Source organism: Phascolarctos cinereus, unplaced genomic scaffold (genome assembly GCF_003287225.1).
Source record: "Phascolarctos cinereus isolate Bilbo 61053 unplaced genomic scaffold, phaCin_HiC Scaffold_5;HRSCAF=322, whole genome shotgun sequence".
Classification (NCBI taxonomy): Eukaryota; Metazoa; Chordata; class Mammalia; order Diprotodontia; family Phascolarctidae; genus Phascolarctos; species Phascolarctos cinereus.
Window position 1 is genome coordinate 384,907,703 of NW_027555958.1, and position 141,726 is coordinate 385,049,428.

Here is a 141,726-nt window from a genome sequence, read left to right on the forward strand (position 1 = left end):
ACGTAAAAATTATCACAGATAATTTGATTCAGCTAACTTTTACCTGACATATTTCTATTGCCTGTTGAGTCACTAACAATGTTGATTCTTCTGGGATGATGGCTCCTCATGGTACTTAGCCATAGAGGATTCCAAGGTGAATATTGGCTTTCAAGGAATGGATTTCTGGAGCAGCAAGCAACTTTGGATCATTGACCACAGAGATACAAACCAATTGAATTCATTCTGAGCACTTATTAAGTGACTGCTGCTTGTAAGAACTGCCACAAAGTCCTCCTCTGATGCCTTCTTGTGTAATACAGAAAGTTCTGGGTTCTCAAAGACTATTTGAAGGGACCTCAAAGTCCTACCACACCGGAAAAATTTCATATGTGGTCCTAGCATTAGACAATTTATTCAATAAACAACTATTAAGCAAAGAAGGAGCTCACGTTCTAATAGGAAAGACAACATGTTACCAACTATGTATCATAATAGGTATTTAACAAATACTTGTTGACTTAACATTATCTTAAGCAAGACAGGAACATGGTCAGGCTTGTGCTTTAGAAAAACCAATATGGCAATTTTATGTAGGATGATTCTACACACACATTAAAAGTAGCCTTAATTGAGACATTAGAAGGCAACAGGAAGGCTTTCACAAATGCTATGCTACAGTGACCACATCTTTATAATCCCTTAATTGACTGAAAGGTATAGTGAATGAAAGACCCACCATGCTAATTTTTAATAGGAAAAAAAACCCAGTATGATTTGATAGAATAGAATGCTACCTAAAAGCTCTTTCCATACGCAAAGGTAACCTCTTCATATGTCAAAATCATTCAAGATTTGTTCAAGATGTAAGGAAAGAGAAAACTTTATTTACTCACTCTCTGATTCAATAAATATGAAATGAGGCGTAAACCATGAAGTTGTAAGTCTATCGAAGTCTTATGATTACTAAAGTATATAAGCTATCCAAAGCAGAGTGTAAATTGAAGAGTAATTCCCTTTCTATGAATGAGGAAACTGAGGCTTTGAAATGAAGTGATTTAGCCAAGGTTACACCACTAAAAAATATCAAAGACGGAATTTGAACCTATATCTTCCTGACTCCTAGTCTACTACTCTTTCCATTATACCACCAGATACTGCCCCTTCTCAGAAGTATGACATGAGGAAATATAAATCTGTTTTAGCCATGAAACTGTCATGAACTGTATAGGCAGAGCAGTTGGAGGTTTATTTTATATGATTTATGAAAGACTATGGGGAGGTTCTCCTGTCCCAAACATCTCACTTATTTATCTACTCTTATGTCTGAAATTCTACCATTAGAGATATGTTATTTTGGTTTAAATTCTTTCCTTCTGAAAGCACTTTCTTTCTTTAAAGTGCAAATATTCCCAAGAGCTATTTTTTCAGAGATTTTTTTTGTTTTGTTTTGTTTTGGTCCATGGTGGACCCAATACACCAATTGGGGATGGGGTTTGAGGTTGGAAGCTGACAGCAAACTGCTCATGAAAGGATACTGTGCGGAGTGGAGGAGGGGATATTTTCAGTGGGAGACAACCATCTACTGCTTCTTGTCATTCCTTACCTTCATAGATTTTTGTTGATTTCATATTGGTGCTCAGCCTTGGTTTTACAGCTCCTGCCTGTTGACATTAATCTTTTTGTCCCAGTGAACTCTTTGGCTAGGCCTTGCCTTGAGATTCTGTTTACCCTTTTGAACCATGGCTTGGACCATACCTTTCCCCCCTCAAAGAAGGATTGTTCCACTTTAAGCCTATTAATTGCTTCTCATCACCAGCAGGGCTGGAACCTGACATTATTGTCAGTTAGTTTACCAGATTGCTTTCCACACTATGAGCAGATCACTAATGGAATCCATTCATTCATTCAACAAGCATTTATTGAGTGCTTATCATATGCAAAGTGCTGTCCTTGCCCCTCAAAAGGATACAGTGATGTATAACCCACAGTGCTCAAGATCCCCTACAATATAGTTGAGGAACAGGGAGGGTGGGGTGGAGTGAAGAGGAAGCAATAATCCTAGTGTGTGAGTGTCTCCTGGGAAGCATAGATTAGATATCTAGAGACACTGTGGGGAGGAACTCCAGGGACTCAGTTGTTACCTTGAGGACAGTGGGTAACTAAGGTGAGGTAATATCATGATGTGGGGATATGATCAAGAAAGAAGAGATGAAAAAGACTCTGAAGGTAAACTCGCTCTTTTTCCCGTAATTTAATTTAATTTAAGCACTAACCACATCCAGAGAACAATCATGTATGCCAGAAAAATAATGCTACCTCTGAATCTGCTAGGAAAAAACAGCATAACACCAAGCATGTCCCAAATTTCTCATATCACAGAAAACATACACTACCCTGTGACATGACAGCTGCCATTGCAGTCCATAGCCATGGCTACTCTCTTCATTTTCTGGTTAAATACTAATAATCTCAGAGAGATTCAGGTAGGCAGCCTATCTGAATATCTGAATAATCTCGGTCCCAGGAGCAGTTTCTACAATCCGCTATTCACAATCAGCTCAATGTACCTTATTCTAAATCACATTATTATAGTTATGCTGAAATATGTAAATTCAAAAAGCCATGGAGAAAATCCTGACTTGGTTCTATGGGAGAGTACTGCTGGTATGGTAAACCCTTCTCCAAGACACAGACATGTGCATTTAGTTTATGTGTGACTCTGAAAATAAGTTTGTACAGAAGACAAGTATGTCTGCTGCGTCATGATTTGTAAAAACAAACAAACAAAAAACAAAATACCACCAGCAGCAGCAGCAACAACAAGACACATACAAACCCTTGAAGTTTATTGGATGTTATACAACTTACAGTCTTGTGTGGAGATTGTAAAACAATATATCTCCCATACTCTTAGCTACCATTAAAAAAATGAAGATAGGGAATTGAAAGGAAAGGGTAGGGAGAGGTCTTTTGTGTCATCTGTGAGATCATTTTGTTTCATTCTATGTTATCCAATCAGGCAAATGAAGAGGGTTGCTCCATAATGAAAGAATTGATGGTTTTCCCTGGCTGGTTAATTATTCTATTGCCATTAGTGCACTGTACGTATCCAAGAATAGTATAAAGATGCTTAAAGTTCCTACTTTCTAGCACACTAACAGTTATTCACAAAGGAAGTAGAGTTTAGGGTAGTTTCAGAGCCTGGAACTTGGGTAGAACCAGTGCAAGTCATCAAAATACGATCGATTTGAAATGACTTCCTTTGAAAATATTGAGGACTTCGATTTAGGACTAAATTCTTTGAAGGCAACATAATGCTGATTTCCTCACTCTCTGCTACTGACAAAGTTAATTGCAAAAGAAAGCTTTCCTGATAGGCAAAGAACAGGCAAGAAGACTTCAGAAGAAGAGAAGAAGGTGTGTGTGTGTGTGTGTGTGTGTGTGTGTGTGTGTGTGTGTGTGTGTGTGTGTTGAAAGGAGGGGGATATTTTGAAAAAAAAAAACAACCTAGCCTTCTAATCCCCACCCACCAGTCTCTGTGAAAGATGACTTCAGTCTCTTTCTTAACTAATTCTGTCACTGTAAAATCCTACAGTCATTCTTCTACACATAAAGGAAAATAAGCTCACTAGGTGGACCTAGATGCTTTCAGTTTTAACTATTAACCAATGGTGAAAAAGGCAGAATGCCTAAGTTATGTCTTTGTGGCCAATAGGGTAGCTGCGTGTGTCCCACATGACTCCCTTCCCCTGTCTTTCACATGGGCTGTAATTTAGTTCAATTCAGAACTGCAGATAGTACAGCTTTCACAGAAGCAATGGGATGTCTGAGCACAAGTGGCTGACTTGGGAGTGACTTTATGAAGCACTTTTCTGCCTTCCTTAGTCAGAAAAAAAAAAACTGGAATTCTGCACCTGCATCAGAAAAGGACCAGACTAATTCTGCCACCCAATAGCAAGAAATTCACACAGCTAGCCGGTCTGAAATTGTAAGTATGATTTTTTTCATAAAGTGCCCTGATTTAAATAGTTTATATGCCATATGCATAAAGTATATGAGACTTTTTAAAAACCTCTACCTGTGATTGCAGATATTAATGAGAATGCAAATTACTAGAAAAATCATTTTTGGCCAGATGTTGTCTGTTTTGGTCTAATAAAGATAAAAGAACAAAAAATAAAAGTCAGTCATCCCTTAGGGTAGCTACATGAGGGCTTCACGGCAGAACATAGCTATGTGCCGCTTTGTTCAGAAGGAAAACCGAAGGCAGACACATATGTATTTTGTTCTTTTCTATTTGGTCTCTGTGTCTAATCAGGTTTGATCTGTCCCCAAGAAAAATAAAAGACAAACTTTGCTGACTCCTCTGACAAGGGCACTGTAGACTTTCCAGACATCTGACAGTTATTATAATTAGCAATGAAAGACAGCTAAGGCACTTGGGGGCAAATAGCTCTTAAATTTTGAACAATGGATCCAAGCCAGGGCTGGCTTTCTATTTATTTTTTTAACCGCCCTCTCCATTTTTATAGTATTTATAGTTGTAGAAGGGTTTCAGAGCTTATTTTTAAAATAAAAAATAAAACCCAAACAGTTCTACAGGAGCCTGAAATTGGTCAGTGTAATGGCAGACTGGAGAGACAGCTTTAATGTCTCAGATTCCAGCCTTCCATGTATAAAGAATCCCCCCCCCCAAAATTCCTAATAGGGTGGAGTGAGGAGGGAGAGCTTCTTCACAGCAGATTGCCAGACGGAAAAATAATTTTGGGTTTCTCTTTCATCTTTACTGGCTAGCAAAAAAAAAAATATGATTAGTATCTAAGTTGCTTTCCGTGTAAGATTTATGGACTTCAAATAGAATATTTTTTTAAAAGAAAGCAAATGGTTTTATCCTTAGAAAAGAAAATCTAACAAAATGGGTAAAAGATGCTGTTCACTTATCGCTTCTTCCCTTCTTCACTCAGATAATGTAACATATCAGGGCATTCTGCCTTTACTTCTAGAATCATCGAAATCTTTTAAAAGTTGCATGCTGAAAATCTCCTGGGGGTGGTAGTGGAGGGAGGTGGGGGGTGAAATCAAATCTGTTTTTCATGGATGCATCAGGGCTTGCTCAGTAACAAAGCATGGGGAGAAAAGAAGACTTTGTAAGGAAAATGTTATTTTGGTGATTTTTTTTTAAAAAAAGGAATGTTAACTAATAAAGGAAATTATTGAAGGGCTCCAGACATTCCTAATTATGGCTTAAATAAATCTGCTCCAGTAGAGGCTTGTGTGTTCTAATTGGGGAGAGGAGGGAGGCACTGAGACTTTAGGATTAATTTTAAAGAAGGACTTTGACGTGAATTTTCACACAATCTTTTAAAAATACAACATTTAATTTTCTTTGTCTGCCCTCATGTTATCTACACCTCCCCCCACCACCGCCCACTGTGAGCTGAGACACCTGAAGGCTAGACATAATGATCAACAGAGCTCTAGCCTGTCTGGAGTCCAGCCAGGTTTTTTTTTTTTTTCCCTCCCCTCTCTACAATCAAGGAGCCTGCACGCAGCAATGCATGCCAAGCCTATTCCAGTGCTATGTGCAGATCAGGGATGGGAGTCTTACACACACTGCGGAAAGATTAAAGACAACAATATCCCCTTTCTCTTACCCTGGGCAGCCTCGATTTTAACCCTTTCATTGCCCCTCCAAACATATCCCTTTTCCATCGTTCCCCAGGTCTCCAGAGACCCAGCAACTCATGCAACATATCATATACCCCCGCCTGACTCATTTGGTTTAGAAACCAATTCCCTAATGCCATTCCACATCTGGATTATTTAGTATTATCAATACATTGCTCCACAAGGAATCATTTGCCTATAAAAGCACAGTTGGAATGAACTCTGCAGTAGGAAACCTGCAAAAAGTCCGAGGTTAACGGGGAGACTTCCAAATCTTGCAGAAGATTACAGCATAGCTGATGATGCCATTCACGAAGGCATGAAGGTCTCTCTCTCTCTCTCTCTCTCTCTCTCCCTCCCAACTTCTATTTTTTCCCTCTCTTTCCTCTATCTTCCCACACTCCATTTCTCTACCATCCCTCTGTCCTCTTCCCCTCCTTCCTCCCCTCCCTTAGATACTCATGCAGTTACATCAGAGAGGTGTCCAGATTTTCAGATGATGTCATCACTCCCCCAAATTTTGCCTTCGTAGGAAGCATTTCTAAGCACCGATGTCCATCAGTTGGGTGTGTGCCCATAAGAAGTTCAGGTACTTGTGGGGTTAAACAACACACAGAGGCAAAGCGTATTAGAATCTTGGACATCTCTTGAAGATGCGTCCATATGGCATTATGGTCATGTTTGTCACAATAAGATAGGCAGCTTCCTTGGTTCTAGAGTGCTTTGTTGATATAATGGTTGAGTGTTCATTTCCACTCCAGAGGGGACTGAACTGCAGTGACATAAATAGGAAGAAAACGTTTAAAAAAGAATTTTCAGATTTTCTGAAATAAAAGATATCAAATACAGTGAAATTTATCGACTTGATTTTGCTTTTTCTTGCCATGTCAAATTGTGAAATGCTCTAAAATGTACCTTGCTAAGAGCCATTTCCATAAAGGGAGAAAAATGTTATGTGAAATGAGTTGTAAAGAATGATGATTTCATATATTTTACTATCTGCACATATCCTGATTGGATAGTGGGTGGATTAAATTTTTCGTGGGCTGGTAAATTTCCCATATTTATCTTCTAGCATTTTTAAGGATCTTCTAACTTACAGATGCCATTTGCATTCTTGTGTCTTTTGATAATACATTTTTTTAAAAAGTGTAACACAATATTATTTTCCTAAAAGTGCACTGAATTTTATTAATACTTTACAATGTACATGCAAACATGCTCATAGAAATACATGTAAATGCCAGAAAATAATTACTAAATATTTATTATATATTTATGGATATAGTTGATTTGATTTCTAAATGTTAGAATGTTATCTCATCATTTATGTTGCATATTTATTGCAGAAAGGCATATATTTAATAGGACTTTCAAAGTATTTGTAAACTGTTTTAATACATTAAAAAGATCAACTTTATCAAATTAATGTGATCTTTAAAAATTAAAATAAACATACTTTTTCCCTTTAATATTACTTCTGTTGCAAAAGCTTATTCCCTAAGACATAACTTTATCAGTAGACACATTTTGAACTTAGGCACAGAACAGGTCACACAAGTTGGGTGACATTCTATGTGAGAAGACTCTGAACTAATATGTAACTTTTCGGATAAGCGCGTAGGCCTCAATTTGTAATCTCTCCATGGGCAGTTCTTCTAAGAAAGCCTCAAAGTTCTGCCTGTGAGAGCTGCAGAATTCATTTAGATTATAAAAGAAAGAAATATGGATAAACAGTAGGACTGAACTTTCAGCTACTTTGTGACAACAGCACACAGAGCCACCCAGTAGGGGGACAGGTTACTAAAAGGCATCTTTCAAAGAAATGAAGATAATGGCCTTGATTGAAATAGTCAGGCTACGAATGTAACTCCAGTTCAAGAACAAATAGTTTTTTCAGTGCATTACTAAGAAAGGACAATTTATGAGAGTACAGTTTGCTCTTACACGATGCTAATGTTTCATGTGAAAAGGCAGACTACACATCATTTAATGGATAAATGCACCAATGCATGTGTGACATTGGGGATATATAAAAATGCATATGTTTTCATTAGAATGCGTTTTTCCTTGTGCATTATTTTCTGCATCTTCCTTAAAGCAAAACTGCTATCCTGTAAAAATACACATAAGCTATGCAGGTGGTGTTTTTGTTTTTTAAGCAAGGAAGTTTATTTATCTATTTATTTTTGGCATGTGATAGAATAACCAGACTTTAAGATGGGTTTTAAAGTTTGAATTTCCATGTATGTCAGCTGAACAAAATTTGGATAGAAAAATCAACTTATACTTAGCAGAGAAGTACATCTAAATGGGTAGCTAAAGAAATATTTTGATCACTGTGTATTTACTGTGCATCATGCCTCAACTAAAAATATTTTTAATCATATAGAGAGACTTCTGGCTTTAATTATTGCACTCATTTATAGAATTGAAATATCCCCGAATCCAAGTTTTCTTCTCTCCCTGTCATCCCAAATACTCTCACCATGTGGTTCCTAAAAAGTGACTTCACATTTATAGATTCTTCCTAAAAGTAGAGTTTGATTCCCCCCCCCTTAGTCTACTCCTTTGAACTATAAACAATGTTGCATTGTGTGTAGAATACATGGGAACGTCAAGAGAGTGAAGAAACTTTTTTTTTCCTAACATTTTCCTCTTAAGTATAAATGCAGATTTTTATGAAGTGGAAACAGTTCAAAATTCTTTGCACAACTTTCAGCAGATCAGTTGCTCTGTTGATACATTCATGGAGCAAAAGTACTCTGAGAATGATTGAAAGCTTTAGGGCCAGAACCTCAGTGAAGCTCAGGGAGGCACTGGGGTCAGATGGGCTCATGCATCACAGATAGGAAATGGACTGTGCCATGCATTTTTCTAGATCTTTCTTTAAGCACACATTTATACTATTTACTACAAAAAGATTTGGGGTTCATTTTTCAGCATCATCTTTCCAAACATCAAGAGTACAAGCGAATGTAAATGAATTTCTGCATGGTATAGCTAGACCAGATGGCCACGTGCTCCTTTCTTATTTAGATGAGACTTTTCCTTTCAATAACATCTTTCTTCCTGACCTGCTTAAAAATTCCAGCGAATGAAATCAGCACAGGATTTTCAATTCTAATTGACCATGTGCAGAGGAAGGGCCAGTAGAGAAATCAGTAGGGCCATTGTGAGGTTGCCTGCATCAATCTTGCCTTTGTGTTTTGCCCTTACTAGCCAGAGCCAAAATAATTAAGAATATTTAATTTATATTAGTTTTGCTATGACTACAAAACTAGCTAATTCCCAATGTAAATCACTTGAGTCACAGCTCCTGCCCTTTCAACACCAGTAATCAGGAGATGGTTCTCATACATGTATACACAGTCCCTCTCTCTCAGCCATCTGGGCAAACAGGTTCTGAGTTAATTCTCTGAAATAAAAAAGAAGAAGAAGAAGAAGAAGAAGAAGAAGAAGAAGAAGAAGAAGAAGAAAATTTGACATACTGCCTGAGGTAGGCTATGAATATATTAAGACGTGATGAATTTCCTGAAGTTGTCACCTGAAATGACTACCGGAACTTATAGGAAGGGATCATTTTGGCTTTTTTTTTTAATTTAGAGGGAGAAAGAAATCTGCTTAAACAAAATGCTTACTCCAGAAGCTTATTCCATCCAGGGAGAAGCTTGGGCCATAGCTTCTTCATAATATTATTACCCAGGCATTTGGAATTAGCTTTAGCAAGTAATAGCATGGTATGCAAGAATGGTGCTCTCATTTAATGAGGCTTAACAGAGGAGTTCATTTATGTAGTTGAAGTATTCTTAGCCAGAACATCTATACAGTATACAGAAAAGACCAAAAAAAGAAGTCAAGATTAGGAGTTACTGATGTATGTCTGTTATTTAACTGAATTAGATACATTAAAAAATACCACACATTGAAAAGTATTTGTTTGTTTTATACTTCTGGAGAGTAATTTACTCAAATAGCTGTGCTGATCTTGGTTGCTGCAAAAAAGAAACTATGACATAACTTTTTAACTTTTTAAAAATTGAGAATGGATTTAAATGGAAATTTAGGCTGCTCTTTGGGTAAAGACATTAGCTGGACTTGGGCCAAAATCAAACCTAAGACATATACTGAATTAGGAAAAGCCTCAGGAGGTGAAAAATGCTAACAGGAGGCTAGCCTTGGGAACAATGGGAGGAGAAATGGTCTCAGAAGTCAGTGTTTATATCTCAGCTTCAAAACATCTTATTAGTATATATGCATCATGTTGGGAAAAAAAGGATGACTGATATATATATGTTTTTAAGGTTTCCCTATGTTAATTTCCTACATATGTAAACTCACAGTTTGAGGTGAAGAGGGGATTGAAGGAGAAAATAAATTATATTTTAAAGTGATAGCTGCTATTGAACAGATCTTAATGCAAATATTCAACACTGCTCTCTCAAATTTGAGAGGCTTGATTCTCTAGCCACCTTAAGAAGCCTCATTAAGTCTATACCCTTATGTAGAGGAATGCGTAAAATTTTAATTTTGTTAGCTCTTGCAATAATGATGGAAGTCACAATGAAAAGTTCATCATAAAAAAAAATGAACTGTAACAGAAGCAGGAAAGTAAGCTCAGGTAGTGTGACATAAGGGAATGGACCCTACATCTGGAATCAGAAATTTTGGATTTAATGTTGGTTATATCATTTACTCCCAAAGGGATCTCTGGCAAGCCATTTATTGACTCTGGATCTCAGTCTTCCTAGTATTTGTAGAAAGAAGGGCATTGGTCTAGAATTGCTCTCTAAGTTTGTTGTTTTTTTTTCCCCATGATCCTAAAGCTGCCTATATGATTCCAAACACAGATGAATTTTCTTTTAAGCACCATCTTCTAGAGTCAAAGTACTTATGATGTAGAAGTCTCAACCACTTTTATCGCTTTCTGAGTACACATATGATGTCCTGCACAAAACACGATAAACCCCTGCCTCCATTAAGCCTTTTCTCATTTATCTGTGTTACCATGAAACGTAAGGTGCCATAGACTTACTTCTATTGCCAAATCATGATTAAGAGCAAAATCCATCTGGAAAGTAAATCTCAATTGATTGGTTTTTGAGGATTTTTTTTTGGTTTGTTTTTGTTTGTATTCTGCCTCCCAGAATGAAGAAAATATTCTATGAGCCTTTAGGCCAGAAATCAATCAAAGGGTGAAAAAAGAAAATAAGTATAACGTTCAATCTCTAGTATTGATGGAGCCTTTCTCCATCTCATTTTTGCTCTCTGTGGACCAGATTGTATAAATTCATCTAAGGATAAAATGATTAAAATGTGTTTTGTGTCATAATTTTATGTTGTTGAAGCTTTAACGTGTCTGAAGGGAGTTTTATAGTGAGGCTACGTTCTTTTCTTCTCTTCCTATATTTGCATTTAATAAATATAGCTAACTCTTGATCATTCCTTATCAAGTAGTGTCAAGGATAGTCCTAGTGGAGAATGACACCTGAAAGTTATTTATATTTGTGTCTGCAAGATATTTTTGCATTTTCATTTGACTATGGTTGTTGGAATTGATAGATTACGATACATATATGCATCATATGTGCATGTGTGTTAAATTTAGAGCTAGAAGAGATCTCAGAGACTGTCTTGTCCAAAGCCCTCATTTTATGGAAAGAAATTGAAGTCCGACTTGGTTAAATATCTTGCCAATTGCATACAGGTGATAAGTGTCAGAGGAAAAGCAAGATTGGAACCAGTTAATGCTTTGCCTTTCACTCTAGTCCCAGGAAAAGATATAGCATTTATTCAGTCATTAGCATTACACAATATCTGCCTGGGATACTGTCTCCCTTTCTACATTAGGGGACTAGATTGAACATTTTTGGGCAAAGACACCAGAGAGTAAGGCTTCTTTAGCTCTCCTGAGATAATCATTTTTATCCACCTCTAAATGTCTTGCTCATAGACCATTACACAGTTCCTCATGGCCCTTTGCATAAAAGGTTTCCCACCATTGTCTCAATTCCAACTTTCTCCATTTAGAATTTTAACCTGCCCTTAATGGCCCTTATGGTTCAGCCTCAAAATTTCACTATTATTTTGAGGAGATGTAGCTGCCTGGGAGCTGAGGAAGGGTTGATAAATGGTATAGCTGTCTTTGATGTCTTGAAATTCACAGTCCTTCAAACTAAAGAGCAAGAATCACATTGTAATCAAATGACTGGACAGTTTCCTCAGCTGGTCCCTTACTACTCTCTGCTCTGTATTATATCCACACTAAGGCACCTGATCAGTGCTCTCTTTTTCTAGACTTGAGATAGTTCACAACTTTCCTGAGGGAAGTTAAGTGGTTTGACTTAAAGGGCCTTCTGTTAGTGCTCCTGCCTGCCCGACTAAAGTGAACAAAATCTTGCTTATATCAACAAAGAATTTAAGTAAACCAGTAGGTGACAATGTCAATAAGAATTTGAAAGCAAGTTTTGTATCGGATCATCTGAAATTGTAATAATCTGCCCAAGAAAGTTGAGTTTGGAAATATGTTCTTATACATTAGGTTTAAGCCATGGAATGCCCTAAAAACTATCTTTAAGGAAGGCTGCAATTGAAATGTGTGTGTGTATGTGTGTATGATATATATATATAATATATATATATATATATATATATACATGCATATGTATACACATATATACATACATATATACATATAATTTTATGAGTCAGTGAAGTAATTTTACAAACACTGATTGCTATTTTTTAATCCAGCAATTTTTCAGGACAGTATTGATGGCACATTGAGGTTTCATTGAAATAAATTGGTCATTGTCAGCCAATAAATACAAAGACCATAGAAAGAGAGGAACTTGACATGTGAGTGATGACACTGATAAAGAAAAAAACTACCCTTTTGGTTGGTCAAAAGACATAGAGGGGTTAATTTTTCAAATCTCTATATTAAATGGGAAGAATGAAAGGGATATTTTTTTTTTAAAGGAAGACTAAGCTGCTGGTGATTTGGTTGTATTTCTGGATTACTGCATTTTGAAAAGAAGAAAACCAGAGTTGTAAGATGACACTGCAGGGGATGTCTGGACTTTTCAACTGAGTCTAAAGTCTGTTTAGTCAGTGCCTTAATGCTTAGTTTTGACCTTTGCCCTCTTTACTCCGCCCTGTTCCAGGTGCAACATTTTTGCAATTACTTTATCATTGTTGGAAACTTTGTACAGTTTTCATATACTGTTTAAATGAAATTTCCTAGGTAGAAAAACCCACTATATAGATCTGCTCTCCAAGCTTGAGGAATTTAAGAACTTGTATCAGCTTGTACATATCTTCTCATAATTAATAAACAGCTTGTGTATCTCTGCTTAAAAAAATAATTATAAGAAATAACTACCCAGATGCAAAAGTTTAATTTAAACTGGCAGCACATTCCCAGTTTGGCTGAATTTTAGCAAGAAGATACATGTACAACACTAAAGAGTGATATATTTAATATTTCTTTAAGTTAATTTTCTTTGCAGTTAAATGGTAAACAGAAACAAGAGTGCATATTGCTACAAATATATGAAACACAAACTTTGGGTGGATTTTTTTATCCTAAAGTTAATTGATTTCTCCCACTGTTGCTAATTGTACAGCTAAGAGACAAAAACACAAACACCTATAGTCAAAGAATGCATTTAAATAGACTTAAGAGAGCACATTGTATAAGTGCCAGATGGAGAAATCTTGGCCCAGAGAGGACAGATGACTTCTGCAAGGTCACACACTTAGGTAGGATAAGGGTCTGGATTAGAACTCAGATTTTTAAGACTCCTCAGCCAGTATTACCTCCATTATATCTGAAGTACTTTTAATCCTATTCCGAAATCCAGAAAAAAACTTCGATAAGTTTGATTAAATAGTATTCATCTTTACATGTGCATATATATATGAAAATGTACAAGAAGAAGATACCTAGCTACGTATAAACACATTCTATCAGAAATGATTTTAATTTGAACAAGTGATTGTCCAGATGGATTCTAAAGGAATACAAAGAAAGACTTGAAAAGATGCTCATCAAGGCTGTGTTAATTATACCGCCAGTATCTCTAAATGAAAAGTGAAAAATTTAGTCTTCCAGATGTTTTGTCTACATGATATAAAACATGCAGTTCTTTGCACATTTTCACATAGAGCTTTATTCACTCTTGTGCTGAATGTTTGCTTTTGTGTAAACTTAGACCAACTATCCTAAATTATACAAATATTGAACACATATTTGAGTTACAGAAGAAATGACACAAGACATTCCTACTTTTGAAGACATTAGGCTTTTAATTACACACATACACACACACAAACACACACACACACATGTTACACCTATGCCTTTTTTTATGAGAAGCAATAAAGAAATTTTAAAAAATAAGTTGTTTTCTGAAATGCCAAGTATAAAACCATTGATTTAACATTTCTTAAATTCCTCTCAAAACTTTAATGGCAATTGCTCTATTGAAAACATTTATATGGCCAAATTCAGTGTTTTTGAACAAAAAAAACCTTGCCATTGGTCTAGTCAATTTTGGCTTGATTTTCATTCATCAAGGAAAATTAACCACATGAAATCTTTGGGATAAAAAAACTTTTCTTCAGGGTTAGCAGAGAAAAGGGAGCACATGCAAAATTCCATTTTATGGAATTCAGGAATCAACCTGGGATGAACTTTGTGCGCACCACTTCGATGAGTTCTTTCTGAGGCATGTGAAGCATCAGCATTTCACATTCTAACTTCTCTCCTTCCCCCACTCCCCTGCCCCCCAAGCTATGCAAGAGCCTGTTGTGGGAACAGGATGAAAATGTTATCATTACCAATAGCTTTCAGGTAGATCAGAGATGTCACTTTGTAAGTGAAGACTGCACACATTCATACACATACACATATGCCCCACATTGCACAATAGGTTAAAATACAGCACTTTGCTTACTCTAACGACTCTAAACAGGGACTAAAAATGCCTGCAATTGAAACTACAAAGCAATATAAGCAATAGCTGAGTTTAGGCCAATGACTCTCATGCTGAAGTTTGGACTGACTGTGGGACTCATTTTTCTAAATATTGGGAACATGTGGATTCCAGATAAAAATGTTGAAGAAGCAGTTCCCTATGTTGGACAGTATTTCTCCATTGTCTTGCATGTTGGGGCAGGATAGAGACCCTTCTGGACCTCTTTAATCTTGCTGTTGCTACTATGGCATCCTAGTAGTCAGCAGTGTAAGCTTTAGTAAAATAAAATGTCATAAGGAATATATTGGTTGTGTGATAATTTAAGATTCCCAGAAGAGAACTTCAGAATTACATGAAGGTGAGTTTAAATGCAATGTATTTCCTCTCCCTTCTCCAATTTCTCCCCTTCTCTCTCTTCTCCCATCTCATTCCATTATTCTTGTTGTTTTATGTCAGAGGATACTTCCCCTCAGTTTTGAATCAAAATCCAGATCTGATTGCCTGGAGGTAGAAATGGGCAACTGGATTACCTGTGGTTAGATACTTGAGATCATTATCCACTGAAAACATTTTCAACTGGCTTTTCTGAACTATGTGTTCATTCAAGATTGGAAAATTAGTATTTACTACCAGTCCTTTACTCTAGGCAAACCTTTTTGACCAACATAGACTAAACAGAGGACAAAAATATGAAAACAATCTGAGTGCCTCCATCTTCCCTCCAAGTACAAAGTATAGTCTGTTGTGAAACCTGAGGAATCTGACTCATTATCTTTTTTCTTTTTACTGTGTCTGCAGTCTATACATAAAAACTAACATGACTGTTTTGACTAAGACCTCTTTTAATTTCATATTTTTAAAGAAAAGTTTTGGCATTAAACAGTTTCAAAAAACATCTCCGGAAAATGGTTTGGAATTTTTTTTTCCTTTTAAGGGGAATAAAGTAATCAAGGTTTGCAAGTGTAAACACAATGTTAACTTGATTTTCTTTTTTTAAAAATACAACCAAGGGCCCCATAGCATACAGGCAACTGTGAACTTAAAACATTGTAAGGTTGCTGTTAAAGGGTTGTCCTTTCTGGCATCTATGGTCAGTAAGGTACCTTCTGGGGCACATTAACTGCTGTTCAAGTTCTAAACTCAGCAGTTATCTATATAAAGTTCTTTTTATTGATTGATGTCAAAAAGGCACTTACAGAATTTTGTCTGTCTCAGAGGGCAAATCTTTGTTTGGTGCCAGGATTTACAGTATACCTGAGAGAAATTCTTTGCCATTATCCATTTTGCAAGACCTCAGTACCAAGGCATTGGGCACATTCCATGTTCTTTCTAGTCCATTTCTTGATATCTACCAGAGTACTGAGGTTGTCTATACTGAGTGCTTGGAACAATATCTTTTTTTTTATCCTTAAAGATCCCAGTATTCTTTCCGTCTAAGTAATGTTGCTGCCATGACTTTCATTTATTGATTTCTTCTTACTCTAGATTCCTAACCCATTCACTATCTATTCTCAGGCATCTAATTCATTTTTGATTAGGGCAGCATGACATCATGGACAGAGCTTTGGAATTAGAGTCAAGAAACCTGAGTACCATTCCTAGTACTTCTATAAATGGGCTCCTTGATTTTGGACAATTAACCTCTGTGAGCCTTAATTTCTTACCTGTAAAACAAGGGATGGGAATTAGCATGGCATCCTGGGTAGAGAGCTATCCCTGGAGTCAAAAAGACCTGGATTTAAGGCTAATCCTTGATACATATCATATTGGCTCTGTGACCCTGGGTAATTCACTGAACTTCTCGATGCCTCAGGCCACGCCGTAAAGCTAACTTGCAGAGGTGATGCCGATAGGTATTGATAGAAGAAATCTATTCCCCCCACAGTTCCCTATACCAACAGAATTATAGATTTAGACCAAACCGCCCCCAACCCCCTCCAAAACCAAGTGATCTCTGAGGTCTGTCTCTTCCAGATTTCTGAGTCGGAGGACATGTAAACTATTACAAAGTTACTGAATTCTGAACTCTTTAAATGACAGGAACTTTATAAACCAGAGGTATTATTTCATTGTTGCATCTCTATCCCTTTTTGTCACATTCACAGTTAAAATTCTTTAGCACTTTTGTTCTGCTTCTTTGAATTCTTTTGATTTATGTACCTTGTTTATATCTTCTTCAAAGAAGGTCCTTTGCTTGCTTTTTTCCACCTTCATACTTTAGATTAGGCGTATAATTTAGAGAATGATAGAGTATAAGGAACCTTACAGACCATCTAGTCTAAGCCCTTCTTTTATTAAGGGAAGAGTTAATGTCAGTAATAATACTTAGAATCTGTACTGTAAGGTTTGCAAAGCAGCACTTACTTGACCACATTTGATCCTTACAAAATCCCTGCAAGGTATTAGAGGGTTTTTCCTCCTTTGTTTTACAAATGGGTAAACTGAGGCTCAGAAAGGTTAAGTCACTTGTTCATGGTTATACAACTAATTAATATTAAAAGGAGGGCTCCACCTAAAGTTTCTCCTTACTTCTAAATCCATTGTTCTTTCCATCATAGCAGATTACCTCTAATCCCAAGAAATGTCATAATGATGAATTCTGTACTGTATCTTTAGGGTCAGCACTGCTCATCCACTATGGTTGGGTCGTGGTGTACTCCTTCAATTGTCCTAAGACATTCACAATACATAACTAAATAGGAAAACAATGAATAATTGCACCTCCGTGTCAGGGCCATAGCAATGTAATGTGGCCATGGGGATTTCCCAATAGCTGATGTGGACAGTAAAACTTTTGAGTAAGCAAATGGAAGTCATTCAAAATAAACCTAAAATTTGTTGTGTTTTGTACTGAAAAAAATCGTTCAGAGTTGTGTGAAGCTGGTCAGATTCATCTCAGTAACAGAACAATTACTTAGAATGATAACATTTTAGATTTGGGAACAGATTAAAATGAATAATAAAATTGTCATTGTGGGTATAGCCTTAGCCACTGGGAATGCTGGATATATATCTTCTGTATAGAAAAGGTAAAAATATATGGGATAAAAGTACATATAATATACTTAGATACATCATTTACTCAATTAATTTCATGTAGTTTCACAGATTATAAGACAAAGTTTAATTAAAAAAAGACAAGATTGATAGCTTCATAGGATCACAGATTTAGAGTCAAAGGGATTTGTGATGATTATTTGAGGAGAATTATATAGAATAAGAAGAATAAAAAAATAGAGAAGTATTGGAATTTGATTTACAAATGGGGATTTTTTTTTAAAAGCTGAGGGTTGGATGGAACTTAGCATTTAAAAAAATTTAAATGATAAACTCTGTGGCAGCTAGGTGGTTCAGTAGATAGAGCTCTGGCCTTGGAGTCAGGAGGACCTGAGTTCAAATCAGATTTCAGACACTTGACACTTACTTACTAGCTGTGTGACTTTGAGCAAGTCACTTAACTCTGATTGCCTCACTAAAGAGAGAGAGAGAGAGAGAGAGAGAGAGAGAGAGAGAGAGAGAGAGAGAGTCAAAAATAATTTGATTATATCATAATTGGATCTGGTTTGTATGAGATAGTGATAAATGTCAGAGGTCATAATTATATACTTGATGGTAAGCTTGAGACACGTTAATTAGGAATTTATCCCAAGATCATCATTTATGGTTCATGAAAATCATGTATCTAACTTGTAGTGATTTTTTTTAACAAAAGGTTTACCTATGGAAAAGCTGAGAAGAAATAGAAAACTTTATAGTCATCAGAAGGTTAAAAAAGAAAGAAAGGCTATAGTAGAGTATTTCTCTTTTGTACAAGTTAAAATGTTTTTTTTTCATTTGAAATTTAGGGGATTACTAGTTTGTTACAGTTAGCTCACTGTTTTTGAAAGGATGATGATCTAGTTTGTGAAGAAATCATAGAACTGGAAGGGACCTTAAAAACTACCTAATTCATGCTCCTCATTACGTAAATGAGAAAAATGAGTCCCAGAAAGGTGAAGTGGCCTGGTTAGGACTAGAATCTAGATTTCCCTGAATCCTAGTGGAGCGCTTATAAATTTTTCTTTTTGAAATCTTTAGAAATATCTTCCCTGCATTATACATACTTTCCTCATCTCACTGTTTAGTTTAGACCTAAATAAATATGAATTATAAATTAACACATTTTATGTTAAATTTGAGTTGGATAAGTAAAAGATTTTCTGATGAAGGAAGGTTAAGTTTCTTAAATCAACTTTTGTATATTTTTAGTCAACAGAATTATCATCCTGAATTTTCTCCTAGCAGGATAACTTTTTCACCCCCTTTATTAATATGCAAAAGAAGGTTGACTATTTCTTAGAGAAGATTGTTGTGAATAACAACAGTAATGGATGCAAAATTGGTCAGGGATATAAAATTCATTTGAAAAGTATCAATCATCATATAAATGCAAAACAGTGATAATTTGATGAAGAATTACCTCTGTGTCCCCCTGCCATTAACATAGGCAATTAAGAGGTGAATTTTCAAGCCAAACCTCTGTAACAAATACAATTACACTGAACATGTCGATCCAACTGGACATTCACAGCTTCTGGAACATTTATTTGAGCATGTGAATACTCCTTCAAAACTTACTCTAACAGGATGTGACAATATTTGTGCAATAAATATATCACTGGACCTATAGTCAGGAAGATTTGAATTCAAATTTGACCCCATATATTTCCTAGTTGTGTGACTCTGGTCAAGTCACTTACCTCTGTCTGTTTTAGTTTCTTCACGTAAAAATTAGTACTACTGTAATATTCAAGTTGTCTTTTTGGCAACCTTAAGACTCATACATGCTAGCTTGACTACTACACTAGTATTCATGAAATAACAGAACAAAGGCCTTCAGTATCAAACATGGAGGACTTATAGAAGGATTACATAAGATAAAAAGACGTGAATCCTAATAGCCATACCTATGATGTCATGGATCTGTTTCATATATTTATTTATTCATTCATCCTTTGAACGTTGCTATAAAATAATGAGCTACTTGAAAAAAGTTGTGTATTTTTTTTTGGTTGTTGTTTGGACCTGTACTTTCAGTAGATATGTAGGAACTGCTGTTACGTGGGAAGCCTTCTCCACCACTGCAAGAGTTGCTGTGGGTACTCAGAGATTTAGTGACTTTTCCATGGTCATGTTATTAGTATGTCTCAGAAGCAGAATTTGAACGAGATCTTCCTTACTCCAAGCCTAGTCTTCTATCCATTATAGTAAGATGCTTCAATTATAATTTAAAGAATTTCAATCCAAATGTTAATCATATAATTAAGGTTTATATTTGTTACATAAGAGATATTCCTAATTTTGTTTTTCCAATTAAAGTAATTTAGTAATTCTTAAAATTGTGAAGTATTTAATGCAAGACATTTTAATAAATGAAACATAACCTTGCTATTTCATATTCTTTGCAATAGAGCAAAATTCTCTCTTAAGACATTGCTATCTTGTACCCTATCTAAGGGGATTTAGTTACAGAAATATGAAAAGATATTGTTTTAAATGTGCCTTGTTAGGTTGTATCTTAGCATAGACTCTATAAACGATGTTACAGAGAAACCCTGGAATAGGTATATTATCAACAATGAACAAAAAGTTACTGAGTGTTTCCTATGTTCAAGATACTGCATAATAACGTCCATTCATGTGTTCCATAGGACAGCCAGCATGGGGTAGGGAGGGGGAGAGATGGGGTGAGGAATGGAAAAAGATGATAAATTCTGGAAACCACTTAGAAATTAAAATATTTAACAATGTCCATGTATGTTCTTGTGTTTTCTAATACTGCTTCAAACAAACCTCAGTTCAAAGATGGGAAATTAAGAGTAATGATGAGTACTGTAATTCTTTAAGTATTAATCACTTGGTTTCTCTAAATGTGAAATTGTGACTCAGATAAACTTCTGTCTAGCAGGGAAAAATGTTAGTTTTTGTTTGAAAATATTTATGATCATAGATATAGCTCAAAGGAAACTTAGAGGTCATTTAGTCCAACCGCATCTAATCCAAAGCTCCACCCATTTTACAGATGGGGGAAGTAAGGCCCAGAAAGTTCAAGTGACTTGTCAATAGTCACATAGATAGTAAGTTAGAGAAAAGATTTGAACTCAGGTTCTTGACTCCTAAGCTCTTTCTATAGTCTTTCTATGCTATCTAAACAGAAGCAAAACTCTGCCACTGGTGTTATATCAGGTAATAATATTCACTGCAGAATATCATGCTATGCAGAGTGGCGATGGAGCATATTTCATCATTGGCAATATGTTAAGCTATTTCTGAAAGACATCCTACTGTATTTTATCCATCCTCTTGAGAAGGCTTCTAAAGGGATCAGCTGTTTCAGTTTTTAAATATATTGCTAGTGGCCCTTTGTACATTTCCAACCCAACAGGATGAAATTTCACCAATGAACCAAAAAAGCTACATAAGAATCAAAAAGTGACCATAAAATAAAGTACATTGCAATGCCAAATGCTAAGAAATTCAGCAATTTAAAATTGCCTTTTTAAATGTATGTTATTCAGATCTTGAATACACCTCACTTTTTATTTAGCTATGGGACAAAATACTGCAGCAGTCTTGTGGGTACCCTTAAATTTCTATTGCCTAAATAAGTAAAGTGCTTCTTTTTGTAATAGATGGTTTGAAATCCTTCTCCAATTTTCTTATGGGTGGTCATGGCAGCAAGGATAAAGGGGAAAAAAATCAATACAAGAGATATTGTAAAGGTAGAATTGATCAGCTAGAACACCCTCCTGATTCCATTCCTCGGCAGCTTCTTTTCTTTTAAGGCTTTCTTCATCTACATTTATCACATGTTTAGCTCATTCTCCATCCTTTCTCAAAGAGTTCAGTATTCAGCGTCTGACTAAAAAAATCTCCCCTACTCTACCCTCTTCTCCTGAATTGGGGATTTCAACATTCATGCTATTGTTGCTCTTTATCACCATGGCTTCCAAGCTCATTCCCATGACCTAGACTTTCATTTTATTTTAAGGATGCTCATACCTTTGATTTCATCATCACCCACTAGTGACCTACTTAATAGTTAAGAACTCTGAAATTCTTATGTGACCATAACCTCCTGTCCTTTTCTCTCTTCCTGTGCCTCCCTCTTATTAAAACTATTTTTTGTCCTCACCATGATCTCCAGTCCCTTCATTCCTCAGTTCTTCTCAGCTATCACCTCTACTTTGGCTTCATTTACTTCTTTTCCCAATCTTGACCAATGGAGTTAACCAGTTCAGCTAAATAGCATCCTTTGCTTTTAATCCCTCATTCCCTCTTCCTATCAATACTTACACCTTGCCAAACCCCAAATCTGGGTTACCTTCCATATGCGTCCTTTGCTCCCACACTTTGCTACCAATTAGTGCTAAAGAAATAACCCAACTAACTTGATCCATTACACATTTTTGTTTTAGAATCCTGAATGAGCCCTCACTGACACAAGACAACTCTTTCGTTCTTTTTTAATTGACTCCATCATACTTCCCACAAAGGCTGCTCCAAACCTTTTTCCCCTTCCTTCCCTCAGCAAAGTACTTCATGACATACTTTCCTAAGAAAATAAAATTACTTCACCATGTGCTCCCACTTTCCCCCTTCTCTGCATGTATAATAATAGCTAATATTATTATATTGTATTACCAAACACTTTAAAAATAGCTCATTTGGTATATTCACAACAATCTTGGGAAGTAGGTGAAATTCTTATCTCCATTTTACAACTGAGGAAACTGAAGTGGACAAATTAAGTCACTTGCCCAAGATCACATAGTAAGTATCTGAATCAGGATTTGATCTCAGATCTTCCTGACTCCAGGTTCAGCACTCTATCCACTGCACTAAGTGCACCTCAGAACCCCTTGACACCATTCCTCATTGTCTCCTCATTTGCTCTTAGTCTCAGGTAAAGAGGTAGCCAAAACCAGTCCCCTCAATCATTCCCCCTTCTCTAATTTTCAACTTCTCCCTATCTACTAAGTCCTTCCTTGCTGCACAGAAGTCTAGCTAAGCCTCTCTTATCCTTTAAAAAATCACGCACTTCTTGAACCCCACCAGCTTTTCAAGCTACTGGCCTATTTCTCTCCCTACTCCTAACTTCCATTTATTCTTTTCTCACTGACTTCTCAACCCCTTGCAATCTGTCTGCCCCCCTGAGTACTCAATTGAAACTCAAGCTGTACAAGGTTACCAGTGATTTCCTAATTGTTAAATCTGATGACCTTTCTTCAGTCCTCATATTCTTTCTTGTAGCAAGTGGCACCACCCCCTCTTCCTGCATACTCCCCAGGGTTTCATGACAATGCTTTTTCTCTTGGTTCTCCTCCTACTTGTCTGACTGTTTCTTATCGGTATCATTTGCTGTATCATCATCCATGTCCTGCCCCTAACCATTAGTTTCCCCTAAGACTCTGTTCTGTTCCCTCATCTTTTCTTTCTATATCCTCTCTTGGTGATCTTATCAACTCCCAGGGCTTCAGTTATCATTTTTCGGTATTTAGCCCTAGTCTTTCAACTGAGCCCTAGCCCTGCATCACCAGCTGCCTATTGGCATATGCTATAGGCCTCTCAAAATCAGCATGTCTAATACTTAACTCATATTTTCCAAAATGACCTGTGCTTTTTCTAACTCCAACATCATTTTTCCAGTTACCCAGAACCATCCTTCCCTCTTCACTTTCACTCATTCCTTATATAAATCAGTTACAGTGTCTCATTTATTATACCTCCACATCTCTCACAAATAATGCCTTCTCACAGCTCTTAAGCTACTACAGAATTTCAGGCCTTCACTACCTTTTACCTGAATGATTGCAAATGCTTTCTGATTGGTCTCTCTGCCCCAGCATACTATGGCCTATCCATTGATAAAATTATAAAAACTGAAAATCCACATATGCTCATGTATAACTTTCATCTAACCAGAATATTAAATTAATTATCAGACCCAATACCACATTTATTCTAGCCAAATTCATTTTTTCTATTGTGTAGTCTATATGGCTTTGCAGAATTGAAGGAAGAAACTTGAAAACCATGAAATAACCCCCTGCTGATTGTGACTGTCTGTGTGAAGTAGATATTTTTATACCATTCTCAATTATCAGGCTAAAACTATCTTCTCCCTTCTTTTAGTTTGTTTATATGATAGACAAGGAGAAAAAAAGAAATATTTTAAGTTTCATTGCACAATAGGATTCCTTTGGAATTGGATACAGTTTGGTCAGAAATGTAACTTTTAATTTAGAAGGAACTGTTTAATCCAGGACTACCAATAGTAAGGGAATATCTCACTCCAGGTACTTGTCCCATCACTGTAATCAATGTCCTAAATTTTCCATTATTCTCAGTCTGTAATAAAACATGGTAATGGCCTCTATGTGTCAGGGACCAGAGGTATAGTTTCAGACACTGAATATGCATGCTAAGTGAAGAAAGAGGACACACACTTAGTTGGGGAATCTCTGGGGTCAGAGTTTGGGCTCCCATGCGACTCTACTCTGACATTTCTCCTAGTCTTCTTCAACCATGGAGCAGGGGAAGAAGGCAAGAAAGTATCTCAGAATCTTATTTGAGAAGGGGCTATTTCTTTCTGCATTAATTTAAGTTTATTTTCAATTCTATTGCATGGATCTCCATGTCACATAGGGTTCCAAGATGAAATGCCAGGAAGCTCTTTGGTCTGCTTGGAAGTAATAGCTTAAGGGCATTAAAGACTTAGGCTGTGGTCATTCAAGGAACTTTGAGTGACCTGAGGTGGTACACAGATAGGTCAAATGTGTTCTGTTCTACCTGTTCTCCTATGCAGTAGGTAGAATCTCAGATCTAAGTTCCAGGGACTCTAGCCTGACCACAGCAGCCTTGATTTAACTCCAGGTACCCACTAAAATCCCAGCTTGCCATGCTGGCTGCAAGCAACCTTATTCTCAGAACTTTTCTCAAGTTTCCCTGGAGACTAGACAACCATCGGTTGTCACCTCTTGGTCAGTAAATTAAGCAACTAGTGTAAAATAAATATTGATTTGACCTATTCTCCAAATGTGTTAGTCCAGGTGAAACTTTGTGTCCCAAATGAGAAGACACGCATTTCAAGAATGTGTCATCAGTTTCCCCTCCTCAGTGCCAGTTATTCTGACTCATTCTTGGGCAACCCTTGGGGGAAAGGTAAAGCAAATGAGTCAGTTTAGAAGTTTAAGCAAAGCTGGTTTTGAAGACCAGCACTTTAAAAGGTTTTAGGAAAGAAAAGAAAATAACCACCAAGGAGACAGATCAATGAGAATATCACCGAATCACAAAGCTGGGGGAGATCTTCGCACCCATTTAGTCTAACCCAGAGTAAAAACCCACATTCTCACGTGGATCAAACATAGCCAAGGCCAGGTAAAAGGGTGTGGGGCACTGCCAGGGTATTCATGAAGAGTTACATTAATCTTTTTTTAGATTCAATCTATTTTGGTCATAAAGACAGATGCTGTTCAAATTCCAGAGAGATTTGAAGTGTCAGGAAATGGAGCATATTGTATTCCCCATTCTTTAGTCATTTGTGCACACTCCATAAGAATTCCTAAGGGCTATGGTAATGGCTGTCACAGACCTATTATGATGCTTCTATCTTTTCATTCCTCTTATTCTGTCTTCTCTATGCTCCTCTAAATGTCTATGTTGCATTTATGTTTATTAGCCATTGCTGAGGTGCTGATTGTAATGTGAATATTTTCAAGAATGTTTTCAGTTTTATCCCACACCATCTATTTACCCTCAGAGCATTCATTTTCATGGAAGTTTTTGTCCAAAGTCACTTCAGTTTTTACAAGGTAACAAATCAAATTCCTCCTAACTGAGAGGGAAAAAACCTACAAGAGCAAGTACAAACTCTTAAAATATACAGCTGAACCAGATGACTAGGAATAAAAAAAAACCTTTAGAAAACAATAACAGCAATTATAAAATAATGATAGCTAGCACACACACATATGTATATGTGTGCATAATATATATACATATTATATATAATATATGTTATATTATATAAATATATTATACAAATATATAGTGCATTATCATATAATATAATATATATTGTATAAATATATATATAAAATATGTGAATATATGTACTATATATGTATATATACATGTATATATATACATATATATGTGTGTGTATATATATGTATATATATGTATATATATATGTGTATATATATATATATATATATATAGTGATTTAAGGTTTGCAACACACTTTACAAATATTATCAAATTATCTAAAGTCAGGAACACTGGCTGGCAATTGAAAAAAGACAAATTTAGACTTCATGTCAGTGGGGAAAAACCTTAAACTTCCCAACAATAAAAGCTGTCCAAAAGTAGATTAGCTTGTCTTCCGAGGTGATAGGGTTGGCTTTCTTAGAGGTCTTAAAGCAGAGACTAGATGACCACTTGTTGGATATAGGATTGGACTGATGGTTCCTGAAGTTTTTTTCAATTCTCAAATGTAGTGATTCTTCACCTCCACTAATGGCTTATTCCAATAGATAAAGTGATTCTGGGCTCTGTTCCAACAGAGCGTTGTTTCTGGAAGGTACCAGGTTGGAAAGGCTTCTTTAATGACAGATGATCAGGTGATTTTGTTATTGTTGTTGTTGTGCCAGTTCATGAAGATTGTATTGAGATGCAAAGGGTTTACGTCTATACCACAGAGTTGAGTACTCATCCAAATGAAATCCTGGGACATTGAAATAAATACACTATCAAATGAAAACTTAATCATTACTTACAATAGTAGCTTAGGATGTTGTTGTTGTATGTGAGGGTGGAAGCTCTTTTATTAAGAGCTATTGATGAGTCTCAGATTTCCAAGAGAATGAATGAGCAATTAGACTTTTTACTTGACTCCTGGCATGTGTCTTTTCTATGAAATGCTGTCTATGGGATTGTTGCAAGTCTCCTATACAAAATGCAAAGAAACAAGTGACTATATTGTAATATTAGGTATTTGGCAGTGGCTCTATTCCATTTGCTTATATGTTGAAAACAATCAGAAGTTAAAGGATTTTGTTCTAATACATACTAGATGTTTTACATAATCAGGATAAAGCTTATGGCATAACCTATAGACAAAACTCAAAGGTGTTTTTTTTCCCTTTTCTTTTTGTTGAGCATATTGCCCCAACTGAGCAAAGAAAGCCATATTTCAGGTGCTTGACATCAGAAACCTTCATTTTAATTTTTATTGGCATCATAATTCTGTAAATACTAATTAATATGTAGGCCCCAGCTTCTTTATCATAGAACAAAACACACACACACACACATATATATATATATTTTTTTTTCTTTATTTTTTCAAATGAACTCTACATTTGAAAAATAAATAAAACCCTTTTTAACAAACATGCATCATCAAGCACAATTAATTCCTGCATTGTCCAGGTGAAAAAATGTGTTTCAATCAGTACCCTGAGTCCATGACCAGTTCTGTCATGAGGTAATTAATATGTTTCCTCTGGAATTGTGGTTGGTCATTGTATTAACAAAAGTTCTCACATATTTCAAAGTTGTTTGTCTTTACAATATTGTTTTTATTGTAGAAGTTGCTTTCCTCGTTCTGCTCACATCACTCTGCATCAGCACATACAAATCTTCCCAGTATTCCCTGAAACTTTCCACTTCGTCATTTCTTATAACCAAATAGTATATTATTACATTAATATGCCATAATTTGTTCAGTCATTTCTCAATTAATGATCCCCATCCACCCTTAATTTTAGTTCTTTGCTACTACTAAAAGTAGTATTATAAATATTTTCATCCACATGAGTTCTTTGATCTCTCTGGGGTACAGCCAATAGATGCTGACCATCTAGTTTTTAAGTTTCCAGCATATTGCAGAAATGACTTTTGACAAGAGTTCTTCTACCAAAAGAGATTTTGTTTTCATATACTTCTCACTTCCACAGGAAATAAGTGTTGTGCCAGGTCCGAGCATGTAAAATAGAATACCTTGCTTAGGTGTGCAGACAGAAAAACATAACATGTCTATTTTTTTTCACAACTAGGAATGAAAACATGATATGTGAAAGGAAGAATATTAAAAATATATTTAGAGTACACATCTACTTTTTTTTAGTTAATCTAAAAATCATCTAAGATTTACTTAATTGACATTTTGTGATGTCAAAACACATTATCCTCATCTTACTTGTCAGGTGAAAAATGAATAAATTTCAAATGGAAATGTGGTCCAGACTTTATCATCCTTATGGACTAACCAGAAGTCTGAGTTACATAAAAACAAGGGGTCATTTTCTTTCTTCTTCAACAATACTTTCTACGTATAAAGCTCCCTTTCAAGTGAGGGCTGGATATTCCTCAAAGATTTAGGATTGAAAAGGCCTTCAGAAATTCATCTAGTCCAGTGGCGTCAAATTCAAACAGAAATGGATCTCTGTGAGTTGCATATTGACTTAGAAAATTGCAAATAACATAACATATGTTGTATTGTACTTTGTTTTTCTAAACATTTCCCAACTACGTTTTAGAATTTTGCAGATTAAGCAGCCTACTAGCTGAGAATTTAGCACCTCTGAATTACTCCAACTCTCTTATTTTATAGACGAAACTTAGAGATGTAAAGTTACTTGTTCAAGGTCACACAATTAGGAAATAGCAGAGATAGGATCTGAACTCATGTTTTCTGACTCCAAATCCAATTCTCCTTGTTAGTAGTTATTTCTCTCTTTAAAATTAAAAAAAAATTAAACAGGGAACAATCTGAGATCCACTGTTATTAAGTCTAAGTTGTAGTATCACAATAGGACGTTGAAGGGGGAAGTTCTCTGGTCACTGAAATCCTACCATTTTCTTGTATCAACCAAACTTACATGTAACAAGTGGTCCTGTCCTAATTTAAACACTGCTTTCCTTGGAATTGTGCCATTTTCTTCATCTGGAGAAACAATAATATAAAGTGAAAGATGCTTGCTTTCAGAATTTAAAAAAGCACAATGTTTGAATGCTAACCAAAGTGGCATTTTATCCTTTAGCTATGTGTTTATGAGTAATGCAAAGTGTCATGTAGGTTATAGTGAAGTCATGCATTGCACATTGAAGATAAAGTGTTGATCCTAAGTAGAAATGGAAAATCAAAACAAAATGTTTTTGACATTAAGATTTTCTGGCAATTTATAAACCTTATAATAGTTTCTAAGTTGAATACCATCCTCATTTTAAAACTAGTGAACATTATCAGATGAAAACTATGTATTGGCCACAGATTGTATACCCAATTAACATAAATAAATAGAAAACTGTCTTGTTCAAATAGTCTTGCATTTATAAAAAAGATATCATAGTATTATTTCGCTTATGTGTTTTGTTAATTTTGGAGCTAAACTCCTAAATGCTATGAGTGTAAAGAATAACCTAATAACTAACTAATCAATAAAATGTCTCTCTTTCTACTTTTTTTTTGCAACTAGGAATGAAAACATGATATAGAATTATGGTGTCACTAAGCATAGTACCTGAGGCAGTAGATAATGATTGCCAATAAAAATGTTTCTATTTACTGTTATTTGGGCAGTTGTGTTTTGAGGTGGTTCAATTTCAAGTTGTATATAGATCTAGATAAATGAACTAATGAGACAGAATGTAGTCTATAATGGACTCTCTTATCAGTGCATATCCATTCATTCATTCATTCATTCATTCATTCATTGTAGTAGAATGCAAGTTCTTTGAGGGCAGGAGCTTTCTTTTATATATGTATCCCCAGCAGCTAGTCTATTTCTTTAAGGCCTGTGGACAGGGAAAATGAAATTTCAGGGGGAAAGAAAAGTAGTCTTAGCAAGCTAGATACTGGATATGTCACACGAATGGGACATAACTTCCCCAAGGAAATAGGAGACTGTAATTATCAATGAGGATACTTAGAGTGTCTTCAAAAAATTAGAAATTTCTCTAGCTCTTGTCTTAGGGCTTATAACTGCATGACAGTTTTTAAGAAGAACATAATCAGTCACCTTTTTGAGATTTAGGTTTTTGTCATTAGAGGTAAAAGGTCCGTGAAAGATCTCTTAAGATCCTATCAACTTCCAAAATTCCACATTCACCTTTTTTTTTCCCTTTGATTCTACAAAGTGATCTCTGCATTCAGTGCAATAAGGGTGTGGGCTTTTGTAGACCAACTGTGTACTTCCTGCCTAGTAACCAAGAAAAAATTACTGGAAACACTGGAAGGGCTATGAAAAAACCTTGTTGACTGCATTCCTGATCCCCTAGTCATGAGCCATGTTACCATTACATTAATAAATCATTTGTTTCTCAAGTTTCATTTTCTACCTGAGCACACCTTTCTTCAACTCTTATTCTTCAACTTAGGACAATAAAAACATTCTTTGATTGTAGATGCTGAAAGGCTATCATAAACATCATTTGTTTAATTGCTGCATACTACCAACAACTTGCAACTCTTGGTGAAGGGTAGGTGGTATGGGATGATGTCCACTGCCATTCTGCTACAGCTGTGTCTTATTCAAGACACAGTGGAGGCAAGGAGTCCTCCACAGCTATGGCTCCTCCAGCAGATCAAGGTGGGGGACAATAGTACTCTTTTACTAATTAAAAAACAAAGACTGTTCTCCAAGGATTGTAAAGGAGAAATAAATTGGAGAGGGTCATATTACAAGCTTAGATCTTTCCTTTTACCTGCCCAGTGTCTGGCTTTGTTGGCCCCTTGCTTTGGCCTTAAAAAGTTTTGATTTTACAAAGGCCATGTGGCAATCTACAATTAATTGTTTTTGAGAAAAAGTAGAAACATTGGCTGAGTGCTTTCTATAATGCTACAGCAACTTAACTTTCAAAGATTAGTGAAGTGGCCTCTCACCATTATAGAAAGGCCTATGTTCCCACTTTGGCAGGCATAGAAACAATCATGTTGTTGTTCAGGTTACAGTATTTTTAGCAGACGCTACGTAGAGAATGTATAAGTGTCCTAAGTGATCTTTTCTGAAGCTCAGGCTACCTACCTTTTCTCTTGTTGTGCGTTGTCAGAAGCACTTCTCATTTTGCTATGATTATGTCTCTCCATTAAGAGATCACTTAACAAGCTATTAGTAACTATAAAAATGGCTGTTGCATTTGTCAGCCAATTGAATTTTTTATTTCTTTTTGGATCATTAAGATACCACCCACCAATCTTCTACCCTTCTATTCATTATTAAATATCTGAGCATTTTTATTGAATCAAGAGCTGCTATTATGCTAACAAAGTTAGTAGATGTTATAAAAATTCATATTCTAATCTGAAACTTTGGACATTGACTTTTTTTTTAATAAGTATTTCTCTTAACACTCATGGATATTATTTATCTTCCCCCTCACCTCTAACTTTCCACACTGTTCACTCTGGAGGTCAGTAAACACAGTCATATAGTGCTCTAATGTTTACAACAACCTTACAAATAAAGTTGTATATTATTATCCATTCATATTTTACTGATGAGAAAATTGAGAGTCAAATAAATAAAGTGAACTGTCAGCTCTTTAAGGACAGAGACTGTTTATTTTTGTCTCTCCCAAACTAAGCTGATACGATTCTCCTTAGTCATACAGAGAGTGTTCAAATTAGGACATGGACTTCACTCTCTTAACTGCAGCTAGGAGGCTCAGTGGATAGAGTGTAGGACCTGGAGTCAGGAAGACCTAATTTCAAATGTGGCCTCAGACAGTCACTAGCTCCATGATCCCGGGCAAATCACTTAACCCCTGTTTGCCCTAATCCACTGGAGAAAGAAATGACGAACCACTCTATGTATCTTTGCCAAAAACTAAACAAAAAGCCCATATGAGATCATTAAGAGTTGGATCTGACCGAGTGACCAAACAATAATCCCTAATTGAAAATCCTGCGCTCTTTGTATTAATCTATACTACTTCTCAATATGGAAGAGGTTCCTCAACCTCCTAGAGTAAAGCATTATCTATTTCTTTCTCTTTTCTTTCTCCGAGAGTTTTGGTAGTATTTTCTCAATCTGTGTTCATTTCAGATCTTGGAACATTTATTGGATGCCCACAAGATACCTGGCACTATACTGAGTACTAGTGAGTGGGAGCAATGATGGAGCACATACACACAATCTCTGCTCTCATGGGACAGGGCCACTGAATGTTCATTTATTCCAAATGGTTTCTGGGAAGCCTGCCTGAGGAGGGAGAGACTGACAGAAAAAGAGAGACAGACAGACAGACAGAGGAAAAGAAAGAGAGAGAAAGGGGGGGAGAGAAAGGGAGGGAGAGAGAGAGAGAGAGAGAGAGAGAGAGAGAGAGAGAGAGAGAGAGAGGAGAGAGAGAGTGAAAGACTCCTGGAGATGCCTTTGCAACACTTCTATGGAAAAGAAAATAAGCATGACACACAGCTTCCAAAGACACTTTTCATTATTTCCTTTTTTTCTCTCCCCAACCAAAAGGTCATTTATGGCATAAGTTTTGAAGTGTTGGGCCAGGCCCTCCTCCATATCTTGGTACTGCATAAAATTCTGAATAGGGGAGGAAAGGGGGTATGGCATCAGGAACAGTGAATGTTAGGTACAGAGCAGTGCGAAAAAGGACAAATACTGAAGAATGCAAATAACATTAACTAGTCCATCTTACTTGTTCCTAGTGCTAAATGTAGGCTTTGAGCAACTTTATAATGCAAAAAAGAATACTCTCTGCCTGCATTTGATCCAGAGAGCATTTATTAAGTACTTCTTATGCATAAGCAGCAAGGATATCAGTACAAGCAAGTAAGATAGTTCCTGCCCTTGAGGAGCTTAATGAAAGAAAACAACACATAGATGGTGGTAGACTAAAGTGAATTTTCAAATGTGGACAAACATAGATTTAAAATTTGAGAAGCAGAAGATAAATTACCAATGCTTATCTTTCAGATAAGGAGATTGTAGGAATTTTTTTTTGCCTTGATTTGAATTCCTCCAAAGAGGTATGGATTAGAAAAAATATTTCTGCCTCAGAAGCTGGGATAGCAGGTGTATATTGGATCACTACAGAGTAAGGTAAAATAGCTTGTCTTGGCATGGCAGTAGACTCTCATCACTCTATCATCTTGAAAATGTGATTGATTGAAAGCTCCAAAAGATAAACAATACATATGAGAAACTGAAAAAGTGATATGTGTGGTTAAGAGTTTCAGACTGATATTAAATAGTGTGCCTTTTTTCTCTCTTACTGGTTAGGGTTTCTCCATTCATGTTTTCAGTACCCACAACAAAATATACCTAGGGAATATACTTTCAGGTTCTCCTAGGTTCTATTGCTTTCAATGTAATAATTTTGAATTTTTTTTTGTGCCATAACATTCCCATATGCCATATTATTTTGCTGTGTAATGAGACATTCTCCTGACCTTCCCTCCATACCCAAAGAATATATCATATGGTACCTTAAAACAAAAACATTTCAAAATTGTTACTCTGAAATTTAATTGTAGAAAGTTTTTCTAGGGCCATAACAAAATAACTTTTCTTTGAAGATTATATAACCATAGTGGAAAATTTAGCAGGGTAACAGAAACTATCAAATGGTAATTCTTTCATAGCATATTGTGAATGGCTCCCAAGTTGTTAGCATAAAGTGTTAATTCTGTCATAGTTGATTATTTAAACAGATATATTGCTCTATGAAACCCATGAAAAGTCTGCTTTCTGCTGAAGAAAAAGAAATAATTGCTTTTATGGACCTGTGAGTGCCTTCCATCTGACACTATCATTTACACCGGATAAACCATGGGCGGGGAACCTGTGGCCTCAAGGCCATTTGTGGCCCTTGAGGGCCTCAAATGCGGCCTTTTCAGACAAAGGGCCACATGTGGTCTAAGCTGCAGGTTCTCCTCCCCTGCTATATTCATTCTGCAAGTACATATTTCTTTGTATGTGGCTTTCTCGCCTTACAATGTGAATTCCTTGAGGGTAGGAACCTTGGTTTTGCCTGCCTTTATATTCCCACTGCTTAGCAGAGTGTCTGGCCCACAGTAAGTGCTTCACAAATTCTTATTGTAATTATTGATGGTGATGTTGATGAATATGACGATACAGGGAACTGTATGAGGAAATTTTTTTCTGCCAATGTAGAACAGCAATTGTCTTGGAGCTTCTAGCATTAGAGGTTTGCTTGGGGACACTGAGAGTTGAGTAATTCGCTCAGGGTCACAAAGCCATTATATGTTAGAGTTGGGAAGTGAACCAAGGACTTCCTGAGTGAAGCAGAGACTGACGCTACTCCACACAGCTTGTTAAAAAATCATCATTATTAAGTGATTTATCTTAGACCTCACTGAACGAGGGATTACATTGAAAATTATAGGATCTTTATACTCCTAGTATGGGCAAGTATGGCTGAATCATTTTTTATTCCCACAGATTTTGCTCAGAGAAAGCACAAAACATGCCCCAAAGAGCAAAATCTGTGGTTTTCCTATTCAAATCTATCTTCTCAGATTCGTAAGTGCCTGTTGCCTTGACTGCCCTCTGGGAAGTAAGTGTTCAAGGCAGTGAAGGGCTGGGGTCTGCCAAATAAAAGGGCACACACCCTGTTCATAAGAGCGGTGAATACTTATTCAAAGAAAGAACAACAGAAACAAGCAAGCTTGATTTGTGTCTTATCCCCTTAGATACAATTAGCCATGCCTATTGATTGTACCCTTCAATAAAAGTGAACACTTGAAGAATACTGAATCCCAAGCCACAGAGTCAAATTGTGTCTGTCACAGGGCAGTAGCAGCAGCTCACTGGCTATGGATGCATACTGTCCTTGTTTTCTTCTATGGGGATTTATGTTCCATATGGTTAAGATTTGAATTAATACTATAACTTTAAGGCAAAAATAACAGAAATTTCAATGCTCAAATGCATGCAGACTTCCAGAAAGTTTAAAGAATTTTGTGTCTAGTCACTTTATATGAGTTTTCTCTTTGCATGGAAGTCTGTGACTGAAACAATTTAAATTATTGTCAAAAATATTTACGCTTAAAAAAAACCCCTGAGAAATTAGTTTCCAAAGGAGTTAGTCTGAGACAACAAAAGAAATATTTATCCTTTTAACTTTTAAAAACTCCATTTGACATACTCATCTATCTCTTTAAATAAAATATGACACTTGAGAGAAGAAGAAAATATAAGTTGTGAAAGCAAAAAAGTACAAAGAAGAAAAATAATGTTAATGGGAGTACAGTCAGCACTGCAATGCCACCATTTTGTTCAGGTTGTAAGGAAGCAACAAAATGATTGCTTTTATAGGAAGTAGCAATATTTTTTAAAAACATTGGCATTATGCAAGCCCAGTTCTGAGCTAAGTTACCCTAAAATGGATTTTTAGTTAATATGCTTACCTAATTCCCATGGCCAATAATCTTATTTATCTATGCCTTTTGAATCAGTTATTTTATTGTACTTGGATCCTAATACTGTCTGTTTCTAACTGAGAATCATGTCAGAACTAATAAGAGAATAGTAAGTGTTCCATCTGAGGGCTCCCACTGTACTTAAGGTTATAATGTTCAGGAAAGGATGATGTCAGGAAACTTATTGTATTTGGCTAACTTGCAACACACAAATATACAATGAAAAACAAACCTGGTTGAAGGTTGAATGAATTTCCTTGTTTGGGGGAAGAGAATGGTATAGTCATAATTTCAGGATGTTATCGTGATGATGATGCTTTAAAAATGGGGAAAAAAAAACCTTTTGAATTAACTATGAAAGTAGCCCACATGGATTCAGCCTTTTTCCAGCCTTAACTTCTTAGCAAATAATACTTACTGCTCAGCTTTTGCCAGTCTTAAACTCAGTCCTGTCTAACTTTGCCCAGCTTTTGTTGGAAAGCCCTTAAGTGCCAAATGGACTGGGGGTAGGGGTAGGGGCAGTACACAAAAGTTCTGGAATGCAGGACTTGTAGAAGCACAGGAAAAAGCCAGGTTTCACTTGTACTCACAATGTGTCTCCTTGGGATATGGTTAGGGAAACTTTTACACACGGCAAAAAAATGTAATAGGGGGAAGGGAGAAATCAGAAAACAGATTTTTCAGTTTTCCCTGAGGCAGGTTACTAAATAGCAAATAGAATCCAGAAGGCAGTATGACAGAGGGCCCGTCATCCACACAGTTATATGGACAGAGCAGAAATTTGTATGCTGTACATAAATCACTGAATCATGATTGAGATATGTACCACATGCCACTCCTTACCAATTCACTTTACATTTTCAAGTTCTGTGAATATATGTCTGTCTGTCTGTCTCTCTCTATATACATATATATGTACATGTATGTATATGTTTGTGTATATGTGCATGTATATAGAAACACACATACACCTTTATATGTATATATATATATTTTAGACAACAATTATATGTGTGTATGCATGTCTATATAAACACATAAGTAATATAATGTGTATATGTATATTTATATGTATATACACACGTGTGTATGTTACCTAGTTTGGTGCAAACCAAGTAAGCTCTATAATACTGAGGTTCACTTCTGTACTTTTTCTTCTAGATTTCATAATAAGGAAACAGAGTCTTGTATTTCAATGAGCTGTTTTTCTTCTCTTCTGAAGAATAGCTAAGTCTGTGCCAATTCAATGGAAGGCATACATCTCTCATTGTTGGTCTCTTAGTAAATGCACCAAAGGACCATTCGTTTCATCAAAACATATATTCCCACACTGTTCTCAGAGTGGGGAAAGAAAAGAGGGCAAGAGTTTCATTCTTTCAGTGCATGAGTGATTCTGTTTATCCTAAAACTGTGCAGGAAATAAACAATCACATTTTATGTAGCTCAGGGGTCATTCGATTTAACATTTTTAAAGTGAACTTACATAATCTTCCTGGCTAAACCCAAATCCCAGGCATAGCATGAAATATCATGGCATAGGAAGTTAGATAATGAGGCTGGTAGTGTGTGAAAATGTTTACTCTAAAATTCATTTATCCTCCTTTCTACCAACTCTATTTGTTGTTAAACTCCTTCCAAGAAGATCCTTACATAATAATATCTAGGAGAACTTTAATATTTCCCAATGCACTAATTTGCAAATGCTATAATTCTAACAATACCTAGTGGGTTTGACTTGCCTTTCAGCAAGGATCTCTAATAGGAGAGAGCTGTAGTGAGATTTCTTGCAATTTAAGATTCATTCATTTTTTACATATTTTTTACATATTTTTATGCTGCTGTATATTTACTGCGACACTAAATAAAGCAAACAAACAAGAGGAAAAATGAAGCCCAACAGAAAAATTGAGACTGGCAGACTTGCAAAGAAATTACTTTTAATTTTTATACTTTCTCTCTCCTCTTCTGACACCATTTGCATGATCTCACCAGAATTTCACAGTCTAATAATTCTTTTAAACAGTACTGGTAATGAGCAAATATCCTACTTTGACAAGCAGTTCCTACTCAGCCATCTCCTTTCTTTCAGTTAACTAGCAAAAATGCAATGAAACATTAGGGCTATATTCTGGTTTGGTGAAAGGAGAAATTTTGAATCATTGCTTACTTTCCCTATAGACAGTGAGTACATAAGTAATGTGAATTCAAACATCTCATCAAAATATTTTATTTAAGATATATTAGAAGTAGAAACAATGCCAACTTTATATTGCAGAAGCTTACAAGTACTATCCACTCAGACATTATAGTATGGGTATGTGGTGATATACATACCACATACAATAATAAAGTTTATGAAAAATTAAAATTTGCCACATTATTGACCACTTCTTGTAGGATAAGAATCAAATGACCTTTTTCTTCTGAAACAATACTGTAACTCTCTCTCTCTTGACTAACCAGTCCTGAGCCTTAACTTTTGTACAAAGGTGTCTGAGTTTAACCACTATCTTATTTCATGACCCCCCCCCATTATTCCAAGTACAATAAGTGATTTATGGTGAGACAGGATAACAGAAGAAAGTAGTCAACTACAGCTGTATAATATTATTTCCATATGTATGTATGTAAATACATATATACATACATACATACATACATATGACATGTGTCCGAATAAAAATATATGCTTCTTTTTATTTGGAAATATATTTATTACGCTGAAACAAAAAATACCTTTTGGAAGTAATTTTAAAAATGTGATGTTATCACTTTGTTTCATAAATATATTTTGTCTTCTTTGTCATGTAATTGTGAGTATCCCCATATTCTTTGAGGATAGAAATGGAATATTCCTACCTTTTTTTTATTTTCAACTTCCTATACCTACTATGCAGCCTGCCAGTTCATCCTGAAAGCTCCACAAAACAATTTAATGTAGTAATTCTATTTTTAAACTTTCAAATATGTATTTTGCTTTTGACAGTTTGTAGTTTAATTATTTATGAAACTTTTTTTGGAAAATGCTAAAAAAAGAAACAAGCCATCTACTGATAATAATTTACTATAAATTAAATAGTTGACATTGGGAAGACAGGAATTTATAACCTAGTCCAGTGTGCCTAAGAAGAACATATCATTGCTGTTTTTCAAGGTCTGTGCTAAGATCAGGCCATACAAAGTGTATGATACACTTGGAAGATATAGACATATTTCATCATGTGTGTTGTGCCCTGAGCTCAAAGGACAATTGAGTCAACTCTTCCCATCATCCTTTGTGACTGCCTGATCAATGTTACTTTTAGTTTCTGTGAGACCCTAAGACTGACAATCAAAATGTTCACATATAGCGGTGCCATTTCTAGAAGCACACAATTAGATTGCCTTTAAAAACCTAAAAGCCCCATCTTTTCTCTTTTTAAGAAAGAGGGGGAAAGTTTTTCTCCTCCCTCTTTCTTGATTTGTCTTTCTCTGGGAAATAGATATAAATACACACATGCACATCCTGTTTCCAGGAAATGTCTGAAATTCTTTTTAGTCATGTCAAACATGAAATCACTTTGCGTCCAAATAGTTTCCAATACTGACAAACAAAACATCTTTTTGCGCAGTAACAAGCATGTTTTTAAAAGGCCAATAATCCCTGTGAAAAATTAAAGTGCATTGTCTTTTGTCCTGGGCTTTGATGCTGCAATCACATAATTGCTTCAGACTAGCACCATCTTTCCTTGTACCACCAAGCTGGGCTGCCTTGCTGAAGATCTAATGTTTTCTGTGTTCATGTTACTGTTGCCATTTCATTTGTCACCAAAAGCTTGTTTACTTGCTTCCTGTTATTAATTATAGGAAACAGGAACTCTTCAAACTATAGGAGAGGGTCTTTTAACTCCTGTCTAGACACTTCAAGGCAAAATATTGATGATTCCTTTAATGTTCTGGCAAAGCCGGAAACTGAGTTAAAATACATTGTGCCTCACAGCTTAAGACTCCTTATCTCACACACACACAAAACTTAAATCACAGGCCGCTTCTTCCATCCCTATTATTAGACACTGAGGTAACATTTTCTTTTAGAGTGGGGATACTTTCTTCTTCTGTCACTGATTAATTAACAACTCACAGTGTGAGCCCTAAGCTTCAATAGCCCAAAGAAAGCAAGTTAGAAAGATCAACTCTAATATTTAATAATAATAATAAAAAACAAACAAGAAAGAAAGAAAGTGTGTCATATCTCAACATGAACTATCTATAGGAAGGAGGAAAAACACTAACCTAGTTTTTGGTATGTTAAATATCTTTTTATTGGGCTGCATCTGAGCAGGCATAGCTTCCCTCTCTGAGATGTAGACACACACACACATACACACACATGCATTACAATCATAAAGAAGCCCAAAACACCTGGGAATTTTGGAAGAAAATGAAAAAAATAGTTATGAGGAAAAGGCAAATTAAAAGAAAAAAAAACAGATGTTAAATAGGCTGTCATTTTAGTCAGAAGGAAATGAGGGCTGAAATAACCAGAAGCCACTGGTGGAAAAATTAAAATAGAATTTGATGAACCATTGCCAACCTCAAAAGCACTGAAACTGGTAACACATAAGTTGGGGTTGCTGGGGGGGGGTTAGGCTTTCTAAGGCCAGATCTAAAAATGTTACTCCAGGCCATTTTAATGAATGTATTACTTCCAAAGTCCTAACCCTTCTAATTCAAACATCCTTTAAAAGTTTCCCCGACTTCCCTTTCTCCCTCTCCCTCTCTCCACTTCCCCCCTCCCGACCGTTAATGTCTGGCAGTTATTTTGAGTTTGACTTTCATCAGCTACACGCTCTCCACCCCCCCCCCCAGCCCCTTTCCTAAGCCCCTCTAATACTGCTGAGTGGACAGAAATTACAGATGCGAGAAAAGCTGACAAATGACTGCGAGGCCCCTCCCCCAGTGCCTCGACAGTCAAAGCTCCTGCCAAAACATGCCTGAAAGCAGCCAGCTAGGAGACAAAGGCACAAAGATTCCATTTTCTCGGGGAAAATAGATTTCATGTGCAATACACCAGTGAGGATGACTGAAAGCTGACACATGTGCCATTTTGGAGAAGCCGGAATGAATATTTCAAGGAGATTGAAATTACACTTGATTGCATCAAGCTCAGCAAATGTTGTTTAACCTAAAGAAGTCTTTACAGTCTGAAGAAAAAAAAAAAGACGTTCGGTGGCAGGATATCTTATTTTTAAAAGTCTGAAGCACATGTTCACCAAAAGGGAGGAGGAAAAAAGCCTCAAACTCCAAAGAAACCTCCACTGATTATACAGTGCTTTGCCACTAGGAATTAACTCTGGATCACCCCATAGTGCATACATAATGTGACTGTGTTGCGGGGGAGCGAATGGGGTATGGCGAGAAGTAAAAACTATTCCACAGAAAGGTTTAGCAAGATAGTATTAAATCCTTGTGAATGTGTTTCCTATAAAAAGATTCTCCACTCCTCACCCCCAGGGTATCATGGGGATGCGGTGAGAGGTTTATTAGAGATTTAAACCTTGGCATTCAAACCTTGCCAAGCTTGCAAGTTTTAGCTGGTGAACTTAGGGTTCCTGGCTTGTTCCTTTCCTGCTACTGGCATCCAGAAGTGATGTTCTCTGATTTAACTTCACACTGCACTAGTCAGATGTCACTGTGTGCAGGAGGACTCAGATGAAACACAAAGGAAGAACAGGATTTCATTTGAAGAAAAGTTAAGTTAGGAGAGAGGGATAAATGAAGAGAGGGTGTGTGGGGAGGGGGGGAGAGGGGGAGAGAGGGAAGGGGGGAGACAGAGAGAGAGAGAGAGAGAGAGAGAGAGAGAGAGAGAGAGAGAGAGAGAGAGAGAGAGAGAGAGACAGAGAGAGAGACAGAGACAGAGACAGAGAGACAGAGAGACAGAGAGAGGGGGAGAGAGAGATTTTCAGCTCTTGTCAAGTGGAACTGAGACTCATCTAGTTCACATGTGTTTTTGATTATTTAAAATTCATGGGGTGGGGGTTGGAATCAGCAACCCTAAGAGATTAAAAAGAGAGCCTTAAATTAGAGGGTAGTTTTTAAGTTAACTTTGGCATTTGATAAGTCTGATCTGATTTCAGCCACCTTATTTGTCTTGCACAGATCTTAAGAACTTGCAAGGTGAGTTTCTCCCCATTTATACAAATAGAAGAATTTACAAGGAATAGAAAAACTGCTTTTTAATTAAATCCCCCCATATCCACAATTCTGACAATTAATGTTCATCAATACCTAATATTATCACAAAGCTTCCAGCAAAACCCTCATTATTTTACTTGGAGGCTGTCTACATGCCTGTTTCCATTCAATAAAATCTACCCTCTTACTAAACTGGCACACTTTCAGAAAAAAATCTTAGAGTAAGATTAACAAGCCTTGGAAAATGTTATATGATTAACAGGTTAAAAATATAATTAACAATGGCTGTCAGGGGTAATAGACCAAAAAATTGCGCTGGAGATATTTTAATTGAAAAAAATGTTTTACCACATTTTTAAAAAATTCACTGCAAGGGTCAGTGGAGAACATATTCGGATTCTTATTTTCTTCCCTCCCCCCATAGTTCCTTACAATGCTGAACTTCTGCAACCACTTGAAACAACACACACATACAAAAATTAAGCACCTAATTACTTCAAAGTCCTAACAAAAGAGCACCGAGTAAAACATTGATTTTATTATGAATAATAGACAGTAGCTGTGACTGTACTGAGGTTTTATTCTAATACAATGAACTTTAAATGCATTACTACCCCAGCAATAGTATTTGTATCTGAGACTAACTTTTCTTCTTTAGTTTTTTGACTTAATGAACTTTATCTGTACATGATATACAAGGGAATTTGTGTTCACTTTTAATAATGTACACATCTAAATGAGCATACATATGTAAGAGTGGTTCATTATAATATTCCCCTTAGCCTATACTCTCATGCTAAAGAGGTAGTATTCATTAGCACAATGAAAAATTTCCCCTGGCTTTCCCACTGAAACTTTAGACCCTTGATGAGAATAATGAAATGTGTCATATAGAGTAAAAAAACAAAAAAAAACCCAATGTTAATCTTCTTCTTCTTCTTCTTCTTCTTCTTCTTCTTCTTCTTCTTCTTCTTCTTCTTCTTCTTCTTCTTCTTCTTCTTCCTCCTCCTCCTCCTCCTCCTCCTCCTCCTCCTCCTCCTCCTCCTCCTCCTCTTCTTCTTCTTCTTCTTCTTCTTCTTCTTCTCTTCTTCTCTTCTTCTTCTTCTTCCCCCCTTCTCTTTCTCCTCCTTCTTCCTGTTCCTCTTCTCCTCCTGCTCCTTCTCTTTCTCTCCTCATTTTAGAGTCGGTATACATGGAAAGATAAAAGGAAACAACAAAATACTTTTGTACTTCTGACTCTATAAATGTTAATTTTACAATCAAGCTTAGAAATATATTTGCTTATACTAGCCATTATCTCAAGTGTAATATACAAATTGTTTTGCATTTCTATGTCTTTTGAAATAGGGGATTTGGGATCATAAATCAATCAGTACTTTTGGCATTTAATATTTTGAATCATTAAATAACATCTCACCCTAAGCAAGTACCTTGGAGGAAGTATCCAAAAGGATACTGAAGAGCTCAATGTTCATTCACACACTTGCACATGAAAAATGACTGAACTGAATTGATAATTTAGCAAAAAAAAGTTCTGAGTCCTATTATAGGTGAAAATTGGCACACCTACACAGTAATCAAGCAATGAATCAAATGTGTAAAGTAAATCATGCAAGTTGTCTATAATTCCAAATAACAGAATCTCAGTATTTCGTGGTTAGATGGGACGATGTGGCCATGTAGTCCAACTTCCTCATCATGAAACACTGCTTATTGATTGATAAAAGAATCATTGCTAGAACACACATTTTAAGTGATTGTCCAACTTTTGCTTGAAGACCTTCATTGAGAGGGGAATCCATTACTTCCTGAGTCAACCTATTCCAATTTTGGGTATATCCGTTAGGAACACTTTCCCCATATCTAACATAAATCACCCTTTGAAAGAGCTGATTAGGTGAACTGAAAAAAAATACTTTTTTCATATCACCTCTAATGAAATAATATTAAATTTGGGTCTTACAATACAATTGTAAAAAATAAAAAATTATAGATTGCAACTATATATATATATATATAATATATGTACACACATATGTATATGATTTCTTGCCTTTGCCTGCATTTTAATAATATTTTATCGCTAAAATGAGTGTATGTAAGAGAGGGAGGTGAAGATCAGCAAGGAATGGGGTTTGTGAGTTATTTGGGTGCAAAGCTAAGGAGGGAGGTACTTTTGGTAAGAACATTTAGAGATATATGAATAATTGCTAAAGACTTAAAAAGTCAACTTTCAGAAAGTGAGAAATCTTATTCCTGTCCATGGATCAAATATCAGGGATCTAGTGCTATATGTGAAATCAGAAGGATTCAGGTTTTAATTTGGCTTCTGACAAGCTTGTGATGATGTACAAATCACTTAAATTCTTTAAGCCTCATCTACAAATTGTGGGTGATGCCTGTGGTACCTACTTCTTAGAGTTATTGAGATATAATACGCAAAATGCTATACAGTCTGTGGTTGTTATTATTACTATTATTATTATGAATGATAAACAGCAGTGGGCTGATTAATGATTAATGATTAGTTCTCTGAAGGAAAAAATATACAGGGAAAAACTTTTAAACAATCTATATCATTAACATTTTCTTATCACTTTCTTAAGTCTAGACAATAAATAAAAAAATAAATCAAATGTTGATTTTTAGTCGGTCAATTCCCCAAGTGGCAATGCTCACTCAGAACATTTAACAACTGGATCTTGGCAGCTGTTTTGAGCTCTCTCCACCATACCTTTCTTAAAAGCATTACAGAGAAGTCATCTAGTTAAACTTCCTAATTTGGCAGCAGTTAATACTAAAAGTCAGAGAAGGAAAATTATTTACTCGCTCAAGGCTATTGAATGACAAAACTAAGTCTTGAATCCAGTTCTTCTGACTCCAAGTCACTTACTGTCTTTTCAGATACACTTTCTTCCTCCACAGTTTGACAAACACTGGAGAAAATGAGAAAACCAGGTCGTAGAGTTTGTGAAATAATAGTATAATGCAGTATATTCTTAAAATGGCAAGTATGGAACAAAATAAGCCATAGGAAAAGGTACACTACACTACTGATGGTTCTGTGAAGGTCAAATGAATAAATGTGTTTCCATATATTGAATATAGCCACTTAACAATATTTTCCAAGATGTCAGTACTCTCTACAATTCCTGGACCTAGCATCATGGGGAGAAACATCTTTAAATAATTTTAACTCAATAAATTAGGATGACTTAAAAATAACTTTAAAGATCTATAACATGGCAGTCTCAAACATTTTTCTACATGAAAGCTCCACAATCTCCCCATCAATATGTCATATAAAATAGTTGTAACATGAATAAAATGGACTATTCAGAAATAACCTGGAAACACATATTTCCTCCTCTCAAGGAACTTCAAATTCAATTTTTTAAGAGCCACACTAAACAAACAATAAATTTCTCCTAAATATAATTTGTAATCCTTGCATACATTTATTTTAATATTACTAAATTCAAATTCAGGATGTTTCTAAAGCTGATATATAGATATATAATGCTGAACTTAGAACTTGGAGATATGGATGTAACTTGCTCCTCAGAAACTTCCTAGACATGTGAGGCCTCTGAGTGACTCAGTGTCTTCATCTGTAGAGTGGATGTAAAATTCGTAGGACACTTGTACTACCTACATAACACAGCTATTGAGAGGAAAGTACTTGGGAATTTTAAAGCACAATGGAAATGTGAATTTAATTTTTTTTGTAAGTCTATTAGAAAGAAAGAAAGAAAGAAAGAAAGAAAGAAAAAAGAAAGAAAAAGAAAGAAAGAAACCAACCTTAAAATCAATTGGGAATATATGGCCAAAATCATTTAGTTTATCCTTTTAAGAGTTTCTCAAGAAGATACTTTACATTTGTTGGTGGAGAGGATTTTTATGGGTCCATAAGAAGCCCTTGAAAATGGGGAATCTATGAGAAGTTAGAGCCCTTCAGTGACACCAACATTAATACCAGCATCCATTTGAGCTTATTTCCTTAGCCATTCCTGAGCTTCAGCCTGATTTCCAACTCTTATCCACCTTTTTTTTTTAGCTTTGTTTAGGAATCATAATAAATATTCCAACCAGAAGACAAAGTTAGCTGAAGACACTTTGACCCATGCCTGTCACACAGAAGCCGTTGAAGTATTGTGAGATCTCCAAGGTTCAGCTGTGCTGAAAATCAGAAAATGACTCAGGTGATCCATTTCCTTAAACTACCTACCTCAAGATGTTTTATTCTGTCTCCTTTTCAAAGAAAAGCTGTATCACAACACACATAGATGAATAATCTGTCTTTTCCGTTCTCCTCGTTAACAGATATCTTTCATAATTAATGTTGTTTACTGCCTTTCATCAAGTACATGCCACATCCATTGGGTGACAGAGCAGCCAGGTTCCTAAATACCCATTAGAAGAGCCTGGCACTTGTAAAAAGCTCCACCTGTCTCATCAGGGCAGTTATTATAAGTATCTTGGGTGCCACCAAGTGCAGCTCTGGATGTGAATGGCAGCTTTCATCCTCACTTTTTTTTTTCCAATTTCAAAAGAAAACCTAGAAGCCTTTTGGAGGCCCTAACAAAACAATACAGATGCTAAAATAAATCAGTGGGACTTTGAAAAACCCCTTATGTAAAACGTGTGAAATATCTTAGCATATATCAAGCCAGACCCCCAGGTAAATGATGGCTTCTAATAAGGCACATGACAATCTCAATTATGAGAATCATTATTCCATGCTCTGCTTGCCATTTTATATTCCCAGCAGGATATTTTTCTTCTCATCAAGAATTTCCAAGGCTGTCTACTCTTCTGTATATGTAGAGCATATTTAAAAGCCACCCCCCCCCCCCCAAAAGCCACACTAATTAAAAAAAGCCTTGTCAAGTGGTCAGACAGACTGGAACTAGAGGATTATAGGTAAGAGGGATAAAATGAAGGATTGAAAGATATAATTTCTCTTTCTGTGGTGGCAGCAGAAGCAGCTGTTATAGACAGGCAATTTAAAGATATGGCTGCTTAAGCACCCTGTCTGGAAAACAGGACACAACAAAACCTCACGGCAAATAATGTCCCCCATTTTTAAGATGTAATCACTGCTAGTTGACTGCGTTGCTATCTCCCTCCCTTTTTCCCTCCCCCCCCCCAAGCCAGTTGCTTTTCTTCGTCATCACAGACTTACCTCTTTATTCCTGCTTTTGCCCATCTACTTCATGCTTTGGTCTTTTCCATCCCTCACTTGGTTTGTCCTGCTGAGTTAACAGTAATTCCTAGGCCTTTGACCACTGTTCCATGCTGGTAACTGCTAACCCACAAAGAGCATGCCCAAAAAGGAGGGCCATGGTTTGAAAGGAGAATGGGTACTCCCAGCCACTGACTTGTTCATTTTGCAATATGGATGTTTTAGAATTTGAGCAAGAAGTCTCTTGTATGGAATGATTTGGACAACGCTCATGTACAAAGGGGTAATTTTGTCTGAAAGACTTGAAAGTTTGAATTGGATCATTGTGGAAATCAACATGTAACAAACAGAGGGGAGTACTCCAAATATAGAATTCATTTTGAATTGTGAGAGTGGTATCAGCTGAGAGTGAATTTTAATTCAGATTGTATATTTTTGTGATTTACAAAGAAAATTTCACATTTCACATTGATGCGGTACTTTACAATTTATAATGTGCTTTCCTCATAACAGGCCCATGCAGTAATAGTACAAGTATCATCCCCATTTGACAGATGAGAAAACTGAGTCTTAGAGCAGTAAAGGTCAGAGCTGACACTCAAATCTAGGTCCTTTGCTTCCAGGTTCGTTGTTCCTTATACTGATTTCTTTATTGTAGTTTTCTATTTGAATTTATACATTCAAAGAAATTAGGAGTCAGAAAGAACCTTAAAGGAAGCATGTAGTCCAACCTCTGACTTTATACATACTTTAACTGGAACACAGAGATTAAGTGATTGGAACAAGGTCACATAACTAGTCAGTAGCAGGCTTTTCCTCCTCATTACAGCATAGGATTCCTTTAAGAGAAGCCTGTTGATTGGAAGTTAATCAGAGAAACTATGGCCATCAAAATACATGCACACTAAAATTTCTCCACCTTTACCATGAATAAGTCATCCATCAATCAAAAGGTAATTATTAATCACCTGCTTTGTGCAAACTACTGGGCTGGATCTGGGGGATATAATTCCTATTCTCAAGAAGTTTACATTCTAATAATAATGTTTATGTATATACATTGGAATAGAATATACATGATTATATGTATACATTATTTCAAGGATTTGAAAACTGACTTTCAAGATGCATATGCATTATGTGTATGAAGACAATTTTTATCTTATGCACCTACATACATTCATATAAATTAGCATAATCCTAGCTTAGCTCCTCTAGAGTTGGTTTGGGAAACAAACATCTGCCCTTGTAATCAACACAACACCTTAAAACGGGCTGAAAGGATGTCCAGGACAGAAGATAGAATATTCCCTTTCCACACTTCATTAGACAGGCCAGGAACACTTTTAAAGAATGTGATCTAGAAAGACAGAAAAAAAAACAATAAATGATAGCATACCACCTGTCAGTTTACTATAACAGTTAACGATATTAAAGATAGTGAGCTTTTATATAGTATTTTAAGGTTTGCAGAAGTGCATTATCTCCCAAAAAACCCTGGGAGGTAGGTGCTCTTATTATCTGTATTTTACAGATGAGGAAACTGAGGAAGACAGTTTAAGAGATTTACCCAGGTTCATACTGCTAGTAGTTATCTGATTCTGAATTCTAACTCCAGGCTTCCTGATTCCAGGTCCAGCCCTCTATCCAATGTACCACCTACCTGTCTTCATAAAAATATTATTATCATGAAGAGCTGGAAAAAAAAAACTTTTATAGGTAGATCCCATTGGTTTTGATGAAATTTAGAGGGAATACTCAAAGAGAAAAAAATGAAAATAGATTGTGTTGTACAATAACCAGGCCATGGTCTACTTATGAAAAAAATATTTTTAAAAAATCTTTTAAAAATTCAGTTACATCCATATGCATGTGTGTATGTATGAGTTTGAATGAATGCTAGACAGAGACAGAGAGAGACAGAAGTAGATACAGAGAAAATGCACTGTGCCTCCTGTGATTTTTAGGGCAATAAAAAAATCCTGTAAAAAGTATAGTAAGCTTCATCTACTGTAAACTTTTAGATGATGTGGAGGGCTTTTCCCAGTGGAGGTGTTACAAGGGAATGTTGTAAAATGGAGCAAAGATGGCCTACGTGTCATAATTCCTGAAAAAAGGGGCTTCTCTCTCCATGGGTGATAATGCTATATCTCATAAATAGTAGTAAGAAATCACCATCATCATAAAATCATAACCCTTAATACAGACATTTAAAATAAGGAAGGTGATAAACCTTCTTGGTTTGAAACATTGATAAAACCTTCAGAAGTAAACCTGGGGACTGAGAACAGACATTTACTGCTTTATTCACCAGTTGGTTCTTTTTAAAACATATGTTTGCTTCCCAGAATATTGTAGGCACACCTAAGTGATGGTAAAAATTACAGTTTAAGCAGCAAGCCAGCGGAAGTCCAGTAGATTTCATTTTAGTTTGCGTTTTTGAAGATACCACTTAAGTTAAAAACCATCATTAACTGAATTACATCTTCAGTTGCCATGTTTTAAAGAGTCATCTTAAAAAGAGTGTGTCCCACAATACAGTGCATGTAGACGTTGCATTATATTAGCTAAATAACTTTTTTTTAAAAAAAGCTATCTCTCAGCATCTTTACCTGGAGCTTTAATGGATTCATCAGTAGCAATTCATTGTAATTTTTCTGTTCCACATTACAATTTGAAGACAGCCAAAGCTCTGAATATCAGATTTGTGTGGCTCCCTCCCTTACCCTTCCCCTCCCCCCCCCCCCCCCCCCCCCCCCCCGCCACTGCCATGAAGACATCCATGATTAAACATCACAGAGATAATTAGGTAAAATGTCAATCTGCTTCATAGGATGTGCAGGAACTGGAAGTACAGCTGTGTATCATCTGCTTCTATGTGATCTAGTAGACACAGCTGAATAATGTGTGACTCAGTGAAACTCAAAACCAGAACTTCAAGAATGAGGGATTCATGCCTGTATTCACATAATCAAATAAATATGCATATCAGCACCTGACCATTATTTCATTTTATCTTTTCCCCATTTTTGCTTCCTTTTTAAATAGCATCCAGAAAGATAGTATCTCTAGCCACAGTGAACTAGAAACTGATCGACTCTCGACACCCCATTTTCTGAGCATTGTAGGAACTTGTGTAGACTAAGAGTAGCTTCAAACATATTGTGGAGATCAAATACATATTTTGTTTTGTTTTTTCTTTTTCTTTTTTTAAGGCAATTGTGTTAAGTGACTTGCCCAGGGTCACACAGCTAGTAAGTGTTATGTGTTCGGTCTGAGGCCAGATTTGAACTCAGGTCCTCCTGATTTCAGAGCCGGTGCTCTGTCCACTGCACCACCTAACTGCCCCCAAATACATATTTTGGCTAGGAGTTCTTAGCCTTCAAATTATAAAGACAGTTTAGGAAGGAATGAAAAATAAGTTGTGTCTCTGGTGTCTGTGTTCTGTATGGAAAGGATGATATGGCTCGCTTTTAGCTGCAGACTCACCTCAGGTGAATGATTTCAAGATCTTGTTTCCCAGTAAAGATGTTGGTTGATTAGGACTGGTTAGCCCTTCCCAGAAGTCAATATATCCCATCACTTCAAACACAGTATGAAGGGGAGAGGGATTTAATTATGCTTTGTACTGAGGAATCATAGCCTCTGACCTAGGAAAAAAGCATTCCACTCTTGTTGTTTTGGGCTTAAAAGAAGGGATAGTTGAGTAGAAAAGAAGGGGAGAGGATTTAATTCAGACTTCTAAGTTGTGTTGTTTTAAAGAAGGGAACTAATCATCTTCTAAGAGATTTTTCAGGGCAGCTAGACGGCACAGTAGGTAGAGTGGCTGGAGCCAGGAAGACTCATCTTTCTGAGGTCAAATCTGGCCTCAGAAATTACCAGCTGTGTGAGCCTGGGCAAGTCTCTTAATCCTATTTGCCTCAGTTCCCTTGTCTGTAAAATGAGTTGGAGAAGGAAATAGCAAACCACTCCAATGTCTTTTCCAAGAAAACCTCAAATGGAATTACAAAGAATCAGGCTCAACAGAAAACGACTGAACAAGAAACTTTTCAACACTGCTTATGATACTGTGTTAGCTGACATTTGTTCAGCTACCAGATGATGTCTAAGTGATATCCAATGCCCACTTCAAGGAGAAAATTATGGAGAAAGAAAAAGTTTTGATTTTTTCCCCTACTTATATTCATTTCTTTTTAAACTTGTAAGCCCCAAATGAGAGAAGATGGCACAAGGACACCTACTAAAATCAGAAGTAACATATTTGAATCACACACCAATCTGTGTTTTGTTCCTCCTTCTTTAGTAGAATCACAGAATCCTAGCACTGGGAAGGACCCCAGAGGTTATCTAGTCTGCCTTGTACCTTGAAAAGCAATTACCCTTTAATAGTCCAGAAACAAATGGTATTCCCTACTTGAAGACCTCAAGTGATGAGGAACCCACAAAATCCTTCATTTTTGAACTATTTATTGTCAATTTGCTATCAATAAATAAATATATCAGTATTTGCTGTCAATAAATATGAAGTAAATTTATAAATTATTTGGAAAAACAGATCTGTGCCTGAATGACTAATGTGGTCAATAGATCATAAAATATGTGATTGATTATAGGAGAGTTCAAAGCAGGAGGTGATTACCAGGTTCCATTAATGAAAAGTGTTAACCAATCTTCCAAATAGTGTCTCTTTAAAGCAGGAATATTTTAAAGAAGTAAAGGAAAAAAGCAAGCATTCAGAGGCATTGACAAGACATATAATGGTAGAAAATTTTGCTTTCTTCTTCTTCTTCCAGAAAACAGTCAGGAATTGAGTACTACTGAAGAGGGGGAGGAATGTCTAGATTGTTAGGGTCCTACCACCAGTACGTGAGTAAATACATCAATTCAGAAATTTTCAACAAGGGCAATTGAGAAACAATTTAAAGGAATGGCGTCTCTATGGCAGGTTCACAGGATTCTCTTGGAACTATGGACTTTTTTTTTTTTGACGGGATGTGAAGACAAGCTTGAGATTTCATTGGTACAAGACAGTCAAGTGGAAGAAATTCCCTCTATCGATACAAGTCCATATCCAGTCTATAATGTTTAGTCTTTGAGAATTGCCTGGGAAAACTTAAAAGTTAAGTGTCTTGCCCCAGATCATTCATGTTCCCACTCACTCTCCCAGAATCAGGCCTATTAAATCTGCCTCTGAGGGGTTGGGTTGTTTCTTCTTTATTGCTATTGGCTCAAGCTCCCACCTGCATGGTCTCCCCATTGTTAGACCACATGACCTCAGAGAGGAAAAGACTTGAATTTCACCAGAACTTGTGAGCAAAGGAGCACATGACCAGAGTGCAGCTGAAGACAATAAGACAAAGCTCAAGTTGCCAAAAAGGCGTAACCCAAGTATGTCAGGCCTTTTTGAATGCCTCCAAAGCCAATGAATGGGCATTCCTCTTCATCATGAGGCTACTGACCGTGGTCAGTAACAGAATATCCATAGCTGCTCCACAATCTCTCTAAGCAACTTATATTCATCATAACTCCCCTGGAAGAGGTTCCTGAAGAGCCTATTCCATTTTTGGACTATTCAGTATAATTTTGCTATCAATAAATTTAAAGTAAATTTATGAATTATTTGGAAAAAGATCTATGCCTGAATAAGCAATGTGATCAACAGACCATGAAATATGAATACTGCTCCTGCAGAGCTGTACTGTGTCATCTGTGCATGCTCTAGAGCAGGGGTGGGGAACCTGCGGCCTCAGGGCCACATGTGGCCCTCTTGGTCCTCAAGCACGGTGAATCCAAACTTCACAGAACAAAGAGGGCCACAGGTGGCCTTGAGGACACAGGCAGCTCACGCCTGCTCTAGACCCCCATTACACCAGGTTCATAATAGATGTCAGAGACAGCACTTGAACCTAGATGTTTTTGACTCTGAGGCCAGCTCTCTAGCTGCCATTCCATGATGTCTCCTACATTATTTAATTGGATTCTTTTCCTTTTCTTTCTAATCTTGGGCTAAATATATTCAGAATTATTCTACTTTTGGTAGCAGCATCTCTTCTTGTTTCTTTCCTTAGCTTTAAAAGCAGTTATGCCTACAATTTTCTCATGAACCAAGTAGAAAATAAATCCTATAAATGTGCATGTTTTTGCAGTAATTTTCATAGTAGGTAGCTCCAAACTGGGGCTAAGAGTAAAGTGACTTCATTTCTATATGTTAGGGTTGTTTAAACACTATGAAATACTAGCTATCATGTCAGATTTAGAGGCACTGAATGCGGGTTTATATTTTTGTGTCATTTTTGAAAACTTTAAAAGGAGATCATGTAATCAGCTCAAAGAATTCATTTGCCTTTGATTAGAGTCTGGAAGTTTTCTGACAGATTGTAATAAAATATTCTTATCAGCTTTAAGAATTTTTTTGAGGAGTGAGGTCAAAAGGGAGGGTTAAATTCCTAACAACTAAATACAAAAGAGCATTCCTGACAAGAAGCCTTTAAAATGACTGCACTATGAAACTCTATTAGAAAGAATAGCTATAGAGCAAGCACTCTATCTCTCATTAAGCTCTTCTATAAATGTTAGCTCCATTGACTTTGTTTTGGAAAAATTCCATGTAGCTAACAAAGAGCATCATATCCTGAAAGTGGCCATAGAATATTAATAAACAATAAAACAATAGAACAGAACTTTGAAAAATAGCATTAAAGATGACCTGTGTGAGCACCCTGTAGCTGAAATGCTGGAAATCAACAAACTGTTTGGAAATCATTCCAATTGTAGAATGGCAGAGAGAATATTAACTCTTAATATAAGGCTTGTTTTCTTTGTCTCGGATGTTTTGATAGTGAGAGAAATAACCAGACAGGAGCCTCATAAAGATTTTTTTTTAAGTTATCATGGTCACTTAAAAAATAAGAAAAAATTGGTGGGAAGTAAAAAACTGTAAAGACTAGAAGATGAAAAATACAACTTCCTTGGTAATCCAAAGTTCTCACAAATTCTGGGATGTCTCTTTTTGAACTAGTATTTCTTCCCTTGGTCATCTTTCATCCAAAAGATTGTGTGAAGGCATTCAGATGTCATATTTGAAGCTAGGAATTTCTTATTTTCCATTTGAATACACATTCCTACAGATTCAAACATATTAAAAATTGCCCTCGGAACCATGAAAAGAACAAGATGCATGGGGTTGTCTTTTTGAGACAGTAACATAATTTTTGAGCAGATGTGCATCCATTTCCTCCCAATCACTGATAAGAAATTTAACCCATGAAGATGGACATGAGTGAAGACTAGATATTAAGACTTTCCAGCAAGTGTAGGTAGCTCCAAACTGGGGCAGTTGAATTACACAGTAGATTTATGAATATAGTTTGGTGAGTTTTTTTTTCTTTTTAGGGGGAGCAGAGAGGCTAAGAGTAAAGTGACTTCATTTCTATATGTTAGGGTTGTTTAAATAACTGTACTCTTTTACCTGGTAACAAATAATATAATATGTAATTAAGATGAATGAAGGAAAGATGTATATGGGTACATATCATTGTTAATTAATTTGAAAAGTAATAAAATGTCTTAATGGAAACATTTTTAAATGGAAAAAGAAATTTTCCCTTAGAGATATTAAACTGATGTACTGCGTTGCCATTTTTTTAAACAAAGCTACTGAAGCAGACATCTTTGATCTCTATAGATTTATTTAGAGAATTGTTTGTTTAGTTCATTTGAGTTTTTTCCCCACTAGAAAGAATGACATACATATAGGAAGGGTTAATCTTCAAGAAGTAATATTTTCAGGAATATTTAAAGATGAAAACCCCTTTTTGGTGCTCTCAGCAAGTTATTCAATTGCTGTGATTCATCACATCAAATATTCATTATGCCCTGTTAGGTAGAGAGTACATTCTGGGACCTAAAGAAAATGAAAGCAATAGTACATATATGTATATATTTATGCAAAAATAAGTGTGTGTATTTGTGTGTGGTATGTCTATATGTGTGTGTGTAATAGCTAATATTTATAGAGCTTCTTGATGTTTCCAAAGCACTTTATATATATTCTCTATCTTCTTAAGAATTCTTTTATGGCAGCAAAACATATTATTTACATTTTCCATTGGATTCTTATGGCAATTCTGTGAGTATCACAAGCAATATTATCCCAGTTTTCAATGATGATAGAGATTCAGAGAGCTTAAAGGATTTGCCTGCAGGTAGTGTAACTGGTAGAGACAAGATTCAACCCTAGACTTCTGCCTCTCAAGTATACAATTTTCACTATATCAAGCAGCAATTCTAAGCCACGAATTCCTTTCCCTGCACTATCAGAAATCCTTCTGTACCTATTCATCCCTGTTTTTCCATGACATTTTTTCCTACCTCTTAAAAAATGGTAGCCTGTCTTTTTCTTTTCTTCTACGAGAGACATAAACCTTGAACCCCTGAATGTAAGGGAAGAATACAGAACTGACTATTACTTCCACATTTTATATTACAGTAATTTGATAGACCCCTTGTTTGATGAGGCATCCATCATTTATCAAGCATCTTGGCTCAATGTGGTATAACAAGTTCTTAGTAATGCGGGTTTATGCATAGTAGGATGGGAGGCAGGCTGAAGTTTCACCACCAACTTCAGGCTTTAGTGGATAATATTTGCCTTTGTTCTGGTGTATTTGTTGATTGGGACAGGATGAAGGGGTAGGGTACTAGAAGACTGAATCCTTTTAAATTTCACATATGTGGTGTCATGAATAGCAACTTGGTACCTTGATTCAAACATCTAAATGAGAGCTTATAATTTCCATATTAAATGAAAGTCTTTTGAAATTTTAAAGTGTCCTTAAGAAATGTAGTTGGGCTGTTAAAAGAAGAAATCACACTTTGGAGAATACAGTGGAATCATGTTTCATGGTCTCCTGTACTCCATTCACCATTAGCTAGCAGCTGCCTTGTACATAGCTGATTCCTAACATCATCAGTATTAAACCTTGACCTACTTTCTTTTTTGCTCACAGTTAATGTTGTTATAGAGTTCTGGCTCTAACTGAACAAGAAGTTGCTGATGATTCAGATGCAGGGTGTGATTTTTTAAAAGAAACCTAAACAAGTGAGACAGTTTTAAAATTATCTACTCCCTTTGGTGCTCCCCATACTGATATCTTTAGATAGACCTATTCTGGAAGCATTCACATTGACAAAATGCCCCTACTTACATACCAGAGAATTTTAGCCCCACTGTTCATAATGCATATCTCTACCCCACTAACATTCAAGTCTTTGCCATTAGTGTCAACAGAGACGGCAGTCTATGATAACAAAATTGTAACCCCCTTTTCCTGCTATTACTTCAATATCCATGTAGTGCTGACATCTGTAAACCCACTGCTACTGTAACAGCTGGGGTGCTTGTCCTAAATCAGGAAATGAACTCTACTTAATGAAGAGTCCTAATCATCACAACAGTTTTCTGGCCACTGGAGAAAAAATACTAGCAGCCATCTTGATCTGTCAAGAAAATAATAGAGAACAGTTTCAGAGGAATCAGATTTTGGAGTTAGAAAGAGCTGGGTTATTCTCACAAATCTATACTTTGTGATGTGTAAGCTTTAATGTGACTAATGTTTAAGAGATGGTCCTTTCCTCCTATGGAGAAAGAACTCCATTATAAGTTTTATGTGTCTGTAGAGGGTGAGTTGTGTGTGCTGGGATGTTCCCAGATGTGTCAAAGCATCCCACCAAGGCTCTGGGTGTGCCTGTGATTGTAAATATAATAGACTAATGAAATGATAATGAATTAAAACTCATTTTTGTCATTGCCCTCTTTTAGCCAGGTTGATTTGATGAGCTCTTCTTTTATGGTAAATTTTTAAGTGATCAACTCTTATTATTCAAAAGATCATCAAGTCCAAATTATGTATTGGAATATGATTTTGTCATTTAAAATAGAAACTGAAGTATGTTGGGAAACATTGATCTCTATATTTGCCCACATTGTCTCATAGCTAACAGAGACTTTCAGATATTTATCAGTTTGTTTGAAATCAAAAGAGACCTTTAGTAGAAGTAATAAACATAATGATGAAGAGATGGACAAACCCAGCTGTGTTTTGGGTCCATTGAATGTCTGAAATGATTTTGCAAATGCTTTTGATTTGATAAAACCCACAAAACCTTTTTGCCCAGGCTCCTATGGCATTTTTTAAAATCAAGATAAATGAATGATGGATTAACATATTTTATTTGTATTTGAACTAGTTAAACTTAATTATCTTATTCCTTACATACCATTTTCCTTTTCAAATGAGTTATTTTAGAAAAGCCAAATAGATTTTAGTAGGAAAACCGTATCTTTTAAAAAATTCTTCATGCTGTATTTTTTGTCTTTTCTTGTAAACTTAATCTATATCCCATGATATTTGCTCATTAGTTTTTCAGACACTAAATGTGTACTATGCAAAGCAAATTCTGGGAGATTTATTTTTTCTATTTTTTAAGTATGGAAAATGGACTTGTCATTATTAACATTTTGGCCATAACTAGATCCAATTCCTGTTTTTTTCTGTTTCTTTGCTTCCTCAAAACCATGACATTTCCCTACAATGTTTTTCAATGTTTCTGCCCCATATAATAGTTGTTTCTTTTTTCCATTTCCCTTTGGATGGTTCATTCCCTGTTCCCTTCTCTAGAGTCTTAATTCATGAAGAGTTCCCTCTCCCTCTTTTGCTCCTAGATCTTGTATCTTTCTCTGTAAACTGGATTTGTTCCCCTTTGACCTAAAATGTGCTCAAGCTATTCCTATCTTGACAAAAACTCTCAGTCTTAACTTCTAAACTTTGCAAGAGTATCTGTCATTCCTGTTTTCCCTTCTTTACCACCTATTCACTTTCATCGCCTTGACACATGGCTTCTATTTCTGGCATTCTCTTGAAACTGCTTTCCTCAGGTACATCAGTGACCTCCTAGTAATGAGACCCCATAGCCCTTTTTTTATCTTCATTATTCCGAATCATCCACTTATTTAACTCTGTTGTGTCTCTTTGGTTTGGAAATTATTCCTTCTCTTTTGAGACAATTCACTCTTTCATTTCTCCTCCATTTATTGCTGTTCGTTCTGTCTATATTGGTTCCATGTAATTTTCCCACTACAACTTGACATTCTCCAGATTTTAGTCTTTTACACTATTATATCCTTTAAACTCCTCCCTCTATATTATTTTTCTTAGTGATCTCATCTATTTTCATTGCTTCAACTTCCAAGTCTAAGGCCATTACTCCTATACCCAAATTTATAGCTGTTTTGCTTCACCTTCATGTAGATGTCACACTAGCCTTCCTTCAAACTCAGTATGCCCAATGTTATGTTCCTTATTAAAAAAAAAACCCTTACTCTTCCTTATGATTTTTCTATATATTAATGGAGATTTATCTTCCCTGTCATCCAGGCTTAAAGCCTTAATGTAATCTTTTATTTGTCTCATACTTTAAATCTCCCCACTCCCTATAACCAATTAATCCCTAAATCCTTGTAATTATTCCTCTACAATATCACTTAGATCTGTCTCCTCCATTCCATTCCCACTGCCATCAACTTTAGTTTAGGCACTCGTTACATTTCACTTAGAGTATTAAAATATTCCTCTAATTGAACTTGTCTCTTCTATCCTAAATGCAACTATTAGGTAAATCTTCCTAAATCATAACTTCCCTTTTGTAGCTACCCTGTTCAAAAATCATCAATAGTTTTTTATTATTAAATTTCTCTAGACTGTATTTTCACTCAGTTATTTATGTCTTACTTTCAACCTACATTTTTCTGCCTTATCTACCACCACTTCCCTTCATACACTCTACACATCTGCCAAACTGGACTACTCATCTTTCCCCAAATATATCTAATGCTTTCTCAATTTTGCCTTTGATCACACCTATCTCTCTAACTTGAGCACTCTTTTCCACACCCCCAACACTATCATTCTAATTAGTACTCTTCCTTTAAGTCTATTTTAAAAACCACCTCCTCCATCAAGCCTTCCCTTTTGTAAAGCCCATGATGCCTACCAAAAGCACTCAATAATTGCTGAATGTATGCATTGTTATTAAATTAAATATTTTTTTCAATATCATAACTTGCCAAAGTTTGTAAATTATTTACAATTCCTTTTGGTCATTGATTCACTTCCTACCGTTACTTATTCCTTCCAGTTTGGCAGATATAATCTGAACAATATATAGCATATATAGCTCCATATATATTGCAGAATTTTTAACACCCTCAGAAAACTTTCTGGGCTGTTGCTTTAGTGGGCTTAAACATTTTGATTTCTATCATGACTTTGTTCCCATTACACCCAAAAGATATCACACATTTTTTTCTTGATGCCCTCAAGTTTTCTAAGGAGTTTTATAACCATAGAAGATAATTATTTACTTATGTAGTGACCTATTTGTTTCCCTTATTGCTCCATGGTTGCTAGTTTGAAATCTCAGTATGTCATCTGCCTAAGGCAATGCTTGCAAACCAAAAAGATGTTAAGATGGCTAGAGAATGTCACTTCAGAACCCAGTATAAAATATTGAATCTATTCCCTGTTATCTAAATTAAACTCACTTATCATCATTAAAGACATATGATGGGGCAGCCAGGTGGTGAAGTGGATAGAGCACTGGCCCTGAAGTCAGGAGGACCTGAGTTCAAATTTGGCCTCAGACTAAACACTTGACACTTACTAGGCTGTGTAACCCTGGGCAAGTCGCTTAACTCCAATTGCCTAAAAAAAATTTAAAAAAGACATATGATAAGAAATATAGCCTCAAACTTTGAGATGTTTCCTTCCTATCCTAGTTACCTTACTATATCCAGAGGAACAGAAAATTTTTACAAAGTAGCATTTTCACAATGCTTTGGCATTCATTTGAGGGGTAGACAAACTGCCACTGATGTATTTTTCATTTCCTCAGGACTACTAGAGAATTTGCCTTTGTATATCATTTCTTATTTCATGGCTCTTCAATATTCTGTATGTAGTTTTTAAGTACTTACTATGAGCAAAACATTGTGATAGTTGCTACAGAAGAAAGAAAGATTAGTAAGTCTCAGCCCCTGCATTCAAAGAGCTTATAGCCCTGTTCTTGTTCGTCAAAACACGCCTCTCCATGAAGACTACGGAGCCGGCTATTTCATTTGATAGAATATAAGATCTTTGAGAACAGAGATAGTGGCATTTTTTTTCTCTGTATACTCACCACATGTCCCAATTCTTAACATGTAGGAGGTACTTAATAAATGCTTATTAATTGAGTAATTTCTGTCTACCATTTACAGAAAAGGCATCAATTGCTGTTGATTTCAAAGAATTTGCCAGATATATAAATGCACAGCTCTTGAAAGGGCAAAAAAAAAAAGTTAAAGAAAAAAGTATCAAGTCAAGTTTTGATTTTACTTAAATATCTGATGCCATTTTCACTTTGGTTTATACAGAAAATAATAGAACTTTTTGATGTTTAAAATTATAAATAAAGGTCTAAATTCCTAATGACTAATTGGCTGGATAGTTGACTTGACATGCCATGGTATAATGAAATTTGTCAGTAGACCTTTATATAGAAAAGTATTGCCTTTAGGTTTTTTAAACTGGATTTTAGTTGAAGCTTGTTATTAAGATTTCCCAACCTAGCAACAGGAGACTTGACACAGTAGAAAAATTTGCTTTGTGTTTAAATCTCATCCTTTAATTAAATAAGAAATTATTTTCAAATGAAATTTACATATTTGGTGAGAGTAGGATGAATGAATGCTATATGCAATATTTGAAGCCTGTCTCAGTGAAAAAAATTTTATTTGTTTATTTTTTATTAGCCACAATCATTTTGTTTTGGTTTCTTTGCAAACAGTTTTGTCCATTTTGTTTTCTTCAAAAATGAAAATTACAGAATTCATATAGTTCATATTATCTAGCCTATATACTAAAAAACAGACCTGTACTTTATATGCTAAATTTTATGGCTTGCAAAATTGTGTTCTGTGACCATATGTATATGTCTGCCTATAAACTCAAATAGGGTATGTACAATGAGCTACTGTGCATGGAATCAGCATGAGTAAGCATAAATCTCAATGGCTGCTTTGTTTTGTCTAAGTTTTTGCCTAGGAATAATGACTCTGTTATGAAAATTTATATAATTTTTCTCTTAAAATATAGCATTTATTGTCAATGAACTATGTGCATTTCATGAAGACTGTCAAATCCAAGTGGCTTGATCAGTCTAGAATCAACTATGATTTCTCTAACAGTTAAAACATTTCTAAAGTGCATTAGCTACCAAATTTATAGGAGACAGATATATAACATACTCATGACCTTGTCCTATAGCTAAATCTACATGTCTTAGATAGATGGGGAAGGGGTGGAGAAAGAGAACAAGCATTTATTAAGTGTCTATTATATATACCAGGCACTGTGCTTTACAAATATTATCTTATTTAATCCTCACAATAGCCTTATTACTATCCCCATTTTACAGCTGATGAAACTGAGGCAGACAAGTGAGTTGCCCAAGGTCACACAACTAGCAAATGTGTTGAGGTCAAATTTGAACTCAAATCTACTTCATTCCAGGCATACCACTGTATCTACTGCACCACCTGGCTGCCTCTAGGCAGATAGACAAAGAAATGAAAGAGCTCGACCATTCTCTCCCTCTTCTTATTCCTCATGTCATGTTTCTTGGATGTCCCCTTTGTAATCTCACTCTGAATTATAGCATAATCATGGGTGTACCTGTACTTTCCCCTTGTTATACTGAAATCACCTTAAAGGGATAGTATTTTGTCTCATATGTAGATACATACATACACATATATTATACGTACATATATACATATATGTTTATATTTATATTTTTGTGTTCCCCCAGCACCTAGCCAAGTTCTTGGACTATATAGTAAGTAATTAATATATATTCATTGAGTTGTTGAATGCAACCATTTCCACACCCTTTAGAAAATGAATGACAATATATCAGACATTGAAGTAGGACTTTTTTTTGCCATTCAGTTTAAATATCATTAAAACTGCATGGAACAGTGGGTAGAACAACTGATCAATTAGTACTTATTTAGCACCTATTATATTCCAGGCCCTGTGCTAATAAGCACTGGAAATAAGAGTCAGCATCTAGGCTTTGGTCCCAGCCAACAAGTTTGACTGAGCATTTCTATAAATCTCAATTTCTTCGTCTGAAATGTGAAAATATTATATGAGATATGCTTTAAAACCCTTTCTAGTTAAAGCATTCTTTCATTCTATTCCTTAGGAAAACTCTTTTTAAAGAATCATTGTTTTATTTGGGAGGCAGGAGGGGTGTTTGGGAGAGTTCTTGACTGACTTCAGTGATATAGGGAACTCCCAGGGAGGAAGCTTCCTCCACCATTGCAGATTTATTTTCCCTAGAACTTACAGTCTTAAGGTGCTCATTACCTGGGGCAATGAGAGTTAGGTGATTTTCCCAGGGTCACGCAACCAGTATGTATCAAAAGAGAAATGTATAGTCAGAATGAACCCTTAAAAAAAAGCACAGTGTTTAGCATTGTGCCTTGCAAATACATGAATGATCTGAGATATTATCAATATAAGGAAACTTCTTTTCTGTAAGTTCCATCAAGGAAAATTGCAGCAGTCTGAGATTTAATAGAATAAATCCTAGGGAGTTGCATGAGGTATGTAAAGGTTAAGCGATTTGCTTCAGATCCCATAACTGGTAAGTCCCAGGACCAAGATTTGAATTCAGGTCTTATCTGATACCAAAGCCAGAACTCTATTTATTCATTACCTCAAATCTGACTCAACAGGTAAGCAAGGCATAAACTAGTACAGATTATCCCATTAAATACATAATTCTCTGACAAAATCCACCATGCCTTTTGTATGGTAAGAACTGAATAGCTTATAAAAAGAGAAAAAAGAAAATTTGCGGTATCTAAAAGAGGAAGCACAGAAATGAGTTTTTTTTCTGGATAGCAGAGTTGGCACTACAAGATCAAAGGGACAGTTTTATCTGCATTATGCCTACAGACCAAAAGATTTTTACAGTATTTCTGTCTCTGTGCTCCTGCTTTTGTGTCCCATTAATGGCATTTAAATTATAGCCTTGCTGTAGCCATGTAGTCAAAACATCCCATCATCTGATGAGACACCATATTATAATCTGTCAGGATGTCTCATTTTACAGTTCTTTCATATACTGTACTTGTCCTCATTTCTCTCCTTTGCTAGAAAAAAAAATAAACCAAATTGTCCTCTAAACTAGGTCTGTGTGTTGGCTTAATTGAGCTGGATGAGAAAAATAACCCACAGTGGAGTTTAGGTCAGTTTAATTGAACCAGATCTTAGTTAAAGATTGTCTGTCTATCTGCTTGCCTATCTGTCTCTCTCCTGCTATTTTTATCCATAATTCTTTTTGTGAGATTCATGCTTCTCTTTTGTATGGGTCCACAGACAACTCCAAGTAGAATTTAGTTTTCATATTTGTTAAAGCAGAATCAGGAATGAATATCTTTTAATGATTCATGGTTAAAACATTGCTCTTTTCAAGGCATAATATTTTCAGATCAAGTCATATAAAATGGATTAAATTTTGTGAATAAATAAATTACTTGGGAAGTCTGCAATAAAGAAGGTCAATTTTAATATATCTATTCAGAATATCATTAACTCAAAATAAGTTTGTTTGTCAAATAGGTTTTAGTTTGACTATGCCTCCCTTGTATAAGATTTTTAGACTTGAAAATTCCTTTTTAGGTTAGTCCCATCCATACCAGGGAGCTCAGTATACTTTTCTGTGTAGGTACAATGAGTCCACTACATTTGGACTTAGAAGACTTAGGTTATAGTTTCAGCTCTGACACTATGTTCTTGTGCATAACAACATTTTACCTCCCTGTGATTCCAATTCCTCTATTTCTGTATCTAATTTCTCAAAACCTGAAATTCACCACAGAGAAAAAATACAGGTAATTTTCACAAATTCTCATTTCATTTTATCCAGCTAATTGATAATTAGCTGGTACAAATTTCTTCAAAACATTGAATTGTTTGGGAAGCGGGGGGAGGAAGGGCTCTTAAATTCAGTCCTTAGATTTTTTTAAGTGTTTGTTTTTATGCCTTGCAAAGATAATGTTATTGCTGCTCAGTTGTGTCCAACTCTCTGTGAGTCCACTTGCCGCTGTCTTGGCAAAAACACTGGAATGGTTTGTAATTTTCTTCTCCAGCTCATTTTACAAATGAGGAGACTGAGGCAAACAAGGTTAAGTGACTTGCCCAAAGTCGCTAAGCTAGTGAATCTCTGAGGCTGGATTTGAACTCATCAAGACCACCTAACTGCCCCATAAAGAAAGTGTAGTGGGAAAAAATACTAGCTTTGGCATCAATAGACCTGAGTTAAAACCCAATCCCTGCTATTTACCTCCTCTATGACCCTGGGCAAGTCATTCTTCCTCTCTTGACCTCTGTTTCCTCATCTGCATATTGAAGGAATTAGATCAAATGATATGTAAAACCCATTGCATCCTATACTATGTAGAATAATGACACCATCTATTTTTCAAAAGGTATTGTTAAAAAGCTAAATTTTCTACTGTTGAACTTAAAAAAATCTGGGAAATTCCTCCTTGTAAGGTACTAGGAATGAAAGGAATCTGTATTTGCCGAGTGTTAGGTACCAAATAAAGTCTAAACTTCTTTGCCTGGTAATCAAATGCCTCTATAATCTGGCTCTAACTAGCCTTTCTAGTCTTATTTTACATTATTCTCTTTCAAGTACCCCACAGTCTAGTCACACTCGACTAATCAATACTCCCAAATATTTCTTATCATTTACCACTGCAATACCTTTGCTTGTATCTTTCTCTTGACCTGGAATGCCTTTCCCCAATTTCTGCTCTCTGAAATTCTATCCTTGAGGACCCAGCTAAAATACAGCTTCTTTCATGAAATTTTCCTCTGACTTCACATTGAGGCCAGAAGAGATACCACTTTCTTACCCAACCTTCTCTTCTTCCTAACATCTCTGTTACTTTTAAGAGTATCAGCATCTTCCCAGTCACCATCTGCTTCCTCAGAACCCATGTGTCACACTCAATTATCTCTTTCACCCTCCCATTTCCAATTAGTTTTCAAGTCCTGAAATTTCTACCTTCATAAAATCACATATTCCCCCTTCCATCCCATATCACTGCAACCATCCTGGTGCAGGCTCTGATTACCTTACACCTAGAAAACTTCTAATAGGATGCTGATTGGATTTCCTTGACCCATTCTAATCCAGCCTCCACTCAATTATCAAATTGATCTTCCTAAAGGACAGATCTGACCATATCATTCCCGTATTTAATAAACACCAGTGGTTCCCTAGTGCCTTCAGGATCAAATATAAAACCTTCTCTTTGGCTTTTAAAGCTCTTTGTAACCTAATCCTTCCAGCCTTCTTATACCCTTTTCCCCCTCCACATATTCATAGATACAGTGACACTGGCCTCTTTGCACACTACACTCTATCTCCCCATTCTTGTCTCCCATGCCTGAAACACTTTCCCTATTCATTTCTATATCTTAACTTATTTTCTTTCAGGTGTACCTAAAGTTCTACCCTCTGCAAGAAAACTTTCTTAGTTCTTGTTAATCTAAGGTATTTCCCTCCTTATTCATCTTGTACGCAGTTGTTTGTATGTTGTATCTTCCATTAGATTGTGAGCTCCTTGAAGATGGGTCTGTTTTCACCTTTCTTTGTATTCTCAGTGCTTAATACAGTGTGCTTAATAAATGCAAGTTGACTTTGCTTGACTTTCACTTTGGGACTTTTATAGAACTTTGCTTGTACCATTCTTACACACTCATTTGGGTAGGATCATAGTGTTTGGACCTTAGAGATCATTTATTCCAGCAACTGGATTATATTAGGTGAGTAAACTGAGGTTGAAGAAGAGGACTGTGCCAATTTTTCCATGTTTTATAGATAGTAGGTGCCTAATAACATATTATTGAATTAATCCTAGAAACAAACCCTCTTTGCCTTTAAGCATTTTCAGATATTTAGAAACACCTTTTGTTTCATTCTCATGGTCTCTAGGAGCAGCAAGATGGGAATAGAGACTGCTCCAGCATAATCCTCTTACAGAGACTAAATCATCTTTTCCCACAACCAAAGTCTGTGACTTGGCAGATAGAGAATTGTCAGAATACTGGATCTGTCTATGGGGCTGTGGAACCCAGTGTTTTGGTCAAAAATAAAATTTGGCATCCATTAATGTGATGGGGAAGAGAGTTCTTAGGGACAAATGAACAGTGTAATGGAAAGAATGTTCTCTATTCATAAAAGAGTGATTCAGAGGCCCTACCTCCATGGGGAGAACTTAAACTTAGGACTTAATCTCATGGGCCCAATATCAGGGTAGTGTACTTGGCACCATTGCTGCGTTTGCTCAGCAGTCAAAGCCAATCTACAGAGAGCTGTTGCGGGCTTTATATAGCATCTATACTCTACAACCTATAAGGGCCAATGTAACTGTGGGTTATTATAATTATCATTATAGTTCTTAGCTCATTGGCACAACTAGCAATCACTTTCAATCATGGACTAAAGAAGTAAGCACAAAACTTTTGGAGATGGGGAGTGAAATAAAACTTATTTGGCTTGTTTTAATTTGGTTAAATGTTCAACTTATAGTGGACATGGGCTGGGGAAGAGGAAACAGTGATGTCAGTAGAGCAAATCCAAATAGAAATTGGATGTTTAAGGCATCTTCTACCACCAAATCACTAATTTAATAAATTCTTACAACTTGCAAACTTTTATTTGCTTTTTCAGCATTTATTTAAAGGGGGAAAAAGACATTTTGGGTTTCACATAAATATCTGGAGTAAGGAAGAGAAAGCAGCCTCTCTCTCCTCTTTACCTTTATACTTGCCAAACCATTGATAAAACCAAATCTGTTTCATGGTCATGTGATCAGAAAGTAATTCATGTCAAACAGAAGCTGTACATTCTAAGGATTTAACATCATGTTGACACAGGATCCTCCAGAGATATCAAACCTCAGTCTAGGTTGTCATAGGAACAACTCCCCACTGCATAGAGTGAGATGAGGCCTTTTCATTATAAAATGATCAGAGAAAGAATTGACACAGACAACTATTAATCTGTAGATTAGTTGCAACATATATAGGGGACCCAACAGGTTGACCACTTGGACATATACTTATCTACCTCCCCTCCCCTATGGAATGATATTGAAAAAGGAAAATTTGCAACTTCTGATTTCTTTGGACTGTCTGTCTCTGTAAGAAATATAAGTGATACTGAAATTAAAATGCATTCCAAAGGCCCAGAGATCTTGCTTTGATCTTTCATCCAATGATGGAGATGATCCTATGCTCTCAAAATCCTTTTTCCCTTTTTTTTCTTTTTCTTTTTTGTTAGGGGAGCCCAAGCTATGGCAAGTCTTCACAAGCCTGGAAAGTTTTAACTACAGTATTTAATTTGAGACCCAGCCTAACTAATTTGAGCAGGATCATCACTAGCCAGGTGTTGAATTTTCTCAGCCACATCCACTTAAAAAAATCATCTACTAATTAGTTAAGCATTCAATCAACAGGTATTTACTAAACACCTAATTCACACTTGCTAGATATTGTGTGAGGTGCTGGGGACACAAAGATAAAAAGAAGTAATTCTTGTCCTCAAGAAGCTTATATTCTTTTGGGGCAACAATATGTACATCTATAATTTAGCACATACAAGTACAAATACAGGTTTGTTTTTTGGGGGGAAGGAGGAGGGGATATTAGTAGCTGAGGAGATGTGGGAATTAAACTCTCATGTTTTGTGATAGTAGAAAGAATATCAACATTGAAGTATTATTTCAAGAATTAAAGTTGGATTTTTTTTGTAGCATGAAATTGTTAGAGCTTTATGGCTAAACCTGCTTGGAAAAGTGGTTGGATTGTAAGATTTCAAGTCAGGAAAACCAGGGTTCCAGTCTTGCCTCTTACTACTTAGTAGCTGTGTATCCTTGGGAAATGCATTTATAATCTTTCTGAGACTCAGTTTCCTCATCTGCATAACAGACTCGATAACATTTGTAGTACATATCTCAAAGGATATTAGATTTATATATATATATATATATATATGTATGTATGTATGTATGCATGTGTGTGTGTGTAGTACTTTGCAAACTTTAAAACACTATATAAATGCCAACATAATTATTTCAGAGACATGGAATTTTTTAGTTGTCATGATATCACTTCCTTACCATCTATCAAAAACCATAGGTTCTGATAATACTACAAAATTTTTGCCTGTTTTCCATCAGGTTAAGACTAATTTATTATTAAAGGATCATAGACATCACAGGATTTACAATTCAAAGGAACCTTAGAGCTCATCTAGCCCAACCCCCTTGTTTTACAGATGAGAATGTTGATAGCTAGAGAGATGAATTGATTTACCCAAGATCATACAGCAATAATTGTACAAACCAGAAATTGAACTTAGGACTTCTGACTCTCAGTCTAGTATTATGCCCTTTGCTCTTTGTTTTATATATATGTAGAAAAACCAAAAGCGCTCTCTCTCTCTCTCTCTCTCTCTCTCTCTCTCTCTCTCTCTCTCTCTCTGCGTGTGTGTGTGTGTGTGTGTGTGTGTGTGTGTGTGTGTGTGTGTGTGTGTGTGTGTGTGTGTGAGAGAGAGAGAGAGAGAGAGAGAGAGAGAGAGAGAGCTCTTGACTTTATAAATGTTTCCTTAACAAGACTAGCATCGCTCAAGTTTTCAGTCTCTGGAATTATGTATGAATATACAACTAGTTCTCTTACATTTAAACGTAAAATACAAAATATAATCATAATGTTAAAAAAAATAGTAAATCCAAGATAAGAGTTTAGTCTTCTTGTAGCTGAATTTCAAATTAGGATCCTTTGGGATCTGCCACCCCAGCACAGCTTTTAAGTGACAGCAAATAATAGTATTATTAAATATCTACAAAGTGCTGGTTTTTCATCCATGGAGAAATTAAGTAATTATTACTAGTACTATTTGTTATTTAGCTGCTTTTGAATCTTAGTGAATAGAAATGTCATTTGTACGTTAAAATGCAAAAGAAAAAAATCAGTGTAAAGATATCTTGAGCCTTGGATAAATCTATCTTTGTGTCAAAGAACTGGACTATCATTTTGAGTGACTATGAGTATCCTGGATTTCTCATTCCCTTTATGTGGATTAAATGTTTCCCTTTTAAAGTCTTTGCATCAAATGATGGTTTTGAACATTTTTGTCATGCCCTTCATGAAAAGAACATGCAAAATAAAACAAAATGTTATATAGATCCTAGAGACTGATATACATGAATGAAGATTATTCCTTTGTCATCTTAAATATAACATCTTCATTTCTCCAGTAAGAATATTGGCATATAATGCTTCCTTATTTTAAGTCTGTTTGTTAATACAGCAATACAAATCCCCATTGGCCTGATTCCAGACTATAGAAATCTCTACCCTAATTTTACCAGTAATACCTATGTTATAACAAGCTCTCATTAGTGCTAGCACATTCCAAGTCTCTCAGGGTATTAATAATTATGTATGCTCTATCTTTATCCTGTTCATTTCAATATCATCACATTTCTTTTTTTATTAATCATAAAATGGAGAAGATTGTAATGACCAGTTAAAGCTTTAAAATAAAGGAAACCATCTTTTATTTCCAAAATACTGTTGGAAACTATATAAAATGTTTGAAAATGCAAGCAGTACATAAACCACTAGGGAAAATGGATAGTTTTATGTACTCAGTGTATTCTATAATCTATTATGAATATACATATTTTATACTACAACATTATTGTATTGTTTGCTATATATTATGCTGACATATACATACACACATATAAATATGTGTATATACATACACACATGAATATAGATACATATATATGCTGTTCTATGCCCTATACTTAGTACATCTTTGTTGACCTAAAATGATTCTTTAGATATCTTTCTTATATGAAGATAGACAACATACATAGAGGCATAGTAGACAGAGAGCTGGCCTCAAAGGGAAGCAGATATGGGTTCAAGGCCTGCCCCTAATACATGCTGGCTGTGTCACCCTGGGCAGTGTGCCCATCTACTTGGGTAGAGGAAGTTCCCTCATCTAGGGATTTCCTCTACCAATGAAATCATAGGTTCCCCTCCCTACCCTATATCTCCATAATATTTTCATTCCAGAGTTCAAACAATGGTTCAAACAAAAAATTATACTTAGTATACTTACCAGAATATTTACTTATACTTTACCAGAATACTTGTCTGGTATTTACTGTTATTTGTGAATATTTTTCTTTTTACAGGACCAGAATTTATTTTTTGTTCTAATAGAGCAATTGGGCATAGAGACTTCTTCCAAGTGAATGGGCAAATTGTTGGTTATCTGTTATCTCATCAGGCCAGGATCTGCATGACAAAAATATTCAGAATGTTCCTCCATCATTAAATATAGTCATGTTCATGATGCCTGCCATATAATTATTACAAGATTTTTCTAGAAATCAACGGATTTATATGAATGTGAATCAACCCTGAACCTTATAACTAAGACATTGCTATGGCTTATACTATCAAGCAATGATAGGAGGCAAGCATCAACATTCACAGTCACCATTAAAAAATGATAATATTCACAAGCATATGTTCTAATAACTTCCTTAAACAGTTGAGTTGTAATTTGTAGGTATCTGATGGGAGTCTAGGGGGCACTGAACAGTAAAAGCAATATGCTAGTTCTATGGCAAGCAGCTCATTGCTTAGTATTAATCAGGACATGCAGGGCAGAAGAGAAGGCAACATAGAGAAGGTCTGTTAGTGTTTTTGTAGCATGGTGATGTGGTTTGCTTACGTATGTTGTATTACAAGATAGTGGTGAGTAAGAGCAGCAGTGTGTTAACCATCAGAGGCAGTCATTTCCCTGCTGCTTTAAAAAGAAAAAAAATAACTTTCATTCACAATAAAGTCAATTTCCTGAGTACATTGTCTCCAAGTGGCTGTGTACTCAAGTACAGATCAATTGAAGATCCCCTCATTCCCCCAGTTCTGGCCCATTTTCCATTGTTGTGTTTACTTGGAAAAAGCCTACACCAGATGTGCCAAGAAGCTATTTTTTGACATTCCTAGTACTTTGACTTTTGGATGTGGCTGGAGTTTTCTGATTCACACTTCCATAGAGCTCTATAGAAGCCCTGACCTTTACAACTGTTTTCCCCCTCCTTTTGCATCGTCCTTGATCTGGTTGATCCATGTAAGAGAGGCTTCCTAGGAATTTCCTTACCAAATTTCACACACCATCCTTGTAAGCCAGATTAACATTCTGTGAATAAATAAACAGTCTGTGGTTTAGATTGAAGGGTGCACATGGGTTACACAACATGTGAATTACCAAGAAATGCAATACTGTACAATGAAACCTGTTAATTACAGTCTGTGAAGGACTTTCTGTGAGCTATTCACACAGATGGCCGCTGCAGGGTATAGGAAAAAGAAAAAAAGAAGAAGAAAGAAAGAAAAAAGAGAAAAAAGACTGCCTCCACAGGCAGCTTCTTTGTTCCTCAATTTCTTGATTACTGGTATAACCACATAAAAGTATCATGCAATTCATTTCTTACTGCCTTGTCTCTTGTTCTTATAAAGCATTGTTATTGATGGTGAGCTTATTGCAGTTACGTAAAAAAAATCTGCCCTGTCTCCATGTTTTAGGAATGTTCCTGGGTCTTACTTCCTAAGGGAATATTTTACTTAGGTAGTTTATTGCAGACTTACTTAGGTGACTTTTCAGGTTCGTTATAAAGGTGTCCACTTAGCATTAGAAGATTAACATGGTTTGATCTGAACCTACGACCTCATCTATATATGGAAATTCTTGTGTAAAAGCTCCCACCACTGGTGTAGATAACAGCTCCTCTGCAACATCATTTTAGAGAGTTTACGAGAGACTGAGTGACTTGTCCATTTTGACAGTTTAGAGTTTACCTTGTTAAATTGTGTTAAGGAAGGACATAGACCCAGCACCTTCTGATTTTGAGTTTGGCATCAAACCGCTATAATCCTCTCTTTTATTGTAAAGCCTGAAAAACAATACTAGGGTTTATTTAGGCAGTTCCTGGGACCTAGCTAGCATTTAGTAAATGCTTTTTCATGCATTCATTCATTCATTCATTCATTCATTCATTCATTCACAGCCTATCCAAGTCTTAGCTTTCTTATACGTAAAATGAGAAATCTGAGATCTTGATTTCTAGATGATCTTCAGTATACTGTTAAAACATTACAATATTTTTATATATTTTTATATTACATTCATACTACATATTTATACATCATTTATTTATACATTGCATATTTTTATATATGCTAATTCTGGTAACCTTTTTGTATAATAATTTCTTAATTCAGCTATATCTAAGATCTTTTTCAATCAGCTGCAAGATTCTCACTAATAAAAAAGAACTATTCAACTGTTTCTTGTGTTATCTCAGACTTCTATTTCCTCCTTCTTCCCTGTTTCTGGTAGGCAGGTACATGAAGTAGAATGGAGAGCCACTATAACAATGAATTGTTTTAAGAAAGTGGAGCCTAAGAAGATCCCCATTCTTAATTAATAATGGTAGCTAATATTTATTTAGGACTCTAAGACTTATAAGACATATTTAATCCTCACAAGAGTTTGGAAGGTAAATGCTATTATTATATTCATTTTGTAGATGAAATAATTTAAGTGACTTACCCAGAGTCACCTAACTAATAGGTATCTGAGTTGGGATTCAAACTCAGGTCTTTCAAACTTCCAAGTCCATCATTCTATAAACTGCATTATCCAGCTGTCTTTCAACTTGCAAAAGAATACAATTAAAAAAAAACACTGTGGTTATCTGTCTGAACCTTTTAAATGGTTCAAATTATTTGGATATGATATTTGGATATTTGGAATATGTTTGAGTATGAGTCTACATTTATGCTTGGTGATGAATATAATGTAGCAGTGCTTGTTGAAGCCTTTGGAAGAAAGAATTGCTTGAATCTTGCGCACAAGAAGTATGACATATGGCATTAACCTATCTACCAAGCTGGCCTATACATTTTAAAACCCTAGTTTCTTTAGAAAGTTTCTCTTAGTCAATTTCATGCTATTATGTGAAAGGATCATAGGCTCAGAGTTAGGAGGGATCTTACAGATTTTACTGTTCAACTCTTCATTTTATGGATGAGGAAACTGAGGACCACAGAAATTAGGAAGCTTTCCAAAGCTCACACAGGTCAGAAGAGTTGGGAGAGATTTTTTTTTGGTTTTTGTTTTAGAACTAATTCTATATAAAAAAGTTTCTTTTGACAGATTTTTTCCCCCTTAATCTTCTATAACACCTTGTAAAAAAATTGCTCAAATTTACTAGGCAGGTCATATTCTTTATCACAGTACTCTTCCTAGAGAAGATATGATGAGTAAAATAATAACCTTACCATTAATTTTGCATAAATCTATACTCTTCCTGAAAGAGTGATTATACTCAAGGCACTGTCATACATTTATTAATTAATGGATGGGTTATTTATAATTTTCTAGATTCAACATCTCCTCTAGATTATACAATGATTCTCCATGAAGTCTCCGGGTAGGAAATTTTGCATGTGGAATTGCAATCTCACAAGTAAAACAAAGATGAAAACAGTGCAATAAAAATTCATTGTCTGGGCATGCAAAAAAAAAATGGGTGTCGTTCCCTTTCTCACTAATTTGGTTCAACCTAACGACATTTTCAAAATGCCTGTGGATTTTCCTACTATTATATCATCTTAGAAATGGTCTTAATTGAACTCTAAAGCAATGTTTCAACTTCTCCCTCTATATAAATGTGTTAAGTTACTAAAAACCTTGGTTGGGTTCAAGGTACACTCCCATAAAATACTACCCCTTGAAATGCACACGAGAATTTGCATAAAGGATCCTTTTTGTAGGGAACAAATGGAAAAGAGATTCCCTGTGGATGGTGAAGCCCTCAAGATGCTGCTGTTTGCAGATGGTACTGTGCTGATCACATCAAGGTCAGAAATTATTATTTTATTATTATTAGCACAGAATCAGACAACCTCAAAATTAGAAGAATCCTCCAGGGCTCTTAATTCCCCCCCACCCCATACCTAAAAAATAATCTTAACTACAATATCAGCAATAGCTAGTAATCAAGCATAAGCTTATTAGTTTTAGAAATGGCCATTTATGAAACCCTTTAAAGGTTTCAAAGCACTTTCCAGGTGGTTTGAGGCATTATGGTATGGTGGTGAGTATTGGATTTTGAATCAGAAGAGAAGATTCTAGACCCCTGCCCTGACACTTGCATCCTGGGGACCTGGCTAAACAAGTCCTTTAATTTTATCTTGCACAACTCTGCTTCTGACACTTAGGCAAACCTTTGTAGATCTCAGTTTTCCCATTTCTAAAATGAAGGAATTCATCTAAATGACTTTTAAGGTCCCTTTCATCTGTAACTATATCATTCTATGATCCTAAGAGCACACTTTGTGTACTATGCTATCCAGTAGTTAACTAGCATAGTATTTTACCCATAGTTGGTGCTTACTACACTTTTTTTAAATTCAATTCTTATTTTTCTATATTTTGCTTCATGGAGGAAATCTGAAACTCAGTTGGAAAAATGCCGTAGCAACTGCTTTTTATGTTTTTTCAAGTGCCACCATTTTAACTCGCTTAAATATCTACCATACATTGGAAATGAATTCCATTTGCTTTTAAACCATTACTCATTACTGAAACACTTGAATGTTGGCTGTCCTAATTAATAGCTATTTTATACTCCAGGCACTTGAACCCTTTGCAAGGGCTTCATTTTCAAAGCCCATAATCATACACCTACCTAAAGACTCAAGTCTTTAGACTTTGGGTCCTTCAAGCTATCAGCTTCAGCTAAAACTCATAGTGACACAGACTTTCTGGCTCTGATTTACTTGCTGAACCCTTCCCTGGAGGAGTGCCCATTTGGAGACAATGCATACCCCCCTGAGGGCAGATTACTTGCTTCAGCGTTGGCCATATCACCTGGAAGCTGTCACTAGAGCAAAGGGAGAGACCTAAGAGGCCCCTTGGAGAAAAAAAACAATAACAACTCCCCCCAAAAAATCACAATCAGCCTCTTAAGGTTACATCTGTTTTCTTTCATTATAGATAATGTTGAGAGTCTATTTACACAAGAGCCTTGATTCTGCACTCCTCACTCATGGAAAGCCACTGGAATAAATGGAGCCTTGCTTACTTAGGTGAAGACTGCCAACCCTGGCCTTCAGGACAATTTAAAGAAGGGATAAAAGCTACCTTCTTGATACTATGTAGCTTGCTGACCCAGAAAGGGATGGCTACTCCTTAGAGATGTAGAGATTTTTACTAAGGTATAGATTAGATTAGATGCGAATTCCCTTCCAGCTCTAAGTTTCTGTGATTCCTCACTGTGACATGAATCTACTCTTTTTTCAAACAAATGAAAATTTATTTGTAATGTGGGTTACTTGGTCAATTGCTTCTGAGTCAAGCAATAATTAGAATCAAAAGCAGACTGCAATCCAGCTGTCATTTTCCAAACTCTTCTCAATGATTTTATGAAATTGACTTTGTCATGACAAATGTAAATTCTCTACAGTGAACTTCTATCATGAATGTAGAGACCTTTACTAAACTAATAAAAAAAAGTATGCAGGATAAGTAGCATATCAGTTTACAGATTTGAGTCTTCTACTAGTGAGGGATAGTATGACAAGATCAGGATGTTGTCAGAGAATTGGAAATATGGGAAAGGGATCTGGTAGCTGGGCTTAGCTTTTGATAATTGGTACCTGGAAAACTGATCTTCTTGCTTTCTGGGTTCTGACAGAACAACTGGGGCTTTCCAAACAATCCCAGAAAGAAGATATTGATGATGTGCTCGTTGTGAGTAGAGCATTGGAAAACCCTCTTGAAATTTTGTATGTACTCTAATCTTGGGGTATGACTCCCCGTTATGTTTTTCCTGAGTGAGAAAGATGCTCTGTTTTAGGAATTAAGCTTTCTCTGATTATAGAAAAAGCTGGGCAGCTAGTAGAAAGCCAGAAATGACAAATTCAACTCAGTTTACTTTGCTCAGCCTGTTAACTAAATATTCCTGATAAGAATTTATAGCTTGTTGAATAATTTTGACTTTTTTAAAAATGGCATTATACAGTTGTCTTTTTATATTTCATTAGTAGATTGTCTTATCTTACCTTTGTGTATAGAACCTTAATGAATGACAATATCATAGGTGGAAAGAAGCATAGAGATCTAGTTCAGTTCTTAGATCTTTTTTACCCACCATGAACCCCTTTGGAGGTCTGATGAGGATGACAGACTGCTTTTCAGTTTTTTAAATGCTTACAGTAAAATACCTAGAACCAAGGAAATTAATGTTAAAATATAGTTATTAAAATCTTTTAAAAAATCAAATTCACACACCACAGGTTATGAATTCCCAATCTAGTCCAAACATTTTTACATGTAAAGAAAATGGAGATAAAGAAGGTTAACATTAGAATTTGGCCAAAATATTGAAAAAGAAAAATTTGAATGCTAGAATGTGGTATTTTGATTTTCTGTACCTATCAATTTGTCCCCTTTAGAACTATCCTGTATTTCTCAATTCTTAATTTACTCTTAAAAAAAATTCTAAAAGAACATGAGAGACTGCATTGTAATAAATGGATATCTGGTCAGCACATAAATTCATTGGTCCTAGATTAAAGTCCAGCCTCTGAGACTCTGTATTCATAGACAGGTCACATGAGCTCTCAATGCCCCAGGCAAATAAGTTATAGAAGAGTTGCCAATCAGCATTGGTAGAAAAAGTTTCCATACTAAGAATCAGCTCACATCTGAAATATTGTGTTCATTTTGGGGTGCCAAATTTTAGGAAGAACAATGACAAATTGTAGTGGGTCTAGAGGAGGGTGAGCAGAATGGCAAATGAATTTAAAATCATGTCATACTGATGGAAGGAAGAAGGGATGTTAGAGGAGAAGATGCAAGTTTCTTGAAGATTTAAAAGACTTTCAGGCAGAAGAGAAATTAGACTTGTTTTACCTAACTTCTAATGGGAAGTTTGGGAGCAAGTGGTGCAGTCGATAGAGCAGTAGGCCTGGAGTCAGGAAGACCTGAGTTCCAATATTGCCTTAGATGCTTCCTAGTTATGTAGCCTTGGGCAAATTATTTAACATGATTGCCCGGTTTCCCAGGATAACAACAGTACCTATATAGCTGGGTTGTTGTGAGGATCAAACAATGCAATATTTGTAAAGCACTTAGCAAAGTGCCTGGTACATGATAGGTGCTATAGAAATGCTTACTGCTTTTTCCTCAGTGGATGGAAGTTACAGAGACAGATTTAGTTTCAACATAACATGGCAATTTCCAGGAATTCGAGTTGTTCAAAAGCTGAATGAGCTGTCTCTGAATGTAGGTAGAGTTCTCCATCTCTAGACATCTTAAGTGGAGGCAGGGCTACAACTTGTAAATGGGAATCTTGTTTCTGTAATTTGACTGGAAGACCTCCAGATCTCTTACAACTCTGAAGTTTTCTGATTCTGTAGCAGTTTTTTAAATTACACCTCTAGATCCTACCCTCCCCTTTACAAAGTAACTTCTAAAATTAAAATAATTTGGAGGGATTTTCTAGCATTGGTATAGAAACTAATAAGATTTCCATTTGTTCTAGTCCCCTCAGGCCAAGAAAGGAAAAAAAAAAAGAAAGAAAAGAAGGAAGAGGAAGGAAGGTAGGTGAAGGGGTAGGTGTCTGTGTTGGGGGTCATTTTGGCATTGAAATCACCTTGGAGACCTAGTTGCTCTTAAGGGAATTGGGGGTGGGGGGAGGGAAGGGAAGAGGAATGATATAAATAAAAAGGCATTATTTCATGAGTCATGACCAAAAAAGTGCTAGCCTCTTTCTATATAAAACATTGCCGTTATCACACTATCAGAAGGAAGTGTGAAGTTTTAGACTTTTCTTTGCCTTAAATGAATTTGTAAGAAATGAAAAGAAAGAAGAAATTCAGATTAGTAAAATAAGCACGATTTTATTATTATTTAATATTTTGAAAGCTCAAGTGTTGTCATTTCATGGTGATCATGATAATTAATTTTCTACATATATGTGATAATTCATATACTACTTTAAGATTTACAAAGCACACATTCACAGCTCTAGGAATTGCTGAAATTTAGTCTAGGGTTTAGCTATTTAAAGGACCCAAGTTGTTTGTTCAACCAATGGCATTGTTTCCTTCTTGACCCAATCAAAAATATGTTCACACTTCATAAAGGGATCAGGGCACAGACTCCTCTTTAGAGTTAGATACCTCATTAGCATCTTGTGATTACCTGGGGGTAGGGAGAGACACTCTACCTTACATATTATTATCCCCATTTAAAAAAAAAATGTGTCAAAGCCTAGTATTTCTAGGAGAAAAGGAAACAAGTCTAGAATAATGATGTTTAAAGGTTGAAAGAAATAGGGTGCCGTGATGGAAGAGGAGGTAAAAGAGGAGGAAATTTTTAAAAAAAGAACATAGAACATAGAGCATAGACCAAAAGCTGGATTCTTGTCTCATTTCTATCATGAAACTGGCTGTGTGATCTTAGACCAGATATGTACACTATCTAGGCCTCAATTTCCCCTTTCATAAATTAAATGTTCTCTTCTAACATTCTATAATTCTATGATAGTTCAATAGATAGATTATTCTAGTATATTCTCAAAAAAATTTAGGATGAGCCTTTTTTTTTGTCTTTCTAGACCAATATTCTTAAAAACTAGGAAAAATGTGTTGTTATGATCTTAAGACCTGTTGAGATCTTGTTATAACTTTTTTGACCAAATTCTTATATATCCAAAATAAAATTGATTATATTTCCCCTAAAACTTACCTTTCTCCAAATTCTCCTATTTCTGGTGATGATAAAATGTATGTTTCCTTTTTTCTGTGTGTGGGTCTCTACTCTTGTTAAGGACCTATTTTCTTTTTCTTAAACTTATACAATAGTCTACTAAAACACCTTATTACCATTATTATCACCATTATTATCTCTATTCAGAAATCTTCAATGGCTCTCTGTCGTCACTAGGATAAAGTATAAAACCATTAGCATGACTTTTACAGGCTTTTTCAATATTTCCCTCCATCTCATATTACTATCCCCTGCATGTAGTCATGTTCTAGTCATACTAGCCTCCTGACAGTTCTCCCTAAACTATATGACATCTTCCCAGAAGATTGCAAGCTCCTAAGGGCAGGAATTATTACTTATTTTGCCTTTGTAGTCACAGTGCCTGGAACAGGCTTTGTATAAAGGGGGTGCCTAATAAATGTTTATTGAATTGGATTTGTTGAGTAAATTCTAAAGTGAAATGATTGTTGAACTGCTACAGGATAGTAGAATGGTAGTTATCTTAATTTCTGCCACTTTGACTCCTGGAGATTTAATTTCACTTACTTAAAATTGTTCTGTTTTTTTAAAGTCTCTTTAATGTTGTCTTCCCCTCTCCATTTCTGATTTAACATACTTTTGTTTGTTCCTTTGTGTACAATTCACCTTGATGCTTACTTTCTTAGTACATTGATGATTTTGTTTCATTTCTCCCTCTTGCTTTCCAAAGGAGCACCTTCACTCTCTAAGATTCAAGTAAAGCCAAAGAAGTAGAATGTTGCATTCTAATCCATTTTGATAAGAATCTAGGAGTGTACCCATCATAAAAAATAATTGTGTCACTATACATAATCACAAATAGTAGCTGTTTTCATAAACAAAAAGATGGGAGCAAAATTAAGTAAGTTATCAGTATACCAGATAAGATAGTTTTTGGAGTTTTTTTTAAGTTTAGAGTTACCTATTCCTAAGGGTTCTTTTCTGGCTCAAAAACCAGCACATATATTGAAAACAGTTGGTAGATATATTAAAATCCATAAGGGAGCAACACTCAAATTTAACTAATAATCTATATCTATAGTACTTCTGAACAGATCTCCAGCAAGTTGCAGTGTGCTATGTTAACTTTCCATGTCTTATCTCCTGATATTTGCACTATTTGAAAAGCAAGCCATGCTACAAAAAGGACATGAGAAATCTGAAAAGCTTTTTATTATTTATAAAGATATTGAAAAGTATGCATTTGACTACAAAATGCACGTACTAGTTAACAGAACACTTAAGCACTCTCCTGCTATTCTATCATGGATATCTCTAGAAGCCATGTAATTACAGTCAGTTGAGGCCTGAATCTTAGGGCTGCCCATTGCAAAGATTAAAGGACACAATTTTAACTCCACTAGAGTAACTGCCTCTTTCTACCACTTAATGCATTAGTATTAATGTTCTCTTCACTGTAATCTAGGGGCCCAATCTCAGGAAAGACAGATGTTTCAATAGTGCCAGCTCAATCCTGCCTTCTCCACATATTCACTCTTGATATACATACATCATCTCCTAGCTCTTTACAATCATGCCCATCTGTTAGGATGGCACTCTTCCCATTTAGAAATCATTTTTGCTTCGTTTCACTAAGGCATAAATTTTAAACAAGGGTGGGTTTAGATGGACATTGGATTTAGTGGGATGGGGGAAGGCAGGAAACATCACAACACTCCTACCAGGAATATGTACTTTTTGAGATTATAGGCAATGGCATTATTTGTTGAATGTGCAGCTGCTACTCTATCAGGGAAAGGTAGCAATTTGTTGTTTGGATTAGTCTTTTAGACAAATCTTAGAAGGTCAGAAAAAGAAATGTTATTTTATAGCTTCTAAACTTAATAAGGACTCCTAATGGTCTTTTAAGGTTTCCTCAGGGTTGCAGGGAACAATGTATTATGAACCCCAAAGCAGCTACAAGTCTAGAAAGTATAAACATGGATATAATCCAATGTTACTTTTTATCTTGCCTATGCCTGCAAACATTTCCATGGTATGCTGCTCTGTTCTGGTCTTCAAAACACTGAAGCATGTAAAGAGTTTAGGAATTCTACCAAAGCAAGGATTCCAAAATGCTTATACACACATTAAAAAAAAAAAGTCTATAAGTCAATAAGCATGTATTAAGTGCCTACTGTGCTAGGCACTATGCTGTGGAAAAATCAACTTCAATCCAATCATGAAGCTCTTCTCCATTCCTATAGTGACAAAAATTGAAATTCTCTGATACATGGGAAGAAAAGATTCTCCTTCCAAGCAACTTCCTCAATTGCAAAACTGAAATCTATTTACATCTCACATCTACTTATTTTTTTTTCTTTTCCACAAGATGTCTTAAGGAAAAAAAATCATGTTTTGGAAGGGCACACTATTTACAAGCACATAAAAATAATGCACATTAGAAAACATCTGTTCTGAATTTTGCTGCATGCTACACATATTCTTATCTTAGTATTCCCCAAAATAGGCCTGGTTACTGAGATGAAGCCACCTCTTATGTTTGTATTCCCTGCTGCCCATGCCAGGAAGACATCTTTGGTAGACATTGATACCCTCGAAACACTCTCCCATTAGTGGAATATCAGTTTTAACTAAAATAAAAATTGTATTAAAAACAGCAGGAAAACTGACCCCCTTCCCACCTCCTGGCCCATATGCCTCAGGTCATTTCCCATAGTAGAAATGAAAGCTTATATAATAATGTCTGCGTCCTAAACAGCAGTTGTTAGCTGTTTGTGGCTAATTAGTTACTCAAGGGAAACCATAATAATTTTCAGCAGTGCCCCAAAATGTTTAGATTGAGTTTTCTGCTTATTGTATCTTACTGGAAAAGGGATAGTAAATCAGCAGGGTTATGGAAAGATCTTTAATGATGTTAATATGCTTCAGGGGCTCCATTAAAAATGTGGCTAGGTAATATTTGTACACCAACTTGGCTTGTGCTTTTGAAAGAAAATATTTTAGCATACACTTTGGGTGCTGCTTTCCTCCTAATGAAGGCTGGGGTGGGGTGGAAAAATAAATCAATTCTGAGCTCAAAGTCTTCATTTACCGGAGTGATTACTGCCCTTCCTCCCTTCCCCCACCAACACTTTTTAATTTACCAGGAAACAGAAGATAGAAAAATACTCAAATTTATTGCTACAGCTGTCCCCTAAATGACAGCGTTTCTCTCCCCATCTCATTATATAAATTATGTTTTCATGGTGGTAATTTTGGAAATCAGTTGTGGAAAACTACACCAGAGTGTTCGAATACATTAAGAAATCTTTGTTGTTATTTAAAATAGTGGCTTAATCCTTCTGGTGTCTGAATGATGCAGAGGGAGTTGAGGAAAAGAGTGTTGGCTTTTGGGCCAGTTTCCACATCAATAAAGTGAGAGGGGGGAACTAGAGGACTCCTCAGGTACTCGCCAGCTCTAAGTCTCTGATTCCACGTGATTCTAAGTCAGCAAACTTTGGGTTGAAGTTTAGTCTCTGCCCCAGGCACCCTCTGAAACTCCCAATTACTGAGGAGTTGCAAAGGGAGTTTCTACACTGGGATTTCCCTATGTTGATGAAAAGTGGAAGTTCCCTACCCTAAGGAAAGTATGGGTCTAGTATCTGCCCCCAAGCACATTTTAGTTAATGTTCTAGATGACTGTCTGATTAGCACATGTATGAGGAGTTCTCCATGCTTTTATCCAGTTTTAATGCAGATCTTTTTGGCTAATATCTGTGTCTCTTTTTGAGAAGTGTAAACACAAACGCATGCCAAAATTAATGGCAGTTACAAATAGAATAAGAACCTATGATCACAGTGCCCGTATATGATTCCTCAATCCTTCACCCTTCTTCCTATTACCTTCCAAAACCTCTTAAAAGAAGGAGAGAAAAGGTAATTAGCGAAAAATGCTCCACATAAAAGGCAATGCCAAACAGATTGTCTGACAATGGAAAGAATATCAATTTTCCAGACACTGATATAACTTAATTATACAAAAGCAGCAGGAAGGCTGGAAAAGAAATACAGCAACATGAGCTCTGTTGAGGTAATTTTGTTACCATTTGTTACCTTTTATTTAAAGTTCTTAAAAAGTTCTTTCTTATCTAAAATGAGTCTAGAAAATTAAAGATGGCCAGAGTGAAGTTTTCCCAAGGATCATTATTATAATGCATTAGCGTTTTTACCATTTGTTATGATTACTATTATGGCCCCCAAAGAACTACGATACAGATGCTTCCATGATAAGTATTTGGGGTGGGGAGATAGAATGTGCACCTAAAAAAGTGATGTGACTGATTTGGGAACAAACAACTAGAATAGAATAGATCCTTGTAATGTTCACTTTGCCCAATCCACCCCACACCTAAGATGTGAATCTCAGGGGTAAGATGTACTGGCTGAGTGTTGTCTTTTACAGAATAGTTACCTGGGGGACTGGGCCATCATTCCAATGATGCTGTCATTTTAATTAAACTCTTCCTCCTTTGGAATTTTAAATCCCCTCTATGGCGGTAAAGCTTTTTTTTCTTTGAGAGGGATTTGAAAATTGTGTAAACATCTAAAGTATTTAGAACCAATTCTCCTACTTAAAGTAGGAGAAGGAATGAACAAGCTGTGTAATACTATTTAGGATGGGGGGTGGGGAGGGTCTATACCTGTGTTCTCATTGGCACAAAAAACTCTTGGTGAGCAAATTCCCTCTTATAGTTTTAGACAATTGCCTGGGGCACTGAGAGATTAAGCTACTTGCCCACTGTGACAAAGTCAGTATGTGTCAGAAGCATAACTTGGACCCAGGTCATCCTGACCTTGAGGCCAGCCTTCTATCCACTTACTCAGCATTACCTTTCCACTATTTGAAACAATCTATTTTGAAGGTAGGACTAGAAATTCAGGAGACTGATTTGTGTGAGTGTGTGGGGCCTTTCTCTAAAGTCTGGTAGCAAAGTTTTATCTTTGTTCTTCTCTAGGTAATAAGTATCTCACCCAATTCAATTCAATGGTCATTTATTAAGCTTTGTGCTGGCTACTTTGGTAGGTAATAGAGTTTCAAGGACCCAAAAACTGAAATAGTCCTGAACTTCAGTCTCTTATATTTTACTAGGGGGAAAAACAACATACACACAGTTAAGTAATTACAAAATATATTTTGTATATACCAATATATAATACCAATTGTAAATACCAACATATAATATACCAATATATAAAACCAAAATATATACCAAATCCAAAGCAACTGCAGAGGGGTGGAGGGGAAAGACATGATGGTGGTGATGGGAAGAGTAATTTACTAATAGGCCGGTTATGAAAGGCCTCTGAGATTTGACGTGTCAGTGTACACAGAGATTTGGAGTCCCATAACGGTGAGTGGTTGTTTCCCCAGCTCATCAGTATTGAAGCAGGAAACATGATTTATTTAGTTTCTAATAATGTCAAGTTGAGTAGATAATTGTTGGTATGCAGGCATCATAGTATATAGGTAGAGCTGAATAGAAGGAGTGGTTTCTTTGAAAAGGAACTTTATGGAAAGACATTTAACCTTGAAAATATAATTCCATGTTTTTTCTCTCTCTTCGTAATCGACTGTGTTGATAGCATCTTTGACAATTCTGGAAGGGACATAAGCAGCTGTGTAAACCAACTCTGTCATTTTACAGATAAGGAAACTGAGGCTAAGAAATGGTTTATGATTTGCCTAAAATGACACAAGTCTTCTGCCCTGGTCAGATCATATCTAGGGCATTTCATTCAATATGGGGATCTTGTTTTGGAAAGGGCATTGATAAATTGGAGAGTGTTCAGAGGAGGGCAACCTAGATGATGAAGGGCTTAAAGATAGCAGGCTATGAGAATTGGCTAAAGGAACTGGGTATGATTATTTCAAGAAGAGAAAATTTAGGGGAGATATGATTTATGTCTTAAAGTGTAATGTTCAAAATAAGTACTCTACCCAAAGGATCACTATTTGGAGGAGAAAGTTTAAAAGTTTAATGAAAGCAATCAACTCCCCTACCCCTCAATGAATTCAGTAAAACTGGAACAGCTAAACAAGGCACTGGGATGAGATAGAAGTCTTAATGGTAATTTGTTTTCTATCTTGAATATTCTTCATGCCTGAACCTAGGCCATTAACAATGGAATGTAGATTTATTTCTCCTTGGGTGTCTATGGATTTGTTCTTATGGGTTGAGGATAAAGACTGTAAGGATATCAGAAATGAATCATTGTTTCCAGTTCTCCAAGTCAATGTGAATTGTTATTGTTTTTAAGCTAAGGATTAGGTCATAGGATTTAGAGGTGGAAGAGACTTTAAAGATGATGGAACCAACCACATAATTTTACAGTAAAAGAAACTGAGTCTCAAGGAGGAAGTGGTTTGCTGACAAGTACTGGAGCTAGAATAGGAACATAAGTTTCGACTTGAAAGGAATATTTGAGATGCCCTAAAATGATAGAATCATAGATCTGGAGCCAGAATATACCTCAGATACCATCTAATCAAATTCTCTTCATTTTACAAAAGAGAAAACAGACCCAGAGAGCTGGATTGCCTTGGAATAGGTCATACAAGTAGTAACTAGCAGAACTGGAACTCAAATCTAGGTCCTCTGACTCCCAAACTAGTTCTATCTACATATCCCATGCAATACTTGCTCCCTATTTGCATGTTTCAGAAGTATATATGAATTCATGTGAGTAAAGAGTTTCAGTTGCCAAGAATGTAAGGCCTTACGATCCCATAAATGTTATTTGGCTCTTCTTCTGGAAGAATCTTAATAATTTTCTCTGGGGCTATCTACTTCATTCATCATTGAAAAGCCATCACCTCTGGTGGGAATGGTGCAGCTGTTTAACAGCTGCCCAGCAACACTAAATATCAGTTTTAAGACAGGAAACTAGACAGCATAGTGTAGCCAATTAGAATTTCATGGTGGAGGTAGGGAGGAATATAAGTATATGTACTTATATCATAAGGCGCCTAGGTTGGAAATTGTTCAGACCACTCTCTTTAGAATGCAAAATAAATAAAGCCCCAGTATATTCAGTGACAAGATGATGAGAACAATCATGTTCCAGATCTGAGGTATAGTGGCTGTTACTCCCTGAAAGTCTGATAAAATATAGATGGATGGTGATGTCCATAAACCAAATTAAAATATTTATGAAAATCTAAAATATGGTATAACTAGCTCGTTATATAACTGTAACAAAAATACAATGTATGTGTGTTTTACTTTATACATAAAAGGTTTCCTGAAAAATGTTTCTCTAGTAGATTGAGTTTTTATAAATCAAATTTTGGGAAGACAGGCAACATGAAATAAGGGAAAGACTGCTAGACTTGGAATCTGAAGATATGGGCTTTTTGCCTGGCTCTAAGCTGTTTTTGTGGGGAAGACACAATCTTTCTGAACCTCAATTCCCTCATATACAAAATGGGCAAAAAAAATACTTGCATTGCCTATTTCACAAGGTATTGTAGGAAAGTTCCTTGTAAACTTTGAAGTATATATCTGAGCTGTCATCATTATCATCATTTTCCCATGATAATTACAGGGACAATGCTACATCTTGGGCAAATATGTTTTCCTATTTTATGCTTTGCCTGACACTTTGTATTCATTTTCCTGCCCTCAATTTAAGTTTTACTGGTCCCTCTCTTTCTGATAAATATATCATGCTATCTAAAAAAGTACTTAAGAAGCTAATTCTGGGGGGCAGTGAGGTGGTGCAGTTGATAGAGCATGAGTCCTGGAATCAGAAAAACCTGAATCAGATCTGTCCACAAACACTCACTAGTTGTGTGACACCAGGCAAGTCAATTAACCCCAATTGCCTCCAAACCACCTCCCCCTAAAAAAAATTCATAAAAGAAGTTAATTCTTCTCCTGGTTAACATTTTTTTAGATTAAAATAACATTCATACAAATAAATTCTAAAATAAAAAACCTAATTGTTATGAATTTTATAAATTAATTTTTTTCTTATATTTGTTTTTCCTAAATGGGGACACACCTGTGTAGGTAATTCACTGGTAGCTATTGTTTTAGGAGGAGGTAAAAGGAGTATTATTGTCTATGAGAGTGAGTTAAAAAAAAACTATATAAAAATGTCTAGATTCTTACTATAGGTTTGATAAGGTACATTCTCGAGCTTATGTCACTCTAAAACTATTCCATGACTGAAATCTTGGTTGTTTTCTTTTCCTCTCCTTGGTTACAGTTTTAATGTTTTAAACAGTGCTGTGGCCTTATTGTTCATTGCTCTGTGTACAAAAATAGAAGGAAGATTGTTGTGATAAAGCAGGTTTACCAAGTATTGAATAATATGTATTCGTTCTTTTGGTCAGTAGAACATTAAAAAACACAGTTATTCAAAAATTACCATTAGTCATTGAATAGAATGATAATCCTTTAGGTGTCATATTCACCCCTCCATGCTTTTGCCTCCATGTTTTTGCTCACTCTGTTTTCTATACCCTTTAAGGCACAATTAAAATACCATGTCTGTAACATATTTCTTAATATGTGCTTCCCACTTGTAATGACTCTTCTCCTTAGAGTTCACATTTTTTAAAGGTCTGGACCTATGATTTCATTGGTGTAGGGAGAAAACTACACCATCATGACAGATTCAAGAAGCCCTGAGAGATTAAACAACAGATTGCCAGTAGGTGAGATGAAAACTTAGAGCTTCCTGACTCCAAGACCCAATGTCTGTCCCCTGTACCATGTTGTCTTTCTGAGACCACATAGCACTCTCTTATCATGAATTATTGTTTATAGTAATTATCTGTGTAACCCCAAATAGACTCTAAGGAGGTATTTCTTATCTCATATTTTATCTTCTCCAGCAGTGCTCTACAAAGATGGAAATACTTATTAAAAGTCTGTCCAATTGTATCACTGAGGTAACACAAGCCCCAGTAAATTTAGGGGCTATAAATACTGAAGCCTCATTTAAAAGTGCCCATATATTTAAATTTAGTGCCACAAATAACGAGAAGGCCACCTGAAATTCCATTTCTAATTCAGAATGGCTGCCATTTTGTGGAGGGGTGGGGAGAAATGAGGTAATCGTGGGTTGGTGAGTTTAAACTCAGATATTGTTGGGTTTTGCTACTGCCCAGGATATTAAAATTCCTTCTTCTGTTTGTCACTTAAGTTGTCTAATTCCATTCAGGTGGAAAGGTGAGCCAATTGAGTCTTTCATATGAAAATGTGAATGCTAGAAGAATATCAAGTTACTACTCAGGAACTTTCATATTATAACTTTTTGTAACTATTTCCATGGCTTTAACCTTTTCTGGGGTCCCATAGTTCTTTTCTTATTTCTTTTTCCTTTTACCCAAAGGTCTTCTTTCTGTCCTCTGAATTCATTTTCAGAAATCATGCCTATGAAGTTAGAACCATCTAGAAACCCAAAGTCAAAGCCTGTAGACAATGCTTCACATACTGATAGGAAAAAAAAAATCACATTTGCTATTCTGTTGATTGAAGGAACAGATGCTCGTATAAGTCTGAAAGCTGAGATACATTCGTACTTTCTTTCATAAATAGTAAAGTATCTAATATTGTAGCTAATGAGAAATTTAGTTCAAAAGGTTTGGGGAAAACTATAGCATGTTGTATTAGCTGTGTCCTTTTTATTGAAAATAGAAGATAAACAACAAAAGTGTTGTCTGTATTTTTTTAAAAGACTGAAAAATTATTGTGTGTCACTATATAATTAGGTAATGTAATTCTCATCATAATTGACAGTTCAAACTGTTTTACACATGCATACACAAATTACTGTGTATTTGTGAACATGAATTTTAAGATTTCCTTCATTGGCAATTTTTAAAATCTCAAGGGAAAAAAGCCAGGATTTTTTTTTCTAGGACTAATTTATATAATTGTTGGTTAAGGAAATACATATTCCTCTCCTATCTATATGGCACTCAATCTCTGTAACTAATCAGTATATTTAGAAAGAAGCTATATTGCAATTGAGGTCATGTTTATACATTTAAAACTCCAGTTAACTGGATTTAACTGAATCCTAAGCTCTCTCGCTGTCCACCCCTGCACTGATCCATGCTATTCATGAGCTATAGACAAGCAGGCAGAAGTGTAGGTCTACATGGACAACGAAGAATCAGGATTATTATGTAATGTCGATCAGTGATATGATGTGGATTTTTCTCCTAAAACAAAACTTTGAATCAGCCTTGCAGACCTCATTAGAGTTAAGAACCTTCTCATTTTACCACCATAACTCAAGTGTACCTTCTCGGAAAAAAAAGTTTTTATACCAATGTTTAATATTTGTAATTTTTTTCCTCTTTTCATCTCAGTCCTGTGTTCTGTAAAAATGTCATTGAAAAACTTTCTATTGCCATAAGAACATTGACATATTTTGTTTTATTTAGTCTTGTTAAGACTGTATAAAAAGAAGAAAGACCTGATGTGGGTAGTTACTTTGTAATTTGCCTCTAAAACAGTTTTCCCATCTAACATTTTATTTACAGACAATAATCTAAAATGTCTTTGGGTAATAGCAATTCATTTATGGTTCCTGGTAGACATATAACAATGTATCTTTTTTTCTCTTTATTTTAGGAAGAGTTCCCATACCACATGATGCAGTCCTAAACTGAGTTTAACACTATCAACAAACATTTATTAAGTGCCCAAATGAACAGAAATCTATAAAAATTGAGAAATTGATTAAGGTAATTTTGAAAATACATGCTGTTTATTTATGCATTTAAACACAGTGTGCTGTTCCTCGAACCAGTGATATAAAAGGTTATTTGTTGTTTTTTCATGTTAAAACTGTTTTTTGGCATCCATTCAACATTTCAAGGGTAAGAAAATATATTTGTGATTGAAATATCCTCAAACAGACAATAGTACAGATGGTAGCCTTGCCTCCCAAGGCCCTGAGTAAGTTATGGAGCTTAAGGATTCAGTGCTTAAGGTTACAAATTTAATTACAACATTTATGTAGACATCAAATGTTCTGGAGCAAGAGTGCCAAACCTCGGGTCTGTGAACTCTTTTTTTTTTAAAGCATTTTGATAACTGTATTTCAATATATTTGGTTTCCTTTGTAATCCTATTTATTTTAAAAACATTATTCTGAAAAGAGATCCATAAATTTCACCAGGCACAAAAAAAGATTAAAAACCCCTGCTCTACAGAAAAAAAGTACACTGGTAGGCTCAACCATCCATTCAAAACATAAAGAAATTAAATTAAGTAATTGCGGGGAGATTCAATTGATATAGATAATTTGTCTTCAAAATTATTATTTTTGTCATTGTTGCTGTTAATAGCCTTCTACCAAAAGATTAAAAAAAAAGGAAGCCCTCTAAATATAGGTCAGTTTTGTTCATGAATTTTACGCAAAGCATTCTTGCCTTGTATTATCAAAAACAATTTATAAATTCTAACTAGGTAACAATATATTTGCTAAGTAGCAGGAGCAGTCTATCAAAAAGTCCTGGAAATACAGTGAACAACTGAATAATCAGCAATTATTAAACAAGCCATCCCAAAACACCACAGTATTTATACTAGCTTTATTAACTAAGATTAAAAAAAAATCCTTTGACTCAGTTCTATACTCATGGCTTATTCATGTACTACAGATATATAAAATAAAGCTGCTTTTAGTGAGAATGCTAGAATGTTTGATGTCACATGGAAAAATGTCCTCTAAGTAAAACATGGCACCAACATAATAATGTCAATAATAATTATTATGAAATGTAACATCTTTCAGGGAGACAGTTTAAATCCCTTTTATTTTTACTTAGCCTTAAACTCATTATCATTTCTCCTTAATAGAATAAAACATGGCTTTTAAATGAAAAAGGAAATACTACCAAATATATCTTATTGATTACTTCATGTACATAGAAGACATCAATCTATATGGCTCTACTGGGGAGAAACACATTAATAATCTCTTTAATCTTGTAAAAACTTTCTCTAGTGATATACAAATGTTATTTGGAATGTATTATAACAAAAACTAATGGATTAAGTCATTAATTTATTAATATTGCCTTTATGCACGTATTTGTGTTTACCGTGTTATTATTTATTGTTCACAGAATTGTGATATTAATTTATTAGTAGAACACAAGCCAATCACCCTAAGGCAGCTATAGAGAAATTAACATTTTCTCTCCAAAAGGAGGAAAGAGTTTGATAAGCATTCTTTGAGCACATGACAAGGAACTCAGAAGCTTTTGGAACATGCAGATAACACTCTGCCAAGCACTAACAAACCTGATAACAGGTATGAACAAGTTTTTTTCATCCATAACAGAAAATCATTTACCTCCAGTTGAAACGGCCATATAAGATGGCTCAATCCATGAATAGAATCAGAAGAACCTTGATAGCCACATCATTTTAGTCAACAATATTTTGACAAAGAATCATTAAATGAATGGCTGAATCACAGACTATCTGTGGAAATAGAGGGATCCGTGGTGACAATTCAAGGCCAATCTATTGCCACCAAAAATTACGGAAGGGAAATCCTTCATGAGCCCAGATCTTGTGATCAACATAGATTATACAAGGAGCTGGTAAAAGTTGTCTACCACATTACTTCATGCTGAAAAATGTGTCATATGCCAAATACCTAGGCATGACCTGATGACTAGTATTATTTGTCAGAAGCTTGATATCTTTGCATGGACCAACAAATGGCCAATTCCAATTCTACAACCATACGTCTCAAAAGCTCCAAAAGAACTAAACCAATAAATTCTCTTGGAACCAGACCGTTATTGCCTACTGAACTGAGAAGCACAAATTCCTGAATGTAACATTAATGAGCTATAAGGTCACAAGAACAATGTTTGTAATAGATATCACCACCTCTAATACTCATAACATGTACACTACATCGAATGAAAAGTTTTTTAAAGTATGAAACATTACAGAGTAGATAAAAATTGTATGGAGACAGAATGAGGTACAGATAGTCCCTGTTACCCTGATATAGGAATTGTACCAAAAATTCTTTCTTTGAGCCTAATATAAAATGTGTTATTAATATAATAATATAATAAACAGATATTTTATTCATCTATGCAAGAGTTCCTAGAATATTAAATATAAAAGAATGATAGCAGGATAATGACTTGTCTCAGGACCTTATCTATCTGAACCTTATCAAGAAAATTTAGAATGAAATAATAATCATAATCATAATCATAGACTTAGCACTTTAAATTTTGCAAAGCACTGTCCACATATCATCTTATTTGATCCACATGCCAGCCCTATAGAATATAGCTCATTTTAAAATGCTTTTTAGGAAATAATATTCAACAAATTACAGCATATAAGGGAGTGACAAATTATTCTCTAGAAAGTTATATAAAATTCTGCTTCTGATGTCATATACTGTGTTTCTTTCTTTCTCTTCTAGATAAACCTCATAAGATACAAAGTTGGAAAAAGCCTTTGAGATATTCTTGTCCAACTCACATTTTAAAGATGAGACAAATGAGTGTCAGAGAGGTTTAAGTGATTTGTCCAATATTACACAGTTACATAAGTATCAGGGACAGTATTTGAACACTTTGGACTTCCAATCCATTGGTATTTCCACTAAACTGATACCCATCATCCTAGAGCTTCCAAAAAGTATTCTCATGTCAATAACTGGGAATGTTATAGAGAGGATAGTTGTTTGAGTTAAGTATTTAAGTAGAAGAAATTTAAGATTGATCCCTTCCAACTAGAGGATGCGATGAGCTATTGATGGCTAGGCCTATCAGATCAAATGAAGACCATCATGCAGGCATTTCCTCTGTCTCTCTTTACTAGAGGAAGTTGAAAGATTCACCCCAGATGGTTGTCATTATGAAATTTAGCTAGTTAAAAAAATTCCCAAAATTATACCACGAAAACCTATAAACATTCCAATAAATTCTGAAGGTAAGCAATACAACTTATATAAAATATCCTTGAATTGCTTATTATCATTTTGGGAGCACATAGTGCTCATTTCCTTTCATGTTGTTCTAATAAGAAAAGTATATAAAAATATGGCATTCATGCATTTCAATTTATGGTTGATGAAAAATAGACCATGAGCTTGTTAGAATTGCAAGGTTTGCTCTGAGTCCTATGCTGTCTTGGCTATTATTGTCTTCATTTGATTTTTTTTGGGGGGGAGGTTGTTTTTTTCTTCTTTCAAGACATTAATGATGATGATAATACTTCTGATAACAACTAGCATTTATGGAGGACTTTAAGGTTTGCAAAATACATCACAAATATCTCATTTTATCTTCACAAAAAAATCCAGGAGGTAAGTGCTATTATTATCCCTTTTTGGCAGATGAGGAAACTGAGGTAGAACAGATTAATTGAATCCAGGTGGTCTGATTCTAGAAACAATAATCTTTTTTTTTCTACTGTACCACACTACCTGCCAAAGTCAGTTCATTTTAATTCATCCAGCATTTATTAAGCACCTACTGTGTGCCAGGCACTGAGTTAAGTAGCTTCTGGGGATACAAAACCAGTCTCTGCCTTTAGGATTCTACATTTGCCTGGGAACAGGGGTATGGTGGGAAAAAAGCAACATGCATACAAATCAGGATAATACAACATGATTTCTGCAGAGGGGAGTCTGCGAGAATCAGTAAAGTTTCTTATAGGTGTTGGCACTTGAGATTGTATTTCCCTGCTTATTTTTTATGGTCCAGTAAAAAGAAAAAAATGATGAATTAAGAAAGGTGGCCAATAGCAAAGGCATTTGAAAATAATGAAGGCAACTTGTTTCACTTTCTTAGTTTAATTTTTTTTAATTGCAATAAAATCACACTGAAATTGAAGCCCATTCACAGCTGTATTACATCCAATGAACTTTTAAATCAGCCAATTAAAAGTCAAGAGAGAAAGGTTCGAATTGGTGGCCAGGGTATTTGTTTGTTTATCTGTCCGAATAAACAACCAGATCTTCAATTTAGGTCACACCATCACAAAGAGGAAGGGATTGGAGTCCGACATTGAGATGCTCTATTTCACACACTTGCCCTCTGGAAGGACTGGCAAAGGCAGTCACTTAAATTAAGTACAGGTCATCAGGCAAGATAGCTAATCTATTCCTGAGACAGACAACTTCCACAGCCCAAATCCCCATGGCCTTTACAGAGATACAATGAACTACTTCCTCCTGTACCTCTGTCAGTTCATGTTAGGCTCCTGCTTTTTTTTTTAAGTGATGTTTCATGTATTCTGTAATTCTCTTGCTCAAAGCAAGGAGAGTGCTTTGGTTTATTTATGACCTGCTAACATTAGGCAAAACAAAATGAGTTCCCATAAGCCTGGAGATGAGAAATAAAACTTAAAATAATTTTGACATTTTTAGCAAATCAAGCTAAAGGGTTGCCCAGTTTAGAAAAAAATAAAGGAATTTTAAAAAAAGAGGAAAGTCATGGATCTATGAATGATCTATTGAAAATGGTTACCTTGATTCCAGGGTTCTCATGCCACATCTAGTATGCCACTGTACTAGTTTTAATCCAAATGATGGTGAATAGTGTTTTTTTTTTAATTCTTCAGTGGTTCTGTCATGTCTTTGATGTGAGTACTTCCTCCAGTGGTACCCGTCCATGACTTCTTAACCTGTATCCCTCAGCAAATCCTTCATATCCAACCAGTGCATTATGCTAGAGCCAGTCTTGTGAAGTCTTCCTCTAGGTCTCTTAACATTACGTGAGTACCAGTGAAATAACTGCACTGTCCCTTTGTTAGTCCTTGCTCTAGCTTCTTAACTTGGAGAGATCCTTTTCTGTAGGTCTGAAACAATCAACAAACATTATTAAGTGCTAGGATACAAGAAGAAAAATGAGACAATCTCTTTGCCTTTATTTTTAGGGTAATATCTTTTATATGAATAGTTTATTTGAGAAGAAAGACATTTCTGGATAGAGAAAAAGGATTTTCAGTAGAGCTGAATTTCAGCATTTTTAAAGATGGATGTTTATCAATAAAAATATCTACAGAATTTCCCCATCTTAAGGAATCTAATGTGAAAAATAAAGTCTAGTAAAAGGAAGTTTGTTAATCAATCAATAAACATTTAATAAACATGAACTACAAGCCAGGGACCTTGCTAAGTGCTTGAGATACAAAAGCAAAAGATAGTCCCGGCCTTCAGGGAGCTCACAATCTGGGGCCGGGGGGGGGGGGGAGGGGGAGAGAGGACACAACAAGCAAACAAATACATGTACAGGATAAACGAGAAATAATTAACAGAGGTACTTGAATTAAGAGGGATTGGGAAAGGTTTTCTTTAGAAGAAGGGATTTTAGCTGGGGCCTAAAGGAAGCCAAAAATCAGGAGGTGGAGAAGAGGAGGAAGAACATTCCAAGCACGAGAAACAGAGAGACAAAGTGCTGAGAAGCCCAGATGGAGTGTTTTGTGGAACAGCCAGGAGGTCAGTGTCACTGGGTTAAGGAATATGTGCGAAGTAGAAAAGGAGTAAGGTATAAGAAGACTGGAAATGTGGGGAGGAACAGGTCAGAAAGAACTTGGAATGCCAGAGGATTTTTCTCTTTGATCCTGCAGGTGAAAAGGAGCCACTACAATTCATTGAGTATTAGGGTGACAGGTCAGAGAGTGATAGAGCTGAAGAGGATAAGAGGATATATGTACAGGTATTTAGAAATATACATAGGGAAAGAAATTCCAGTAATTTCTCAATGCTTAGGAAAAAGTGTCAACCTACCTCATCAGGAGTTTCCTCACTGAGAGTTCTCTATACCAATGAAATTAGAGGTGCACTCCCAATTTTTCTTCCTATCTCTAAGTATGAGTAATCCTATAATTTATCTTCAGAGCTCCTGTTATGCTAAATGCAAGTGGAAGGATACAGAAATTCCTCACATTGTAAGTCATATGGAAGCATAAGTTTGTAGCTGGATGGGACCACTGAAGTCACGTAATGCAAGGCATTCGTTGGTGTTGTGTGGCCTGAGGGCACGTGCAGTGCAAAGTGCGGGTGCCTTGTGTTCAGAACCAAGGCTGCAGTGAAGTTGCCTGATAAAACATGGGTAAGTGCTGCCAGAAGCACCTCAGATTCATTATACTTTTGATTTTGAATTAATTTTTGGTCGTTGTGTGTTCAGAAATCTTTTACTATTGCCAAATATGCAGTCGTGACCCACAGTTTAAGAAGCACTGATCTAATGCAACCCCTTCTGGGAACTAAGACCCATAGAGATTAAGTGACTTGCCCAAGAACACACTAGTGGTAAGTGAGAAAGTCAAGATCTGGGGTCAGTTCTTCCCATTCCAAATTGAGCATTCTTTCCATTGTACCAAATGGAGATACACTACTGCTCCCTGCAAATCTTGCATATCCAGAGCATCCCTTTCATTTTGTAACTTTTGCAATTGCCAAGAACTCTGAATACCTAAAGACATCTGTATCTTTAACATGCCATAAAACTCTGCTGACTTTAGAGGCCTGAGACACTAGGTTCAAAGTCCACCTGAGACACTAGCTATATGACTCAGGGAAGTCATTTAACCTCTCTGTGCCTTAGTTTCCTCCTTTGTAAAATGGGGGTAATTAAACCTGTCATTGTGAAGCTCTAACTTGAAGAGGTTTGGAAGCATTAAATCACCATTTAAGTGTTAGAGATTACCCTGTATTGTATTGTTGACAGAAATATGGAATGCTTCCTACTTTAACATTTTCATTGTGTTTGCATATGTCAGTCATAATTTCCTGCTGCTTTAAGTGACAGATTTCACTTATGTATCTGTGACAGACCATTTATAACATGAAACTCCTGAAATTTATGAGATCACTGACACATTTGAGTTGAGTATTTGAGTGTAGTATTTAATATGTTTTGGAGAAAATTAATATATAAATGCATACAATTACAACTGATTTATTATGTCGCTTATTAATTAAACAAAAGACTGTCTTGTGTGACAAGTCACTAATCTGGGGGCTCTTATTATATCAATATTAGCAAATATGAGGAGATGTGATTAACAGTGATGATTTGTTTACCTAACATCATAGTAGCCAACTTAGAAAGGAGAGCTAGACCTTTAGCTGTATTTGATCTTGTAAATAGAACAATCAGTAGCATCAGATAGAGAAGAATCTTTTAAACAGCTAGTACAGAAAAGTTTGCTGATCAAAAAATTCTCAGTTATAACTCTTAGGAGAGTCCTAGTCTGAAAAATGTTTGCTTGTTTTATAAGAATGAAGAAAAATATTTTAAATACTTAAATGACCATTTAGAAAATTCTCTTCCAGCATTTATTTCCTAGTTGATCATGAGAAGGGGGAAGAAAACCATTACCCTACACAAAATTTATGTTCCTGCAACATCCTTTGAATGCATTTAAAATTGGGTTATAAGTATTCTAAGTGCCCCAAAATATTCATTATTGATAATCATCTGTCAGACTAAATAGTTTGATCACATTGTAATAACTAGATCGTTGATTGAATAGAACATGGTCATCTTTAAAAGTAATATTCCTAAAAGATCATGGGTCATTCTGACCCAGGAACAGATATAACTGTTCTAGAATCTACCAAGTTATCATTTAGATCTATGGACCAATGACACTAGGTTGATTTTGTTGTGTATCACAGCACTTCTAATATTTCAATAGATGCTGGAAAATTATAAAAAAAACTAAGAAGAACCCGGTAAAATAAAGATACTTTCACTTCATATTTGAAAGAGACCTTTTATTTTTTTCTTCTTTGATCTTTTTAAATTTTTTTTATTAATTTATTTATTTTTAGTTTTCAACATTCACTTCCACAAGATTTTGAGTTCTAAATTTTCTCCCCATCTCGTCCCTCTCCCCAACCCAAGATGGCATGCATTCTAAATACTCCTTCCCCAAATCTGCCTTCCCTTTTATCTCTCCACCTTCTCTTATCTCCTTCCCCTTCAATTTTCCTGTAGGGCAGGATAGATTTCTATACCTCATTTCCTGTATATCTTATGAAAGAGAACTTTTAGAAGGAGAGTGTTTGTCAGGAGTCATGCCTCCAAAGGTTACCAGTAATTTGTAGATGAAGGGATTAGGGACTTATGTGGCTAGTCTTTTTCTTTCACTGTAATCATGTAATTTTTATTTGAGCCTTAATATCAGGCCTTCAATTAGTCAGTTAATTTAATCCTTTATATGTCAGTGGAATAGCACGGATTGGTAGCTAGAGGGCTGAACAACTCAGTTTGCACCCACTTCTGATATTCACAAGCTGTGTGACTATAGGTGAATCACTTAATCACCTCAACCTTCAAGCAGTTTTCTAAGGCTGTAAATTATAGGCCGGCTTTAATCTGACTTTAGAGAGAGAAATCAGAGGTCTTTGGTCAATTAACACATAGGAGTCAGCAATTCATATGACAACACTTTAAGAAAAACATTTATTTGGAAATGGATCTAAAAATACACAAGAAATAAATTAGAAGTCAATTAGCATGATTCAGTTGACAGGGAATCAGGGGGTTCTACAGAAATCAGAATTCTCCTACTGTGGGAGTAAATACCATTTATATCATGCCTGTTCTTTCTCCATGATCCATACCTCCAATTTCATCTATGTGGAGAACACCTATTGTGAGAAATGCCCCCAACCAACACATGTCATAGGATCCTGCAATCACAGTTAGAGAGCCGGAAAGGACTTCAGAAGCTGTGGAGCTAAGCCCCCTCCATTTTCTAAATGAGGAAATGGAGGCCCAGAGAGATTAGGTAATTTGCCCAAAGTCACGTATGTATTAAACACCAGAGATGAGATTGGAATTCCAGTCCTCTGACTTGAGATCTAGTGCTCTTTTTATTGTACCAGGTTGTCAGATCTTCTGGAATTTGTAGCCTTAGAGGATTACCTGGGACAACGTGAGGTTAAGTGATTGGTTAAGTGATTGCTCAGCTAAAGAGTATCTTAGGCAAGGACTTAAATTCAAGAGTTTCAGACTCTACCACTGAATCTCTACTAAAATACTAACGTATTTCCACATAGCTAAACTTTCCAAAAACATTTTATATACATTATCTCTTTGTATACACGATCTCATTCAGAGTCAGCTAGTGCCATACTGGATAGAATGCTAGACTTGGAGTCAAGAAGATGTGAGTTCAGATCCTGCTTCAGATCATCATTAGCTGTATGACCTTGAACAAATTGCTTAACTTCTGTTTGCCTCATCTGTAAAATGGGATGATAATAGCCCCTATTTCCCAAACCTTAAAGCACTATATACATGCTCACAGTTTATTATTATTATTATTATTATTACCCCATTATAACTCTGACGTAGGTAGTAATAATTCTCATTGTTTTCCATTTTACAGATGAGGAAACTAAGACTGCAAAAGGTTAAATTACTTGCTCATAGTCATGCAACTTGAAGTGCCAGCAGTTGGAATTGAACTTGGGCCCTCCCCAATCCCAAATTTAGGACTCTCTCCATTATAGCATACTAATTCTCATTGTTTATATTTATAAAGGACTTATTTTAGGAAACTCTTTACATACCTAGTGTGATTTTACCCCTGTGATAACTCTATGAACTGGTTAATACTTATTTACATTTGTTTAGTACTTTATTTTCACAAAGTGCTTTCCTGGAAGCAGCCCTTTGAGGGAGATGGGTCATGTAACGTCACTGAAGCTCTGTGGGCCTCAGTTTCTTCATCTATATAATGACGATAATAAAACTTTTGATGTCTCCTTCACAGGATTGTTGTGAGAATCAATTGAGATAAAATACATAAAAGAATTTTATAAGACTTAAAGCTCTATGGATATGTCACCTATTAAAAACTAACATTGTTATAGCACCTACTATGTGCTGGGCAGTGTGCTAGGTAAGCATTTCACAAATATTATCTCCTTTTATCTTCCCAATAACCTTAGGAAGTAGGTCCTATTATCCCCATTTTACAGATGAGGAAACTGAGTTACAATTTTTCCCTGTTCACACAGCTAGTAGGCATCTAAGACAAGATTTGAACTCAGGTTTTACTGACTCCAGGTCCAGCTCTCTACACACTCAATGTGCCCCCTTTTCGTGTTTTCCTGTTTTACACCATAGGAAATCCAGGGTCAAAGGAGTGATTTGCCCATATCTAAGTACTACTAAGTAGCAGAGTCAGGACTGAACCAAAAATTTTTGACTGCAATTCCAGTGTCCTTTCTATTCTACCTTTGCAATATGCTTAGTAAATGTTTTTTGGTGGCTGACTATACTTCAATTCCTAATCTACATCGAAAATATAGCTGCTTCTTTAAGAATGAGATCATTGACTCTCAAGAACGAAGCCAAGACTTGTAATGCTTTTTTGTTTGTTTGTTTCACTTTCCTTTTTGTTTTCCCCCCACTGAAAGAAACAGATGTTTTTTCTTTTATGTGAAACGGAAAGCTGTCAACTCCTCCTTGAGCCATTCTGTCTCCCATTGCCCGATTGTCATGACTTCAACTACATGAACTAAGTGGTGAGAACTTCTATGTCGATTGTGTTTTTGCCCCCTTTCAGATATTTAAGGATGATAAGTCTACAGAATTCTGTTTTTTTTTGAGGTTGCTTCAGTGAACATTCAACGCTGTCGGTGAGTTTGGAATTAAAATGAAAACCATCGACCGTTGATTGTACCCTACAGCTAACCGCCATCGTCCTCCTTCTAAGACTTTCACTACAGGCAGAAAACCAAACCAGGACACTCAAGGACTCCTCCAGTCTCTTATCCTGCCCCTCTTTATTTTTCAAAAGGTCACAATCAACATTCATTGCTGTCGGTGGGTTTAACTGTATGGACAAGCTCACTGAACAATGAATGCAACTGTGGCCCCACTTTATTGCAGACTCAGGCAAAAGGAATATCATCTACGAAAGCCTTCCTGGAACACAGAAATCTTTATTTTTTTCCCCCTCAACAGATCTTTTCTAATCAGAAGACTGGCAGACACTGTCAGGATTTTGAAGTTCAGTGTGTATCAAATGTTTGTTACAAAAGCCCAGGTTGTAAGAAGGACAGTAATCTCCCTGCTCTTCTCTGTAATATAAAAAGGGTAGCCTCTACTTCCTTTAAGGGAGAGAAATTTCCCATCACTTTCTAGATTAGGAAATCACATTCATATCATTACAGAATTTGGTGAGGAGGAGAGGAGATGACTAAAACATAACAACTCCAAAGTTGAAAAACAAAACTATCACATAGGGGTAACTCACAATTCTTGTGTCATATTATGATTTCATTTTATACTATAAGAAACAATGCAAAGAATACCAGCGACTCAATTGAACCTAGTTAGAGAAAGCATTATAATCACCTCATAAAATCACTCCTCTCCATATCCTTCCTATGGTTTCCCAGTTTGTAAGCAATTTGGCATTCTTTCTTTGTTGCTTTCATTTGGTGACTTGTATGTAACACACCAGTTACAAGAAGTAGACAAAATGTATAAATAATATGTTCCTTTAGCTATTATAACCCACCTGATGCGTGTACCATGAGATTCTTTTCCCTAATTAAAACTAACTTGAACATTTATTTCTTCAATTGCACTTTTATTTAGCCTTCTAGGCTCCTTTTCTCTTTTCTGTTGAATTATAATAATGTTCTACTAACTCTGTCAAAAGGCTCACCTGTTTGAATAAAAATAAAAACATTGTTGTTTTCAGTCATGTACCTCATTCATTCATTCATTTACGAGCATTTATGAAATGTTTACTCTTCACAAAGGAGTTGGAAAGGAGATTCAGCATAGTATAACCCTTGCAGTGCTGGACTTGAGGTAAAGAAGATCTGGGTTCAAATTCTACCTCTGATAATTACTAACTATGTGAATATTGACAAGGGCCTCTGAGGTCATTCATATCTCTAAATCTCTGATCCTAGGAATTAGAAATAGTGCCTCCCTTCAAGGGCCTTAACATGTAGTAGCAAATTTCTAATGAACCCCTGCTATGTGTAAGAACTTAGAGAGCTGCAGAAATAACTAAGACAAGGTCTCTGCCCCAAGGAGTTTATAACATAGAAATGAACAAAATACTTATAAGTAAAACTAAATATACATTCTATTTATTGTGAATTGGCATATACACAAAAAACCCCAACAACAATAACTTTGATTGCCATGTTTCTGTTGAGTATCACAAACCAAAGAAAGATGTTAAATGGTTAAGTTATCAAGCTCTATCTCTTCACAGATAAAGGTCATGGCAGGTAGAATTGTATCAGATTATCACCATCATCATTGTCACCATTAAAAGCATTTATTAAGTATCCAATTGTGAGTTTAATGGGGGTACATATTGGTAGCAAATGTGAATACCCCCAAAAGCTCACCAGCTACAAACTGCAATCCATCCATCCATCCATCCATCCATCCATCCATCCATCCATCCATCCATTCATTAGATCAGCAACTATTGAGCACCACAGTATACAGATTTGGGAGATCCACTCTAGAAGTGTAATAAGACGCAAACAGACAACTGTAATGTTCAATTACATGATTAATTTATTAGAGAATTTTTTTGAAAGTTCTAAGTGAAGTTTAGGAGTGAGAGAAATCAAGTTTTCATGTGAGATCTATAATTGTTTAGTGTCAGATATCAACTTGTAGCCTACATTAATGAATTGCCTCTTAGAAAAATATTTTACCAAAAAAGAAAAGAAAACTAAACGCAGTTGTTACATACTGGATTCAGAAAAGCCTTTGACATTTTCATTGGCATCATATGTTAAAAGTGGAGTAGTGTCACTATATTGATGCTAGATTGAGGGAGGATTCTTGATTAGATTTAGCCCTATTGCAGCTCAGAATTCCTATGCTCAAGCAATTCACCATCCCCAGCTTCTTCAATATCAAGGATTACAGGTAAGGACCATCACATCTAATCTGGGAGAAAAGGTTGGGAGACCAACTGAATGTAGTATAAGTGAGAAGTGAAAAGGACCCAAGAAGATGGTGGCTGTGGAAGTGAGGTTATAAAAAACGAGATGTATACCAAATATTGTGGAGGTAAAAATGATGATTTTTGACAACTGACTGGATTTGTGGGGAGAACAAGTGTGATCAATCAATGTTTTCAAAGAGTTTGGCTGAGAAAAGGAAAATGGCCTACTATATAGGGGCTCATCTAGGTCAACTTATAAATTTCTTTTTTTTTTTTGCGAAGCAATTGGTATTAAGTGACTTGACCAGGGTCACACAGCTAGTAAGTATCAAGTGTCTGGTCTGAGACTGGATTTGAACTCAGGTCTTCCTGACTCCAGTGCTCTATCCATTGCATCACCTAGCTGCCTCTTAAATTCTATTTCTTTGTTAATCCAGTCCCCTGGTGATTTCATTTACCAGCAGCATTATCAATGCCACCCTGAAGATAGAAGCATAGCAGTAATTGGGTAGAAAAGCTGAGGCTTTGCATCAGGGTTCCAAATTTAGAGAGTACTCTAAATTTGTAGCTCTTTATCACCATAGAAACCACAGAACTTAATACCTAGTTAGTTGAGGTGAATTCACTCAATTTTTCAGTGTCATTTCCCCCTCAACTGAGGACCTATTTTGTTCCATTTGTCCTAGATAGCAAAATCCCTAGTTATGTCTATGGGTACACTTTAAATCTGTTCTATAATAAGTTGTTCAGAGATCTAGAAGAAAGAGTAAACTGCATGGATTTCAACTTTTCTTAGGTGAATTTCTACTTTTTTTTCAGAATACAAATAGCAAGTAAAGATGTAGATATCCCTAGAACTAGATATTTTAAAAATCCTTCAAACTGAGAAATAGTTTTGCCATCTTTCAACCAGGTTTTCACTGGACAGGAACGTGTGCTCTACCACATCCATATTCATTTGTTCCCACAGTACTTTTTGTTTCTCTGAAAACACAAAAGTCCACCTGTTGTCATATACCTGCAACTCTCTTACTCACTAACCCAAACACAAATTTCTCCTGAAAATCCAAAAAAAAGTTTCATAGAAATGAATTATAATTGGTCAGTATGGAGTAGTGGAAAGAATACTGAATTTGTAGAGGGAAGATTCAGGTTCAAATCTTGGCTCTGTCAAAGGCAGAATCATTTAACTTCACTGAGTCAGAGTCCTCATCTAAAAATCAAAATGTTGGATTAGATGATTCTAAGGTACTTTCCCTCCCTAGATCCTATATAAGTTTCTTTTACGTCCATTATTAACTTACTTGATGCCTCAGACATTTAGCCATGAACTAACCGACATGCTTCACTTAGAGCATTGGCTAGGGGTTCCACATATCACAAAACCAGTTTTAAGATACAGGATCAACATGATTAATTCTCTGACCTTATCCTGCCCAGGCTCCTCTCTAGTTAAGTGCTAACACATGCTTTCCAGCTCCAGGAACAGACAGTTTATAGAGTAAAATTAGATGCCGAATTAAATTGCTTGCACACAGCAGAAAGAGTGGGGTAGACAACATGAGTATACTGGCCATCACACAGGATCAATCTAGGGCTTGAGTTTCCACCCACCCTATTAAGATTCATGGGGACCAACACTGATTTCATTATGGAGAGAGGCACATTTACAGCAATAATACATGGAATGGGTAACTATGAAAATCGTTGTTCAACTTGTGGAATTCACAGCCCTTGGAGATCACTGAGTGAAATACCATGGCTCATTTTAGAAAGAAAAGCTAGGTAATTTAATGACTACTAATGACATTTGTAGCTTTGCAAGATACTATAATAAGAGTAATCAAATCCCATGCTTCAGGGTGTAACATGATCACCTGTGCATTTCAAGAAGGAATGTGTGACAGAGGGACAGCAATGCACAGCTGGCTAAGTACACTATTGGCAAGGAAGGAAAAAGGGCAGAGGATTGCTTCTCCCAGAATCATTCAATGATGGCTGCAGTTGGTAAACTCTTCAGATATATAGCAGTTAGGATGACCTGAGAACCTCACCAAGGAAAAAAAAAACAGGAAACAAAACCCCAAAACAAAAGCAAAAAAAAACACACACATATGTGTCCAAGCATGCACACAAATGCATACACACACACACACACACACACACACACATGCACATACACACACACTCACGCACAAAATCCTAAAGTGTTGCTAGGAAACTTATACCTCAGCTACTGAAATCAATAAACACTAACCATGAATGTGCTGTCTTTGATGGGCGTTTGAGGTCAGAATATAGAATGTGATAACCTTTTAGTATTTTTTTACCTTGATGATCTCAGATACAAAGAGGGCTAAAGGCAAGGGAGGAAGAAAGAAAAGGAGAAAAAATTGTATGTTATTAGATTTTGAAAGGTCTGGATCAGGCCAGCAAACCATCTAACCAATGAACTGATGGCTATCTTATCCCAAAGATATGGACTGCTTATGAAGTTATTTGACCTTCATGTATCCTTCCTCCCTAGGTTCAGAGGGACTTTTGTTCTTCAAAGTTTTCCTTAGTGACTTCTTGTTTATATTTATTGGGTTAGTTGTACTAATCAGTGTGTACATAGCCATGTTAGAAACTGAGAATGGTTTGGAGATTTGGTCTGGAAGGATAAAAAGTACATACATCCAACTTCTGTTTAAAAAAATGTCCTGGTGGCATCATGAACAGGGACATACAGTTCTTTGAAATTACAGACAAGCTGCAAAGACAGAAACAACAACAACAGCTTTTCATATGGTATCTCTGTGTTCTTACTCCTGGTCCAATACCTTACATGTGTAAAACTCAAAATCAAATGAATTCCCCTCGTAAAAGCTTTGGTTACAATTTAAAAAAAAGTATTGATAACAATTAGAGAACAAGTGGTCTTTTATGTTTATTTTTTGTTTTTATCCCTGGAATGCTGCTAACTGCATCACCAGGTTGAAAAAGAAAATGTCAGAATGGGAAGGAACATTACATTCTGTACAGTTCAGCAGCTGAGTGGGGTAGGGGATAGAGCTCTAGCCTCGGAGTTAGGAAGATCTGAGTTTAAATCCCACCTCTAATACATCTCAGCCACAGCAACTTGGTCAAGGAACACAGCATCTCAGAAAACTCTCTTATGACTACAATCTGTACTAGTAGAGAAAGTTTCCTTGTGGGGAGTTGCCTATATCAATGAAATCAGAAATCTAGTTTAAAAAAAATAACCATTTAGCTATCTTTTATTAAATAAACTATTTCTGCTCTCTGATTTTCCTTAAAAACAAAAAATCATATACATAGTGTCCTGTTCTGGAGAGACGACTAAACTAAAAGGGCAGGTATTGAAAGATATTCAGGAGGAAGTAGGAAAGAGGGATCACATTTACCTTTTTAGCCCTCAAAGACTGGAATTAGAAACAATTGGTGAAAATTACAAAGAGGCCAATTTAGATGATGTAAGAAGGTAAAAATCTCCCTAACATTTAGAGCTATCCAAAAGTAAAATGGACTTCCCCTCATGAGATGACCATTCATCAGATTCTTGATCAGTATGGGTTATGCAAGATGTCCTCTGAGGTCCCTTCCAACTGTGAAATTATGTGATTCTGTAATTTGGTCCAGAGATCTTGATTGTAGCTCCTGACATTTCCACAAAATAATTGTTTTGTCCTTGACATTAATAATAATAAGGAAGACGATGATGATGATGCTAAGGTTTATGGTATACTTTACACATATTATCTTAGGCAACAAGGTGGCACAGTGGATAGAGCACTGGACCAGGAAGACCTAAGTTCAAATCTCACTTCAGACACTTATTAGCTCTGTGATCTTAGACAAGTCGCTTAACCTCTGTCTGCCTCACTTTCCTTATCTGTAAAATGGGGATGATAATAGCAGCTACCCCCAAGGGTTGTTGGGAAGATAAAAGGAAATATTTGTAAAATCCTTTGCATACTTTAAAGCACTATATAAAGGCCATTATTATTAAGAATATTTATTATCATTATTATTATTATTATTATTACTATTATATCCTCACAGGAACCCTGGGTAGGATGTAATATTATTATTCTTATTTTAGAGTTGAGGAAACTGAGGTTGGAAAAGTTTAAATGACTTGCCCAGAATTACACAGCTATTAAGTGTCTGATGTAGGATCTGAACTTAGTTCTTCCTGACTCTTAAGTCCAGCATCTTATATTAATAATAATATTTAAATTGACATAATGCTTTAAGGTTTAAAGTGTTGACAAAAAGCTGGTAGTATAAGTATTGTAAATTCCATTTTACAAATGAAGCAACTGAGACTTAGAGCAGTGATGTGCTCTGCCCATGGTAAAATGAGAGGAATTGGATTAGTTAATCCCTAGGTCTCTCCTACCTATAAATTTTTTATTTGGTAAAAAGTGAAAAAAAAAATGACAACAGGATCAACTCAAAGAATCCTGAAATATTTGGTCTGTTTTAACTGAAAAAAGTGCTCAAAAGCTATGTTCCCAATTCCCATTAGCAGAACACTTTTAAAAATGGATAAAGACAAAATATCTTTCTAAGTAGTAAAAATATAGAAAACTGATTTTTAAAGATCAGGAAGAGAGCAAAAGTTGGCAGAAATGGGGACAAAGTCTTTCGAGACAAAGAAGGAAAGGAAGTGATGTATCAAAACTGGGAAGTACGAAAAAAGTTTAAAGGAAAAGAGGTGGAGCCAAGATGTTGGAGAAAATGCAGGGACTCACCTGAGCTCTCCCAAAACCCTTCTGAACACCTTTAAATAATGCCCTAAAATAAATTCAGGAACAGCAAAATCGACCAAAGGATAGGTTGAAATAATTTTCCAGATAAACACAACCTAGAAGGTTTTCAGGAAAGGTCTGTTGCATCAGAGTGAGAGTGGAGTGTACTCCAGTGCAGGGCATGCCCATTCAGACCTGGCTCCAGGGCAGACCAGGACCCAGCAAACCAAGAGCAGGCTGTGGGAGCCACTGGATCAGCAGTGGCAAAGGATGCTTCTGGAGCTTTCAGCCCATAGATTGTAAGGAGATCGAACAACTGGTCAGAAGGAGATTACAGAGGTTTCTTTGCTGGTACTAGGGGCAAGATTCTGTTGCTTTGCCCATGCTCGGATCTGGGTCACAGTCCTGGGTGGCAGTCCCAGGGTGAAGAGGAGCACTAGAAGACCAGAGCTTGAGGCCATAGGGGGACAGGGATTCTCCCCACAGTTCTAGGTCAGAAAAGACCAGAGCACAGGCCAGGAAATAGTAAATACATGTCTCCTTAGATCATACCACCTTGGAAGAACTGAAAACTTACAAGTCCCTACAATTACCCCTGAAAACAGCTGCATAAAACCCCTGAAGCTTGGGATGGTGTGCTCTCCACCCTGGAAGCAGAGCCCGACTGTAGCAAAGAGTTGAAAGTCAAGAAATGGCTGGGAAAATGAGCAAACAACAGAAAAAAATATGATCATAGAAAGTTACTATGGTGATAAGGAAGATCAAAACACACACTCAGAAGAAGACAACAAAATCGAAACTCCTGCATCCAAAGCCTCCAAGAAAAGTTGAAATTGGCCTCAGGCCATAGAAGAGCTCAAAAAGGATGTTGAAAAACAAGCAAAAGAGGTAGAAGAAAAATTGGGAAGAGAAATGAGGGTGATGCAAGAAAATCATGAAAAAAGGTCAACAGCTTCCTAAAGGAGGCACACAAAAAAGTACTGAAGAAAATAAGAGCTTTAAAAACAGACTGGGTCAAATGGTAAAAGAGGTACAAAAATCCAATGATGAGAAGAATGCCTTGAAAATCAGAATTGGCCAAATGGAAAAAGAAGCACAAAAATTCACTGAAGAAAAAACTCCCTAAAAAGTAGAATTGGACAAATGGAAAAGAAGGTACAAAAGCTCACTAAAGAAAATAATTTTTTAAAAATTAGAATTAAGCAAATGGAAACTAATGGCTTTAAGAAAAATCAAGAAACAATAGGACAAAATCAAAAGAATGGGAAAAAAATAGAAGACAATATGAAATATCTTGTTGGAAAAACAACTGACCTGGAAAATAGGTCCAAGAAAGATAATTTAAAAATTATTGGATTACCTAAAATCCGTGATCAGAAAAAAGAACTTAGACATCATCTTTCAAGAAATTATTAAGGAAAACTGCCTTGCTATTTTAGAACCAGAAGGTAAAATAAAAATGAAAAGAATCCATCAATCACCTCCTGAAGGATATCCCACAATGAAAACTCCCAGGAATACTGTAGCCAAATTCCAGAGCTCCTAGGTTAAGGAGAAAATATTGCAAGCAGACAGAAAGAAACAATTCAAGTACTGTGGAGCCACAGTCAGGATAACACAAGACTTAGTAGCTTCTACATTAAAAGATCAGAGGGTTTGGAATATGATATTCTGGAGAGGAAAGCAGCTAGGATTACAACCAAGAATCACCAGCCCAGTAAAACTGAGTATAATCTTTCAAGGGGAAAAATGGATATTTAATGAAATAAAGAACTTTCAAGCATTCTTGATGAAAAAACAGAGCTCAATAGAAAATTTGATGTTCAAATATAAGACTCAAGAGAAGCATAAAAAGGTAAATAAGAAAGGGAAATCATAAGGGACTTAATAAAGTTAAACTGTTTACATTTTTACATAGGAAGATGATACTTGTAACTCATAAGAAATTTCTCATTATTAGGGTAGTTAGAAGGAACTACATAGGGGGAGCTAGGTGGTGCAGTGGATAGAACACTGGCCCTGAAGTCAATGGACCTCAGTTCAAATTCGGCCTCAGACACATAACATTCACTAAAATCTAAATATCTAAAAAATATTATCTAAAAAAATAAAATTAAGAGGTGAGACAGAGGAATGCACTGGGATGAAAAAGGGAGAGTAGAATGGGGTAAATTATCTCACATATAAGAGAGAGTAAAAAAGCTTTTGCTTTTTTGTGATGGGGAATGTTTAAACTTTACTCTCATTAGAATTGGATGAAAGATGGAATAACATACACATTCAATTGTGTATAGAAATATATCTTACCCTACATGAAAGTAGGAGGGGAAGGTGATAAAAGAAGGTGGGGGGAGGGTTGATAGCAGGGATTGAGGGAGATGGTAGTCAGAAGAAAAACACTTTTGAGGAAGGACAGGGTGAAAGGAAAGAGAGAATAGACTAAAAGGAGAGGGCGGGCATAGGTTAGAGGGAAATACAATTAGCAATCAGAACTGTGAAAAAAATTTTGAAACCAAGTTTCTCTGATAAAAGCCTCATTTCTTGAATATACAGAGAACTAAGTCAAATTTATAAAAAAAAAAATTAGAGCCATTCTCCAATGGATAAATGATCAAAAGATATAAACAGTTTTCAGATAAAGTAATCAAAGCTATCTGTAGCCATATATTTTTTTAAATGCTCTAAATTACTATTGATTGGAGAAATGCAAATTTAAAAATTTTTTAAAAGCCTATTGGATTGGCTAATGGGACAGAAAATGAAAATGACAAATGTTGGAGAGGATGTGGGAAAATTGAGACATTAACCCACTATTGGTGAAGTTGTGAACTGATTAAACCATTCTGTGGAGCAATTTGGAACTATGTCCAAAGAGCTATAAAACCATGCAAACTCTTTGACCTAGTGATACCACTGTTAGCTCTGTGCCCCAAAAGAGATTAAAAAAAGGAAAAGGACCTCTTTGTACAAAAATATTTACAGCAGTTCTTTTCTGGCGGAAAAGAATTTGAGATTGAGGGGATGCCTATCAACCGGGGAATGGCTGAAGAAATTATGTTATATGATTGTAATATGATTTATTGTGCTAGAAGAAATGAGGAGCAGGATGTTCTCAGGAAAACCTAGAAAAACTTGCATGAACTGATGCAAAGTGAAATGAGTAAAACCAAGAGAATATTGTACACAGGAAAAGCAATATTGTAAGATGATCAGCTGTGAATGACTTAGCTGTTTATTCTCAGCAGTACAATGATCCAAGACACCTCTGAAGGACTTATGATATAAAAAGCTATCCATCCCCAGAGAAAGAACTGATGGTATCAGAATACAGATGGAAGCATGCTTTTTTATTAAACTTTATTTTTCTTGAGGGTTATTTGGTCTATGTTTTCTTTTACAATATGACTAACATGTTAATATGTTTTATATGACTACACATGTATAACCTATATCAAATTGCTTGCCTTCTCAATGACGGGGGGAAGGAGGAAAGAAGGGAGAGAATTTGGAACTCAGAATTTTGAAAATGAATGTGAAAAATTGTTTTTACGTGTAATTGGGGAAAAATAAAATACTAAATAAATATTTTTTTTTAAATTGAAAGGAGAAAGGGGCCCAGTAATGAGTAGCTGTGGTTCTTGCCATCTCATTTTTTGATGCTTCTCAATTCTATTACTTTAGAAGGTCAAGCAGCAGGCTCCGACTTCCTGCTGTCCTACCACGGAAGTGAAGTGGAAATTTCCTTATTATGTTGCTGGGCCTTTAGGGAAGCAAAAGTTAAGGTGAGAAAAAGATTATTACTGAGTCACTACACATGTGAATCCATATTTTAAGTTCTTATTGCAAGAACTATCCTCTAACCTGGAAGTTAATGTATATTAAACCAGAATTCTATTTTTAATACTTCAGTAGATGGCTTGTAGAATTAAGATCTTTGAACTAAAAGGGACCTTAGAGGCTATCTAATCAAGACTTTTATTTTATAGATGAGGAAACTGAAGCCAGAGTAGTTAAAGTGACTGTTTAGGGCCATACAAGTAAGTGTCAGAAGCTAGATTTGAACCAAGATTCTCAGACTCCAAAGTTAGGGATCTTTCTACTAATGGATGCTTGTCACAATCCTTTCATAACTTCTCAAATTATGAAACTCTTGTTTTTATTTTCCATAAACTCTTTAAAGATGACTCACCTGAAGGTCAATCCTCTTGTTCTTTTAATATCTCAGGGGCAGCAGTGAGCTATTAAGGTGCTATTTCTGTTATCTCTTAGAGAGAAAAAAAAAATATATATATATATATATATATATAGCAAACAGAATGCTGAACCAGCTGTCAGGAAGATCTGGCTTCCAATTCCTCTCTCACCAGTTACTGTCTCTGTGATCTTCAACAAGTCATCTAAATTTTATAAGCCTTAGTTGGCTTATTTATAAAATGTGGATAATAATACCTTAAATATAAGTCTTTTCATTGCTTGTTGTGTGGTTTATAATTTTTCCCTTTGTATTGGTAGCATGGAGAATAGCACAGTGCACATAGGAGGTTCTTACTAAGTATTTATGGAATTACATTGGATTAATTCTTCTAAAATCCTATTTTTTTTTGAGGGGGGGAGATTTCCTACTATATCCATATTGATAAGAAGACTTTTTCACTTTTGTTTTTTGTCAGTGGGCAATCTGGGATTACTGAAAGTACTGAGAAATGTCCAAGGTGTGACTAATTTAATGGTATTCTTATCTATGTTGATCTGGAAAATATTACTTTTTTATCCACATTTTTTTTCTATTATAGATTAGATCAATTTATCTTACTGCTATGAATTTTACTAAGAAAAATTTATAGAGTTAGAGGTCATACTAAAATAATCTCTACCCCCCAAAAAATTGCTCCCAAAGCCACAGTATTGTGTGTGTGTGTGTGTGTGTGTGTGTGTGTGTGTGTGTTGTATATCGGCCAGATATAGACTAACCAAGAAAAACAATATTATTTTTAATTAACACTTTCCTTTATTCTTTTCAGGAACCCTTATCCCCTTTTTCACTAAGCATGTTTACTCAATGGATTCACTAATTCTTTTTTTTTTAAGTTGACTGCCAAAAGTTCAGCTTTGTTGAGATGTTGTCATACTTCTTTGGTATCTCTCAGAATGCCTAGAACTAGTAGAAGGTTCACAAAACATTTGTTGATTGACTGAAGCAGAAATGGCCAATTCTTGGGAATACAGCTGGGCCCTCTTTCTCTTTCCTTTGCACCAGTGTGAAAGTACTTTAGACAACAAGTAGCTCTTGTCAAAACTATTGCTTTCCCTCTTGCATTAGCTGCATGGGAGGCAATGGAGAGAGTTTTGAAAGAAGTTAAGAAAGGATTTATTCTTATAGATTACTTTTCTTAAACTTCAGTGAGTAGTAGATCTTTCCAATCATTTTGAACATCAATAGCAAATTGTTTATGCTTCAGAATGGTAGCTTAGAAAAAAATGACATGACATCTCATATACAAATGTGCATATTAGGTATTGGGCTCAAAAAGTGTAAATAAATTCTATAATTCCAAAATTAGAGTTGTCTTTTCAATAGGAATCGTTAGTATAAAAAAGAAGACCTAATAGTTACGCAAATGCATTAAGTGTTTTTCAGAATACTAGGAGGAATGCTTGAGAGACCAACATGGCAACATGGCAATGTGGCAATAACACTTGGATGGTGAAAACTGGAGGATACAGAATGTTTAGAACCATTAGCTGGTATGTTTGGAAATTGAGAAAAGACATGAACTTTAACGGTGTACAAAGTTTTATGCTAGGTCTCTGAGGCATTTTTAAGAGGGCATGTAGGTAAATAAAAGGATTTGTAGAGGGACATTTTTACCATTAGACAGACAAGAGGTTCGTAATTTTCATTATCTGTGACTCTTCACCATCAGCTTTTCCACTAAGCAGACTAGAGTTAGCAATTATTTTTAAAGATGAATCTACTACCTACCCCTCATTTGTCTGCTTCCCATAATGCCTTGTGCTTAAATTCTAGAAAGTGCTTAGCAAATATATACCTGAAACACAGACATTGTAATTTTGAAATGGGAATTTTGTTATGAATTGTATACTACTTATTATGTAATTTTAAAATATGAAACTAGAGAACCAGAAGGGATAATGACTGTAAAGCAACCACATAGTAAGTCTTGAAATAAAAATTCATAATCTGGTACGATCAGATTTTCTTCACAAGCTAATCTTGCTAAGACAACATCATCAGTTACTTTCTTCTCTCCTAATAACCATTGTCAATTATGTTTACACAGCAGTTGCACATTGGGCTCAGGGTAAATGAGCTCACTAACTTGGTAGTAAATTATATAGGCAGCAAGTACTTTGAGGTCATAGGATGCTTGACTTGGATGGAACTTTAAAGGTCATCTAGTCCTACCACTCAACATGAATTCCTTCTTAATATCCAACTCAATAAATCCTTCTCCAATATCCCTGATAATGCACATATATAAGCAGTTGTTCATCTGGTGTATGTTAAGCCTTCTTAATATTGCCTTCCTCATTCATGCACCCTTTACCAGATGAGTTTAATTCAACCCTCTGTCACTAATTGTAGATCATTTGGTGCCATTTACAATAAGAGGAGAAAGGGGGATCTCTTCAAAGTTATAAGTTCACTGCCAGTCATCTGTCACGATTATTCTTGATTATGGACTTGAAGTTTCTCATTAGGCTCTCATGATGAAAAGTAGGACTGGTGATGAGGGAGACTTTAAGATCTTTAGATGCTCAAATGAAAAGCAATGGAACCAAATGGAATTATGAAAACACTGTTCAGAACAGCACACCTGCACCTAGGATAGAATATTCTGGAGCAAAGTCACCTTGAGAATGAAAGATCTGATCCACTGTAATGGTGGTGGGCACCAAAACAGTTCTGTGGGATAATGTTGCCAGAAGCACTTGGTCCCCTAAAATGGAGTCAGTAGTCTGATTGCTATGTCGAAAAGAGATCATATTACTCATTTTCAGAGGATGGACAAATTATTTTTTAGAGGCATTCAGAAATGTGATTTTGGCGAGAATACGATGGGCACAGGTGGTAGTCCTCCAGAGTCAACATTAGCATCTGATGTGTAAAACATAGTCCTAATTATCAGAGAGTACATTCAGTGCTAATAGTTGTATTGGCTGTAAAATAATGAGCTATGGCAAGTCTATAACTCATGAAGGATCCATATTTACATGCCATCCAAAAGAAGTACGTTGGGGTTAAAATATTGGAGCTGTGGAGTCTCATAGCCTTATTACCCAATTTCAATTCCTGAAATGGCTGGGATCACAGGAAACAAAGCTAATGGCTATGGGTAACAAGGGATGATGGCCCACGATCATATGATATCCTCAAATCTTACTCCTTTAAATGTCTTCTGTTTTGTCATATTATAGTACTATCCATGACCTAGAAAAAGAGGAAAAGGGAACAACCATTTACTAAACATACTTCACAAGTATAATTTAATTCCATCTTCAAAACAATTTTGGGAGGCAAAGGATATTATTATCCCCATTTTATAATTTATAAAACTGAGGCAGACAGAGGTTAAGTGACTTGCCTAGGATCATATAGCTAGTAAGTGTCTCAGACTGGATTTGAATGCAGGTCTTCATGACTCCAGGTCCAGCACTCTATTTATTGCAACACCTAGTTGCCCAAGAGCGCCCCTGTCTTCTAAGGTGGTGCCCAAATACTGGATTCACATAGAATGTAAATTCCTAAGAGATACTGATTCCCAGGGAGCAGGGATTAACCTTTTCTGAAACTCTCTGACTTATTACACCTCTGGTTGAAGTTCTAGAGAAAATTTCTTAAATGAAATTTAGAGTTCGCTCACATCCAAGATCTCCCCAAAAGAGATTAATTAGGTTTCTTCTAGCACAGATATTCAGCATACATAGAAGTAGTTATCAAATATTGGACAACTATTATTTTTCTGCACCATAAGAAAATTACAACAGCAAAGATTCATAAGAATACAATGAAAAATATTTAAATCATGAACTATCCATTAGTCTTTTTATAGTCTCCTAGGAGACTTGTGGAGGTAATGAATAGATTTCACTTTCATCTTACTCTATATTGTTTGAGCATCACTTCAAGGTCTGTATCCCTAAGGTGTTTCCAGAAGCCAGATGTGAGGAGTGGGGTGCTTTCTTACACAAGGAATACTGACTCTGAACTATATGAGGACCCTGACCTCTAACAGAAAAGGGTCCACATTTTTCTGTATGGTTCTGTCGCACCTAACCCACCAACTATACAAACCAGTAGATATCATGCATAAGGCAGCTTATTTCCTCCACTAGGCATTTTATACACACACACACACACACACACACACACACACACACACACACGTGTATATGAATGTATATACACACATATACACATATGAAAATGCGTATATGTATATACATGCACATATACATACATACTCATATAATGTCACATATATCTTTTAAAACACAATATAGACATTGACAAAATACTTGAAAGATAAAATAGTAAGCAACCATTCCTATTATGTTGTCCTAGATTCAGGAAACACTCCTGAGAGATTTGTGTGATAGCTAAACAGGGTCTATTGTCACCATATTTTGCACTGTCTGAGCTATAACTCAAGGTCCAGGTTATGACTTGAGCTTTATGATCTTGGTAGTTATCATCTTCTTTCTGTAGAAGCAGAAGAGTCTTAAAAGCCACCTCTCACTGGCAGTCAGCTCCCAGGAACTCCCAGTTTCTCAATCTCATGAAAGCTAGAAATAACCATTTCTTGGGGTGACTGTTTAAATACCTATGCTCAGGGAAAGAAGAAAGAAATAAAGCAAAAGAGGCAGGGAGAGATTTGAGGTTTAGATTCAAGTTGACCTAGACAAGCATATGTTTTCTCTGCCATGTGCTTAGAAACACTATAGCTGCTGCTGACAGGGGAGATATTTCTCTCTCTCATCAGGCAGTTCAGTGTAGAACTGGCAGAGTACCAAACATCATGCTCGAAAGAGAAACAAATATTTTGCCCTCTATTTTTAATTTTTTAATTTTGTTTTTAATTTAAGAAATATAACAAGCATTTCCATAATATAGAATAATAAAAAGGATGATTGCACATGAAACTGCAAATCTATTATATAAAACTTGCTATTTCTTATATATGTATATAATAAAGTTATAATGTAAATTTCTTTTTTTCCCTTCCCCCTGCCCTAGAGATGGCTACATTAGACACAAATATATGTGTGTGTATCTATCTATCTATCTATCTATCTATCTATCTATCTATCTATCTATCTACATATACATATCTAAATCATTCTATACACACCTCTATTTATCATTTCTTTTTCTGGATGCAAATACCATCTTCATATATTTTTATAGTAAATTTTGGTATCTATGATAGTCAAAATGACTTATTCATGCAAAGTTGTCCTTAAAACAAATATTGCTGTTATTGTATAGAGTATTCTCTTGGTTTTGCTTATTTTGCTCTTCATTAGTTCATGCAAGTCTATCTATGCTTTTCAAAGATTATTGAGCCATCATTTCTTATAGCACAGTAGTATTCCATCACAATCATATGCCAGAACTTGTTTAGTCATTTCCCAATTGACGAGAAATAATAAGGTAGATCAATGGAACAGAGTAGACATACAATTTATAGCAGCAAATAAATATAGTAGCCTTGTATTTGACAAATGTAAAGACCTAGGATTTTGGGATAAGAATTCATTATCTGGTAAAAAAAATGTTGGAAAAACATAAAGCAGTATGGCAGAAATTGGGCATAGACCAATATCTTACACCATTTAACAAGATAAGTTGAAAATGGATACATGACCTATAATAAAGAAACATATACAAGAAAATTTTAAGAACATGCCCTCTCCTTTTAATGCCTACTAAGTGAATAGTTTCTGGTTAAATAATTAATCATTTCTGCTCACTTCTTTCCCTTCCTCCCTCTGCCCCCTCCCCCAATAATAGTGACTAAAGGTTCAACTAGGAGCTTACTGGTCATTCATGTCCTTTAGCAATGTCAGAGTACATGAAACACACAAAGAGAATTCACAACATATGCCCATTCCTATGCACGTAGCATGGGATCACCTCCACAACAATGGGTTTTTGGAAGGATATCTTGTAAGGAAAGGAAAAAAAGAGGTAGTTAATGATCAGTGTCCAGGAAAACAAGGCAAAGCAACAAGCATTTTTAAGTGCCTACTATGTTCCAAGCACTGTGCTAAGTTCTAGGAATGTAAATACAAGAAAATAAAGATAGTCCTTCTTCTCAAGGAGCTTGCATTCTATTAGGGGTAAGGCAACATATGAAAAAGCAGGTAAAAAAGGGAAGAGCATGGGAGTTATCAGAGTCCCAAAAGTCAGAAGCAGAGCTGGAAGGGTAATGAAGGGAACTAAGTCAAACTCATAAAAAAATAAGAACTGTTCCCCAAGTGATAAATGGTCAAAGGATATGAACAGGCAGTTTTCAGAAGAAAAAAATCAAAGCTATCTGTAGTCATAGAAAAAAATATTATAAATCACCATTGATTAGAGAAAGGAAAATTAAGACCACTCTGATGTACCATATCACACCTATCAAAAATGACAGATGTTGGAGGAGATGAGGGAAAATAGGTACATCAATTAATTATTTGTGGAACAGCAAACTGGCCCAACGATTTTGGAGAACAATCTGGAACTATGACCAAAAGGCAATAGAACAGTGCATACCCTTTGACCCCACTATTCCACTACTAGGTCTGTACCCTAAAGAGATCAAAGAAAAACAAAAAGGACCTACATGTACAAAAATATTTATAATACCTCTTTTTGTGGTGGTAAAGAATTAGAAATTGAGGAGATACTTATCAGTTGGGGAATGGTTGAACAAATTGTGGCATATGATTGTGATGGAATTTTATTGTGCTTATAAGAAATGAGGTGGTTTCAGGGGGAAAAAAGGCAAGACCTATATGGACTGATGCAAACTGAAATGAAAAGAACTGGAAGATAATTGTGCACAGTAGCAGCAATGCTGTAATTATGATCAACTGTGAAAGACTTGGCTACTCTGATCAATACAGTGATCCAAGACAATTCCAAGACAATTCCATGGTGAAAAAAGGTATCTGTCTCCAGAAGTAGAACTGATCAATTCTGAGTGCAAATCGAAGTATGATTTTCTCACTTTTTTTGCTTTTTTGTGATATAGCTAACATGGAAATGTTTTGCACGATTTCACAGGTATATTTGTCTTCTCAGTAAATGGGGGAAGGGGTGGGAGAAAGGGAATCTGAAATTCCAAATTTTAAATGAGAAGACTGTTTAAAATAAATTTTTAAAAATTAATATTAAAAAACATAAAAACTGCACAGACAATGGAAATGTAGTATGTGGGACAGTGTAAAGTGTAAGAAAACAGGAAAGGTGGAAAGGGCAAAGGTTGTGCTAAAAACCCTTTGTATCATAAGAGATGGCTGTCTGGTAGGGGGAAAGAAAAGGGAGATGATGGGAAATGTCAGTAATTTAAAAATCAATAATTTTTTAAAAGATTGTATGATCCCTAATAATTTTATTCAAGAAATGAAGTCAGACTCATAGGAAGTCATTCTTTACATTAAGTCCAAACTGATGTCTTTTTGACTTCCATCCATTATTCCCAAGTCTGCTCTTCTGGAACCAAGCAACACAAGTCAGATTATTTTGCATGTCAATCCACTTCAAATATTTGAATACGGCTATCATGTTAGATGTTACCTACGTTTCGTTCATTTGTGTGTAAACAGCTGAGGTCACCAATTTCTAGGGCCATTTTCTAGGATTTGTGAGTTTTTCTCTGGGAAACTTGGTTGCTATTCTTTTTCTTACAGGACAGCTATTATCCACAATGGTATCTAGCTTGGTGGAAATATGGAGGCAGTATTTTTTTCCCCTCTCACTTCTTTTCAGTTTAAAGCCCTTTTTACTAGATTTACAAGAAACTAGGAAATGTATTTTTACCAGTGTAGCACCCACTCTATCCTGGCAAAGTCTTGAGGCCAAGTACTGTCAAAGTAGACAAGTGCCCATTCAACAGCAGAGGAAGCTGGTGTGTGGGAGTTGTCATTTTTTTTTAAAAAAGTGCTAAGTTTAATTATGAAACAGGAGAGGAGAGATGATGACACACTTGCAGGAGCCAGTGATCTTCCTCTTCCAAATGCTTTGGTAGGACTGAAGTAGTCAGATTATTTGTTATCTTTTAGGAAATGTCCCCATATGCCACCCACCTGCTATATGGACAAAGATACAAGTTAACCCTACACACCCTAGAAATCTGGAATCAGGATTTCTTGCTCTTCTCCTGGGGGCTAGACAGGTCTTGAGCAAGAACGACTATGTTCCTTGGACGAAACCAAAAGAGAGCTCCAAGAATTACATCAATGTACCAGAGATGTTTTGCCGTCTGAAAAATGCATAGTAAATAACCTTGCCAGCTCCTCATGAGGAACAGTTGAGGGAGGAAGAGTTGAACTCTTAGGTTTGGGGGTTTGATTTTTGTTCACACGTGATATTGTATTGCATATCTCCTTGCCTTTGCACTAACTATTGCTTATGGCTACCACGATCTTCCTCCTCTCTTCTACCCATTGGTTTCTAACAAGGCTCATCCCAAGCACCAGTTTCTGCATGAGGTCTTTCTTGATTTGTTCTAGCTAGTAATGCCTTCCTGTTTCTCCTCCAGGTTATTTTGCACAGGCCTTCTATATGTTACATACACACATACACTTATATACACACATATAAACATATGTATATATGTGCATATTATACACATACATATACATGCACATTAACACAGACATGCATATGATTCCCCTCATTAGAACATAAACTCCTAGAAGGCATAAACTCCTTTCCTTTTTTCCCTTTGGTTTTCTGGAGGTACCTGGTGCCTGACGAATAATAGGTGCTTAATGAAAAAAATAAGTAAATAGACTATATTTCTTTAGACACCCAGGACATTGGAAGACATTTGTCATATCATAGCCATATTCAGGATCCATCACTACTGAAGTCCATAAAGGTACTGCAGGTATTTGGTTTCAGAAGAGGAAACAAGCTGTTTCTGTTCCTGACATATGCAAGGTTCTATAAAGGGAACCAAATTCCCACAGAAAACTCAGTGAGTTTGAGTTTATATTTAGAGATGATCATAAGGACAAATAAAGCAGACAAAACATATAAAACGTATGGTGATTTCAATGAAAAGAGAGACATGAAAGCAACTTACAATTCCTTCTCTGTTGGTATGTCAGCTAAGATACTGCATAGTGATAGCTGTTTATAACAGCACTTACCATTAAAAAAAATGAGAACATAAAAAGTGAAATTTTGATCTAAAAAAAAAGAATACATACAACTGACCCTATATGAATAAGAACATTTGTCATCCCTATAAAAGGTAGAGCTAACAAGGCTCCACTGTGATCATTTCTATACCATAGGGTAGAAGGTTTATAGCAGTGTCAATCCAAGTTGCTAGCAGGTGTTGCTGTGGGTGTTGGTCTAAAGGGTCTATTCATTAAATTTTGCCTTTCAGGTACATACTCTTTATGACAAGAAAAACAAGAAAAAACACTAAGTCTGTTATACTCAACCTGTAAGTCTTCACACCCTGACCACAACTACATAAAGCCAAAAAGGGCAGAGAGAATCACATGGCTGTTTTACCAAGATTAGCAGAATATTCCAGCTGAGTCCATGGTAATATATCATGGCTAAAGATGAAAGAATAAAGTATGGCAAGAAGGCATATAGTATGGCAAGACAATGAATAAATTTACTAATTGAGTAAAAGTAAAAAAAATGAAATTATGATTACTGGTCCACCAGTATATTTGAATGCTACAAATCTTACAAATTACAATACAGACAACAAGAACACTTTCATGTCCTAAAAACTCTATTTAAGACAGAAAAGTACCTTATGTTTAGTAAGCCAAATGACTTATAAAGAAAAAAATTAGTAAGAAATATATTACATGAGTTTTCTAATTGTTCTTACCTCATTTCCAGCATTTCCTGGAGTTTTCTTTACCTTTAACATATGACATACAATGCAGATGATCCAACTGCAGTCTTGCTATCACTGCTTATTTTCCTGAATACAATTCTATATTAATGAAAAAACTGTCAAGAGCTTGAATATTCTCTACAAGATTAGAAATGTACTTGAAATTAATATACAACAGCTTGAAAAAAATGAATGAGAATTTAATCAGTCCTCATGGATTTATCATTTCCTCTTACACATTAAAAAAAAAGGGGGGGGGAAGGGGAAATCCCTCAAGTTGTTCTTAGGTAATAAATAGATGTTCTTTCATTTATCTGTTAGAATTGAATAAACAATCACCACATAGCACTTAGCCTGAACATACATTTCTATTGTTTACTAGGTTTGAATATTATAGTTAAGACAGAAAGTCTATTCAGTTTGGCTAAGGGACTTGTTCACATCCTCTAGTGTACTTATAAAGCCAGGGAGCTAGTTAGAGAATAAAACATTGAACCAGCACAGAGTCATTTCAACCAAGTCCTTGAAAATTAGTCACTTGGTAGAGAAGAAGAGTACTACAGAATTTACGACTCCATAAAAAGGTTGAAATGGCTGGTTTACTTAGGTAAACTGAATAGACTTTCTGCCATAGAACCCCACCTAAAACACCAATGGGATGCAGTGGTTGAGATCTGGGGGTTTCAAGTTATCAGTGAGAATGGGAGTTGGACAAGAACCCCAAGGATTTGTTATATATTATTCATTAAATTATAACTTTCCATATAACTCAAACTTTTGTCCAACTCTTCCCACAAAATAACAAATAAATAAATGCTCAAATTTGGGCTTTTCAAACCTAGCAATCTCTCCAAGAAGAAAAGAGCCTATTTTGTTTTACTTTGAGCTTAATGTAATAAAAATGATTAGCTGTCACAAAATAACTCAGTGATTACAATATAAAAATAACCATATAAAGTTTCTTTTAACGTTAAAAATGGGAAAAAGCTTAATAAGTTAAATGAGTCTGAACCGAAAAAAAAAGACTTACAGTAGGGTTTTTTTCACTCAAATAAAATGTTTCTTTTTGTTTTAGAGTTATTTCATATACTACAGTTAGCCATTTAACTCATAAACTATAAATCAAAAAGAAGCTTACTCAGAAAAAATGTTTGATGAAAGACTCAAATGTGTCCCTTAAGCTTCAACCTTAGAGCCAGTGTAAAGACAACAAAGATACCATCTAGAGTTCAATTCTCCAGAGGACGTGACTGAGGCCACTCAGTTGGAACAAATTAATTTAGGGAGCAAAGAACCCAAGTTTTTCAGAATCTCTTTAATGAGATAGTTTTTCAATAATATGTAAAAATTCCCACTAAGCCAAAGGGAAAATAAAAGGAAATAATATATTCTGAGAACAGATCATAGTTTAAATAATCAATGCAATACAATTCACTAAATACGCATTAAGCTTTCACAGGGCAGAAGGCACTGGGATAAGTGCTGAGTATAGCAAGGCAAAATGGAAATCAACACCTTCCCCTCAAGATGCTTATATTTTACTTAAGAAATTAAATATATAAACACGTAAGTAATTGTGTGAATTTTTGTTTTAAAAAGAGAGCACTAAAAATTAGGAGGAATCAAAAGATTTAAGAGATAGCTCTTCAGCTGAGCCTTCAAGGAAGCTATGGATTCTAGAAGGAATGCAAGAAGGTAGGGAGACCAAAGATGAAAAGCTGATTTCAAGAAACAGCAATTAGGCCAGCGTAGTTCAAAGTAAACTATGTGAAAGGGAAAACATTGTCAGATGGGAGGGAAAAAAATGTAGTTTCAGTGCAATAACTTGAAAAACTTAGAACAATACTTACAGTACTGATTGTTTTTTATGAATGAATGAATGACAGTTAAAGTCATTTATTTCTCTAGTATTATTCATCAAGAACTTTAGCCAGATATCATAATAGGGATCATGAGTCAGAACTAATAAATAAAATCCATTGATAATCTCAACTCCTCAGTTTAAATATTAATGTTAATCTTCATCTATGATCTCTTAGGGTTGTTAACAAGTACAAAAACTTTTTAACTTGACTTACATCAATTTTTATATTCATTACTGTATGGTGGAGGTAATGGAGGATTGAGACCCTGGGTCACCAGACCAAGTTTATGGGTATAAGGAGCTTCTCCCAATGTTTGTAATGTTTTCTTTAAAAATGATACAAGTTATCATACTGAATCAGCGGTTTTATTTTTTTTTAAAAAGAATAAAAAAAAAGAACTGCAATGCTTTTATATATTGAAAAGATTTATTTGTATATTATTTAATAAAACCATTATTGTATACAATTTAATTTATATTTAAATTTAAATTATATACGACATAAATTTGTTTTCTTCCTCATTTTTAACATAACAAGGATTTGTAAGCTTTTAAAAGAAAAATTTAAATTCTAAAGTTACAAAATTATACATTAAATTATGATAAATATGTAATTTTTAAAACAATAATAAAACTTGTTTAACTATAACAAATATAAACTTTAGAGGCAAAAAGGTAGTACACTGGATAGTGTTGGGTCTGGAGTTAGGAAGTTCTGGGTACAAATCCAGCCTTAGATACTTACTATGTTACTTAATAAATGTCTTCCTCAATTTCCTCACCTGAAAAACAGGGATAATAATAATACCTACCTCTCAGATATCTTGTGAGTATAAAATGAGATATTTGTAAAGAACTCAGCAAAGCATTAAGCACCATAAAAATGCTAGCTATTTTCATTGTTGTTATTAGCCAAGAAAAGTTTGATAAAACCTACCATTTATTAAATGAAATAAAAACCTTCCCAATAAGGCAGTTTATCATTATCTTTCCTTTTCCCCTTCTCTTCCCTTGCCTTCCCTTCCCTTGCCTTTCCTTTCCTCTTCCTTTTTTCCCTTTCTTTCATTTCCCTTCCTTTTCTATTTCTTTCCTCTTTTCTTTCCTTTCCCCTTTCCTTTCCTTTTTCCTTTTCCTTCTTTTTTTCTAGCTATATGCACATACATTGGAATGCCAAACATTCCAATGACTTACATAAGTGTGGGAATATAAGCATGGCCCAGGAAACTTGGACAAAATCCAACAATGAATAACTATTCTTTTGTTTCTTTTTATTGTTTTAAATGGAATATATGTTTAGTTCTATATTTTGTTACTGATACACAGAAAGACTAATGATTTGTGTATTTTTTTTGAATCCTGCTACTTTGCTCAAATTATTAGCTACTTCAATGTCTTTTTCTTTAGTCATTTGGTTTTTCTAAATAAAAAGAATCACATTATCTACAGTTATAATTTTGCCCCTACTTTGTCTTTATTCACTTGATTTCTTTTTGTTGCCTCATTTCTATAGCTAGTATTCCAAGTACTTTATCAAATAGTAGACACAGTGGATATTACTAATAAAGTCCTTCAAGTCCATAAAATTAGATCTCATTTATTGGGTAAGCTTCCAGTGATTCTCTATTACAAATAATCCTGGATTTTAATTTTAAATAGTATTTTTATTATATTAATGAAAGATCTTCTGTACTCTTTAGCATATTTATTATAAATGAGTACTGTATTTTATGAAAGAGGCTTTTTACAGAAGGCTGCATAACTACTAATATAGCCATCTAAATCTTATTTATGTATCTAATATGATTTTTTAATTACATTATACAATAATAGTCTGTAATTAGTCAATTATACTTTAAAATGAGCTATAAATCTACCATATGAATAATGCATATTTTAAATATATTTCTATAGCACTTTTGCCAATATTTTATTTATTTCTACATTAATATTAATGACTGTTATTCATTCTTTTTTTCTTTCTCTAAATTATCTCTCCTTGTTTTGAGTATCAATTAATTTTTCTCATAAAATGAATTTGGTTGTGTTCTTGTCTTCTCTATTCTTGGAAAAGGTTTATTTTGCCTTTTTCCCCTTTTCCTTTGTTATCTTCTCTTGGAATATAGCTAGGAGAGTGACACTTTTCTCTCATCTACCTGAGGAAAAGCTCATTGTGCCTTAGAGAAAAGCAAATGCTGATTTGTACATGCTTGCCCAAGTGACCTGAGAAAAGAGTTCCTGGAAGTCAGGTGCCTGGTTATATTTTGTCTTCCTGTTCCCCTCTCTGAGCACAGATCAGAGACCAGAAACAAGCTGAAAGTGAATTTTCTCAGTCCAAGAGATGGCAACAGAAAAGACAATGGTGAATCATCAATAATTCCTACAAATAAACAAGACAGAATTTGATAAGCTTTTGCCTATGTAGCCAGAGAGTGAAAATCATTGAAAGTTTTTCTGATCTCCAACATCCTGTGCAGAAGATGAAGAATTTTGGCTCCTGATGTAGTATGATCATGGGATATATCCTTCTAGAAGAGAAAGCAGCTTTCTTGGATAACACCTGACTTGGGGGTTATATCTAAAATAACTTCAGAGTTGAGAGTTTGCAAATCAGGGAATTTTCTGAGAAGTATGACACTTAGAAAAAGAATAGAATCACCTCTATAACCCCTCCATACTGAAGATCAATAAAAGACTAAAATCCCAAAATGATGGAGCAAAAGAACAAATTCTGCTTCTTGCTGTTACTAATTCTGTTATCTTTTTTTATTTCAGCTGTTGTTTTTCCTGGACTACTCAGTGCCTTGGGGGGAAAAATGAAATAAAACAATGAAGTTACTGAATGGCACATCAAATCAAACTGAAGTATTTTTTCATCAAGACTTGCTGTGACAGTATTAGGACAGATATATGCATAACTTGAACCCATTAAAATCCCTGGAGCAAAACTGCTTATCAGATCTCCATTTTCAAAATTCTCAAGCGTCAAGTGGAAGCTCTACTGTATCTCAATGTTAGGGAAAAGGCTTACTGTGTGTGCTATATCCCTTCCAGTCTGACCTACTATGGCATGGAACTAAACCTGGGTCAGCAGATTGTTGTTATTGTTTGTCCTTCATTCTTGAAGAGGACCAATAACATTAGGAAAGTGACATCTTGACTTGCAAATGAATTGGATTTAAGTGAGGCAGGGCTGTGCAAAGTCACCACCCTCACTCTCTCCTCCAGGGCCATCTGAGCCCAGTGGCAAGACATGGATCAGGACAACTGGAAATGGCCAGGATGCAGTGACCTTGGCCTTTTTAAGCTAAGGTCGTTCCCAGATCTCAGTTTGTCTGAGGCAAAAACCATTCAGTGATTTAGGCTAGGTAAGAAGTGAGGCAAAAAAATGGCCTCTTTTACCTACTCAAAAAAAAAAAGATCAATACGGGAGGGGGAGACCCTTAGGGTTTCTGGCCAAAACATAAATAATTGCTATTTACACACACTCTGAGCCAACATAACTCAAACAATGAGCAACTGAGGCTTGGGTTGGGACCCATAATTGCCCAATCAGTGTGAGCCAGAGTGATTTGGGTTTAAGTCATAGTCAAGTGGCTCCATTTGAATCTGAATGGGCTTTATTAAAGCCTGTTTCAACACAGCTCTATTTCAAGAAATTTATATTCCTTTGGACAGAGCACTCACACGTAAGTACATGATTCCCCATGTGGAGGGAGGAAGGGAAGGAGAAGAAAAGGGGAGAAGAAAAGAAGGGGAGAAGAAAAGAAGGGAAGAGAAGGAAAGAAGGAAGGAAGGAAGGAAAGAAGGAAGGAAGGAAGGAAGGAAGGAAGGAAGGAAGGAAGGAAGGAAGGAAGGAAGGAAGGAAGGAAGGAAGGAAGGAAGGAAGGAAGGAAGGAAGGAAGGAAGGAAGGAAGGAAGGAAGGAAGGAAGGAGCAGCATTGCCCATCTGGAACTGGCCAGGTCAGTGTATACTCTCCAGTCACCAAAAGAGATGAAGAATCTTGTAGGTACTCAAAGCTTGACTAAGCATTTAGCACTACACACACACACACACACATACACACACACACACAAGTACATCTTGAAATGATTAATATTCACTTTACATTCATTTTGAATTTGCATCTATATATGTTGTTCCCCCTTTTAGATTAACAGTTCCTTAAGGCAGGGACTAATTATTTTATTTCTCTTTATATCCCTAGTGCTCAGATCAGAGTAATGCCTGGAACATAGCAGGGATTTAATAAATACATAGTGGATTGAATTGGAATTGTGTGTTCTTTAAATATTTGATAGAATTTACTTGTAAATCTATCTAGGACAGGAGTTTTGTTTGTTTTTCTTCTCTTGAGAATTAATTTATTATTGTGTGTTTTATCTTTCTGAGGTTGGGTTTAAAGTTTCAAATTCATATGTTGTTCATCTATTAATTTTATATCATAACACCCACTCTGTGTTGACCCTCCCAAGTCACATTTCCAGATTGAATTGGTTTCTCTCCATAGTTTAATTCTGTATAGCTATAGCTAACTCTCAACTCACAACATCCCCCTTTTCTTATGCCTAGACTCACTATGCTTGATCTCTGTTGGATATAGTGCCTTCTACTGGGCAAGCAGCTCTGCTGCAAGATGCCATAGATGATGTAGGGGTTGGGGGAGAGAAAAAAAAATCCTTTTCCTTCTCTCCCCCCCCCGGAAAGAATGGCTCCCCTGCCAGAAGCTAGGTTCATTTGCCTACATTCTCCTCCACCCTGATTTTCTCTCCTTCCCCCACCAGAAATCTATTAAAGTTTATGGCAAAAAATTTTTTTAAAAAATAGAAAAAATTCTGAAAAACCAAATAATGTATCAAGAAAAAAATCTGACGTTTCGTGCAATATTCTTCTTTCGTGAATTGGCCATCTTTATAAGGAGTGGCAGGGGGTATTCTGGGGTACTTATACAGCTACCTTTCTTTGGTCAGAATGTGCACTCTGCAGAGCTGTCTCTTGACTCAATGTCTTGCCTAGAATGGGTCTTGAGTTTTAGAAGTCATGAGGGCCTTGGATATTTCTTAAGTCACACAATTACTAATTCTAACAATTTTGCTTGAGAAATTCTTCATACATTAAAAAAAAAGTAACAGAGTATAGACATTTACTTGCACTTTGTTTAATACTTTAACATCTAGTACTGTCTGCTATCTACTCCTTTATAACATCTGCAACCGGGCTGGAACAAAATTGATGGTCCAAGGGTGTCTTTTTTTTTTTTTTCTTTCTTTTTTTTTTGGTGGGCAATGGGGTTCAGTGACTTGCCCAAGGTCACACAACTGGTAAGTGTCAAGTGTCTGAGGCTGGATTTAAAGTCAGGTCCTCCTGACTCCAGGGCCAGGGCTCTATCCCCTGTGTCACCCAGCTGCCCCTCCCAAGGATGTCTTGATCAATTCACCTTACTATTATTGGATGTTCTGTATAAAACAAGTATTTATAAATAGGTCTGGAAATGCCCTACCAGGGGTGGGGAACCTGTGGTTTGGAAACAACATATGGACTGCTAGGTCCTTGGGTGTGGCTTTTTACTAAGTACATCTTTTACAAAATGAATCATTTTATTAAGAGTATTTGTTCTGAGAACTTTGGATTCAGTCAAAGGGCCGCACTTGAGGACCTAGAGGGCCACATGTGGCCTCGAGCACGCAGGTTCCCCACTCCTTTGACCTATTCCATGTCTGAAGAAGAATGGAGGCCCACTTTTGCGGGGAGCAGGAAGCCAGTTGTGGCTGAGTAATTAATACCTTCATCACTCTCCTATCTTCAAAAAGGGTATTCTACTTGGAATAACATCAGTCAATCAGATATTTGAAGTCTAGCAGTATGATTCTTCTGGGGTTCAAGAAAAAAAAGCTATTTTCCCTATTTGCTTCCGGAGGAAGTTGCTCTGCCCTCAACCTGGAGAATAGCAATGAACTTAATCTCAGGCAATTTAGCTACTCCTCCATACCTACTATATAGTTATTACACAAAAGACAATCATGCAAGTGAATATATTTATCAGAGCAAGTGGTTAAGACAGCCATCAGGGAATACATACAGATCAGTCTGGATGATAGAATGCACAAGAGCTAGAAAGCTCAGTAACACTGCAGGGAAAGGAAACCAGTTCAGTCAGGTAGAGGACAAACAGGCCAATGTGCTTTTAGCAGTCTGGCATTGCAGGTTCGTGGGAATCAAAGCATAGTTTGGGTGTGACTTCTCTCCATACGTCTGCGATGGGGTCTCCTGTTCACCACTAAAGTCCGTGCCTTTTCTCCTTTTCTTGTCTTTAAAAAAAAAACTTTTATAGGCAATCTCCCAGTCAAAATGGAGTCACATTCCCTACCATATACTTCATCACCCAGACTACATTCAAAGGAACACCAAGTTCATCTGGAGTTGAAGCTATATTTAAATTGCTTTACAATGTATTCATTTGTTTCTTTTAAATCCTTGATTTCATTGGCATATAATCTACAATTCTGGTATTTTTTCTTATTTCCTCTCCATTTGCGGTTAATTACCTTATATAATTTGATCTCTCTCTCTGTTTCTGTCTCTGACTCTGTCTCTCTGTCTCTCTGTCTCTGTCTGTCTCTGTCTCTTTCTTTCTCTCTCTCTTTCTCTCTATCCTCCCCTTCCCTTCTTTCCTTCTCTCCCAACTAAGGAATTTGAAATAAGTTAATTAGCTAAAATTATTATTAATTGATCTTTGGTAAAAGAGCTCTTTATCTTACTTATAAGTTCAAAAGTCTTTTCATTTTTAATTCTGTTTTGCTTTTAATTTTCAAAATTTCTACTTTTTTTCTTATTTGAGTTTCATTAATTTGTTGGTTTTCTCGCTTTAATAAAGTCTTCTCATTAGAGAGAAAATAGTGGATAGTACTTTCAGAGAGTCAGAGTCCTAGGTTCACTTAAACTCTTCAACCTTCATTTTCCTCACGTGTAAAATGAAGATAATTAAACATGTACTATCTATCTTGAAAAGTTATCATAGGAGTCAAATGAGAAAATGATGCCAAGGGAGGATTTTCTGTCTTCTTGTTAGCAGGCTCAGATGAGGAAATGAGTTCAAGGAGAGCATATGTATGCTAAAGGATGGGGATTGAATGGTCAGATCATATTTCAAGGCATAAAGGTCACATAAACAAATAGTGTATCATTTATAAACTTTAATGGAGAGAAGTGGGCAAGATAATAGTGACCGTTAAGTTGATTCAGAACTGGTTGGACAACTAAACAAATAGTCAGTTTTTAATAGTTCAGTGTCAGTTTGGGAGAAAGACTGCAGTGGAATTCCCTCTGAATCTGTGCCCAACCCTGTCTGATTCAGTCATTTTTCAATCAATAGCCTAGGTAAAGATATAGACAGCATAATTTTCAAATATGCAGATGAACCAAACCTGGTAGAGATAGATAATATACTACATGATGGAGTCAGTAATCAGCAAGTTATTGATAGGTTAAAATATTGGGTCTAATCCAATAAATGACATTTAATGAGAATGTAAAGTCTGAACAAGGCATTCAAGAAGTTGATTTCACAGCAACATAATGTAAAGAAAATTGCACTGGAATCAGAGAACCTATTAAGTTCCTTGAGAGTAAAAAAAAATTCATTTTTTCATCTTTGTATACCTGTTGCCTAGCACAGCTACTGTTTCATAGTAGGCTCTTTATAAATGCTTATTGACAGATGAATTGATTCATATCCAGCTTCTGATGCTATTGGCATGAACTTGAAGAAGTTATTTAATTTACTTGTGTCCTTGAGCCTAATATGTAAAATGAAGGGACTGCATGTACTAGATGACCTCTCAGGTAGATTTCAGCACCAAATCTACGGTCCTACCATCCTAAGTTAAGAGAGGGAGAGCCTGGGAAATTTGAAGGTATCTCACTGTGTTTAAATGAGAGAAGGCACGGGGGGAAGTAGGGGAGAGAGAGAGAGAGAGAGAGAGAGAGAGAGAGAGAGAGAGAGAGGAGAGAGAGAGAGAGAGAGAGAAGAGAGAGAGAGACAGAGAGAGGAAGAGAGAGAGAGACAGAGAGGGAGAGCGAGAGAGAGAGAGGGGAGAGCGAGAGAGAGAGGAGAGAGAGAGGGAGAGGGAGAGGGAGAGAGGAAGAGAGGAGGGGAGGGAGGAAGCAGGCAGAAGGGAAGATAGAGCTGAAGAACTGGATAGGTAAGCTATGATGATCTGGTAAATATGGACATCTGGCAAAGTAAGTTCCAGGATCAGTGACTGATCAGGTAGCTATCATGGCAGCCCCATTTTATGGAATAAAGAAATCATCACCTTTTATTGAGATCTGTGGCCCATGTAGATAAAGTTTTCTCTTTGTCCTTCCTCCTCACGCTTAATCATTATCAGCTTGTTTCCCCACATTTCCTTCAGCTGTGTTTTACCCCAATTTTATCTTTTCTCCACATAGAAGTGTATGATTGCCTATGAATGTGATATGTTCCCTGGGTGTGTACAATGTTAACACCCATATAAGGTGGGAAAGCTAGTGAATAGCTTGGCCAGAAAGTCTTATTTTCTAGCCTGGATGCTTATGAGCTTGTGGTATTTCTTTATTGTTAATAATCAGTGGGTACTTTTAAAAGTTACTAATCTTTGCAGAGAAAAAATGGTTGTCTTATTTAACATAGAATAAAAGCCTTAGATCTATCTTCTAAAATATTTCACCTAGTGAGATTGCTGAATGGGACTAGTCAGTATCCACTCATAGGGAAAATAGGACAAGGGTGTGGTCAGAGGATAGGCTTCACCTACATCCCTACAGAGAGCAGGTTGGTGTGGGAGAGTAGGCCCAACCCTTTCTCTTTGGAGAAACCAAACTCTACCCTCCACAGTATCATTTGCTGGCAACATCAGGACAAATCAACACTGTGATAATGTACCCAAGAAAGCTAAGGCAATCTTAAGCAACATTATGACATGTAGCATTCAAGACTAGAAAAACGAGAGCTTTGCTATATCACTTGAAGTATTTAAGCATTTGCCAGGTATGTACGTTGTAGAGAGAATTCTGGTTCGGGTATGGGTGAGGCTTACTAGATAGTGTCTGAGGTGCTTTCCAACACTGAGATTCTGTGATTGAAGTGGAAAAAGAAGTGGCTTTAGAATCCAGACACCTTGATATGATTCCCTGTTCTCACCTTTAATAGCTATATGATGATGGACAAGCTAAGCTATAAAATAAGGGAAACAATATTTGCATTACTTTCCTTACTGGGATATTTGAGGAAAACATTTTGTAAACCTTAAAGCACTATAGAACTATAAATTATCATTATAACTGCGAAATTCTTTTTATTATGATGTTTTGACCTACATTTTTAGAAAGACTAATGAATTATATGAGGCGCCACTTATAGACATTCCATTATAGAAGGGCTAGACTGGAGACTTTAAATTTTTTCCCACTCTCGCCTTTCTGGAGCATGAGAAGAAACTACTTTGTAATGGGATGTGTTTGTGTTTCAGTGCTTTATAATATGGTTATTATAAAGGTGTCCTTGTCTGTTCCTTTCCAGTATTTTAAAAAGCTTTCATTTACTGTTTGAGCAATTCTGGGAACTACTCACCCGTGGTTCATGGTATTGAAAGGGCTTTATAATGCAACCCAATTTGCAGAGTGATTGCAAACCTTTGTGCAATTTTCCAAGAAAACTCTGGTATTGCGCTGTGATGGACGGATACCCCCTTTTTGATACTCACAATGGGAGATGCTCATGACAATATAACAGCAAGAATTCAAAATAATATCCAGGAACTGGGTGAAGAAAATGTTTCAGAGGACGATTGTATGGAACATGGAGTCAAGGGAAAACAGCTGCTTGCAAAAGTGGTAGGGTACCCTCTGCACACCCAAATACATCTGATCCAGCTTGGTTAGGGGTTCCAAGTTTGGGCAACTCCTAGAAGTACCAATTCTGCATCTACCTAATTGTACTATGAAATTGAATAATAATAACAATAACAATAAATGATTATAATAAATAATTAATAATATTATAACAACATTTATATAGAGATTTCCAGTTAGCAAAGCCTTTGAGGAAATTTCATTCCACTGGGGTATGGGGAAGTAGCTATAACATTTACATGGATAAGGGAATATAATACACATTCAAAGCAAATTCAGGGTTTGTGGAAAAGCCAGAATGACTGGAGGCATGGAGGAAAGTCTTGTGTTGGAGGGGGCTGGCTACTAAGCTGAACCTTGAAGGAAGCCAGATTCCAATATGTAGAAATAAGGGGAGTAGATGTTCTAGTCATGGGGACAGACTGTGCAGAGGCCTAGATAATGAAATAGAATGTCCTCTGTGAAGAACAAATAGGTCAGTTTGGCTGGCAAGTAGAATATATGAAAGGGAGTGATGCAAAGTGGGTCTGGAAGATAGGCTGGAGCCAGATTTGGAAGGAATACCTAACAGCAGGCTTTGGATCTTCTCCCTAAAGCAATGGGAAACCACAGAAGTTTCTTCAGCAGGAGAGTGACAGGGTCAGACTTGTCCTTTAAGAATACTAGTTCGGCAACTTCTACCCATGATTCCTCTTTCCGCCCTTTGGGACCAAGCTGAACAAATTTAATCCTTTTTCCACCTTTGGAACTGGGACTTCTAAGTCTACCAGATCCAATATTTACTATTATCTATGAATGTCACAATCTCTGATCATCAGACTTCTTATCTGTTTTATAGAGATAATCATATTTGTATTACTTATATCCCTGAATTGTTGTGAAGAAACTCCTTTGCAGCACTTAAGTATTATTATAGTGAGTTAAATTCTTAGAATATCACATCCATTTTTTCATGGCAATAATCTACCTTACCTACACTTGCTATATTATGAAAACTTGCTTAGAATCAAATAGGGGTAAGAGCACAGCCTCAACCCTGACCTTGGGCCATTGAACCAAGTCAGCATATCCTAGATCAATGAATCCCAACATGGAACTGATTGTAAAATACAATAGAATATATGTTGAATAACCACAGATGACAGGCTTAAAGAGATTAAAAATCATGGAAGACTCCCTTTTAACGCTACAAACATGATTAATAGGGGTGGGGAAGAGGTTTGGGTCTGGATCAGTGATTTCCTCCAGGTAGGAAATTCTAAGCATGGAAACTCCTCCCACTGGTATATGTGATAACCCTCTGTAACTTAGATTTGTAGACAATTTCCTGAGGGGCACTAAGACATTAAATGCCTTGTCCATGGTCAGACAGTTAGTATGTGTGTATTTCAATAATCACAAAGCCTAAAAACAAAGGTAGGTGGTACAGTGGATAGAGTACCAGGGCTGGAGTCAGGAAGACTCATCTTCCTGAGTTCAAGTCTGGCCTCAGACACTTACCAGCTGTGTGACCCTAGGCAAGTCACTTAATCCTGTTTGCCTCAGTTTCTTCATCTGTAAATGAGCTGGAGAAGGAAATGGCAAACCACTCCAGTATTTCTGCCAAGAAAACCCCAAATGGGGTCATAAAGTGAGAGACGTGACCGAACAACAATAAGAAAAACAATTGATTGCCATTTCAAGAGTAACTAAGTAGCTGCCAGTCTCAGGGAATACTACAACCATTGATGTCAGAAAAGTAGAAGAAAGAAGTACAGTTGAGCTCTACTGGGTCCTATTATCACCTCATTTTATCCTCACAAGAAACGTACGATATTATTATCCATATTTTACAGATGAGGAAAATGAGGCAAACAGAGGTTAAATGATTTGCTCAGGGTTGCATAGCTTACTAATTATCCAAGGTAGGATTTGCAGTTAGGTCTTCCTAACTCCAGGGCTGGTGTTCTATCAACTGTACTACTTAGCTAAACCTTCAGGAGTAGAGACCTTGGCTCAACCTCTCCCAGACATATTTTCTACTTCCATCTCCCATCTGGAGCCAGGCCCCCCAAAATCATGGTATTCGATGGCATCGTTTCATGCTTATATCACTAACTGTCCTATAGTGCCAATGTGGGGGTGCCTAACTGTGACATGGGATCCCCAGTTACATAGGATTCATATCCTATGGTGTATATCCGACTGTCCCCTTTCACTTCTTCCAGCTCAATGATGCTAAAATAGTCAATGAATTCTGCCCAAGCAAGTCTGCTGTGCACAAATTTCTAGATGAATAGCTAGCTGAAGCTAGTATGGCTGTTCTATCAAATTCAGCACCATCTCCAGAAATCCCTCTGCAGTGAGAGTGAACTCGAAATATTTAAATTGTCATACTTGTCATAGACCCATTCAGTCTCAAACTCTGATGCTGTGGCTTGAGCCAGGTGATTGTGTGTGCCTTCTCACCCCAACCAGGTCCTTTATTTTTCTGTCTGGAAAATCCTTGGGCCTCAGAAATATGCCATTCAGATCTAGTATCTCCTATAGCTTATTATCACTATCACTATTCATATACCATAGTTTGTTCAGCCATTCCCCAATTGATGGGCATCTCCTTAGTTTCTAGTTCTTTTCTATGAAAATAAAACAAAACAAAACAAAACCCTGCCATATGGATTTTTGCGTGCTTCCTTTTCTTTTTTTTTAATCTCTTTAGTACATAAGACTAATAATGGTATTATTATTTCAAAGGGTGTGCAGCTTTTAATAATTTAACAGACATCATAAGCGGATAAGATTTCGCTGCTTCACTGGCAGAATGTAGACTTCTTGCAGGGAGAGTTTTGTTTTTTGTGTTTCTATCCCCAGTTCTTAACACAGTTCCTGTCATGTAGCAGGTAAATGCTTGTTCATAGATTGATCAGTCAAGATCAGGGGGCATCATGGCTTAGGGGATGGAATGCTATACTCGGAGCCAGGAAGACATGGGTTTGAATCTCACTTCTGGCACTGACTAGTTGTTGACATGGGCAAGTCACAACCTTTCTGAGCTTCAGTTTCTTCACCTATAAAATAGAGGGTTGAATAATGGTTAAATGCTTCTGAGGTAACTTCTAGTTCAAAATCTAAACCTTAAAATCCTCTAATATGGGATTTAATCTTTCAGACTAAGTTATAATTTGTGTAGGGTAAAGGGTAGTTAGGTGGGGCAGTGTCCTGGACCTGCTGGACATGGAGTCTGGAAGACTCTTCTTCATGAATTCAAATTTGGCCTCAAATAATTACTAGCTGTATGACTCTGGCTAAGTCACTTAACCCTGTTTGCCACAGTTTCTTCATCTGCAAAATGGGCTGGAGAAGGAAATGGCAAACCACTCCAGGATATTTGCCAAGAAAACCCTAAATAGGGTCACAAAGAGTTCGACATGACTGAAAACAAAAACAACTGAAGTGTAGGGTCAAGCTAGGGTCTGCTAAGATACACATCCAAAGGGTAGGATTTCAGGCAGGGCAAATGGAGTTGCTCCCTAAGGTCAGCAAAGTTAGCACAGAGTCAAGTAGAACACTCTCTGAAAGGAGGCAGGGAGATAAGAAGTTGTCAGAGTAATGATGATTTGTTTCATGTATTGGGGCATGATGGAAAGAACCCTAGGCCCAGATACACAGGACCAACGAACCAAATCAGAATCGCAAAGGTACTGCCTTCTACTTGGGTAAACTCTGTGGGCTCTAGTTCCCTCGTCTATAAAATCTAATCCACTTCAACACACATTCACATTTTCTGAAGCAAAGCACCATGCTAGATGAAAACAAAAACAAAGAGTCCTGACCCTCAAGAAATTTTCATTCTGTGAGAATGCAAGATTACACCTAGATTATCTTGAAAATGCCTTCAAGGTTTAAATCTCATGGTCTATGAGCTTTCTTGCCAAAACAGATGATTATTTTTAATTTCAGGTGGTTGGGTTTTGTTTTTGTTGTTGTTACACAGAGTTGTGGAATCAATGCAAGATCATGCAAGAACCAAGGCCCTTGATGGTATACTTGAATACAAAACTACATTCAAAACCTAGGACTACATCATGGTTTGTATTCATCATTCTCAGCCTGTGTTTTCATTGCTGCAGAGACACATCATTTGGACCTCCTCAATTGGCTGGCAAGATGGCAAGTCATGTGCTAGGGAGATAACAGTGTTGTACAAATAAACACAACATAAATAACTTGGTGTAATTTGTTTATTGTAATTAGTGAAGTCTGAAAATATATCCTTTTCTTGCCTGACCTCATCTACTAATCTGCCTAACAAAAACTGATTATACTTTGGAATAGTCAGAAGAACCTACCTATGTCTGGTTGCATGTCATAAATTGTGGTAGAAAAAAAAAATCTAAGACTTGGAACTTATAAGTTATTGTGTACAACAAACACTCCAAATGCTGAGAAAAAATGTGCGACTTTATGACCTGCTACTTCTGAAAAGTATGATTCCAAACAGCTATTTAAAATGTTAAGATTAAAAAAAAAGCAAAAAGAATATCATGATGGCTTTCCTGTAAAAACATTCCTCTTATTATATTATTTTACTTCCTTGGCTTGGCTGCTACCATTCTTGGGCTCACAAGATCCGTCTATATAATTTTTAATACATGCATTGTGTGGTTTTCTAAATGATGGGGAGATTGCTCCCTAATATTAAAGGAGCTGTGCCTTACAGAATCACACTATTTGGGAGTTGGAAAGGGCCTAACGATCCCTGTAGTCCTACTCATACTAAGTATGCCTCCCTTCTACAACATACTTAACAAGTAGTCATACAGCCTTTGTCTGAAGACCTCCACTGATAGGGAACTCACTGCTTCTTCAGGGAGCTCTAATTATTAGGAAATTTTCCTTTGTATTCAGCCTTAATTTGCCTTTTTGCCCTACCGATTGCTCCTTATTTTACTGCCTGGTACCCTACAAAACACTTTGAACTCCTCATATGACAGCCTTTCAAATACTCAAAAACAGCTATTTTGTCTGTCATTAATTTTTCTTCTCCTCAGGTTAAATACCCTATTTATTTATTTATTTGTTTACTTACTTACTTATTTTACAAGCCATTCTCCTATTGTATAATCTCAAGTGTTTTTTTTTTTTAATCATCCTGGTTGCCCTTCTCCATGTTCTCTGGTTTATCAATGTCCTTCTTAAAACACGGTGTCCTAAATTGAATACAGTTATCTCTTCCACATAGTGATTTTCCCCATTGTAGTTTCAATAAATCATGGGGTGGCATAAGAAATTAAATGGGAATCTTGGGAGAGTTTTGTGGAAGCCAGATGACGCAGAAAAAGTTTAGAAACTCAGAAATGCATAAAATATATGTAAAAAATTGTATAATATCAACATATTTTATATTTTAATACCATAACAATTCAGACTTTTTCATTGGTGCAAAAGAGGGCCAAAAAATTTTACACAGATTTTCCAGATCATGGGGGGGTGCCCCATGCCCCTAACACCTGCGATATGTATAGTTCTCCAGATGTGGAATGAAAAAGGCAGTGGAAATGTATAATATGATACTCATCTTCCTAGGCCTAAATACAATACTCTCAAGTAGCCCAAAGACTTGTGGGGTTTTTTTGGCTTCTGTATCATATGCCCTCTCAACTGAGCTTACAGTGCCCTGGAACCATCAGACAATTTTCAGATAAAGTTTGCCTACTCATGCCTACCCCATGTGGTACATGCGAAATTGATTTTTTTTAATTAAAGTGTAAGACTGTACATTTACCCCTATGAAATTCCATTGTGTTGGATTTATCAAATGTTCTGACTGTTCTGAAACATTTTTTGACATGACTCTGCCATTCTTTGTATTAACTGTCCTTCCTAACTTTGTGGTAAATTTGATGAACATGCCATATGGGTTTAATCAGGTCAACAATAAAAATGTTCAATAGCAAAGGTCCAGGTTTAGATTTTTGAAATTCTTCCCTGTAGACCTATAATATCAAGCCATCATTAATGATATCATGTCAGGCCATTAAATCACCTCTGAATCCACAGCACATATATGTTATTACTTCATCTCCTGGGATCCCTGAAGCACGTAGACTATGATGTCATAGAGAACTTGTGAACCAGGTTGTCTTGTGCCCAACTTAACCAAATGCACTAGATATTTGAAATGTTGTAAACACATGACCAGAGATACATAGAAATTTAAGAAAACTGATCAAGGCTACCATTATCATAAGACATTTGTCAGAGAGTGTCTAATGATCTATTTGCTGAATCTGACATTATTGCTCATCTTCTGGATGTTCTTTCCTCTCTGGTTGCTTTCTCCTGGTTCTCCTCCTAATTTTCTGACCACTCCTCTTCTTCTTTTGATGCTTCCTCACTTCTGTCACACCCCCTAACTATGAATGTTCTCCAAGGTTCTGCCCCAGGCCTCCTTCTGTTGACTTTCTATGCTCCTCCACACAGATGGTGCACAGATCTATATATAACTTGTTTCAGTCTCTTCCCTGAGCTTCAGTCCTACATCACCAATTGTCTTTTGAGTATTTCAGAGTAGGTGTTCTGGAGACATTTTAGGCTCAACTTGTCCAAACCCAAAGTCATCTTTCATCCAAACCTTCCCCTTTTCCAAATTTCCCCACTTCTATAAAAACAAACAAAAAACTCCATCATTCTTTCTTCTCCCAGGTTTATAACTTCAGTTTTTCTTGACACCTTACTCTCCTTCAACACACTTATCCAATCATTTACCAAATCTTGTTCCTACCTCCGCCACGCCCCTCACATCTGACTCCCTTTATCTATTTTCATAGCCACCACTTTTGTTCAGGCCCTCATTTATGACAGCACATTCCTAACTGATCTCCGTGCCTCAAGGTTGTCATCATTCCAGTCTTTCTTACAGTCCATTCTTACACATTGAAACAGAAGCAATTTTCCTTAAGAGCAAATCTGACCAAGTCACTCTTCTATTCAATTAATTCCAGTTTTTAGTTGTTGCCTCTAGGATCAAATACAATCACCAATGTTTAGTTTTTGAAACCCTTCACAACCTGGACCCAACCTATCTTTCCAGTCTTATTGAACATTACTCCCCTTCCTACACTTTGTAATCTAGCCAAACTGGCTTTCTCTGTGTTCCTCACCCACAGCCATCCATTTCCCATGTCCATGCATTTGCACTGGCTCTCTCTCATGTCTGAAATACACACCTTTCTCATCCCTACCTCACAGAATCCTTTTCTTCCTCTAAGACTCAGCTCAAGTACCACCTCCTATTTAAGCCTCCTCTGATTCTCCTCAGCTGCCTAATGCCTTCCTTCTCTTACTATCCTTTATTTAACTACAGTATTTTGTAGGTATTTGTGTTTATTTTATATTTGTGATACATTCTTTTATGTATATACTTATCTCCTCTGTTAGACTGTAACATACTTGTGAGTAGAAATAATTTCATTCATTACATTTGTAACTGACACATAGTAGATGCTTTAATTAATGCTTGTTGGTTGAATGGTTGATGACAAGAAACCTTCATGTTCACCTTTTGAGATTTTTGTACTCTCTTGACTCAAAATATCAACCCAGGAAATGTAAAAAAATGTATTGCATGCGTGATATTTCCCAGTATACTGAAGTTGAATCCCCATTTTTCAGTACACAGATCACAAAATTAAAGCCATAATTTTAGAATTAAGGCAAAAAAAAATCAAACACAACAGATCTCTTAGAAAATAAATACACCTCACAGTGCACATTCCTCCTTCAAAGATCTTTACAGTGTCTTTATCACAGTCAATAAAAAGAAAGACTCCTTGCTGACTGCTACCAGCAAATTTAGTATTCTCAAGCCTTCAGCATCTCTAGCTACTTCATTCAGGTGGTTTCTCTTGTCACAGCTAAACTCAAGGTGGCAACAAATCTATACTTTGGCAGACTGCATAGATGTAGTGGGTGGGTTGTGTAGCCCATGTGGGTTATATGGATCCACATGGGTTTGTCTAAATGTGGCTCACAAGGAGGTGAAAAGAGGGAGAGAGAGGAGAGGGAGAAAGGAGAGAGAAGAGGGAAAAAGGGGAGAGGGGAGAGAGAGAGAGAGAGAGAGAGAGAGAGAGAGAGAGAGAGAGAGAGAGAGAGAGAGAGAGAGAGAGAGAGAGAGAGAGAGAGAGAGATTGAGAGAGAGAGAGAGAGAGAGAGAGAGAGAGAGAGAGAGAGAGAGAGATAGTTGAGACATGCCTCTTGTTCTGCCAAGAGAGGAGGCAGGATGTTGATACCAGCAGCTGGGCACTAATCTCTCCTCAGAGAAGGGTATATTGGGCTAGAGTTATACCTATATGCCCCCCTAAATAGTGATAGTGTTGGGGAAATAATTTCAGGTTCAAGCTGTGCTCTTGATCTTTCAATGTGGAAAGAGTACTCCAAGCTATATGTACAAGGCTTGACTCCCTTCCCACCAAATGCTAGTTACCGAATACCACATGTAGTGAATAGAAAATAGACTCATTTATCCAAGATGATAGCAAATAGAAATCAGAGAAAGTATATAAATAAGGATATAACAGACAAAACACGGAATGAATGGGCTCTCTCACTGGATGTAAGATAGCTTAACCAAGAGAAAGAAGCCCAGTTCTCATCCAAAGGGAAATTCTCCAAGTCCTTAGTGTGGTAAGTTAGGGAGAGGGAAATGATCAAGAA

The 141,726-nt window shown here is 36.0% G+C and overlaps 1 long non-coding RNA gene across 1 annotated transcript; it reads left to right on the forward strand.

Annotated features, from left to right (window-relative positions):
• The first annotated feature begins 3,758 nt into the window (after window positions 1-3,758).
• Window positions 3,759-91,591, forward strand: LOC110219640 (uncharacterized). Its single transcript, XR_013487342.1, has 4 exons — window positions 3,759-3,970; window positions 45,302-45,446; window positions 77,256-77,313; window positions 89,098-91,591. It is a non-coding gene; the product is annotated as an uncharacterized LOC110219640 (long non-coding RNA).
• Window positions 91,592-141,726: the final 50,135 nt, after the last annotated feature.